Source organism: Miniopterus schreibersii (assembly GCF_964146895.1).
Source record: "Miniopterus schreibersii genome assembly, chromosome: 10".
Lineage (NCBI taxonomy): Eukaryota > Metazoa > Chordata > Mammalia > Chiroptera > Miniopteridae > Miniopterus > Miniopterus schreibersii.
This window is the reverse complement of record NC_138110.1, coordinates 51,124,506-51,244,025: the sequence shown is the minus strand read 5'-3', so window position 1 is coordinate 51,244,025 and position 119,520 is coordinate 51,124,506. Positions and strand designations below refer to the sequence as shown.

Genomic DNA, 119,520 nt, shown 5'->3' with positions numbered 1-119,520 from the left:
AGACATAAGAAAGAGTCTCTGTCTTTTTAGGCACAGTTGTGTTAGGTGTGTCTGAACCTTGTTTCAGTCGTGTGTGCATGGGGAGAAATAGAGTGGTGCTCTTACCTTTTTCACTTTTAAAAATTAAGAACAAAACAAAAAGTTTTGTGATTCTTTTCCTTAGTCCTGGCTCCAGGCTAACTGGAAGGCAGCACCCCTTTTTTATATTAAAAAAATGAAGTTTATTATAAGTTTTTATATTTTCTACTTGTTCATTTTATTGGTGCAAACTTAAGATTTTGATTTTCTTTTAATAGCTGCAGTCTTTGAGATAATTTGTTGTTTTTAACTTTTATTGCTCTTTTATCTTTTTTGGATAATCCTTTGTACTCCTGCTGCCTACCTCTCCTCGCCCTCCTCCCTCCTCTTTTTTAAACCTTGGTATCTGTTGGGTGAACAGTATAAGTAATCTTTTCATCTGCTTTTAGAATGTGAGATATTTCCAGTATACCTACTTTCTTGCTGAATCCAAAGATAAATATATATATTTTTAAAAGATCAAAATGATATGAAGGAGATACATGTTTCTTCCTTTAGAAAAGCAAATAGAAATTGTTAATGTTCATGTTATGATGCCACTTTTCTAAATTGTGCATCTTGATGGAAAGGTGTAAATATCAATCAACAGGACTGCTTAATCCTATTTACTCTCTGAGGTGAGTTGGGGGTATAGGGTGAGGTGCTGTAGAACACCATTGGCTTGCTGTCCTAGAAATTCTTTGGTCCAGAGATAGATACAGCTGGAAAGTAAGAGAATGCATTGCCAGTTACCCATATGCCTGTCCAGTTCCCTTTTTATTTGTAGAAGCCATGAGTTTGTTCACAAGTGGGAAATGCATAGGAGCAAAACCTCTAGGATAGATGAGATTTCCTCCTGCCACAGCAGAGTGGGAGCTGCTTTTCAGCCCCAAGGCAAACTGTTTAATATGAGTAGGGTGTTCTTTTTTCCCCTTCTTTCTCTCTCTTTCCAATGTGTGGAATTTTGAAGAAGATGGAAATGTCATTCTGAGAGCAATATTTAAATTCTCAGGAATTGACTTATAGTATTGAGAATGAATTCAGTTTCAATCAAGTTTACATTAAATGTTGCTTTTAAAAAAATCTAAATCATTCTTTACACTGCGAAGAATCCAGACCACATGGGATAACTTATGAGATGGTTGTGTGGTAAGCTATGACTGTTTTGCTGATCATTTTGGGTGTCACTGTAAATAAAGGTTTCTATTTAAAATTAAAGCCCAAGAGCTTGCTTTATTTAAAAAAAAATCCTTACTGGATTAAGGGTAAAAACAGAAGGTTAAGGACTCTTATTTCAAATAATTGTAGCGGTTTCTGTGAGGTTAAATCTTTTTCCCCCCCTAAATGCCTTTTATTGTTTGTAGCAATGGAACAACAAAATTGGAGATTATATTCTGCAAATACGTTCCAAAAAGAAATCTTGTTCTTAGAAAAGGTGAGTGCTTAGGGATCATCTATTAAATGAGAAATGGGTTGGACTAGTTGATGGCTGAGATTCTTCTATTTCTCCCATTCCAGCAGCTATCTTTACCAGATTAGACTACCTGAGACACAAAGAAGGGTTAGTGAATTGCTTTGTCTTTAATACATTTTAAAAGTGAGGTCCTAAAGCTGGTGTAATGTGAGACTTACCTGTGAGGTCCCTGAAATATGGTAAATTTTAGTCATTCATTTATAACCATCTACCCCCTTTTAAAAAACACCCATCTAAGTCCAAAGTGTCTCCTTTGAAAAAGGTGTTAACTGGTAGTGTTTTGAATGATTTTTTAAAAAAAACCAAACACACCAAAAGCTCCCAAGAATGGCCTTTTACAAAATGTCAAAGGTTACCTCATACCAACTGCTGGTGGTCATTGGCTGGGGTTTTGAACATTGTATGACAATACTTAGACTACAAAATCTCTTTACAAATACAATTTCATTAAAACGGGGGATGTACACTAACTTTATGTCTTTTCGGTACTTAGAAAACATTAGTTCTGGGACAGATAACACAGGAATACTGGCAGCAATGGTACCTGGTCAGGAACATAAATGTCCACACCTGCAAGGGCTTTTCTCTTACACTGGCCACAGCGTTTATTGACACCACCACTCTTCAAAACTGGGTTTCTTATTAGTCAGGTCCCTCTAAAAGTTCCCACGCTGGTTACATGTAAATAGTCACATATTTACAGTGAAGTCAGTTTCTTCAGAGGCAGCCAGGGTTCTAGTGCCAGGTGAGTGCTACTTCTCTGTGCTGTTGACTCGCTGTCCAACTGGGCACCACTTCCAGCACCTGCATGCTGCCTCCGTCCACCTCTTAGCTCATTCTTCATGACAGACCAAAAGGTAAGAGGATTTAAAACAGGGTTGGGGTGGTTCTTCCCCTATGATTTAAAAAATTCCAGTGACTTTCCACCCTTTGGGGAAATTAAAAAAATCTCTTCTTTTTCCCTTGTGAGCCTCTCGGAGAGGGTTAGTGGTGACTTTTTGATATGAAAATGCATTTTGTGCAGCTGGTGAGGTACAATCCAAAGCAAAAGCAGGGGCAAAAATGGGTTTTCTGAAGTATCACTATTCCTGGTAGTTCTCTTCCAGAATTTGCCGTGTTGACTGAAAGCAAGTTCTGTGTGTCTCAGGTCTCCTGGCTAACAGCATAGGTCTGCCTGAAATCATACAGGGTTTTGCATTGTCTGGATGGTCAGATGATGCCTCTGTTTTGGGAGGTCCATCTTGTGCTGCTTAACCTTCCCAGCCTTCCCACAGTTGTCCCCTGTAGAACAAAGCAGACTCACCTCAGTATTTGATTGAGCAATCCATAGCAGCACGACAGTCAGTCCTACAGCTGCATAAGCTTTGCTTCAAGGATGTGGCTGCTGAGAAGGAATATTTCTAGGTCCTTCAGACTGGGCTTGCTACCACCTCATCATCTCGATTTTCAGTTGTTGGCAAAGGTGGCATTTAAAGATAGGCGGAGAATAGTGGCCAAGGAGAATATGAGATGGAAAGATTACGTGCGTAACTTCTGGGAGCACCAAAGGACATGCTTAGTTGGCCCATTAATATGGTCTTATTAAAGCTGCATAGGTTTCTACGCACATAAAGAAATGATTAGGCCAGAGGTTGCAAATAGCAGCTCACCAAGGAGTTTTGTCTGCATGGTAACTTAATGTCAAAGTAGTTGCCAGTGTTAAAAAACTGTCACACATATTTGAGTTCTGGGGTTTCCCTGACGAATTAGAGGATTCAAACTGTACTGCATTCGTGCCATTCTCTTTAGACGAGAGGTGACCTTTCTAGGTTGCCACAGTCTCTTAGCCCTCCGCCAGCCTCTCCTGGCACTGGAGTGTGTAGCATGGACATTTTGGAAACCATTAAATGAAGCTGCCCCGCTGATGTTATGGACCAGGTAACACTTCTGCAGCCACAGCCTTCAAGGTGTCTGGCAGTTATAATACTTAAGTGCTTTTCATCCTCTAAGGAATGCCTTGAATTTACGAGGCATAGACTATTGTGTAGAGAGCAACAGTGTGTATATATCACACCCACAAGGTCTTAACCTAAAACATGTACTCAAGTATGTTACTTCATAGGAAAGACATCATTGCTTCCCCTCTCATGACAGGAACAAATGAGAGTCAAAGGTAAGACTTGGCATGCATACAGAACAGCCTAGGCAAAATGAAGCAAGCCAGAGAGGGCTTCTATTTGTAAACTGGTTCCTCAACTCACAGTGATTTGGAAGAAGGTCTCTTCATTTCTGGCCACTTTCGACGCTGAAACTGCCTAAGTTTTCAAGTGTCAAAAGGAGAATGAGTGTTAACCATCACCAAGAAAGAAAAAGTTACCCCCAAAGAACAATACACAGATGGTCTCTTAGGTGACACCTATCACTGGTGGGCAATCCAGGCCCCTGGCAGACCAGAGAAAGGGCAGTGTCTCAACCTAACACGTGCAACCTCACAGAGGTTAGACTAAAGGATGGGCCTAGATATGAGACCGTTCTCGGGCTTTAAAAACAAAATCAAATACCTGTATTGCTCATAGCTTCCTCCATCTTTAAGTCCTAAATGAGAGAAATGAACAAAATAGAAACAGCTAATTTAGGGTAAATATGGAACAAGCAGTGACAAACTTTAACTGCCTTTTTTTCTTTTTTAAAACACTGTAGGCATTTTGTCACAAAACCATGATGTTGACAGTGTTCTCTAGGCAGACATAGTGGACTGAATTAGGTGAGCTGTTCTTAAAGCAGCCTTCTTGATTTGCCTGCACTCTAGTGTCACCCTAGCAGTTTTAGGACCTGCTGCATTCATTCAACACTGACCTTGGTCATGGTGGGTGAGGCAGATACAGGCACAGGCATCTATGCTACAGAGGACAGAAAGCCAACGGCCCTGAGAAAGGCAGGTGCTGGGGAGGTCCTGTGTCTTGCTCGTATCAAGTTTCCCAGAGGATATGGCAGTGCGACCAAATGCGTAGGCTTTAGAGTCAGCCAACCCAATCTCTCTACTCATCCATAAAGTGAGGTCAAGCAGGTGTACCTCAGAGGACCATCATAGGATTATCAGCACAGTGGCCGGCACATAGTAATTAAGTGATGGCTCTTATGATCATAACAAGAGCGCTTGGTAGATGTTAGGAAAGTGATATTTTAGTCACTGGTGAGAATTCATCAACTCCTGGTGATTCTGGGCTCATTTTTCAGACCAGACATGACCCCGTAAATTCCTTCCTGCGGTAACCCTGCCGGGTTACAGGCCCACGCTGGGGCACCTACTCACCCAGGTCCATGTTGCGCGTCCGGGGGTTACACTGCTTGTAACCCTTACAACTCCTTAGCTCCATGAGCTGTACGTGTAGCTGGTTGAGGACATCCCTGTCCAGTGTATTCACCGCATTCATCAGCTGGTTGGAAGAAAGGTGGGTTAGGAACAAGGTGAATACAGGAACCACCCCATCCTCTGCTCCCAGCCAGGGGACTGACTGCAGGCAGATTGGGAATAGCAGGTGCTACGGGATGGTAACTTTTGCTTTTGCAGGAGCCAGAGTTTGGAACGGTTAGGATTGCTTTTTGCCTCTAGCCCCACCAGGCTCTCTCTCCGTGAGAATAAAAACTCACGAGGATAAAACCACCTCTGTGCTTAACGCTGAGCTCCTGGAGCCACTGGCCAGGAAACTATGTCTTCAAGCAGCCTTCCATCCCAGTCCCTCCGCCCCTCTTGATTGGAAAGCAGCCACTTGGTGAAAGGGGTGGGGAGTGACCATTGACTGAGTAAGCTATGTGCTCGGCCAAGTCCTTTTGTAAAATACAGGGATGACCTACCTAAGGAGAAAGACTGGCAGAGCATAGAGTGGCTGGCATTTAAAAGTCAGATTTCATGTAAGAAATTGACTTCAGCCTTCTTTTGAAACACTGGAGACCAGATGGTGCCAAGGCCACACTACTGAGAAGCTGTAGTGCTGAGCTCAGTGACCGTCTGTTGAGATGGGACATGCTGATTCCACTCAGCAGACTCTGTGGCTCCTTTTTGTCTTATGTGTTCTGGGCCACTTTAGACATCATGTGTGTGTTCAGATGACGTGATATATGGAAGCACTTAGGGAAGCACCTGGCGTGGAGGACAGTGCTGCATGAGTGTCAGCTATTGCCCCGTAGGCACCCGAGCACACAGGGTTTGGCCTGGTCCTAAGGACCTCTGCAGGCCAGGAGCCTTCACAAGTTCCCACACAGCCTGTGTTAACCTTGCCAGGGGAGAGGCTGTGTAAGGTCTGGATTGCAGATGCAGGAAGATGGAGGCACATGGAGTCCCAGAGCTCTCCGAGGTTTCACAACTTACTTTTGTCTTAGGCACTTGGTGGTACTTTAGAAAATGTATCGCTTCCTCATGGGGGCCTAGTGCCAGTACCCCTGTACTCTACACATCCCCATCTCTCCAGGGCGGGTTGTCTGTACCTGGTAGGGGTCTGTGTTGAGATCAAAGTACTCGAGGAAGCCGGTTGCAAATTCACAGAAGAGGAAATTGTGGGTCTCGTTGATTGTCCTCATGCACCAGTATGTGTTGTTGTTGGCGCTGGTGCAGGCACAGAAGGGCCCCACTGCCAAGACAAGAGAGAGCATGCCCTGAGTGCGCCTGTAGACGAAACCCAGCCGGCCAGCAGGAATTCCTGTCTGGGACAATCCCCCAAGCCAGTTCCTGTTGGGAGCACTTGTTGACCCCTGAAGTCATCAGGGAACCTGTTCCCCAAAGACCTGTAGGGTTTGGCAAGAAAGCACTCACAGGCTGGTGGCAAGGTGAGGCCCCGGAGAAGCCCCTCTTGCCCAAGCTGCCCCCTGCCTGCCCCGGGCTCGCTCACATGTCCAGAGAGGCGCGGTCTGCCAGTGCTGGTTGTCGTGAGTGAAGCACGTGAGGCCCGGCATGCTGCACGTGTCGTTGTTCTGTAGTCGCTTGAGCAGCTTCCGAAGTTTCTTCTTGCGCTTCTGCTCCCGCAAGAGCCACACCTTGTCCTTCTCCTGCAGCCCCTTCCTGTGGGCAAACAGGGCCACACCACTCACACCCCTCTTGGCCCCACCACCTTAAAGCCTCCTAGGGATCAATGATCCTGAACTCTGCTCTTCCTGCCAGAGAGCTGTGGGCACAGCACTAGGGAGACCACCAAGGGAAGAACCTTTGCCCAAGTCCCACTGCAGGTCCAATGCGGCACAGATGTGGAGAGAATTAGGAGGCTGCTGGGACTCCGGCTCTCACTAGGTTTGTTAGGCCTGTGTCCTGCCCTGCATGGTGGGGTTGCAGTAACCCCTTCAGTCATGGGGGCACCTGGAGACCTCAATGTTGAGCTGGGAGTCTCCCTCTGCAAGGACTGCCTTGAACTTCCCAGGGAAAGCCAAGACTACTTTTCCTTGTTTGCCTTAGCTTAAGGAAGGGCAGCCTCTGTGTGTCTCCCCTGGGCCTTAAGCCACCCTTACCTGAAAGGATGCAGACTGGAGCCTTTGTGCTTGAGGCGGCCTTTGTGCTGGGTGTGGTAACTGGAACAGACCCCAAACCCCAGGTTTCAGAAACTGTTTACAGAGCAGCTCTCCTGGGTGGGTACAAAGTGCGGTTCCCTGGGACCCCGTCCCTCTTTCTCATGCACTGCCAGGGAGGGTGCTATCTCCAGGGCAGCAGCTCCCTGCCTCCTTCCTGCAAGTGTGAGCTGGGAGCCCCTAGCTGAAGGCTCGGGCCACAATGAGAAGATTGGGGTAGGTGTAAGTCAACCAAGGCTGGAAGCTGGGTCTGGGTTTGGGTGGCTTCAGCCTCAGCATCACCCAATGGTTGTCCCCAGACCCCTGCCCACCTCATGCTTGGTCAGGGCCAGCCCTGGGGAAGGGGGGCATGTTTTGCAATCCCTTTCTGGGAAGGTAGCAGAGATGCTACAGTTGGGCTGTCTGGTACAGTAGCCACATGTAGCTATTTCAGTTTAAATAAAACTTTAAATTCAGTTCTTCAGTTACACTGCCACATTTTAAGTGCTTACACGTAGTTGGTGGTCACCATACTGGACAGCAAATGTAGCCCATTTCCATCATTACAGAAGTTTTCTTGGACAGTGCTACAGTGCTGCTCTCGAGTTCAGACCCTTGAGCCAGGGGTTCCCTGGGCTGGTAATGTGACCTCCAGCCACATGGGCTATTCCTGAAAGGGCAATCAGCAGAGGCCCTTTCCCTCCTGGGAGCCAGCTCCCCGTATCAACAGCCTACCTGCCAGCAGTGCATGAAGCTGGCAGCTGGCCGGCTACGTGCGGGTTGTGGTGTGGTATGCGCCCAGTGGCTGACAATGGGGATGTGAATGATGTGGCACTTTTTTTTTCACCCCGAGGGAGCAGACAGGATATAAAAGTAATGACAGGAGTCACAGAATGCTGTGTTCCCCGGAGTGGTCCTGCAGGACCACTAGTGGCCCTCCTGGGGTCCGTTTGCTACCTCCTCACCTGATTTTGTGACAATCACATTCTTCTGGCCGCTTTTTCTTCAGGTGACCTCGGACTTCCCTCAGGTTCTTAATTTTGTTCTGCAGGGTTTCAATCTGAGGGAGAGAGGAGGCTGTGAAACTCTGGGGGCTGGGGGAGAAGGGATGGCCTGATGGTGCCCTTGGCCATTTCCCACATTTGTGGGTACAGAGGGGGTTTCTTGGCTCCACCTGAAGTAACAGTCATTTTCCTGTTTCCCTCAGTCCTGGGGCTTATTGAAAGGACTAAATGGGGTGTGACTGTCTTGTAAATCAGGAAAGGGGTGTGATGTCCCCTTTCAGCAACTGGCGGTGGGGAAGCTTTCTAATGCTAGGTCTGATGCTCCTGTCCCTGAGTTGAGGGTTCTGTGGGGGGTCTTTCTCCCCTGAGCCTGGCTTCCCCCTCACTCCCCCATTGTGGCTGGTGGCCCTGCCAAGCTTGAGGTGGTGAGAAACTGCTCCTTGCCCAGACTCTCATCACCTCATGGTCGATGTGCAGCTTGTGGTCTTTCCAGGCCTGCAGGGACTTGTACAGATCCAGGTCACACTGGACCGTGTCGTTCTCTAGGATGTAGCACCTGCTCGAGAGAAGGGATCACATGTGGGCCTGAGAGGTTTGGGAGCCCCTGCCAAGGCCCAGCCTATACCTTTTACCCCCAACCTCTGCCTGAACTCTCACCGATGTGTGACTTTAATGGGGTTGGGGGCTGAAGAATCCGGAAGGCCTCCAGTGCCACTGAAGTCCCCACCGTCCTTGTCGTCTTGGTCCTCAGGGGCCCCTGGCCAGTGCCGCTTGGTAAGGTTGCGGGGCTGGGATGCCTCATCCAGACTTATGTGGTGCACCTGGCCGTCCACCTCGATGGCCACAGAGCGGATGGAGCGATTACGGGCATAGCTGGCCTTGTACTCTGTGGGCATCAGAGAGGTGGCTAGGTCAGGAGGGCATGGAAAACTGGCTGGGCTCCCTGGGCAGCAGACTCTTGACTTAGATAGGTCCACACTCCCAAATCAAAAGAGGCTCAGTGTTGCCTGAGACTTGTGAGCTCAAACCTACCACCCAAGGAAGCAGGACCTGGACCCCAGTGGAAAGGACTCAGGTTGATTTAACTGGGGAAACTGAAGTCCTAGAACTAAGAAGGAATTGGCTTAAGATAATCTCAAGAAAGAGCCATGATTGGAGAAACAAACTGGTACATCCATACAATATAATATCAGGCCATAAAGGAATGAAGCAATAATATAAGCTACAATGCAGATGGACTGTCCAAAACACTATGCTATGTGAAACAACCCAGACACAAAAGGTCACATACTTTATAAGTCTATATGAAATATGCAGAATAGGTAAAGACAGAAACAGAAAGCAAATTAGTGGCTGCCATGGGATGGCGGAGAGGCTAATGGGGTTTCCTGTTGGGGCAATGGAAATATTTTAAAACTAGAGGTGGTGGTTGCACTACATTGTGAATGTATTAAATGCTTTGTGAATTTCACCTCAATTAAAAAGAAAAAAGTGGATATAAAAACATTAAGGAGACTGAATCAGTAATCAGAAACCTCCCAATAACCAAAAGTCCAGGATGAGACAGCTTCACTGGTGAATTACACCAAACATTCAAAAGAAGTACGAACAATCAAACGTGTCCAAAAAGTAGAAGAGGAGAGGAGGGAATACTACAGACTCACTTTACAAAGGCCAGCGTTACTCTGATGCCCAAACCAAAGGTCACCACAAGAACAAGTTATAGGCCTATATCCCTTGATGAAAACAGAATGCAAGAATCCTCAGCAAAATATTAGCAGATGTTTTCAACAATACATTAAAAGAATCACATGCCATCATCAAGTGGGATTTATTCCAGGGATGCAAGGATGGTTTAATACCAGCAAATCAATGGGATACACTACATTAATAAAACGAAGCCTAAAAATCATATGATCTCAGTAGGTGCAGAAAAAGCATTTGACAAAATCCAACATCCATTTATGATAAAAGCTATCTGATAAGGGGTTAATATAAAAAAATGTATAAACTCAATAGCAAAAACAATCTGGCTAAAAAATGGGCAGAAGACCTAAATAGACATTTTTCCAAAGAAGACCTACAGATGGCTAAACAGAAACATGAAAATGTGCTCAGCATCACTGACCAGGGAAATGCAAATCTAAACCACAATGAGACATCACCTCATACCTGTTAGAATGGCTAGTATCAAATAGTCAAATAAGTATTGGCAAGGATGTGGAGGAAAGGGAGCCCTCGTGCATGATTGGTGGGAATGTAAATTGGTGCAGCCAGTGTGGAAAACAGTATGGAGGCTCCTTCTCAAAAAATTAAATAGAACTACCATATGGTCCAGCAATTCCACATCTTAATATTTATCCAAAGAAAATGAGAACATTAACTTGAGAAGGTATATGCACCCCCACGTTCACTGCAGCATCATAGCCAAGATATGTGAAAGCAACCTAGGTGTCTATCAATAGATAAATGGATAAGATGTGTATATATATATATATATATATATATATATGAATATTATTCAGCCATAAAAAGGAAATTTTGCCATTTACAACATGATGTACCTTGAGGGCATTATACTAAGTGAAGTCAGAAAGATATACCACATATGATCTCACTTATAGGTGGAATCTAAAAAAGAACAAAAACACCACAAAACCAAAAAAACCTGAGCTCATACAGAGATGGCTGCCAGAGGTTTTGGGGTGTGTGTGTGTGTGGGGGGATGGGTAAAATGGGTGAAGGGCATCAAAAGGTATAAACTTCCAGTTATAAAATCTTGGGGGTGTACTGTATGGTGGCCAAAGTTAATACTTACTGCCTATTTGTGTCTGGTAACATGTTAACTGGACTTATTGTGATCATTTTGCAATAAATACAAATAAGTCATTTTCTTGTACACTTGAATATTATCTGTCAGTTACAGTGCAGTGAAACACAAAAAAACCATTAATTGTTACAAAAAAAAAAAGCTGGGCAGCACATTCTTCTGGATAGAAAAGGGAGAGACTTGGGGAGGTCACTTAGCTTCTCTGCATCTCGGTTTCCACAGCTGTAGCTGGATGCTGCTCTACACCGGGTGGGCAGGGAGACGGGCTAAGTCAGCTACTGAAAACAGGGCATTCAGGCTAAAGTCAGAGCTCAGATTTGTGTCTCCTATATATTAAAAGACAAATTTTATCAAATTGCTAACATTAAGAAAAGCTGGGGTGATCTCATAGTGCAGATTTCCAGCTTCTGAAGAGAGAGATGTGCCTGCCTACCTGGGTCCACGGGCCCGCACAGTCAGCCCCAGCAGCAGCCGCGACACGGGGTCAGTTCTCCATTGGGCACCAGCCCCAACCACTCCTTTCTGTTTTAAAACTCTGTGCACATCATGAGTCTGTAACCCCTGCTGCCCTAGATGTCCATTGTTTTTTAGAGAAGGGCCTGGAGCCAGTCACAGCCCAGGTTTCTGTTTGGCTCCATGTGACCACCAGGTGGCGCCCAAAGCTCAAGGACTGGCTGGGAGCCGGAGGTGGTGGCACCCAGGAAGGGAGGAGGGGATTCCCGCTTCTCGTGTGGCCCCGGGCTCCAGGACCTGGTCTTGCTGCCCCCTCTCTTGGGACAGATATTGACACCTTTCATTTCTCAGATTCCTTGTATCAAAGGATCCAGGGCCCAGGTCCAGGAGAGGCATTGCCTCTTCAGTAAAGCCTTGGGCTTTTCTGGCCCTGGGCAGCTTTCTCCTTGGCTTTTTCCTCCCTGGGTTCAGTCTCCCTGAAGCCACAGGGCCGATCCCCTTGTGGGAACAGGTCATCTGCCCAAGAGGCCATGAACTAGACCCCCCAGGTTCTCTCTGCCTCTTTGTCTTTCTTGCTCCGGAGCCAGCTGCCTGTTTCTTTCCACCCCCAGCCACAAATCCAGGGGTCCCCAAACTATCTGGCCTTCTGCCTGATGCTGTAAATAAGCCTCTCTCATCTGAGCCAAAGGCTGTTTTCTTGCTGTTGCGAGAGAATTGAGTAGTTGAGACAGAGACCGATTAGCCTGCAAAGCCTCAAATATTTACTCTCTGGCCCTTTACAGAAGAGGTTGGCCAGCCCCTTTGTAAACCTTTCCCTGGACTGAAGCCATGCCACTCGCTCTCTGTGTCACCCTAGCCTGCTTTGTTTCCAGGGTCCCTGAGGTGCCCTCCCACAGAGCCTAGCCAGGAGCTCAGGCTCTGGAATCTGATGGTTTGGGTACAAATCCTGAGCCAAGGTATCACTACCAAGGGCCATAAGCTGTGTTCTCATGATGGTACCTGCCCTACAAGGCTCTCTGGAGGGTGACATGCAACAGAACTGGTACATTTTTCAGCACCCGGTGCAGGCACAGAGCAGTGGGGCATTTTGCAAGCATAGGCTCATTCCCATTTGAACGTCAGGCAGAGATCATTTTCCCCCTGGGAAGCTGATCTCGGAATGGGGCCGTGACCAGCCCAGAGTGACAGCTGAGTCTTCCAGCCTCGTCCAGAGGACATCCACCCTCTGCTCTCTGCTTGCTGGCTTTCTAACTGCCTGTCCTTCAGCCCCTGCTGGGGTGAGGTGTGGCGGCTTAGGCAGCTTCTTCAGCTGGGTTGGGGGCCTTTCCCCACTCCAAGATACAGTCCATTGTCATTTGCAGTAACTATGCCCTATAAAGCCACCGTGAGCACTGAACTAGCGAATAGTAAACCACCGCTTCCAGGGGAAACGCAGGGCTCGGTTCCTGCGAGCCTCCGGTCACAAACCTGGTTTGATGGCTGTTTCTGTTTAATGACACCTTATTTAATATAGGTTGTTGATTCATTAACAGTGAACTCATGGCCAACAGAGCTGCGACTCACGCCTGCACAAGCTTGTCTACCCCACATATTTCCTCCACAAGGCATGCCCCAGCCTCCCTGCGCTCAGGAACACCACACCGCACCTCAGCACTGTGCTGGGGGCTGTTTTAAACAGTGAAATCACTGGGAAAAGTACACAAACGTGAAAAGCACGACACCAAATAGACATCAAGAGGGCACCTGAGTATGAAGCTGAAACAGGGAGAGCACCTCCTTGTTCAACCCACTGGGAAGGTGCAGGCAGGAGACTCAGAATTTTCTGCCGTTCTGCACATGCCTGCGAGTGACCGTAAAAGCATCTTAAGTAGCGACTTGAGGGCACAAATTTTCGGGAGTTGGCGAACTTGCAAACATGGACTCCATGAACAATGAAGATCAACCACATCAGCCTGCCCTGACGGGTCTCCAAGTCACCTCCAGAGCCCAGCCCCTCACAGGGCTCTCGGCCAGTCTCATCCCGTCTCCTTGCTGCCGCCCCTGCCCCCTCCCAGCCCGCTGACGTGCAGCTGAGGGGTCCCTTGAAAACACAAATCTGCTCTTGGCTCCTCTGCTCAAACCCTCCGGTGGCTCTCATCTCAGAGAATGGGCCCTGCAATGTGATGTGATGGGCCCCTGGCTGGCATCTGCCGCCCCCTCCCTCCCTCTACACTCCATCTTCACAGCGCTCAGCTCTCAGGTTATCTCCCCTCTTTATTCCTGCCCTTCCCCACTGGGCCTGGAGGATCGTGGGGGGCTTGGCTGTGTCCCCAGCCCCCTGGCCCGTGTGTGTGTCTGGAATTACTTGAATGAACGAATGGGGCTACCCAGGCGCAATCCCTCCCCTCTGGCCTTGAAGAACTGCCAACACTCACTCTTGAAGAATTTTCTCCGACGTCCGGCTGGGCTGAGCTGGTCGTCCCCGCCACTGTCACAGGTGCAGGCCTCGCCGCCCTGCCCGTAGTACTTGGGCACCAGGTTGGACAGGGCTTTGCCGCTGGGCCGTGCTGGGCCCTTACACTTGTGCAGCTTCAGCGTCCCTGTGGCGTCCTCCACACACTGCCACTTCTGCAAGTCACAGCGAGGGCCTCCGGCTCCCAGCCAGCCATCCACTTTCCCCACCCGCCTGAGACTTCCCCCACTCCCTGCCCTCTTGGGGACACGGGCTCACAAGGGCTGCGTTCCTGGAACTATTTACTCAATGACGGACAGACACATGTCAACTGCGCGAGAAGCACAGAAATGGTACCGAGAGGGACACTGCATGACTCTATGGCTGAGCATGAGCCAACACGGAGCACTGGGACGGAGAGAATAGCTCACACCCGGGAAGGCCATTCTTAGGAGGTGAGGCAACAACACGTAGGGGGTGGCTGGACCAGCAGGACCAGGACTGCATCCCCCAGTGGGTGGACGTCTGGGACAGGGATCCTGGAGGCCCAGGGGCCGTGGACAGATGCTTCCCCAGCTGGTCTGGGCCCCAAACCCCACCCCTTGCACTCTTCTCCCTAGGGTTAAGCTGGGTGCCCTAAGAATCTGTTCTGAATATGCAGATACCTGCCCCAGGACTGCCTGACCTTTAATCTGGGGCACAGGATTTGACAATCCCAGGGGGACAAAGGCTCCCTGGCCTCACTGGCTATTCCTTGTAGCTCAGAACCGAAATCAGAACCACTTATGGGCTCTCGGCCTAAACCCAAGGCCAAATTCTCCCCAGAACTCCAGCTGCAGGAGGGCAGCACTTTCTGTGGATGGCATTCAAGGCTCTTGCCCCAGTGCCTGGAACAGTGCCTGAGGAGCAGGCCTGGGCTACGTTTGGAGGTGCAGCCATTGGGAGGGAAGAAAGGATGGAGGGACACCTGTCCCAAGCCCCAGGGCTGAGCCCCGCCGCCTCACCTGTCCCAGCTGCTCACATGCGGTCTGGTATTCAGCCCGCTGGCACAGGTCTTTCACGCGCTGGTACTTGGGCAGAAAGTTCTCCTGGGCATCTGCCTTGTCACTGTCCCTCTTGTGGAGCAGTTTGCTGTGGGGCAGAGAGCAGGACACAGGGCTGGCCTCTTGGCTCTGGAGGAGCGCGTGGCCTGCCTATGGGGTGTGGTGCCATCAAGGAGCATGCAGGTCCAGCCTGGCCATGTCTTCTGATTAAGAGACTTAAGAAATGGGGATTTTTATAAGAAACCTCCCAAACTGTATGAGTTGGCAATAAACTAAAACACATTTAAGACGTGCAAGCAGCAGAAAACGTGGCCTCCAGATGCAAATTCTGAATCGACCACAGGAACAGCAAACAGGCTTTTGTGTCTAGGAGCTGTGGACACGTGCCCAGTCACTGGGGGAAGGTATGATAGAAACATTCTCCCTCCTCCCCTGATAATTTTTTTTTTTTCTTTTTAAATCCTCACCAGAGGATATTTTTTCCATTGCTTTCCAGAGAGAGAGTGGAGGGTGGGGGGAGGGGGGGGAGAGAGAGAAACATCGATGTGAGAGAGACACATTGACTGGTCGCCTCCAGCTCGAGCACTGACCAGGGCCGGGGATTGAGCCTGCAACTGAGGTACATGCCCTTGGCTGGAATCAAACCTGGGACCTTCAGTCTGCGGGCTGACACTCTAACCACTGAGCCAAACCGGCCAGGGCTGATAGTGAGATCTTTAACACCATGGGTGCAGGGGGGACTGCCAAGAGCTTCCTGGGATGTGGCAGTTGTGGGGGTACCTGGGTGCTACTTGGCCCAAATGCCCTGGGTGGCTCCTCGGGACCCAGCACTCACCCTCTTTCTACTAGGAAGGAGTCCCGCCAGACCCTCATCTTCTTTTTCAAGTGAAACCTGGGGAAAAAGCACACCCCCATCTTCTCATCAATGTGGGGGCTTCATATGTCCCCCTGAGCCCCTTCTCCCAGAAGCAGGGACAATGCCCAGAGCTAGCCTTGGTTCACAACCTGCATAGACTCCGGGGTCCCAGGGGAAGATGGGGTGAACTGCGCACGAAAGGCTTTGATGACCACACCCTCCGCCCCTGCAGGGCTGCACCTCGCAGACCTAGGCCAAAGCCAGTCACCTGTGTGTCTGTCTCCGTGCCTCCCAGGGGGTCCAACAACTCCCCCAGTGTGAGACCGCTTCCTCTTAGGCCAGCACCAGATGGAGCGGCTGCCCTGGCTTCAGGTGACTTACACTGTGTTTTGGGGGATTTCCTTCTTTGGCCCTTTATAGTTGGGTTTGTGTAATTTAAGTGTGCTTTTCATGCTGTGTCACTGTCGTTTCCATTTCCCAGACAGAGACTCAGGCCGAGAGGCAGCTTCCACCCTGTACCTCACTCCTGGGTATCCTGGCTCCCAACCCAGTGCCCCTGCTCCTCAAACCTGCCCAGTTTACACCCTTACAGCTTAGAAAGCCTCAAGGGAAGCTCAACATAGGTGGCCCCCTACAGGGTGGTCGCAGGTGGGGGGACAGTGTTCACCAGGGCTGGACCTTCTGAGCTGTGGAAGGTGCAAGCCCAGGCTGCAATAGTCAGCTCCCCGGGGCCATAAATCCAGCGGACAGTTCCACTACTGGCCACCAGATGTCGCTACTGCCACACCGGTGGCTATGTCCCCCTGCTTTCCTGTCTCCACAGGCTCAACTCTCCTTCCCAACTGCCTGTTTCGCTCACCATCCCTGTTCCCTTTCCGGCCTCCAGGACACCTAGGAATATGCTCCCATCACGCCATCCGGCAGTAAGGGCACACAGCATGGTGACTGGGAGCGCAGCTTCTAGTCTGGAGTCTCAATGCTAGAGTTGGAGCCAGATTTACCCAGAGACCTCGGACAAGTCACTTGACCTCTCTGGGACTCAATTTCCAAATTGGTAAAAGGGAATCATCACCATGTCTGCCTTGCTGGGTCACTGTGAAGATCAAAATGATAAAATCCCCTGCAAAGTACATGCAGCAACAGGAAGTGCTGCATGAGTGTTAATTCCTGTTGTTGTTTCAAGTTTTACACAAACTTAGGGTCTGCAACTGGTAGCTCTGCCATATTCTAGATGGGAAGCTGGAATCTTAGGGGGGGGGCATTCTTCTCTCCCACGGTGGGGAAGTAGTTGGATGGGGAACTCTGGAACCCCAGCTCCTGACTCTTGGAGACACCCCTCCTCCACCAGACTCCCAGGGTTTGGCCACAAGTTCACGCAGGGGGTCGGGGGAGCCCAGTGCCCCTTCCCCCCCTCACCGATTCATCGGCCTCTCCGTGTCCAGCAGCTTCAGGATGGATTTCCCATCCATATCCGAGGGGATGTCCAGACCTGCGATGTCCAGGATGGTGGGGGCCAGGTCGATGTTGAGGACGATGTGGGGATTCCTTGGGAGGCAGGGAGACCAGACTTGGCCACCTGAGCGGGGCGGCCCAGCCTCCTCTCACTCAGGTGAGGGGAGGCTGGAGGGATGGAGGTTGCCAGGGACTGAGGCCCTGAAGGTAGAAAGCTGGGGTCGTGTCACTCCCTGTATCTCAGCCCTCAGTGCTCCCCTCTGTGGCCTAATTCACCTGAACCCTGCCCCTCCCCCTTGCCTCTGTGCCCCTGACACACCACAGGGGCTGCGATCCACTGGCCACACCTGGCCTCTAGGTGGCTGTTTTCTCAGCCAGGAATGTCCTCTCTGCTCCCCAATATCCAAAAAGACACCCACCTTTAAAAGCTACCCCAAACCTGGCCCCTTTCCCTGGACTCTTCTCTGAACCTCTAAGGTCGACACCAGCCCCATTGCTGTCCCTGACAGGCCAGGCTCAGTCTGGCCTCAGGGCCTTTGCTCTTGCCAGAATGTTCTTCCTCCAGATACCAGCATAGCACTTTCTCTCCCTTTAGTTCCAGAAGGACCTAAATGACAGCTCTATGTGGCCCTGTGAGCCCCACCCTCTGGTGTTCACACCTTTCTGTGACCCTTTCCTCTGGAGGGTGGGCCAAACCAACAGAATACAGCCAAGGTGGAGGGATGTCACTCCATGGTTATGTGACATATGACTCTGTCCTGCCAGCTGCTCTACATCTTTTATTGAAGGAGCAAGCTGCTATAATCCTGCCCCAGCAAGGACACTTGGCGAAGAGTCTGGGGGGCAGGCTGTGAGTTTTTGTCCTCTGCTTGCACTTGCACAGCCCACGAGTGGGGAAGTGGGACATATGATGAGCCAAGACAGGCCAGTGACAGTCATCCTCAGGCTTCTGTTCAAACCACTGTTCGGTTTTATAAGCCAGATGGCTGAAAGTCACGGTGACTCTGCCACCACAAGAGAAAAGCCTGTCTGAGAATGAAGCCAATTCAGAGAGAGCAGGGCTGACAGATGGAAAATGAGAGCTTCCTGATCTGTGTGACTGCTGGATCCAGCCATGCCTGAAGCCAGAGCTAGCCTTGGACTTTCTGGTTACTTCAGTGACTGCATTCATTTCATCTTAGTCTTACCCAGTTTGATGGTCATTTCTGCTTGCCACCAAAGGAGTCCTGGCTGACAGATATTCTGGGTGTCTTCAGCCCCAAATATGACATTAGTCCACTCTTTGCTTTGTCCACATGGGGTGTGGTTTTGGGTCCTGTGAGCCAGATCACAGACTCTGAGGCTGACCAAACCCATAATGCCAGTGCTTACAGAGCCATAGTGGGTCACTCCTATTCACAGGGGTGGCTCAAGGTGTCTGAGAGGCAGTATGGAGTGGCTGGCAGGAGCAGAGACTCCTGGCTTCAAATCCCAGCTCCTTCCCTTACAAGTGACCTCAGGCAACTTAACCTCTCTGGGCCTCAGTTTCCTTAGGTATGAAAGGGTAATAATAGCATCTACTCCTCAGGGTGGTTGTTATGCTTAAATGGATACATGGATGTGAAATGCTTAGACCTGGGCCCGAGGAATAAGCACTACATAAACACAGCTATTAGTACAGCTCTGAGACCAAAGATGGGGAGTGATTTGATGAGGTTGGCAGAGGAAGAGGGATGAGGCTGGGTCTGCCTCTGGAAACTGTCACTGGGTGTGCGAGACGGTGGGATCCTCAGTCCCTGTAGCCAGCCTCACCAGTGCCTGTGGGTGTCCTGTCTGGGCTCTGGGCTCAGAGGTAAGTCAGACCAAATAAGCGACTTAATAGTGACTCATCTGCATTTCAAAAAACCAAGTTGGTGTCCATAACATCCCAGTGGATCTGAGGAAGCTGCTATGATTACCAGCTTCCTACCTCTCCCTGCCCCAGACATGGCATTTTCTGCTGCCAGAACGTGTCATCTCAAAGGTTAACCCATGGAGAAGGCTGGCTGAGGGCCACATGGTCCTCGAGGAAGAATGGCAGCCAAGCCAGTTTACCTTTGAGCTGCAGCCTGAGCTGGCTCAGCCGATCATACAATGCCCCCATCCCTTCACCCAGATGGCGGGATTCCTCCCGACAACCACCGGACCCCCGGGGCCGCCCAGCCAGACAGAAATCAAGGTGTATTCCCACCTGCTGGTGGCACACACAGGCCAGCCCCCCGATTCCCTGGCACACTGCCCACCACAAACACTCTGTTTTCACAGGTGCTAATGGCTCCTGGCCTCTCCTTCCCCAACAGGGCATATAAAATGCGTCAAAATCCACCCTAAGTGACACAATCACTGTTTCACTTGGCACTGAGGTTCACCTGCCAGGACGTGAGCCAGCCCAGGGAGTGGCCTGGGGCTGCACGGCTGAACTGCCTACTTGTCCGTCTGGGTGCCAGCGGAGCCCAGAGGCCTCCCTGGGACTTTGGAGCAGTGGGAGTTGGGGGGGCACTCACAGCGAGCCAGCCTCCACGTTGGGGCCCCGCACATAGAATGGGACCCTGATGTCGAACTCGTACGGCATGGACTTCCCCTTCACCAGGCCGAACTGGCCGATGTGGTAGCCGTGGTCAGCAGTGTAGACGATGTAGGTGTTGTCCAGCTCGCCCGTCTCCACCAGCATGTTGTAAATCTGCGACACAGGTGAGCAGGTGAGGGGGCCCTGCCCGCTCTCCCCAAGGCTGATGGGATCTTAGGCCTCAGGCCCGCCCTCCCTCCCCTGCTCAGCTGTCAGTTCTCAGCAGGGGGCCCTGGGGCTGTCTCATTTATAATGCAGCTTCCCCACCCTTGTCACTTTCTGTCCCTACTTTTCCTCGCAGTGCTCCTCACTCTCTCTTCTCCCTGCATTAGAATGTAAGCTCCATCAGAGCAGGGACTTTCGTTAGTGAGTGAATGAATGAGGCCGGCCTGAGCAGGAGTCTGTGATCCACCACGGTGCTGTCCAACAGGACTTTCTGCAACACCGGCAATGCTAATTTCTGTCCTGTCCAACAGGGTGGCCACCAGCCACAGGTGGCTACTGGGCACCTGAAATGTGACTAAGTGTGACTGAGGAACTGAATTTTAAATTGTACTGTACTTATTAAATTAAAAGAGCTGTGGATAAAGTATTCAGCAGTAAATAGGAATGAAGTTCTGAGAGTGCCGCCACGTGGGTGAACCCTGAAAGATCACACTAAGTGGAAGAAGCCAGTGGCAGAAGAGCACACGTGCGACCCCATTCACAGGAAATGTCCAGAGGCGGCAAATCCACAGACACAGAGCAGGCTGCTGGCTGCCTCAGGGTGGCGGGTGAGGGAGCAGCGGCTAAGGGCCGCGGGTTTCTTTTTGGGGTAATGAAAGTGTCCTGAAGTTGACTGTGGTGCTGCTATTAAAACCACTGACTGTACACTTTAACTGGGTGGACTGTATGGTATGTGAATTATATCTCAATAAAGCTGTTAAGAAAACATAAATAGCCCCAGGTGGCTACCACATTGAACAGAACAGGGCTAGAGTGTGAAGTTTCGCGAAGGCAGAGGCGGTCGGGATTGCTCAAAGCCGTCCTCCCCAGGCTGGAGCAGTGCCTTTCCTTCTGCCTGATGACACTCGGAAGGGTAAGGGCAGGGAGGTGCCAGCAGGAAGGGGGTGCGTGGGGGGGCGGCCTACCGTCTCCATGGAGTCGTCCACGGACATGAGGGTCTGCAGGCGCTTCCGCTGGAGCATGTTGGTGAATTCCATGTGGATGGGCTTCATGGGCCCCGTGTAGCGCATGATCCAGTGCTTGTCGGGGTTGGGTGCGTAGTTGTAGCTCGGCGTGCTGGACGGCAAACACACGCGGGGGTCAGGCTGGGGGTGCTGGGCCGGCCCCAGCCCACCTGGGTCATGAATGAGCACCCGCCCTGCGCCCCGTGTGCAGCCCAGTGTGCAACACCCCCATCGGGGGGAAAGTAGACGCTGGTGTCAGGGCCTCTGCTAAGCATTAGGCCAACATTTCTCCCGCGTGCAGTGGCCACATGGGAAGACCTCAGGAAGGACAGCGTTAAATAACCTGGAGCCACAAACTCAGAAAGCAACCCCCCCCCCCCCCCAATTCCGGCTCTGTCAGCACACCCAGACATCAAGGCCAAAGTCTCGGCCTGGTGTCAATCTTCCTTTAACACGTGTCTGGAATTCGCTCATTTCCCTTTTGAAAGGAGAGAGGCTCAGTTCAAGCCTCTGGCAGGCACAGTGCCCAATTCTAATCTATCAGTACTGCATTTATTTTTCAGTTACCTGGGTCGATGGCAAGTGAATGCTATCATGGTCAAGGCGCAACTACCGAATTTCCTTTTGCAATAGATTTTGGTTCAAAAAAGGGAAACTGATGAAAAAATTAGGTAAATAATAGCTATGAATGTATAGCCAATGCTGTGAGGATGGTGCCTGAATGTATACATTCGGGACATGCCATGTTTTGTGACTTGATGTCACCATTTACAAAAGAGGAGACGGAGGGTCAGAGACGTCTGGGGTCCTGCCAGTGGACTGAGTGGGTGGCAAAGCCACCGAACCCTGAGACCCGCTGAAGGGCCAGCTGTGAGGACTCATAATAAACGAACAAATAAATGATAACCATTGACTCCAGCTGAGAGCTCACCAGGTGCTGGGAACAGCCTGAAGGGTTTGCCTAATATCATCTCATTTAATATGCATTACGGTCCTAGAAGTGAGGCTAATTTTATATTCCTTGTGTGAGAAACGAGGAGACTGAGGCCCAGCAAGGGGACTAACTGGCCAAGGGCAGAGCAGGGGTCTGAACTCCAGCAGCAGGGAAGGTGGGCCAATGCCCTATTGTCAGAAACCCTTCCCGACCCGCGGGCCTGACTATGGGCCTCTCACATCCCTAGTGTTTGAGCAAAACTTTGGCCAAGAAATTCCTGCTGAGGGATTAAGCAGCTCAGACGCCCGGGTTAATTCAGTCCGTGGCCTCGGAAGTTTGCAGATGAGTCCAGTAACATATTACTCTGCCTCAGACCAAGGGGCCCTCCTGTCACCCCAGGATCTGAGCTACTGAAAGCCCCACCAACACATGGGGTATTCTGGGTAGGGGACACCCCTGATAGAAGTGCTCTAAAACTTCACAAACAGTGCGCCTTGAACTGACTATACTCGAAGTTCTCCCAGATCATACTCCTTTCCCAGGCAAAGCTGCACATAAAGGCTGAGTTTCCAGTGTCCGAAGACAAAAGGCTTTTCAAAATGGCAATTTAGGGGCAAAGGGCTGCGGGGGTGGGGGGGTGAAGGATGGGGTCGGGGGAAGCAAAACAGGTCTTGTCAGAGAGCCGAACTCCCTTCTCTCTCTCTCTCTCTCTCCTCTCGCAGGCCACGTCAGGACCTTTACAGCCTCTTGAATATCAGAATGTTCTTGGGGTAGAGGTAATAACGCTGCGGCTTTGGGCAGCCTGACAGTTATGGAGACGGTTGCTATGCAGAGCGGGTGAGTCACAGCCTCCAGATTCCTTCTGGACTTTGCTTTCAGTCCCCGCTGGTCTCCTGCCGCTAAATCCAACCCGGCCCAAGGCCTCCTTTGATTATGAGCACCGCTGCGCACTCCTGCGGGCTCGCTCGGGGCCTGACCTGTGTGTAGAACATTCCCAGGAACAAGCTCCCCTCCGCCCCCCTCCAAGGAACTGGATGAGGGCGGCCGCTGCACAAAGACGCTCTCAGAGCTGCTGGGCGGTGGGAAAATCGTCCCGCAGGCCCTGGGGGCCGCATTCCAGGAGGCAATTTGGAGCAATCATCCCAGAACGATTAGGCTGGTGTCTGCCCTTGAGACCAGAGGGGTGAGTTTATCAGGAGTTCGAAGCCCCTTCTCTGAGGCAGAGGCTGCAGAGCCTGGGACCCTGGGGGCCAGTGCCACCGACTGGCTGGTGGCCTGCACGAGGCCAGACTTCCTTAGAGACGGTGTTGCATCTTCATGGGAACCCAGCAGCCTGCTCAACAGAGTTGCAACCCTCACCTCCTTGAGAATCCCAGGAATGTCTGGTGTGTTCACAGCAGGGCCTGAGGGAGGACCCCCCCCTTCTGGGGGTGGTGGGAGGATGACTCTGCCCTCACAGCCCCTCACCCCAAGGCTGTCAGCCCGGCCTGGCTCCCATTGGTTAGAAAAGGAGAGGCCCGTGAACCCACAGTCAAAGGCCACACTTGAAACACAGTTCTGGGGGCTGGTGTCTGTGTGCGTGCATCTGTGTGTATGTGTGGGTTTCTGTGTGCACATGCCTGTATGCTGGTGTATCTTTGTCTTTGCATGCGTCCATTTGGGTATCTGTCCTTGCGAGTCTGTCTATATGTATCCGTGTCTTTGTGTGTGTCTATGTGCATCTGTGTTTAAGTATGTGCTCTGTGTATATGTCTGCGTATATGTTTGTGTGCACAGGTTTGTGTGTGTACTTGTGTAACTGTGTGTCCGTATTTTTGTATGTGTGTTTGTGTCTGATCTGTGTGTATCTGTGTGCACGTGTACTTGTGTGTATCTTTGTGTGTATATCTGTTTGTATCTTTGAGTGTGCGCGTGTGAGGGAAGGAGGACAACATGGCACCGAGCAGCGTTTCTCAAGCCCACAGGCCTGGACCAGGCTTGATGGGGAGAGTCTCTGACAGCAGCCTCCTGGTAAAAAGATCTGGAACTCCGACCCAACCTGCAGGGCTCTATCCCCTCCTCACCCCCCTCTGACGGTCATAACCAACCGTCCAGCTGCAGAACTTTCTGGTTTTGTTTTAGAAATGATTACACCCCAGAGATAAGAGAGCCTTCCAAACACACCCCTAATAAGGCAAGGGGGTTCTCTGGGTAAGTCATAGCAGGCGCTGCTCATGTTCAATTTCTGTAATTTTCATTTCAAAGGGAAAATAAATGAGCAGGCAGTGTCAAACAATCTCGTGAAACACCAGGGCTGCTGGGGGGGCTGGGAAGGGGAGCTGCCAGCACCTCTTTTAAAGAAGCCACAGAAGCAGAGTGTACCCTCCCACCCCACAGATCTCCCTTAGGTGGGACAGTTGGCCACATGCCCCTCCTGCAGAGGTGAGCCTCAGTGGGGGGGCGGGGGGGAGGCTGGCATCCCGGTGGGGGGGGGGGCTGGGGGGCAGGCAAGTCAGGTGTGCAGAGAGGCAGTGCTGCCCTCTGGGGGGTGAGGGCGGCACTGCAGCCCCTGGAATGCAGTTCACCTGTCAAATCCTCCCCCCAGAGCCCAGGGGATCAGAGGTTAACACACCCCTTATCCTCTCTGAGCCACTTTGGGTCCTGTCAGAAAGTAAGTACAGAGCAATACATTCTGAGTGCAATAAAAATTAAACACCGGAATGTTCGGTAGGATTCTAAATTGCCCTGTCTTTGTCACCCCAATGTCACAGCAAGGGCTGCTGAGTGTCTCCACTAAGCGGGAAAATGTCTGGGGCAGAGAAAAGCAGAACTTCCCAGAAAGACTTACTAGCCAGCTAGAGGGAGGAGGGTTGGAGGGCTGAACGGAGGGATGGGGGGTGGGAGTGGGGGCCGGATCTGAGTCCTGGCTCTGCCGTTACCAGCTGGGCGACCTGAGGGAAGTTACATCACCTCTCTGTGCCTCTGTTTCCTGGCCTGCAAGATGGGAATACCCTGTGTGATGAGAGACAGCTTCCAAGAGAGCCTTCCATGGCCCCCACCTCCTGAGAGTCACACACTTGTGTAGCCCCTACCACACCACAGGAGCACTGTCCACGTGACCAATAGAATGTGGCAGAGTGACTGATGTGTGTCACCTGAGATCAGGTTATGAAAGGCTATAGCTTCCACTCTGGCCTGCCCTGCCAGCTCCGCACCCATCGTTCTCTCTCTCTCGGGTCATTTGCTCCGGAGGAAGGCAGCTACTGTGCCGTGAGGGGCTGGCCGAGGAGCTGCCACACGGGCGAGCCCAGGTGAGCCTCAGAGCTGCAGCCCCTTCATCAGAACCTCAGGCGACCCTGAGCCAGCGCCTCCCCAAAAGGCCACTCCCAGACACCTAACTCCCAGACGCTGTGCGGTAACACACACCGTCATTTGAGGCTGCTGGATCTTGGGGTAATTTGTTAACTAATATATCAAGGGTCATGGTGAATATTCAATGATTTGGTGCCATGCAAGGGCCTAGCACAGAGCCTGCCACATAAGGCGGGCGGATATATGAGTATCTGATGAAGCTATGGACCACTTCCCAAAAGAAATGTTTTAAAATAAAACACATAGGGTTACAAAGGAAACCTATTATACTGAACTGCAGTTCTAGCCACAGACCTCCCCGGGGGCGGATGTGGGTCCCAAGTTAAAAACTTGTCCCTCTGGATTTGTGTCCCGCTTTCCGCACAGACGAGCTGCGTGCTCCCGGTTCTCTGAGCCAGTCTGTCACTGCCGTTCATGACCCGCCACCTCCCCACCAGCCGTGGGCCCTGCGGGCAGGCGCCGAAGCTTACATGTGCTGGGACGCGTTGGGGAAGAGGCGTGAGTACTGGGGGGCCGAGTCCTCGGGGCCGTGGGGCGCCGCGTGGCTGATGACCATTAGCACGGGCCTGTGCGGGTACATCTTCTTGGACGTGCGGAAGAAGCTCACGCTGTCGTTGGTGATGAGGTCTGTCAGGTAATCCTGGGGGCCGGGGGGAGAGCTCGTGAGGAGCCGAGCGTGTGTGCTGAGCGCCTACCGTGTGCCAGGCGCCGTGCTGGGCACTGGGACGGCCCCAGCAGAGACCAAACTAGCCGGTCCCTGCCCTCGTGGAGCCGACCGTCTAGGGCGCAGACAGGTAATATGTCGGCAAGTAAAAAATAGGAATGTCAAATGGTGCTAAGCATAATGGAAGAAAAAAAGCAGAGAAAAGTTAGAAAGGATGGGTGAGAAATCGCAATTTGCCACTCGCTCATGCTAGACATCAAAATAATAACAGCTTATACCAGTGAGCGCGACCGTGTGCCGGGAGCCGTTCTGTTTCCTTGCATTCACTTGCTTAGTTCTTACACAGCCAAGGAAAGTATGTGTGATGAGCCCTGTTTTCCAGAGCATGAAATGAAAGCCCAGAGAAGTTATGTGACTCAGTGTCACACAGCTGGAAATGTTGCAACCAGGCCTCCGGAGCCTGACGTCTTTTCAAGACTCCAGGGGAGCTTATCCAGCATGGTACAGCCCTGCATTTCTGGAGGCCTGGGGGCAGCAGCAGATAACAAGGAAACAAAAAACCAAGATAGTGACATGGAGAGACAGATGACGAAAGTAAGACAAAATATGACAATGAGTAACTGGGAGCTGGGGTGGGAGGGTATACTTTAGCTGAGGCAGTCAGGGAGGGCCTCTCTGAGGAGGTGACATTTGAGCTGAGGCCTAAGTGATAAGAAGGAGCCGGGCATGGGAAGATCTATATCACTGGGGTTCATCTCAGCTGCTGGAATCCTCAGGGGAGCTTTACTGATGCCTGAGTCCACTCTCAGAATTTTTGGCTCAATTGTTCAGCCTGGACATCAGACTTTTTAAAAGCTCCCCAGGGGACTCCAATGCGCAGCCAGGACTGAGAACCACTGATCTAGGAAGGAGTTCCAGGCAGAGGGAACAGCCAATGCAAGGGCTCAGAGGCAGGAATGAGCTTGCTGCGCGTTTGAGGAAAAGAGGGCGACCAGGCAGGTGCAACACAGGGACGCGCTAAGGAGCAGCACCGGGGCCCGCGCAGTGACACCCACTCAGATACCGGGCAGCAGGAGAGGACAGCTGGGGGCAAAGTAACGGGCAGAGACTGAGGGCTTTTCAAGTTCGGCCAAGAAGGTGAGATGCGCCCAACCCCTTCATGAACTTGGCAAATCTTTAGCTTCTGATCTCCTTGGAAGGTAATGAGTTCTTGAAATTTACCCGCAGCTTCCTAAGAAGCAGCTCTGTCCAAAGAAGGATACTGTCCTTCAAAGAAGGATACTATTTTGGAGGGAAAAAACATGAACAAGCGGCCACGGCTTCTAACCTGAGTTATACTCTATGACATACACACACACCATGTGTCTGCGTGTGTCCACGACACCACCTTCAGAGACATGCATACACTGCCCCTGTGCACAAGGACGGCCACCGCAGTGGTGTCGATACAGCAGCGACCAGCAACGGGAAGATGACCTAATGGGCTCACACTCCGTCCTACTATGCAGGCTGTGCCGACGTTACAAGGGCAGCTGGCCTGTGGTCACAGAGGTGGGAAGTCGTCCAGGACACACTGTTAGGAGAAAGAGCAGGCCACAGAGTCAAACCCAGGGAGACCCTAGCTTTTCAGGAAGAAGGGAGGAAGGCAGAGTGGGGGGCGATGCCAAACCCCTCTCTTCGTATGCGTTTGAGCACCAAAGAAGAACCCTGAAGGACAGTCATCCAAGTGCTAACTGGGGACTGCGAGAAACGGAGCGAAGCAGGGACAGCCATTTGCTACTCGAGGTGCTTTTCCTTGAATCCTTTCTATGATTAATTTTAGGAGTACAACAGGGTTTATAAGGGGGCTTGTAGAACCAATTACTTAAAAATAATGTTACGTCAATCGGAGAAACGCTGGCATAGTTGTGGAATGTGATCTAAAGGTGTTAGAAAAGCTCTTAAATGACAAAGGTAACTAACAGTGGATCTGAACATGGTGCAAAGCTCTTGGGTGAGGAGGGGTTGGACCCCAACAGGAAATCAATAGTCAGTGCCTCTGGGGGATGAATCCAGAAATGGCAGTGAGGTCGTGGGGGGACCCACCAGCTGACACTTGCTGCCCCCGGCCTGTGGAGTGGGGTGGGAAGAGGGCTGTAGCTCTTCATAATAAACCCATCTTCACTATTCGGTTTTAGAATTATATGCCTGAGCCAGAGGCAGTGAGGTGCAATGAGGCTGGGCAGGAAGCTGAGAGGATGGAAGGACGGCTGTATTGCTACTAGCAGGGGAGAGAGAGTCTGTGAATGGGGTCGAAGAGAAGAAAACAGAGCTTAGAGGAGAGAGAAACCGCTGCCTGAAGATTGTGTTTGAGCCCCTGGCTCCAGCTACGCCTGATGCTATTACCGCTGGGTCATTTACATATGTTTCCTCTTCAACTGAGCCATTTTAAGTTTCTGGTCACAAACAACTGAAAGAAGACGGTCTGATTCAAGAAAGGATAAATCCTGCAGTTTAGGGCAACCCAGGAAGACTTCCTGGAAGAGAAGGTAGATAAGACTTAGATAAAGTCAGGGCAGGAAAGCACTAGTAAACTTTGAGATGGTTGTAATAACCAGCTAGGCATTATGGTTGAAATAGCTCATACTCGGGATGACAAAATAGGAGACAAAGTGTGTGTGTGTGTGTGTGTGTGTGTATACATGCACGCACACATACATGTGTTTCTATACTGTGCTGTGGCTCACCTTTGGATACCCAGCACCTGGCACAGAGAAGCCTCTCAATAAATAGTTGTCGAGGGAATGAATGAATGACATAATCAAATTCAACTAGTCCACTCACCTTATATGACTGTTGTGAAGATCAGAGATACACATAAAACACCCGGCACAGTTCCTGGACCATAGCAGGCACACATGATTAAGGATGCAAAGGCATACCCATTTCCCAGACTTGGGAACTGAGGCTCCTAAGAGCAGGTAGTATAACCAAGGGCACATAATATACGTCAAGACGGGGCTCTGAACCCAAGTCCACTGACTGTGTGACTCACTGCATCATCCCTGGAGGGCAGGGTGGGCAGGGGCAGAGGAACAACGCAGTGGGCTGCAAAGCCTGCAGAACTCACCTTGGAGTAGTCAAAGCCATGCTTCTCCTTCACCCCGTTCCGACAGAGCGTGTAGTTATAAAATCGGGAGTTTTTAAGGAGGCCGACCCACTCCTTCCAGCCCGGTGGCACGTAGGAGCCATTGTATTCATTCAGGTACTTCCCGAAGAAAGCTGGAGGGGAGGAGGGACCAGGAGGCCACGTGAGATAGCAGTGAGCAAAAGTCTGTCCCAGGCATCACCCAACCGTCCTGAGCTCAAGGCCTGAAAACAGCCCCGTCCTCTCAGCAAGGGGCCCTTTGGGAGCAAGTGATGCCTTTGACTCCCTTCTGAATGTTTTTACATGCATAAAACAAAAAATATAGGATTACAGAGAAGATCAATTATTCTGAAATATAGTTACCAACATATTAAAATATTTTGGCATATGATCATAGGTGTCTCTAAAAATAATTTTTAATTAAGGCAGTAAAAGCAAGAGTGATAATTTCAGAGTAGTGATACATGGACATATTTTATTTTGCAATATCTGCAGTAAATGCAATGGAATATTACAGTTGAAATCATGGTTGATTTCCACGGATGACAGAGTTATAGGTTCTGCTCACCTACTGTGGTTTACGGCCTACCTTCATAATGGAAGCAAATGCTAAGTTGCAGTTGTAGACTAATGAAAGTAAGAGTGAATTTTTTTGCATTCAAGTTTATGCGTCCCTTGAATTCTACCTACTACACAGTGACCAGAATGGCTAATGTTAAGAAATGGACAATACCAAGTGTTGGCAGGGATGTGGAGCAACTGGAACTCACATATACTGCTGGTGGGCATGTAAACTGGTTCTACTGCTGTGGAAGACTGTTTAGCAGTGTTGGTTACCCTTGAACATATTTATAGCTTCTGCGATTCAAATCTTGGGTTTTTACTCAACAGAACTGCATTCATTCACACGATCACCAAGTCACGAACAGGACAAGCTCACAGCAGCAGTAGTCATGAGAGCCCCCAGAAAGGAGCCTGTGCCTCCAGCCTAGGCTTTGTCAGATTCATCAAAGTGCTATTTTGGCTTCTGTTTGCTGTCCCTTAGTTTTATTTCTCAGTTGGTTCAGAACCTCAACAAGGGAAAGGTAAAATTTAATAAGACCCCTAACAGAGCCCTGTCACTTTCTATTCATGGCAAGTAATACTGGTGGTGATGTAAAAGTTTCCCTTTGAAATAAATAAAGTAAAAAGAATAAAATAATAGAGAGGAAAATATTGAGTAAAGAACAGAATCCGTGTGCCTGGACATGGTAAAAATCAATATGTCTGTTCAACAACTATTTATTAAACACCCATGGTGTGCCAGGAGCTGTCCAGGGCACTGGAAACACAGCAGCAAGTGAGACTGACAGGGTCCCTGCCCTCTGGGGGCTGACATCTGAGTAGGGGGCTGTGACAAATAAAGATGGTGTCGGTGATACCAGTGACGAAGGAAATAAAAGACGACAATGTGACAAAGTGGCAGAGGCGGGTCACTGGAGGCACCACTGGGCTAGGTGGCCAGGGGAGGCCTCTGTGAGGAATGATGAGAGTGAGTCAGAGCGAATACAGGAATACAAGGAAAACTGTTCAGGCCGAGGGAACAGCAAGTGCAAAGGTCCGGAGGCAGGAACAAGCTTGGGCATCTGAGGAACCCCAAGAGGCGAGTGAGGGAGGAGGGGCCAGACCGTGCAGGGTCCTGAGGGCACATTGAAGAGAAGCAACAGGAAGCATGACAGGGATACTTAAAAAGGAGCACATGTCCCCTGAAGTATTACACGCCAGACTTTGCATTTTGTGTGCATTTTCCAGGGAACAGGGTCATAGCTTTAGACATATTCTGAAAGAAACCCAGGGCCACAGTAATTTAAGAAGCACAGAACTTCAACGTTCTGAACGAAACCCCGGAGAGAGAGATTTACTGAAGTTCCCACTGGGGGAACTGAACTCTCCTCCAGGTCTCCCAAGTCCCTGGCTTGGGATCTACTGGTTTGTCCCTGAAGATCTGGGCCATGGTCTTTCCGAGAAATGTGCAGTATGGAATGCTAATAAGCTTAAATTCTTGGCCTGGCTGGTGAGATAACGATTTCTTGGGGGTGGGAAGTGGGGAACCTTTGGAAGCCCACCCCTGCCTATTATTGTCCAATGCCATGGGTGTCAAACTGCCCAGAGCTGTTTCCTCTGCTAGAATCTCCTCTTTCACATCTCCCTTCTCTCTAACCCTCAACCCTGAAAAAACCCAGAAAGAGTTTATTATTCAGGCTCCACAAGGCCCTAGAAAACAGGGCTTCAGTCAAAAGCTTTTAGAGCCAAATTAGATTTTGTTCTCATTTGATTAGATTTCCCCAAGGCAGTTTTTAAAATGGTTATTCCGGCACCAGATGAGGTGGGACAAGCAAATCAGCGTGGGCCCCAGGGCTCTGGGCTGGGACACAGAGCCAGGAGAGTGAGCTGGAATTAAAATCAAGAAGAAAAATACAGCCAGTGTCACCGCTGATGTCACTGAGCTTTCCTGGTTAGGACGGTGCCAAAGGAAGAGCAAACTTGGGGCTGGTGCGAGGGGTGAAACAACTTGGCAGGCAGATTAAGAGGAATTAAATGCCCGGCCAGGAAAGGCCATGACAATGTGCTGGCTGCCGGCTGTCCCTAGGAAGCAGGGCTGGCATCAACTGAAAAGACGGAGGGAGCATGTACTGGCTCCCATGTGCCAGGCCCTGCGTGGAAATTTACACCTGGCAGTGGGAACTTGCCTGGTCCCGACTGTGATTCTCTGGGTACCATCACTTCTTTACTCAAGTACACAAAGGCTGATCTGAGTTCAGCCTGACAATCAGAGCACCGCATTCCCCGGCTGCTGCCACTGGTTCACAGACAGGCGTGTGGCCCAAGCTGGGCCAATGAGACGCAGCCCTGGGATTTTTAAAGAGCTGCCGGCAAAGAGAAATTCTTCTATAGGGCTTGAGTCTGCTTGTGGTCATCTCGCCACTATGACGGGAGAGTCTATTTGAACTTGGAGCAACATGGAAGAAAACAGCAGAGGTGAGAGACGGAGAGAGAGAGGAAGCAGACGCTGAACTGGGCCAAGGCGGTGAGGGGGCTCCACAGTGCGAAGGAATGACACCCAATGACGCAACCAAGTGGACGGCAACGACGAGGGGGGCAGCCCATTCTAGGCAGTCCTCACTTCGCACGTCCTGATACGCACGAATGTCAGTTCCCACCGTTCGGTTAAATACCGGTTTTCCATTTAGCCACCACACTATATTCACTGTAATTATGCAAAGTACAAACTTTGCAACTGGCTCTCCAGTCCACAAACTGAGATGTAAATGACATCTGTGCATGGTGACCAGCGGCCAACCACGGCACTTTTGCAAAGTCAACCGGTGACCGGCTATGGCGCACGGCATTCGTGCAGCCTCCTCGCCTCCCGGTGATGCGTCTACAGGACAGTGTCGGGACGTGATCGCCAGGAGGGAACCAGCAAGAGACGCACGTGCAGCGAGGAGCCCGTCAGGGTGCCGAGGCTGAAACCTGAGCCAAGCCGAACGCAGTTTAGGAGAAACGGGCCGCCCCTGGGAGCGAGGGCACTCGCTCCGAGGGAAACGAGAGGAGCAGCCAGAAGAACCTGGCCAAAGGCGAACTTAATCACCGGCTTAAGTGAGGAAAAGTGGCCGTGATGAAAAGGGTGGGGAGATCCCAGAGGAAGCGACGTTGGCAAAAACACTTCCCCTTAAAGGGGACCTTGGAGGTATTTCACAGCACTGTACGCTGTGCGTTCGCGGGCAAGTCGTTTAATCTCTTGACACCTCAGTTTATCCCTCTATACAACGGGGGATGATAACTATTTATCTCGTGGGGCTGTTATGAGAGCAATGTTTGTATATTGCTCAGATCAGTCCATAGCACATGCCCACTAAGTGCTACAGTTTCACTGTCACCAATGGGTGCCCTTTCTAGACACCTTCTTGCTCCGTTGTATCTTGTTTAATGGAGTCACTGTAGAGACAGATGTCAGGATCCTCCCTCTCTGCCTCCCCTCCCCCAGGGGATTGCTGACCCCCAAACCCTTGCGTAAGGCTCTCTCCTGGTCCTCAGGCCCATGCAGGCGGCTCTTGGTTGGAAAGCTCTGAGCTCGCTTCCCTTCCTGGCTGCTGCTCTCCCATCTGTCTGAGTTAAGTGCTGCTGGGGAACCATTCGGGGTCTGATGGGAGAGCCAGGCCCTTCTGTTATCTCTCCCAGCCCTGAATCTAACTGAAATTGCCTCGTAATAATCGCATTTGTGGTCTGTGAAAGCTGCGTCTTGCTGCGACTGGGGACTGAGGGGAGGTAATCCTGGCACAGGAGGGCAGACAGTCAGAGGCATCGTTTTGGATACAGGGGAGATGGAAGGTTTTGGCAAATGGACACTAATAGGAATGCCAGGGCCAATTCTCTGTGCTGGTGAGCTGGTTGGGCGAGTGTGGGGAACACTGTGTTTGGCACCTGCCAGCAGCCCCTTCCCCTTTCTCTGGGTAAGACCAAGTAATATGGGAGAGCAGCTGACAGCACTGGCTGTGAACCCTGGTCTGCCACCTCCTAACAGTGGGACCCCAGGCAAGGGACCTCACCCCTCTGTGCCTCAGTGGGCAACAGGACAGAAAGCCACTGCCTACTGTATGTAAAGCAGGGGGAACCAACGTGAAACAGTACCTGGCACATCCTAAGTGCCTAGCAAGTGGCAGCTAATGGGGCTGACAGCACCCAGCGCCTATGGGAACTCTCCCCCCCTCTCCCTCATGGGCCATCTGGGTGGAACTGTGAATAAGTTAGTTTCAAGAACATTGGGGTCTCTCAGCACACACTCATCCCACGCCATCTCCACCCACATCCTGCATTAGGGATAATCGATAAATAACAAAGAGGTGAAATATTCCAGAGTTGACTGGTTGAGTCATGCTACATTTCATTATTTAAATATAAATATTTCATTAAATACTTATTCATTTTGACTTGGCAGTTTCCCCCATATTTTGGAGCCATTATACCAATATATACACATATGCACGAACACACACACACACACACACACACACACACACACACACACACTCTCTCTCTCTCTCTCTCTCTCTCTCTCTCGTACATTCTTTCAGGTAACCCCTAAAAAGCCACAGCCACTGCACCGCACCCCGGGTTCCTCCCAAATACAAAGGTCCTGGCTGTCAATTAAGGTGCTCTTCCCCACCCACAGGGTGGGTGTATGACTGAGCTCAGCCAATCAGAGTCTACCCTGGGACTATGAATCTTGAGCTAGGAAACTCAAAGGTGGAAAAAGGGGTTGGAGTTCTGTAAGAGCCCTTGATGGGACAGTTGCTCAAAACTGCAACTGAAATCCTCAGACCCAGTATTTCAAAATCTAAATGAAAGAGGCAAGGCCATCAATGCAATGAAGCCTCCCCGTTGCCTTCTCATAACCCAGTTACCCCCAAACAGCCAGAAGGACCCTTCTGGACCCAAGACCCTCCTGCCATTCCTGTTCAGTGATCTGCCTGCATCTCCCACCCCTCGGCTCTCTGCTCACTCTGTTCTAGCCACTCCAGGCCTCCTGTTTCGTGACTGTGCCATGCTTACTGCCATCTCAGGGCATTTACACCTGTTCTTCCCTCTGCCTTGGACACGTGCCTCCTCCCTTGTCACGCTGACATCTTAGATCAGATATTACCTACTCTGAGAAGTTGTCCCTGATCCCCCCGTCTAAAGTCACCTACCACCCTCCACTCACTAGGCTACCAATCTTCTCCACAGCACTCAGCACTCTGCAATTATCCTGTAGACAGTTTGTTTTCTTGTTTATCATTACCCCCCCACCCAGGATGTTGGGCCCAGAAGGCAGGGCCTCTTTTGGGTGCTGCAGCCCCAGCCCAGTACTTGGCGAACAGTGGGCACTCAGGCAATCACTGCTGACGGGGGACTGTGGGTCACTGGATGTGGGTGAGACCCACAGGCTGTGCAGTGCAGAGCTGCCCCTCTCGCGTGTCTTAAGCCTCTGGGAGAACAGGAGGGCTGGAGGAGCAGCAACTAAGTATTTTATTAAAAAGGATTTCTATGACAGTATCTGCAGGAGACCATGCTACCTGTTGGGAAAGGTGGTGCATGTCAACCCACAGCCTGTCTGTATGCAGAGTACACTGAATAGGTCTCAGGCCAGTCGGGGCCCATCTGCCCCCCAGGGGCCATTGGCAATGTCTAGAGACATTTTTGGTTGTCACAAGTGGGGGAGGAGAGTGCTACTGGCACCTAGTGGGCAGGGGCCAGGGATGCCGCTAATCGCCCTACAGTGCACAGGGCAGCCCCCACTACAAAGAATTATCTGACTCCAAGGTGTCAGCGGTGCCAGGGTTGAGAAACCCGGTACTGGGGGCACAGTTTCAAAAGTTGTGCAGGTGTCCAGTGATGGCGAGGGTGCAGTGTGGGCTGGGAGAGCTGGGTTTCCATAGTCGGGAGCCAGAGTGCTCCTTGCTAAGCCTCAGTGACTTCATCTGTGAAATGGGAGCAGTAATGAATGAGATCATGTCTGGCACAGAGTAAGAATGGTAAAAAAAAACAAAACAAAAGGGAACTGTGAGTTCCCAAATACAACCTGCTCTCTTTTTCAGGGAGGGGGGTGAAAACTCGGGTCTCTGGAGAAAGAAAATGGTTGTTAGAAACCAGATGTGACGCCGTCTCGGAAAATGACACGGCCCCTCTGAGACTCCAGTAATGAGCTCGGAAGGGATGTTTATGCTGCTTGAAGAAATCGGCTGAGCGTGACACACGGCTATTAGCAGAGAGGGGCCGGAGCGCAGAGCCGAGCCAACGACAATAAACAATGTTTGCCTAAGCAATTCGGAAAGGTCAGCGCAACTCGAAGTCGAGCATGCTGGAAATCCATCTTTCCCGAATTAAGGGCTCCATTTCACAGGCAAGGAGTTTGGAAAAACAAAAAGAGGTCTCTGCCCTTCATGACATCTTCTAAATCCCAGCTGTCTGGGTGCCTCTTTCTTTCTTTTTTTTTAAAAAAAACCTTTATTGATTTCAGGGAGAGGGAGAGAGAGAGAGATAGAAACATCAATGATGAGAGAGTCATTGATCAAGCCCACAACCCGGGTATGTGCCCTGACCAGGAATCGAACCCGGATCGCCTGGATCCTAGGTCGATGCTCAACTGCTGAGCCACGCCTGGCCGGGCCTGGGTGCCTCTTTCACATGTTTTGCCATTTTCATGTGTCATTTGGACTGTTACAAACGGAATATTTTTCTTCAGATCAATTCATTTGGAGCCAAATAAGCATTTCAAACTGGACTCTTGATTGGTCCCAGTAAACCTGCTTCTCTCCCAGCCTTCCTGTAGATGCCAGTTGCTCTGGCCACACCCCCCTGGAGGGGTCTTTAGCCCCCCTCTCTCCCCTGAAGTCCACTGATGACATGTGACAGCAGCTCTACCTTCAGAACAGACAGAGGACTGAGCACTTAGCACATCCCACTGTGCCCAGCTTGGTCCAGGCCACCACCTTCTCTTGCATGGACCTTGCAGGAGCTTCCTCCTTGGTCCTCCTGCCTCTAACCTTCCAGAAGGACTCTGTTAAATCACAAGCCACAGTTTTGCTCAAAACCTTTCAATAGCTCCACATCACACCTGAGCTAAAACCCAGAGTCCTTGTCATGGCTTGCAAAGTCCCATGTGACCCATCTTCTGCCCCCACCCTGACCTTGGCTCCCCTGCTTTGTCCTGGTCCATTCTGCTCTATCCGCAGTGGCCTCCTTCCCAGCCCCCAAAGCTCATTTCTGCCCCAGGGCCTTTGCCCTTGCTGTTCCCTCTGAAGGAACCATCTTCCTCAGATACCTTCATGGACTGTTTCCTCACCTTTCCCAGGTATTTGCTCAAATGTTACCTTACTGGGTTACATGCCTACTTATCCCATTAAAATGGCCTCTCCCCACCTGACTCTCCTCTTCTCCCGACTTTCCTCCAGTATTTAGCCCCACCTGCCAAATTTATCTGTCTTCTGGTTTTTATCACCTGCCTGCCCAGCTAGAACATCAGCTCCTTGAGGGCAGGGGCTTCTGCATGCCTTGTTCCCGCCTGTGTCCCTGTATCTAGAACAGGGCTCAGCAAGCAGGACGTCCTCAACAGACACTTGTGGGATTAATGAGTAAACGGCTGACCCAATGAACAGCCAGGCACGGGAGGCCTACGGGAGCCTCCCAGTTCTCATTGCTCAACACCCAGGGCACACTGTCTCTGGGTGAAAGAACAGCTACAACTGTCCAACTGTTGTCTTCCTATTTGACTTAGTGACACCTGGTGGGTTGAATCTGGATCTATTTAATTATATGCAACATGACTTCGCTGTGGGGGAAGGGCCTGAGGCCAGTGTTAGTCAACGGCAGTGGTTCTCAAATGTCTGGGGTCAGAGTCCCTTTAGACTTTGAACAAGTATTCAGACCCCAAAGAGCTTCGTTTATGTCGGTTGTACCTGCTGACAGTGAGCGTATCAGAAATGAAAACTGAGAAATTGAAAACATATAAACTCACTTAAAAACAGTAATAACCTACTTGTTTAGTATATATTTTAAAAAATGATAAATATACCGAGAGCCATGCCTGGCCCATTAGCAGAGTGCTTCTAATGTTTACTGAAGAAATGAATTAGGGAATGAACAAATCAATGAATACATAACATCGTGGCCCTGGGGTGGGGCAAAAGGTTTACAGTTGTTTGTATGGCAAATAATATAATAATAATAATACAAGAAGAAACTGTTTCAAGTACTCACAACTGTAAACCTACTTTTGCCCCACCCTGTAGGTTCCCAAAATGAAATACAGTCAGCGAGAGGGGCTGTACTGGTTCACACTTTTACAAATCTCTTTCATGTCCGGGATAACAGAGGACAGCGGGATTCTCCTATCGGCTTCTGCACTCGATGTGTTGCAATGTGTTGCTTTGGTCACGTTTCAGGAAAAATCCAGCCTCACATAGACATGCACGCGGAAAGGGGAGGAGTGTTTAAAAACCCTTCCAAGACAATTCTGGATGTGTTACGTACCCTCTAGAAAACACTGTGCATCTGGGAAAAAAAGGGTGGCAAAGCAAACAATGTCTTGGCGTTTCCATGAAAACTGTGTGGCGTCCAGGGGTCCTGGGGCCCCACTTTGCAAACCACTGGGCTAGAGGAGGAGACTGTCCCACAACAACCCAATGACGTAGGTGCTATTTTTGTCCCCATTTTATAGTTGGAAAAACTGAGGCACAGAGAGGGGAAGTCCCTTTCTGCCGATGTCCCACAGCTGCTGAGTGGCAGAGCTGAGCCTCGATCCTGGGTGGCCCGTGTGGGTTCCACATGGCGGTCGCCTCCCTGCGCCCAGCCTTCCAGGTTCACCCGCCCTGGGCCGCGGAGGGCGGCTGCTCCCAAAGCCTCCCCGGGACAGGGACAGGGAGGAGCCACGGCACGGCCTGGACCAGTCTTTCTGGAAGCGCAGGGCTCAAGGGGTGATTTTTATCCTGGAAGGCAGCGGGTGTGAGCGCGAGGGCTCTAGAGCTGACAGCCTGGGTGTAAATCAAGCTGTCCCTGCAAAAGTCAAAGCGATGTAAATACAGCGCACGGAACTCAGTCAGTAATGTAACAACTATGTATGGTGGCGGAGGGGTGCTAGATTTATCGGGGTGGTCACTTAGTTATATAAAGTTCAATCACTGGGTTGTGCACCTGAAACTAACATAATATTGCATGTCAACTGTCATTGAAAAATAAAAAAATATTTAAAGTAAAAAAATAAATAAATTGAGTTCTCTCTATCTCCCCACTCAGTTCTCCCAGCTGTAAAATGGGCATAATAATATGCCTTCCTGACAAAGTTGTTGGGGAGGATTCAATGAGAAAACATAGGAAACGGCCCCAAAATGTTGATTACTATTTCTATTATATTATTTATTGAGACGTTACATGTTCATTCATTCATTCATTCACTCATTCAATGAGCATCAGAAGCACACTGCTATGTACCAGGCATGGTTCGAGGACTGAGGATACCATCAAACAAAACAATAAATTAATAAACAGACAAAACCTGCACTCCACAGGGTTGAGGACAGTAGGAAGCAGGGCAGCCAAGTCTCGGAGGCTCCCCAGTAACGCGGGAGAGGCCGGGGGTTCTAAGCAGGTGGGGGCAGAGGGCCTGGTTGGCTTCAGGCTGTTTCTGAAGGTGGGACCAACAGGATTTGCTAGCGCATTAGATGTGTGGGAAAGAAGTGAAGGATAACTTGGAGGTTTCCAGCCTGGGCATCTCGGGAGGGGGTACCATGGCGGGGGAGGCTCGTGGGGGGGGGAGATGAAGAGCTGGAGGAAAGATGTTAGCCTTGAGGTGCCAGTTAGACATCAAGGTGAAGACAGGGTGGAGATATGCGTCCATGTTCAGGGGAAAGGTCTGGCTAAGGGCAGAAATTTGGGACTCGTCAGTGTTTAGCTGGCCTTTAATGCCACGAACTGAATGATACCACTTAAGGACGCGGTTCTTAATCCGCGGTCTGTGAACTTGAGTGGGAAAACATCTCTCTTTCTGTTATCCTCTAACTGGCACCTTCTTTAATAATGAATGAAGGCAACAAATCATAGGAACAGTAGCATCTATGCCACTGTCACCAACAGAAGTCACAGATATTTTCCTATCACATTACAGTTAACAAATATCATTGAAACCAACATCCCTTTGAAACTGTGGAAGTTATCAGGCTTATCAGTGATCAGCTAAATAACCACGTTATTTAATGTGTAAAGCAGCATACGTATCACCGTTTATAATGTATTTTGATGAATGTATCTGGATATAACTGGCTTCCTTTGTAGTTCTGTGTATTTTCTTCCACGCATTTAATTTGAAAATAATTCTGAAAAGGATCCATAGCCTTCACCAGATGCCAAGGGGGTCCCGTGGCACTAATGGGGCCAAACCCCCCAGTTAGGGAATGAGTAGAGCTGGAGAAGAGGGCCCAGGCTCTGGGCTCCAGAGTAAGGGGTCAGGATGGAGGGACACCTGCATGTGGTGAGTGGAGATGCAGGCCTTGGGTGTGAAGTGTCACCCCAGCACCCATTTGCTCCTTTCCCCCTGGAAACAGAATTGCTAGCTGGGCACAAGGCTGCCAGAATGGAGGTTACCTTCTCAGTGTCCCTGGCAGCTGGATGTGGCCGTGGCCAACTTTTGGCAGAGCCATGGGTGGGAGTGGTGTGTTCTGCTAACGCCCCTACAGGCAGTGGATGGGCCTCCCTTATCTTCTACTTCCTGCTGGCTGGATGTGAACATGGTCAGTCATTCTGGACAAGGGCAGGCCACCAGGATCTCAGAAGGAGCCTGGACATCAACCCTGTGTGTGCCATACCATCCTGGGCTGTTAATGCCCAAGCTGTCAAATGAGACAGAAATAAGCATCTGTCATCTCTAAACCACTATTAGGTGGGGACTGAAGAGCCCTCAGCTATAGCTATATTCTAACGAATACTGGGGGTAGCTGTGCTATGAAGCCAGCTGGCCACTACCATCTAGCAGGGATCAGCAAACCTTTTCTGCAAAGGGTCAGACTGTAAATATTTTTAGCTTTGCAGCCATATGGTCTCTGTTGCAATTATTCAACTCTGCCACTGTAGCGCAAAAGCAGCCCCAGACAATACATAAAGGAATGGGCATGGCCGTGTTCCAATAAAACTTTATTTATAAAAACAGGAGATGGATCCCTGTGGGCTACAGTCTGCTGACCCCTACCATCCAGGAATGTGGCCTATATTGGCAAGATCATCATCTTTTTTTTTTAAGAAAAGCTTGGAATCTGGATTTTTTTGATGACATTTCCAGATTTTAAAAAACACCTTGTATCCCAAAAAGAACATAATTGGGGCTGAGGGGTGGACTGAGGCTGTTGGTTGCCATTTTGCAAGACCCAAATTCGATCCTGGGTGGTACAGAGTAGAAGCTGAGCTGGTCCAGGCCCAGTTTCAATCCCATCCCCGCTGCCAGTAGAAGTGCCTGAGCTGTGAGACCTTCACCATCTGTCATTCGGCTTTTGGGGCCCCCGGCTTGGGCAGAAGAGAACAATCCACTAACTTTCTGGAGGTGGAGCTGGGGTCTCTAGAGGAACAAGTGATAAATGAGAAGGAAGTGCCTTTGCAAACTCTAGAACACTATAAATATTAGATGTGAAATGCCACAGGGCTGAAGTCTTTGTTTTTTGGCAGACAAATTGGCTGAGGAAGCAAGGCCGGGAAGAAATGCATTAAATAAACCCAGAGCCCCAAAGCTCTGAGGGTGGGGGCACTTCTGATATTCTGTAACTGTATCCTTTTAACTTTGGGCTGCTTGCAAGGTTACAACATGAATCTCTTCTGAAAAGACAGCAAATGCAAATTGCTGCACAAAGTGATAAATCAATGCTATGGAAAGTTCTGGATAACAGAGAAGGGATCTTGCTGAACGGAGGCTTGTGGGAAAGCACATGAAGAAGGTGGGGGCTGGGAGAAATGACCTCCTTGCACTTGCCCTTTGAGGGGGAAGGTGGATTTATTAGACATCTGTTTTATTTTTTGGCTCAGCATCCATTCTCTATCTTTTGGAAATTGTGCCGTCTGAGGGAACCAACTTTTCCTCCCTCTCAGTCTTCCCTATTCAGGTGAGGTGGTTTCTATCTCCCAGATACTAGGCAAGGCGTATGATCTGGGCCCGACCGATCAGGGTGTCCCATCTCCCCTGGCTGTGTGACTGGGTAAGAGAGGGACATGTGACCCTAGCTGAACCAGTGAAAGCCTCCCCGGAGACTTTTCCTGGAGCAGCGGAGAGAGGCCCTCTCTTTCAGCCGGGGTCAAGATGCTGGTGAGATGGGACCCATGGGGACCACCTTAACATCGCAAAGGAGAACCTTCCTCAGAATGAAGCCAACCCAAATGAAAGCACGTTCAATAAGCAGCAGAAAGACAGGTTTCTGATGAAAATGTCTGAGCACTGGGACTCGGCTAAATTTGCCTGAACTAATTTCAATTATATTTTTGAATGCCGGAAAAGTAAAACAGTAATCCAAATTCCATGTTGTTCTCATTTTCTGCTTACTTCAAGACTAAGGCCTAAGAGTCACCCATTCATTCAAATCTTTACCGAGTACCCAATACCTGCCAGGCACTGTTCTTGGATCTGGTGATATAGTGAAAAGACCAGGCAAGAAGTAAGTTCAGAACACCTGAGATAATGTCAAGGGGGTAGTAAGTCCTTCCAGGAACATAAAACACAGAATCATGGTAGAGGGGGATGGGGATGGGGAGGGCTAATTGATGCAGAAGGGGATGCTTGAAATGGCAGGTGAATGGTGACAAGAAACAAGCTGTGTGAGCAGTATTTTAGGCAGAGGCAATCGAAAGTGCAAAGACCCTGGGGCAAGTATGGCCTTGGAATGTTTAAGGAACAGCAAAGAGGTCAGGTGTTGTTAAAAAGGAATGGAAAGGTAGATGTGGACAGAGAGGTGCCAGGCTGAGGCTGTGCAAGGCCTTGGCAGCCCTGGCAAGAATCTATGAGTTTATTCTAAGAGCAGTGGGCGGCAGTGGAGGGTTGTATGCAGGGAGTGGCATGATTAGATTTCCATTTATCAAAGCTTCCTCTGACTACGGGGCGGAGCAGAGGAATAGCTAATTGCCTGGGGGGAGATGCAAGGGCAAGCAAATAACCAGAGGGAAGGCTGAGGGCTGCTGCTTGCCATGTCTCTTCACAAGCTCCTGGGTTCGGCCGCCTGTTTTTGGCAAGGTCATTGCTATGGAGGAAGGCTGGGCTGCAGATGATCCTGAGGCCCAGGGCCTTATAAACTGTGTCAGAGGCATGGAGGGCGGGCAGCTTGGGCCTCTAATTAAATGTTGGCCTTAGCCACCCACTCCATGCAGCTCCAGCAAATGAGGACCAGGGCCCATCTATTTCCTAGAAACTCAATTAGTGTGTGGGGGGAGCATGGAGGACTCCCCCAGCACCTGGGACAGGTTTTATCGCCCGCAGAGTCAACATCAAGACGAGCTGTGTCGGAAAACCTTTTTGCCCCTTTAAAGTGCGGTTCTGTCCAGAAGGATGGGACAGAGGAGGGGGACAGAACCCACAGCAGACCCTTAGAACAGGACCCGGGGAGACCGTCAATCAATGGATATTTAATTATCACCTTGGAGGAATCAGACACTAAGCCGATCCTTCAAAGAGCTGTTCTCAACGCCATTAGACTGATGTCCCATTTCTATGACAAATATTTTGTAACGCTCCCTTATTTTCCTGAAAGGAAATTTATAGGTGACAAACGCTACTTCTGCACATCATTTCCAAAAAAATCAATACAATGCCCTCACTGCAATCTGTAAGAAGAACAAAAGGAAGGCAATTTATAATAAAGAAAAATTTCAATGTGAACTCCTGAGCACATCCATCAAGGAGACAGGATGGAGCAGTCAGATGCCATCACCTAGACGCCGATTCACGGGGAGTGTGACAGCTACAGGCACAGGCTGGATGGGCCTGCGGCATTTGCAATTCAAATGCTTCAGGTGGCACTGCCATCAGCAACCCGTTCTCAGCAATAGTAAGTAACTCTTGGAAAAGTTTCGTATTCAAACATAATAATTTCCTTGGTGCAGCCACTGTGGAAAGCAGTACGGAGTTTCCTTAAAAAATTAAAAATGGAACTGCCTTTTGACCCAGCAACCCCACTTCTGGGAATATATTCTGAAAATCCCAAAACACCAATCAGAAAGAACATGTGCACCCCTACGTTCATAGAAGCGCGATTTACAATAGCTAAGATCTGGAAATAGCCCAAGTGCCCATCAGTAGATAAGTGGATAGAAAAGACGTGGGACATTTATACCATGGAGTACTACATGAATGTAAAAAAGAAGGAATTCTTACCTTTTGTGACAGCACAGGTAGACCTGGGGAGTATTATGCTAAGTGAAATAAGCCAGTCAGAGAAAGACAAACACCATATGATCTCACTTATATGTGGAATCTAATGAACAAAATAAACTGATGAACAAAATAGAACCAGATGCATGGACCCATGGGACAGACTGACAGAGGTCAAAGGAGAGGAGGGTAGAGGGGGATGGATAAAAGTAGGTGAAGAGAGTAAGGAAATAACGCATAACCCACGGACACAGACCATGAGTGGTGGAGGCCACGGAGGCGTGGTGGGGGCTGGGTGGAGGTGGGCAAAAGCGGGGAGACGAGGGACATCTGTGATAGTGTCAACAATAAAAAAAAGTGGTATTTTCTCCATTTACTTATCACTTACATTCCTGGAAAATTCAGGCTGTATTAAAACTGCAAAACCCTTCAGTGTTTATACATAAAATAGACTTAGGGTCAAGGGTCAGACAACATTAATTAATCCATTCAAATAATGATCTGGTAGAAAACTCCAAAGCCATGTGGAATACAAGGCAATATGGGGGCCGGGTGGGGCTCTTAGTGCAGAGCAGGGCATCAAAGGTCCCTGGTTCTTGCCCCCAGGAAGCCAGCAGCATCCCCCTACCTTTATAACCACCAGAAATGCCTTAATATATTTTAACCCCTAGGGGGCGGTGTGCTCCCTTGAGAACCACCAGGTTAGAAAAAACGTTTGCAAACCGGGGGCCTGTGGGTGGAATCCATCCCACAGATGTGTTTGCTTTGGGCCTGCCTCGTGTTTTATTTATTTTTAAAAAGTAGAGCAAATACTCCCCATTTGGAAACCGGGCAATTTTGCATGAAAAGCTGCATATCACACTTTTGACAAATCAGATGATCTAGCAACTCTGGGTGCGTTCATCATCCAATGGGCACATCTGGCTTCGCCCTCTGCACCGCCTGGACCCTCTGCACACTGGCTTCCCGGGACAGGCAGGCTTCCCACAGGCACGGCAGACAGCGAACCCCTCCTCAGCTTGGGGAAGACTGATGCCCGGGGTGCCCGGGTTCCCTTCCTTTGCTGAAAGCTCTCTCGCCCTCTACTCTGACCTCTCCCTGGACGGCACAGATGGATCCTGAAAGGGCTCACAGCGTGTGCTGAAAATGCCCCGCTGGCCAAGGAGGGGCTGTGCCATATGCTCGGGGAACAGGACCTGTCTGTGGACAGGTGGGACCCACAGGCCCCAGGATGAAGCGCTGCTGTGTAGCAGCCCTGATTCTGAAACCCTGACCCACGACACAGCCACAGGATGGACTGGGACGGCTTGGAGAGGTGGGGTCAAAAAACCAGATCCACGTGCGCAGGGCCTGAGGGGGCCAGCACAGGAATAAGGGGAGGCGCACCCACCTCCTGGGCTTCTGTGAGCACCCGGCACAAGGTCGGCACCGTAAACGCTCGACAATAACTTGCATTTTTATTATTGTTTATATTATTATATTCTCAAAGGTTTGTGTGCCTGCCTCCAAAAAAGATTTTGCTTGAATTACATTCTGTTCCAAGGCCGTCCAATAGAACTTCTCGTGATGATGGAAACGATCTCTATCTGTACCATTCAATCTGGCACCCACATGAGCCTTGAAACATGGCTAGTGTGACTGAGAAACAGAATTTTAAATTTTACGTGTATGTGTGTGTGTATATATATATATATTTATGTATTTATTTTTTGTTTTTTTATTTATTAATCCTCGCCTGAGGAAATGCTGAGAGAGGAAGGTAGACAGACAGAAACATTGATCAGGTACCTTCCATATGTGCCCCACCCTGGGATTGAGCCTGCAACCCAGGCATGTGCCCTGACCAGGAATCGAACCAGCGACCCTTTCGGTGCACAGGACGAAGCTCAACCAACTGAGCTACTCTGGCTGAGTAAATTTGATATATTTTTAATTAAAGTTAAAAAGCTCCCTGTGGCTACCATGTTGGGCCCAGTGGCTCTGGTCCACCCCCTTCCAGAATGTCCAGAAGGAAGAGGACCATGTGACGGGAGGGACACACAGGGAGAGAGCCATGCGACAACGGAGGCAGAAATGGGAGTGACGCAGCTGTAAGCCGAGGCGTGCCAAGGACTGCCAATACCCACCAGGAGCTAGAAGATGCAAGGCAGGATTCTCCCCCAGAGCCTTCAGAAGGGCTGTGACACTGATGTCACTTGATTTTGGGTTTCTAGCCTCCAGAACTGTGAGAGAACATGTATCTGTTGTTTTGAGCCACCCAGGTTGTGGCACTTTGTCATCCCAGCCACGGGAAATGCGTAGCCCAGCTAATGGGCTGGGACAGACACAGTGCTCCAAAGTGTTCCCTGGGTACAGACAGAAATCCTGCCCTATCAGCCTCATACCCAGTGTCTGAAAAGCTGAGACTCGTGACCACCTTCCCTTTCCAGGGGGCCCTTGCTCTCACAGCCCCAGGGAACCTCTCCTCCCAAGTTTGTGGCACTGGTCGCATGAGCCTCAGGGTAAAGTCATATCAAAGGCATTGGGTAACTTGCACACATATGTTGCAAGTCTCCTGCAAAGATGGGGAAATGGAGGCTCAGGCGGGGCCGGATCTCAGCTAAGGTCACAGATTTAGAAGCAGAGCCTAATTCCTGCATTCCCGGGCCAATGTTTTACTTGTTTTGAAATGTGAAGGTCCTGGAGAAAGGGAGTGACTGTTACACTGGAGTTTAAAGAAATTCAGCTTGAAGATGTGTGTGGAAGTGACAAATGTATGTCTCCCAAGGATGCCGGGGCCAGCCTGGGCTTGGGGGGGGGGGGGGTGCTGCTGACCCTCGTGGATGCCCAGACTTTCATGGTGGGGTCCGAGGTGCCAGAGAAGGTCCCCTGCTGCTGGAGGTGGGCCCCCTTCATGGGGTGAATGAAGGCACTGCTGTGACACCCACGGGCTGGAGAGGGGGCAGGCAGAGGGGCAGCTGGACAGAGGAAAGAGGGCAGCTGTGTGGCTGTGTGTGTGTGTGTGTGTGTGTGTCTGCGCACTCGAGGGGAGAGGAAGGGAGTGGGGAGCAAAAACAGGAGAAAGGCCAAGCAAAGAGAAGGCTGCCATTGTGAAGGCAGGACAGCTGCACCGGGCCCAGAGGAGGAGTCCCAGGAGGAAGCTAAGCCCTTTCTTCTGTGTGTGTGCAGAGGGCCAAGAAGAAAGAGGAGAGGCCGAGGTGGGGGGCGTGGGGGTGGGGAGAAGAGAAACAGAAGAGGGGAAAGGAGTCTAGAAAACATGGGGGAGGGCAGGGGCGCTGCTGGCCCTGGACAGAATACGCAGACTCGTCCATGCATCCGGCAAAGATTCACTGAGCACCTACTACAGGCAGGCTGTCTTCTGGACATGGGGATACTGGGGGGGACTAGACAGCCCTGCTTCGATGGAGCTGACCCTTTACAAGCGAGACAGCCAAGATGACTGGCGTGGAAAGGGCCAGGGAGACAAAGCAGGGACCAGAGCAGGGAGTACAGGAAGGAGACCAGGGACATAATTTAACCTGGGAGGTTGGACAACAAATATACAAATATATGTTAAGTGGTGACAAGGGCTCTAAAGGAAAATAAAGCAGGGGAGGGGATAAAAAGGGAAGGGAATCTTCTTTTGGGTGGGATAGTCAAAGAAGGCTTCTTTGAGGAGGTGTTATTAGAGAGAAGTGAGTGAGCAGGCCATCCAGACGTGTGAGGGAAGAAGTTTCCAGAAAAGGAAAGGATAAGTGCAATGTCCCCTAGGTGAGAGGCACCTGGGGAGGGAGGGACAAGATCAGGAATCATTTTGGACGTGACAGGTTTCCAGGTTTGAAATGCTGGGGAGACATCCCAGGGGAGATGTTAAGGAGGCAGCCGGATGCTGGCGTGTGGAGTCCAGGGCAAGGGGCCCAGGGCAGACCAAAACAGAGTGGTCAAGGAGGGAGGCGTCCTGAGCACCAGCCCTCAGGTCTTCGCAGTTCTGAAACCACTTTCGGGAAAAACAAGTCACCCCGACCCACCCACCCACACCTGCCTTCACATGCCAGCAGCGGATCTTTTGCCAGAAATGCCCAGCAGAAGCCTTGCCGTGCTCGGTGTGAGGGGGCGGGAGGATGCCCCAGCCTCACCAATATTCCCGCAGGTGTCAGGGCACAGAGCCCCCCCTTCCCCGGCCCCTAAGCGAGGGTGGCTGCCCAAGGTTGCCAGCCAAGCAGTGCAGGTCCTCAGCTGACCTCCCTCCCCAGCTTTGTGTGAGGAAAAAAGTGAAAATCACTGGAGTCCTTGGGCCCAAATCTGAAAACTCCAACTGGGAGCCCTGGCATAGTCAGAGACTCAACTGCTTTCCCTCTCTCTTTATTTCCCATTAATGAGAAGTAAGTCACATGAGCACGCATCCATACAAAGGGGCCTGGGGAATGTAGTCTTTATTCTGCATGGTCACTTGCCCAGCTAAACATTCTTTTACTGTGGGGGAAGAAAACAGATACCGAAGGAGGGTTAAAGGCACAACCACAGCGACGATTCTCAACTCTGTGCGTGGGTGACACCCTTTGGAATACAGGTCGACTGAGCTGTGAAAGAGTGGAACTGGAAAAATATTCCTTAAGTAGACCAAATGCTGACTAATATTTCATGTAAATAGATCTTTGATGTATTTAGTTAGGTATTTTATCTTGAAAAAGTGAAATTACAAAATTTTGAAAATAACCTTATTTTATGGGACATCTAACAGTATTTAACAAAGGTTAGGTTATAATTGTGACTAATGGGTTGATTATTTAAACAAAAAACCTGATGAAGTGCCTACTGGGGGTGTAATGTAATGTGTCCAACAAATTTAAATGACAGCACAATATGATATTTACTTCACCTTCAGTTTTCACAGCAAAATCATAAGGGGTCATTTTGCAAAAAATGAAATCATGTCAAGAGTCTTTTCTCATTACAGTGGTAGGATCTGATCAGTTTCCCCAAGGGCCTCTCTTAATCCTTTGACATCTGAGTCTTCCCCTGTGAAGTGCTTATTACCTTACCATCGTTTCGGTGGTCTCTTCTCCAATTATCTCACAGCCCAGATTATTGTTTATCAATGGATTTGCTGGCGCTTTGAGCTGTCCTTCAGCATCACTTTAATTCCCCAAACCTTGCATCTTTCACAAGATTTGCAATTTCATCTTGCAGTGATCTTGCTTTGTGCTAAAGCTACCCCATGTTTGTGGTAGAGACTGACAAAGAATGAAGTGAGAGATGCCAAGTTTAAGCAGGATAAATATCAATTTGTTAACAGACATTTCTGTGTATTGGTTTCCTCAAACTTTGGGGACTTGGGTCTCAAATATAAATACCCTTGAAAGGACAAGTTGCATCCTCAGTTTTTACAAAATATACGTAGCCATCTCTCAGCACACTTAAGCTACCCTGGCTGTGCTCACTCATATGCCCACGAGTCAAACTTACATAGTGTTCTTGAAACGAGACGCCTCCCAGCTCTCTGCAAAGTGGCTGCAAGCAAGGGTCCTGCCTGGGTTTTGAATATGGGCTCGACCACTTACTAGTCGAATGAACTTGGACAAATTATCTAACCTCTTTGTCTTGGTTACCTCAATTTAGGATAATAATATTACTTAGTTCATAGGTTTTTTACGAGGATTAAAGAGTGATACATAGTAAATGTGTAAGAAATGTTACCAGTGACGACGACGATGATGATGATGATGATGTGCAAGAATAGCACAGCATCACGCGATCCAGCCCAGACCAGTGCTCTGATGACTATCACAATATGTTACCCGGATGGTGGAAATAAGTTGTACCCACGCATCAGAATGTGGCAGCCTGTGCCCACCTCTCTGGTAACCAGTGAATGCAAATGAAGCCAGCAGTGAGCTATCACATTTCACCCATTACCGCAGGGAGTATGCAGAGGTCCTGCCACCAAATGTTGGCTGTGGGAAAACAGGAAGTCAGTCCACTGTGGGGGATGCTATTGGCACCTCCGTGTGGAAGAGCAATTCGGCAGTTGAAGCAGAGCCGAAACACGCATATCCTTCCATGCAGCGTCTCTCCCCTGGCTCTTCCCCCTCAGTGCCGAGGAGATGCCTGGTGAGTTCTGCCTGAGCGGGGAGAGGGCACTTCCCGGTGATTACATGGCCAACAGGTGGCCTTCAGATCCAAGACACTGAAACCCCAACTCCAAGCGGTTTCAACAAGATCCTGAGTTTTTTGCTCCCTAAACTGAAAAGGTATAGGCGACCTTTTAGGCAGAGGCAGATCCAGTGATTTAACAGTACCACGATTTTATCATAAGGCTTGAAGTACATGAAAAGGTGCTCAATGTCACTAATCATTGGGGAAATGCAAAACCACAGCGAGACAGATATCTCCTCATACCTGTTAGGATGGCCATCAAAAAGACAGTAAATAACAAGCGAGAATGTGGAGTAAAAGGAGCCCTTTTGCACTGTTTATGGGAATGTAAATTGGTGCAGCCACTATGGAAAAACAGAACCCTATGGAGGTTTCTCAAAAAATTAAAAATAGAACTACCATATGATCCAGCAATTCCACTTTTGGGTACTTATCCAAAGAAAATAAAAACACGACCTCAAAAAGATATACGCACCCCTGTGTTGATTGCAGCCTTATGTACCCAAGATATGGAAACAACCTGTGCCCACCAACGGATGACTGAATAAAGGCACACACACACACACACACACACACACACACACACACACACAATGGAATATTATTCAGCCATAAAAAGAAGAAACTTTTGCCATTTGCGACAGCATGGATGGAGCTTGAGGGCATTATGCTGAGTGAAATAATTCAGAGAGAGAAAGACAATTACCATATGATACCACTTATATGTGGAATTAAAAAAAAATTGAGCTCAAAGATACAGAGAATAGACTGGTGGTTGCCAAAGGCAGGGGCTTACGGGGTGGGCAAAATGGGTGAAAGAGATCAAAAGGTACAAACCGTGGGGATGTAATGTGTAGACGGTGACTGCAGTTACTAACACTGTGCTGCATATTTGAAAACTAAGAGAGTAGATATTAAGAGTTCTCATCACACACAAAAAATCTTGTAACCACATATGGTGACAGATGCTAACTAGACATATTGTGGTTATTATTTTGCAATATATACAAATATTCAACCATTATGTTATACAGATGAAACTAATGTAATGTTATAAGTTAATAATATCAATTATATGTCAATTTATATCTCAGAAAAAGAAAGGGGTTGAGTATCAATTCCTGACTTTGAGTGGGGCAGTCCCACCAAAGCAGCATGGACTTTTAACTGAAAGTAATAAACAGTTGTTACCTTGGGTCTCACACACAAACTTAAGTCCAACTCAACCAACTGCCCTAGACACCCACAGAATGCAGGATTCATTGTGTCTAAAGACCCAGCAAGAACAGTAAACCATTGGTTTTGGGTCGGGGGGACTAAAAAGTTATATTTTCTAATGTGAGTCATATAAATCAAATTAACTTAAGAGGGATTTTGAATTTATTATAATTTTTTGGTCATTTTTCTCAAGTAAATAACCAATATATTAGGTAGCAGTAGCTTTAAATGTTTTTGCATTAAGCAGCAACTTAACTTAAAACTCAAATCTGAGCTTCCTAGCTGCCAGGGGAAAAGGGAAAGTATACAGGATACGCAGCCCTTGTTATTTAATAACTAGGAGCACACCAGTTCAAAGTAAAAATGTTTTCAGGATCCTTAGTTCTGAAAGTCAGGTTGGAATGGGGTTCCTTGCATATAGGGGCATTCTAAATATAATAAAATTTTTGGTGACAGTTTTACAAAAAACATAAATGTTCTGTGTATAGAAATTTACATTTGACATTATGCTCCCAGTCTTCATTGAGGATATAGTAATTAAGCATAGTGTCTGATGAAAGCCGTTCTTTAGGGAAACAGCTTTTCGGTGATTTGTGTAAATTTAAGGATAAATTTGGGAAATCAGTTTTGAAGAATACTGTCAAGAGATGGTTCCTTTCTTTGTGCCAGCTGTATGATTCTGAAACACTCAGCTTTGGCTCCCACCACGAGCCCCCAAGATACTGAAGGATATGTGTTTCCTTTCAATTTGACAAATGCAAGTTCCATACTCCCTTTGAATTCCCACAGTCTTGTATCCATTTTGATTAAGCCACAAGCACCTCATTTTATGAGTCTGGGCAAATCTCTTTTCTAGGTTGCCACTGTCCTGGCTGTCAAATGAGGGGGTTGATGAGAACACTTTTAGGGGTCTGTTCTTTTGGCACCTAAAGCTAAAAGTTTCTACACAGGCCTTTCAGCCAGGGGTTGTAAAAAGGGGTCTGTTAGCCACACTCAACCCTCAGACATATTTTGTTTGGCCCACAGTTTACACTGAGTTTTGCCAACATTTTTTAAATCAGCAAATTTCAGCAAAAAATTCAGAGTAGAAATATTTGAAGGTTGGCAACCCTTAACACAAATGGCTATGATTACAGTAAATCCTCACTTAATGAATGTCATTGATAGGCTCTGCAACTTTAAGAGAAGTAACATATAGTGGAACCAATTTTACCACAGGCTAATTAGTGTAAACAAATGTTAAGTTCCTATGGCATCCCATCAAGGTTATAATGAAATGACACAGAATGAAACTATGCTATTCAGAGGACCCGCCGTATCTGGATTTGAGGGGCAGATGCCCCTTTCAGTCAGTGCCCCCCAGTGCCCCCATCCTGCTTCCTCTACCTACATCCCGGTCCCTGAAACCACCTGCGTGGTCGTCCTTGGTGAACTCACACATGTGGCTTTCTGCAGACTCAGGACCAACACAGTTATGTGTTCGGATCAGGGCTTCCTAGTGCTCTCAGCAGCACCCACACTTCCTGGGTGATTCCGGCAGTGGAATGAGTCTGCAAGACACACCTCACCAGCTTGCTCCCCACCCCAACGGGTCCTCGAAGCTACACCCTGTAACTGAAGGAAACTGTGAACTGAGCAGAGGGAGGCCATCGGTCTTCCCTCGTGTCACTCCCACCCAAACGCACGCCTGGTCGCTGGGACACAGCTTCCTGAAGCTGCAACATCTGCACCGCAGTGTCTGATTTCACAACCGCCTCGGCTCCTTAGTCAAGGTGGGGAGTATTTATTTATTTTTAATTAAAGCAAGCCAAATTAACTGAGTTTGGAGGATTCTGCAGTGGTGTTGGAGGTGAGTGACTGTAATTGTGCCTTTGCCTCGGGCAACCAGCCAGGGGTGGGGGGGTGGGGGGGGTGAGCCTTCAGAACCCACCAAAGTACCTCCTCCAAGGCAAACAGGCAGGAAGCCTCGCTCGCTCTCACCCAGGATGCACCGCTGGGCAGTGCAGACGGTCAAGTGTGGACAAACCATCTGCTGCCATGCCGCACAATCCCCACACCCGCTCTCCACTCTCCACACCAGTTTAACGCCCACGCCCCAGCCCAATGTTCTTCTGGAACCTTCTTCCATGCTAACGATCTAAAGTCAATAAATCAGTCCCGACGGCTTTAACGTCAGCATTCCCCCAGGCGGCAACGCGCGCAGGGTACTTCTGGCCTCTCTCTGTACTACGTATTTCATATTTTACGTGGGCTCTTGTTTTTTTAACTCAATTCCCTTGTAAAGGTCACTCTCGATCACTACGGCCGAACCAGCCTGCCGATTTGTAACGCGAACAGAAACACACGCACAGCTTGCCCAGGGAAGCAAGCTGCCCCGCCCGGCGCTCACCTGTGCGGTAGCCCGTGCTGTTGAGGTAGGCGGCGAAGGTGCGGCTCTCGTGCTGCGCCTGCCAGGACGGCGACGAGCAGTTCTCGTTGTTGGTGTAGGTGTTGTGGTTGTGGACGTACTTGCCGGTGAGCAGCGAGGACCGCGACGGGCAGCACATGGGAGTGGTCACGAAGGCGTTGACGAAGTGCGCGCCGCCCTGCTCCATGATGCGCCGCGTCTTGTTCATCACCTGCATGGAGCCTGCGAGGGCGCGGCGGGAGGTGAGGCGCGCGCCCCACTCGGGTGCCCCCCATTCGGACGCTACCCCCCCCCCCCCCGGGTGCTGACTGATAGTCTGGGAACGGGCTGAGTGGCTCTCAACAGGACATGGCACCCCATCCCCAGGGGGGGGGGGGGTGCATTTTGGAAATCTCTCGGGGCACCTGGGGGCAGTGGCCAGCAAGGCGCCGTGGGATGGACCTGCGCCAGGAGGAAGCATCCTGGGTCCCCAGTCCCGCTGGGCGTTGATGGGGTTTATAAGTCACCTGAGCCTAGAATGGAACCCTGTTTGATATATAAACAGAAGATCTTTTTTGCAGGGTATTAATATACACTGATTTTTTTTTTTGGAAGCACCCGCTATGTAAACCAAGGGAAGATTACACTTTTGTCTTCTTTGGAATCTTCCCAAGTATTGTTTGCTCTCACTGAAATCTGGTGACGCCAACCCCCTGGCTCACCTCTCTCTGAATACTTCTCAGCCAAAATGCTCTACATCAGCCACGAACCACGCTCTCCTCCTCTGTCCCCGAGGTCCTTCTGGCTCGGAACCCACTTCTCACCTCCCTCAGATCTAACCAATCGGTCGAGCCTCTTCTAGTTGCCCTCTGGGATCACTCCGGTTCTAATTCCCTGCAGCTCTTATTACACGTGCAGCGCGTGTTATTAGGGCTTAATTATACACCACCAGGCACAGTGCTTTCATTCATGCCTATTCTTGTTTCATGAAGCTGTCAGCAGAGTAAGGCGTGCAGGAAGGAAACCGACGTGTGTGGAAACCCCACCGAGGGCAGGTGCTTTCACACTCGCTGTGCCCCACAAGGAAAAAGACCCCGCCTTGCTCGGTGCTCAATCCTCAACGCCCCCGTGGTGTGTGACACACAGTAGGCGCTCAGTAAAGGTGTGAAGAGTGGATGTGTAATTGTACCCAACACTTACTAGTTGTAATGGAAACAGTGGAATTTCTCTTCCTTCTATGGCCACCTGCAGCTCTTTTCCTTTTCCCTGCAGTTCTCAGGGTCTGTAGGGTTGAATGCCGGCCCACCCTCTAAAGATATGTCCAGGTCCTAAGCCCTGAAATCAGTGAATGTGACCTAATTTGGACAAAGGGACTTTGTGGATACACTTAAGGATCTTGAGGAGAGATGGTTCTGGATTACCCGGGTGGGCCCTAACTCCAGGGATAAGTGTCCTTATTAAGAGACAGAAGGAAGAAGACAGACACAGAGGGAACGGCCAGGTAAAGATGGAGGCAGAGATCAGAGGGATGCATCTACAAGCCAAGGAATGTCTGGAGCCCCCAGAAGCCAAAAGAGCAGGGAAAGATTCTCCCCTAGAGCCTTTGGAGGAACCACAGCCCTGCTGGCACCCTCATTTTGAACTTCTGTCTCCAGAACTGTGAAAGAGCATATTTCTGTTGTTTTAAGCCACCCAGTTTGTGAAAATTTGTTAGGAAAGCAATACAGCATCTACCAGGCATCTGAGGTTCTTGATGGTGAGCTGCTCATTTCAATCACCAATAATCCCCTAGAGACCTGAAAACGACCAATCAGAATCCCTCAGCACTCTGTCCCTAAAGGCTAAGAATGAAAAGGAGATTTATATAACTTTATCCCATCTTTCTGCCAAATACAGAAGGAAACAGAGCTAGAGCTTTCCTGAGGCAAATATAGATCATATCTCTTCACCTCTTCACACTTAAAACCATCCAATAGCTTCCCACTGCGCTCACAAAAAACCCTACATTTCTTCCTGTGGCCTAAAAGACTCTTCAAGACCTGCCCTCCCCCATCAACCCACTTCCTGTGTTTCTCTGACCTCATCTCTTCCCTCCCCCTTGCTCAGTTGGCTACACTGGCCTCCTCACTATTTCTCCAATGCTCCAAGCTTATCCCTGTCTCAGGACCTTTGCACTTGCTATTGCCTCTGCTGGGGCTCTTTCTGAGATTTTGGCTGGCTTGTCCCATTATTTGGCTAACTTAGAGGCTATCTCCTCAGCAAGGTCACCTCTTCCCCACCTGAAAGAGCCCCCACCCTGCTTACTTCCTATCTCACCAGTGTATGTTTCTTCTTAGCATTTATCTCCTTCTTAAATGGTGGTTTTTACTGGTCTGCTTGTTTATGATCTGCCTCTCCTCCTAGACTGAGAGTTCTAAGTGATCCAGGTGCTGCCTACCTCCCCACCCTAGGAACATGTCATTGGTGTTCTGTAAAAACTGAAGAAAACGAAGCAAAGCCTGCCCTTTCAAGCCCAGCACAGTGGTGGTTTTAAAAGGGGCACATTCCTGGAGCCAGGTGTGTTTCCTGAGCCTCTTGGCCAAGGTTGCCCCTGTTGGGTGGAGGAAAGGACAGGCTTTGTGTTTGAACAGGAATTGTCAGGCCCTGGGGACTGTGTGAATATCTGTATCAAGGTCACAGGCCCTCATGAGAAGTCCCTGAGGGGCCCAGCTGTAACTGGTAGGCAAGGAAAGGCTTTCCACCAGGTGTGAAGTCTCCCTCTGGAGGGGAAGGAGGAGGTGGGCTTTTCGAGGCCTTCCTCAACCAGCTGGTGATAACTTGCTGGAACCTGATGGGGAGGTCTGGCCAAGCCCTGGGGCCTCACCAGCCTCAGGCCACTCCTGGGGACCTGGCCCCTTGGGATCCCAGGCAGCCTTCTGCTGGCCAATCAGTTCCTTCCATCTTGAATTTTAACCACAAACTGACATATCAAGCCTATGTCCTTGAGGCCCCAAGCTTGAATATGGGCCACATTCCCACCTCATGGCCTTTGCCTGAGCTGTGACCTCCGCCTGGGGTGCTCCCTCTAACTTCCTTCAGGTTATTGACCAAACTTCAGACATCTCAGAGAAACCTTCCCTGGCCCCATACTGAAACTGCTCCCCCCCAACTCCCTTCCCTGCCTCACTTCTCCCCACAGCAGTTACTGCCCTTGAGCCCCAAAGTCACTTCTAGTTCACTTGTTTGCATGCTGCCTGTCACTTCCACTAGAACAGCTCCACAGGGATTTAGGCCTACTTTGTTCACTGTCATATTTCCAAGCCTAGAACAGGCGCAGCACATAGTGGGTGCTAAACAGATACCTGCTAAAATAATAAAAAATTATCTTACTCTTTGGGTTTCCATATAACTCAGGAGCTCAAGCTGGTTTGTGTCCATGGACGTGTGTGTGTGTGTGTGTGTGTGTTGTGCAGTGGAAACTGATCCTGTATTCTCTAGTTGGCCACACTCGCCAGCACTCCCTATAGTCTCACACCAACTTCACTCATCCACATTATCTGCTCCGTCCCTGAAGGCCTTGGTTTTGCAACTCCTAATGTAACTCAGCTGCTGAGACAGCTCCACTCTGTCCGTGGGGCAGAGGGCACTGTTATATGTCAACAGTCATCATCATTATTAATGTGGTGACTGTCACTGGCTGAATGTCGGTTGTGTACATTGTTTACACATGTACTGGTTTACTTAATCCTCTCAACAGCCCATTTACCAGAAGAGGGAACTGGGTTCGGGGAGTTAAATGATGGTGAAGGTGGCAGAGCTGGGGAAGCAGGAAGTGAGGACTCAGATCCAGGCTTGTTTGCTGGGAGAGGTGGGTGCTGGGTGTCATGTTAGGAAATGTTCAGTTTATATCATGTGGGAGGTGGTGACACTGTACCAAGGAAGCGCACAGAGGTTCCTCTGCACTCAGTCAACTCTTGGCTACAGCAAGGCTCAGAACAGTCTCTGGACTGTAGGTATATCCAGTCCCCCAGTCATCCCCGAGGGGACTTGAGCTGGCACACCAGCAGTGAGAGCGGCACAGGGTCCCATCACCAACCACCAGGGACAGCAGTGGTGCGAGTGATTCCTGCTCGTTCCTGGTAAACTCCAGGAGAAAGTGTCCTTCACACCTGCACACCTTCTGTCTGACAGGGCGGGAACTGGCCGCCGCTGGGAGCTCGGGCGGGCGGCGGTGTTAGCTTATATTTGCTCAAATGATTTACTTTCCTCCCATTTGGGGCAAGGGACGCACGCTTCTCTCTCTCAGGGTAGTGGGATCCTGTTTTCGTTTTGTTTTAAACCACAGCTGTTTAAAATAAGTAAATAACAGTACAGGTGGCACACAGACATGGTGAAACAGTGGAAGGGTGAGGGCCGGCTGGCGTTTGGTAGCACTGGCTTGGTACAACCCAGTGCTGTCACTTCAAAGAAGTGTGAACAGACACTTCGGGTGCCACACCCAGAGCTGAGCTCCTGGTGTCACCCACCCCCTCGTGGCTCCTCCTACATTGCCTTCCCTTTCCTCCAGTTACTTAAGCAATAATCTGGGCTACTCCTTCGTCCCCTCTTTCCGTTCTCACATCCACTCCATCAGCAAAGCCTGTTGTTCTTCAAAGTAGATCCGCAACCAGAGCCTGTGGCCTCCCCTCTTGGATGGCGCTCACCTTCTCTCCTCTGAATCAGGTCAACTGCCTCCTGACTGGACTCTGACCAGAGTGCCCCCTCTCCTCAGCACCCTCCATGGCTCCCACTCACTCGAGAATAAAGTCCCCGTGGTCGCCCACAGGCTCTGCGGGACCCTGCAGCCCACTCCCCACCCATTCCGCAGCCAGGCTCACTCCCACCTCAGAGCCTTTGCCCATGTTTTTCCTCCTCCTTGAAACTCCTTGCCCTCAGCCCCCCCCCGGCCTGTGCCCTCTCACCCCCTTCTTGTCTCCACTCAAAAGCCGTCTTCTCAGTGAGGCCTTCCCTGCCCCACGGCCACAGTTTTACTCCCCCGCCCCGGAAACTTCACATCCACTTCCTTGTTTCACAATCTCAGCTCTGATGCACCATCTAACACACAATGTACTTTTACGTTTTTACGTATTTGTCTTGCTTGGCATCCCCCTGCAGCCCCAGATGTCAGCACCACGAGGGCCGCAGTTACTGACTGTGCCTCACAGCCCCAGCCTAGAACAGTGCCTGGCATACAGTAGATGCTCAATACGTATTTCTTGAAGAATGAATCCAGGGCAGTCCAGGCACAATCAGCCCTTTGCCTGCTCTTCACAAACAACGAAGACAAAGCAGGAAGAGCAGATGGGATGCCAGCCTCTCTAGGTCTCCAGAGGACGAAGCTGGCCGCCCACCCGACCTGTCAGACCCTCTGGAAAGCAGGGAGGCCGCCACCTGGTGAGTAATTCACCTGCCGTCAGCAGCCCCAAACGCTGCGCTGGCAAAAAGCAAACAGCCTGCAGGACTGTTTATTTTTAATGGGCTCAAAACCAGGGCCTCAAAGTGCTTATATCTCCACCCCACTCACTTCCGAGGAAGTAAGCCACTGGCGCTCTGGGCCAGTAGCTCCCTGTGCGTGCTCGCTGTGCGCCCTCGCCCGGCCCAAATAAGGCGGCTGAAGGAGAGCTCGTCAATCCGCTCCGAGAGCACAATGTAACAGCGCCGTGAAGTGACAGTGGCATCTGTGCATAAGCAGCACTACATGTTAAGCCTCCCCTTGGGGACAGTAACCTGCTTTATTAAAACTGCCATAGCGACGAGGCTCTGCCAAGCCACATCTGGAACACGAGAACATCCGATGGAATCTCCTTGCCGAGCACAGCCCCATGCAGACGGGCGGCCCTGGCGGGAGGGAGGGAAAACCTGGAACACGGGGCCACACAGAAATCAAAAGGCCAGTTTTCAATATTTTAAACAAAGCTGAGCCAGCCAACCCAAACTGATTTTGTCCAACATAAACCTGGGGACACGCAGACAAAAACAGACTCGGTTTCTTTCCGTGATCAAACCTTCCTACCTCGCTGGGCCAGGGGTGAAGTCACCCTGACACCTCTCTGTGAATCTAATGGGCCTGGGAAGCCCCACCCCTACCATGATGATGGCACTTAAATTTCAGTGCCCAAACCACTCGCCTGCCAGGAACATGGCATTTCCCCCATGACGCCCATTTGCCCACCCACGTTGTGATGGCTTTTTTTTTGGGTCTCTCCATGCACCGCCTGCGCTATTATTTATTTGATATTTTGCTTTAAAGCGACTTTAAAAAATAAACTTGAATCTCAACCCAAGTGACTGTGAAATCCTGGATTTGAAGTGTTAACGATATATTTTTTGATGTGTATCAGAATAAGTTCATAAGCAGTAAAATCAGTGTTATTTTGACCTGTTACCTGAGATGATCTCATGAATTACCTGGACATTTTAGGAGCTGCTGAGTTAATTTTCCCTTATAAAGGTCTGGGTCAGAGTAATCGCTACCTATGGGGATTTAGCAGGTGCTGGGGGCATTCAAGATTCGAAACATGACCCAGTTTTTGCCATTCCTGGGGCTTAGGTGGCTCAAATCCACTTCCTGCCCTGGAGGCCTGTGTCAGGTGGGAGCAGATGCACCCTGCAGCCCTCCCACATAAACTCCTATGGCACCCAACCTTGATGGCACAGGGGCACTGGTTTTGATGGGTAACTAAGGAGACGATGCCTTTTGATGTTTGTTTTCTTAAAATTATATGTAAGTAATTAGAGTCTGGGATGTAAGGCCCTCCTTGGGGAAGTAGTGAGGGTGGGACACGGGGAAAAATAAAGCCTGTGTCTAAACACAACTGTCTCTCACCTGGACTGTTGCAGAATCCCAATTGAGAAAAAAATAGGTAAAGCCTTTAGTTCAATGCTTGGCATACAGGAAGCACCTAATGCACGTTAGCTTTGAAAAATTTTCATTATTGTGGCTCCCAATTAAAGTCTAACACACAGCTCACAGACTGAGGGCCTCTGGACAGAATCTTGTCTGCACGTGTGTTTGGTTTTTAGGTCTGCTCGAAAAAGTGTTTAAAAAAAGTTTGAATGAATTGCTAACTTTGTATTTTTAATCGGGAGATTTCACATTGATCTAGGTTTCAGGCTTTGCTTAAAAAATACAAAGATCTGGCCTTGAAGGGCCAACACGTGGGTTTAAGCAAAGCTGGCTTTAGAAGGGCCCCATCCGGTTCTCCTTGGCACCCACCATGCCCACTTCCCTCATTTGCAACACTTGCCTGGCCCCGTAGGCACTTAGTTTGCAACCTTTAGCTGATTCTGTTCCAGCTGAAGGGACTAGCTAAGTAAACCTGCAAAGTAACACTTCCTGTGGCCCAGAGACCCAGAAAGAACAGGCTTGAAGAGGGAGGAGAGAGGCTGTGGGTCTGAGTCAAGGTTGGAACAGAACCTTGACCTGGACAGGTGGGGTAGGGTGGAAGTCCCTGAGCTCAGGCCACAGGTGAGAAAGCACCTGTGTCCCACACTGTCCTCCAGCCACTGTGTCCACCCACCAAGCTGGAATTCATGTGGCAGCCCTCATCTGGTCCTCAAGTGCCCCTGGAATGCCCACAATGTGACTGGATCAGGTTGTGAGCTGCCTGCCCATGGGATTCCTCTTTAACAGCCATCAGACCCCAACAGAACAGCTCTGTCCCTAGCAGGAGGGTGAGAGAAAGGCCCAGGGGACAAACAGCAGCAAGCCAAGGCCACATCTGAGCAAAAGGACTCCATAGTTTCCCTAGCTCTGGACTGGAGCCTGCTCACTGTTGTCTGTTGGCAACAATTCAGAATAATGACACTGGATTCCTGGGACCTACTTCTCAAATGCGATTTCCTCACAATGGTGGCAAAAGGGATACCATTCCTGATTCTTGGACGTTACAAAATAAAGTCAAATGTAATTTCTGTATTTAGCTATGAAAAGCTAAGGCTCAAAATTGGTTCTTAAACCCAAATGAATTAAGCAGATGTCGAAGAGGCAGTATTGGAATTTCATTAATGAACATTGGGCTGTCAGAGAGCTCATGAAGTTAATTTTTTTCTCCTCTGCCTTCTGCTGGCTCTGGTTGCAGAAGCTTCAGGGAGAAAATTCTAATAAAGTCATTCTCCATGGAGGGGAGGTGGCAGAGGGACCCTAGGAGAGGGCAGGTCACCCTCATAATCAATGGCATTCAGCAATCATTGGTCATTTCCTCCCTGAGAAGCTCCACCCAGAAATGTTCTTTTCACTTGTAATTATATGCACTTCCATTTGCAGAGGCTATTTATTCAACCATGAGGGCTCTCCAGTGTGCTTTCCCATTTTTCAGGGTGGGCTACACAGAGCCAGTCACCTAGCCCCTTCTCCTGGTGGGTGATGTTGGCAAAGCAGCTTGAGTGTGTCGTAAGCTTGAAAACCCGTCCGTCCTCCCCCAGTCTCCCATCTCTGTAAATGGCACCACCATCTGCCCAGCAGCTCAGCCAAAACCCTGGGAGTCATCCTCGATTCTCCGCCCTCCTCCCACTTGCAATCCATCAGCAAGTTCTGCCCGCCAGACCTTCAAAAGAGAACCTGCTTCCTCCACCCCTCTCCCTCTGGGAGCCCACAGCATCTCCCACCGGGACAACTGGTCTCCCCCATTCTACTCTTGTCTCTGGGCCACCCCCTTTCCACCCGCAGCCAGATGGGCCCCTGAAAACATGAATCGTGTGCACCTGACCTGCTCAGAAAAGTTCAGCGACTTTCTACTGGCCTCGTGCCATCTCCCTTTGCCCTCGCCCCCAGCATGCTGCTGCTCGCTCCCTAGGTCCTGCTGGCTGTCCTTCCTGCCACGCATCTCCCGCCCTTTTCCTTCTGCCTGAGATGCTCCTCCCCAGTTTCCATGTGAACGATGACTCCTCACAGTGCAGGCAGAGCCCGTTGTGTGACATGGCCCCTGCTAGGGGCACTGCCCCTCACAGGGCCCCTTGCTCTTGATCTCTGCTGTGGCCAAGACCCTGGGCTGCCCACCAATATCTGTTTCCCCTTCTCAACAGGTCCTGATTTTAATCTTCAATCACTTAGCTAGGAAACTAGGTTTCTCAGTCTCTCTTGTAGCTACATGTGGAAGTGGTCCTCCCTGGCCTTCCAGATCCTCCCTCTGCCCAGCTGTCCAGCCCAGGGAGCTGGCCTGGATGAACTGCACCCACAAGTGACTTTACTCTCTGGGTTTGGGCTAGGTATGGCCAATGGGGGGCTTGGTAGATCAGCGAGAGGTGAACTGAGGTCGCGTACAGATCCCTCCATCTCCCTGTGGTGTCAACAGAGGGTGACAGCTCCTGTTGGGTGGCTCTTTGTGTCTCCAGTTTCCAGTAACCATTCACTCATCTCATCCCCTTAGTCTTGGGTGGGGATGAACCCACTGCTACCTAACCAACCTTGGGTGCTGCACTCTCAGTGGTGGTTTCCACACACTTGCTTGCACCTTAGCGAAAACTAGTGAAACCCTCCTTGAATAGCCCAAGTTTCTTGTGTGCCCCACATTTCTGGCTGAGACTGTGTGGCTAAGTAAATCAGCTCTGTCCATGTTGTATGTGATGTCTGGGATGAGGTCCTTAAAAGGAGCTGACTCAACTTGAAGGTCCATGCTTTTGCCCTTCTGGTTTTTCCTTCTTCCTGCCTGGAATGTGGCTGTGATAGATGGAGCTCAAGCAGCCATTCTGAATCACAAGGAGACCTCGAAGTTGGAAGCCATGCAATAAACACGGTAGAACAGAAAGGGGGAGGAGGAGCTGGGGTCTCTGATAACCTTGAAGCCACTGTGCCAGCCCTGAACTGCCAACTTCCAGATATTTTTATGTGAGTGAGAAGCAAAATTCTATCTTGTTTAAGCCACTGCTATTTTATATTTTCTTTTACATGCAGCTGAACTTAATCCCGATATACTTAGCTTCTAGAATTTGAGTGATTTCCCAAGTGTTGCTGAATTGAAAAAAGTGTCTTGTAGGAATGTGCTTGGCAAGTTGAACACCAGGGTGGGACCAAATGAGCCTCTTCTTCCCGAGATAACCTGCATCGACATGTTTTTCTGACTCTAATGAGCAGCGGCAGGAATGTCAGGAGCTGATATCTCAGAGAGGCTGAGTTGGAAGTTACCACCGATCTGGTGTCCGGAATCTGGGCACACTGTCCTGGGCATCCAGCCACTTGGCCCCTGCAAAGTACCCAACCTTGCAATTTAGAATTGATTTCTGGCTATCAGTCTGCAGCTCAGGGTGTGGTTTCCTTGTGTTCACAGATGGAAATGAAAAACAAGTGCCTGGCCAGAAACCCTCCCAGGCCTTTCTCTCGAAAGCCAGTCTCTCCTACAAGCAGCCCTTCTGGCTGGGGGCCTGCAAATTTTTAGGATCACAGACCTCTCTGAGAATCTACTGAGCATCTCCGACCCCGTAAAGCCCAAACAGGCAAACAATCTGCATGCAATCCCCACTCTCCCCTGCTCCAGGCCTATCCAGGCCTGGGACTCTCTCCTGAACTTCTGACTCCGAAGGCTGGCTGCCTTGGATGGCTCCTCTTGGCAGTTCACAGGCATCTGCAATTTATCAGGTCCCCACCACAGCTTTTCCCATTTCCATAAACAGAAAATCCCTCCTTGCAGGTGTCTGGGTCAAAATCTTGGGAGTTATTCTTGACTCTTCTCCCACTCCACATCTGCCTCATCAGCCTGTCTTATCAGCTCCACCCTCTATGTGCAGCACCTGACTCCTTTCCCCACTCTGGTCTGAGCCTCCATCATCTCTCCTGCCTGGACCATTGCAGTGGACTCCTCACTTCCTCCTGTCTTCATGCTCACACTGCTCTGCCACTCAGGTCTCTTGGCTGCTCTGTGAACCTGCTTCTGCCTCAGGGCCTTCACGTCCACTGTTCCCTCTGCTGGAATGCTCTTCCCCAGGGGACTTCCCCTGACTGGCTCCCTTACTTTCTTTGCCTTCTCCGTGAGGCTGCCCTACATAAAATCACAACTCTCCCTTTCCCCTCCCCTCTCTCCTTGCTGGCTTCCCTTCCTCTCTTTATTCTTCGCACCATTTTTCACTATCTTATGCACCACATACTTTAAATATATTTTCTGTTAACTCTTGCCCTAGAACATAAGCTCCATAAGACCAGAGATTTTGCCTATTTTGTTTGTTGGGATTGTAGGTGCACAATAAACACCTGTGAAGGAACGAACCCAGTCCACCCTCTGAGCACCTCGCTTCAGAGACAGCCTGTTAAGGGTGCTGTGGGCATCTCCCGGACTTGACTGCTCACCAGTCGTTCTGCCTCCTGTGGTACCAGCTCCTGACTTCTCCCTTAGGGAGTCACCCCTACTCCCCTGCTAGTCCTCATGCCAGCCTTGTGGGAGGCAGCATCTTGCTGAAATGTCAAAACACTGCTGTGCTCATTGTACTGGGTTTGGCAGTGACCTTTTCCTGAAGGCAATGGATACTGGGTTTTCATTTACAATCATAATTTAGAGCTTCCTTTTAAAAGAATATTTAAGTCTCAAGAAGTAAGTCCAGTTAAAGAAAATTTCAAATAATAGAACAGATGGCCCTGGGATGCGGCAAATACGCCCTCGCCCCAGGCGGGGCCGACGTCTAGCTCACCTCGGCGTCTCAGAGCCTGCCCGCGCCCCCGAGCTCACCAAAGGACTGTCTGGATCGAGTTAAAGCGGTTCAGCTTGGCACAGTCTCCCGGCGCACGGGCTCTCTCACCGAAGGCCGCATGCGCACAAGACCCTGGCTTCCATGTGCTGCTTCCTCTCCCGCCTACTGGTGAAGCAGCCCAGCGAGGACCCTGCTGGTCTCTGAAGGTCACCCAACCCAGGGACTTGCCCAATGGCTTTGAAAATGTATTGATAATTGAGGCCACTTATTGACTGATAGGCCCTGGGACCAGTTCCCTTGGGCATTTGACGCTTCTGAGCGACAACGCAGGGAGGTGTGTCAAAAGCATGCAGGGAAAGGAAAAATGGATAGCCCCCCCCCCCCGCCTTGCAATTAGGGAACAGGACGTGGAGCCCCTGTTCTGTGCTGTGCCCGCACCAGTTCCCTCAACCAGACCCTAATTAGGACAGATGGCTATTTTCCACCCTGGGACTGGAAGAAAGCCTGGAATTATCTTAGTTTTGAAGTCTCCAGCCCCAAGAACCATCGGAACTGCCGCACGGATGAGCAGAAAATAGCAGATGATAAATTTTTTAGGACCACCCTCTGCGTGCCAGTTGTCGCAGACTGTGAGATAATGGGCTGGCCTTTTTGGGAACATGCATTATTGATCTGGGTCTGTCTAGTGGTTTATAAAAAGCCCCTACCCCCCAACCACCTTCCTATCCCTCACCTCCTGGAAGAAGACAGCCTCCTTCAAAAGCCAGTTCTGCCACTGGAGGGGCTGGCTCGTTAGTGGAAGGGAAGACAAGCAGGCACCGATCTACGCACATTAGTGCCAGGGGTGGGAGCTGACAGATGCCACAGAACACCAGGGCCCTAAACCTACTACGCACCATATCCGCTTTCTGAAATTTACCTTTCAGAAACACTTATCTTTGGGTATGCAAAGATGTGTGTATAAGACACTGTTGGCAATGGCATTTGTACCTGTGAAAACTAACAAACACACTAACAATCTAGAAATAATAGCCACCCCAGGAGACTGGTTAAGCAGCACAGTGGTTAAGGCCATGGGCTCTGGGTTCAAATCCTGTTTAGCCATGTTCTAGCTGTGTGACCCGGGTAAGTAACTTCATTTCTCTGTGCCTCAGTCTCTCTATCTATAAAATAAAGAGAATGAATGTATTTTAAGTAAGCCATGGTTCCCTTTGCTCTCCTCTCTCCATGTCCTCAGTACACCCACAGCTCCTTTCCCAATATCTGCGTATTCTATTGGTTTTGAGAGTCACAGGGGCAAACTTACAATCAGATTCTGACACGAGGCTTAGTTAGATCACGTTGCTGCAGCCAAAATGGGTTGTTCCTACAAATGGGTATTCAGTCACTCACCCTGGTTCAGGCCAAAAATTCAGGAGCCATCTCGAGGTCCTCTTCCTTACCCCCCACCTCTTACCCACTCATCATCGTCTCACCCCTTCTACTGCTCGGTTCCGGTCCCAGCTTCCATCACCACCTGCCCAGTTACTGCACTGGCCTCCGAATGGCTGTCCCTGTCTCTGCTCGTGTTCTCTGCAATCTAATTTCAACATAACAGAGGGATTCCGCTGGAACCTAAGGTAGGTCACGTCCCCCCCTGCCCCCCGCCCCCTTGCTTAAGGTCCCAATCCATGTCTCTTTCAGTAAGAGTAAAACCCAAAATCCTCACCATGACCACAGGCCCCCCACGACCTGGTCCCAGTCAACTCCTGGCCTTGTGTCTGTCCATTTATCCCCCGGCTAACTCCACTGCCGCTCACAGCCATTTTTCCTGCCTCTACCCACCAAGCTCGTTTCTAACTCGGTATCTTTGCCTTTTCTGTTCTACCTGGAACAGCCCTTTCCCAGTCCTGACGCTCCCAGGACAGTGCACCGCACAGAGTAGATGCTTAATAGATACCTGGTGAGTGCACGAATGAACGTCCGGGGTGCCTTGAATTCCCAGGCATAACTAGATCAAAATAGCTCGAGGGGCCCCATGAGGCAAGACCAAGGTGCTCTGAAGTCCACGTGCTCTCTGCAAAATTCTGCCAGAAACAACACCCACTTCCCTATGGCCACAGTCTGTAGATGCCCCACGGTTATCAAATGCAACTCATGATAAATGGTGCCGGGGAGATAGGGATCATGTGTGTCAATCTGTCAATAACAGCTCTGGGCTCTGATTACTTCCTGGCTGCATATTCTCTTTGCACTGATAAGCTCCTTGAGAAAAATCTATACTTGTGATCATTAATATAAATCATTACAAGGAGTGACTTGGGTTTATATAAATCACCCTTTCTTGGCAGTTAGAAGACTGATTCATGTTTTTAATAATGGATCCGAAAAGGGTGTAGATTTGCAGTTGGATCTTCAACACAATCTTACATTTGGTTGCAAAGGCTTACCCATTAACCCTCTAAATTTGATTGCCACTGGTGATATTCGGTTGTCCTTTGAGAGTGGGCAGAGGCTAAAAGGCAACCCCTCACCTGGCGACTACAATTGCTTCTTACCACAACCCAAGAGAGCCTCCAAGATCTGGCTGCATCCTCTCCCCAGTCTCATTTCCTACACCCCTCTCCCAGGTTTCAGCCACTTCCTTCTCCTAAGTCTTGCCTCAGGGCCTTTGCACATGCTATTCCCTCTGCTTAGAAGGCTTCCCCCAGATATTTACAATAAAGAGTAGTATTGATGATAAGGGAAATCTAATTTATAGGCGAAGGAAAGTGTGCAAGGCTCGTGTGCTGTCCAGAACGTCCCCACAAGCCACAAATGGCTACTGGGCACCTGAAAGGTGACTAGTCCTAATTGAGATGTGTCCTAAGCATAAAATACATGCCAGATTTTGAAAACAATATAAAAAACGTAAAATGTCTCATTAATGATTTTTTATATTGATTACATGTTGAGATGATAATAACTTGGATAGAGTAGGCTAAACAGAATGTTATTAAAATTAATTTCACCAGTTGTTGTTTTTTACTTTCTAAAAAATGTAGCAATTAGAAAATTTTACATTACTTATGTCATTTGCATTTGTGGAGGGCATATAATTCTATAGGGCAGCGCTGGTTTAGGGTTTAATGTGGAGAAATGGAACCCACAAAATCAGTAAATTCAATAGTGAGAAGACACAAGGTAAGGAGAAAGAAGGCTTCTATTTGGGAGAGCCTCTGAGATGAGCTGGAAATATAAATGGAGTTTGAGCCAGGGGAACAGAAGGTCCAAGTGAGACTTTCTGGAGGCCTCACTCTTGGTGGCCTCATTTATAGGGTATCCTTCTCATGCAAATGAAGCCACCCAGAGCTTGGGTGGAGGAGTCTATGGTCTTGCTTAGGAGGGCAGGGAGGAGTCCGGATGGTTTAGACAGTGAACAAAGGATGTGGCCCAGGGTGGCTTGAGTGGGGAATAAAGGGAAGGTGCAGAGGCCTTGAGCTGCAGAAGCCCTTGGACACAGCAGCTGGGAGTTCTTGCCGTGCCTGCCACCAGTGTAAATGATCTAAACCTAGGCAAGGGCCCCTGTCCTCACCTGCGCTACCTGGAGCCCACAGTGCTGCGTGGGGAGGAAGCTCAAGATCAGAGCCGGCCAAGCTCATCCTCCTGAGGCATCATCTTTCTGAACTGGGTCAGGTCACTGCCAATAGGGACGGCTTCCTGCCCCTGGATGCCACCCAGGAAAGCTGAGCCCACCCACAGCTGTGGAGATGGGTGGAGCAGGGGTCCACACATATATGTGTGTGTTCGTATGCAAGGGAGGGCCGGTTCCTTCTTTTGTTCAGTGTCAGCTCAAACATTCCCTCCTCGGAGAGCCCCTCCCTGATTACCAATCCAAAGCAGCTCCAACCACCAGCCCATCCAGCACAGAGCCCTCATCAGTTTCACAGGAGCATTTCTCCTTCTTGAAATTATTTTATGTGTAAACTTGTAGTTGTCCTGAGGATCTGTGTCCCTCACTCTATGAGAGCAGGCACTGTGCCTTTCTTACTCATTACTGAAGTTCCAGGTCCTAGAATAATGCCTGGCACATGGCAGATACTCAACAGAAATCAGATGAAAATACGAATTGGTCTTAACATGCCTTCTTCATAAGACTTTGGAGAAATCCAAGAAGGGTTTTGCAGAAGGATAAGGCTGGAGACCCCTAACCTTGAGGACCTAGCTGCGAATCCACAGATGTAGGGCAACCCCTGTGACTTGGCTAAATCCACTAGAAGTGAATTCTACAGGTTGACATGAGCATCTTGCATCAGGAGCCTTGGCCCCAGCAGATGGCCCTGGTGACCCCGGGGAGATGCCACCTGCTGACCAGGGTGCTTACCGAGCTCGACGTCCTGGTCGTCCGTGAGCACCAGGATGATGTTGGGGCGGATGTTTCTGCGGTCCCTCTGAAACCTGCCTTTCAGGCGGTGGTGCGACAGGAAGGCGGAGCTCTCGCTCAGCAGAGGGAGAACAGATGCGGAGAGCAAGCACAGCAGGAGGCCGGGGCGGGCCATTTTCTGTTTCTGCTGATCCGTGGCTTCTTGCAGGAGGCAGGAGTCTGCAGTTGCGTCTGGTGGGCTCGTTTCTTTGCCCTGTTCCCTCTCTGCTCACGGATCTAAAGTAGCAGAGAAAGAATCGTGTCAATCTTTACGTACCAGCTGCTCAGACTTGCATAGTGACACGAACGGTGGCCTCTGACGTGGATGACGGCAGTTTATCTGATCGGGGCCGGCTCTAGCAGAACATCTAACTCGGAGCAAGTGACCAAAAAAGTATTTGCAATTCGCTCAGGTGATAGGCTGGTAGGGAAGACTTCAGTGACCACTTCTGCAGCCAGAATTGTCCCCTGGACCAGCACGTGTCTGGATGTGTTGGTGGCAGCTCAAGTCCCAAATCAGATGATCAGCCTGCCACTGAACCATGCAACCACTTCCATGGACAAATCAGCCCCCCAAGAAAGGAAAAGAAGAAGCCTGCTTTGGGGGGATAGATATTTCTGGCCATTTCTTCTCAGCGGGCACTGCAGAAGATGCAGGGGGGAGGGGCTGCAGCCCGGCACCCAGGCAGCATGTGGCTCAGGGAGGGGTCTGGACAGCAGGGCGGCAATGGCGTCCATCACCTTTGGGCTGGACGACTCCCCATGTTTCAGTCTCAACTCCATCACTCACCAGCTCGGTTTCCCCATCAGTAAGCCAGTGGGGAACATGGGGAGACATGGCTGTTACAAGAACCCAACCCCGTCGGGATGTGTGTAAAGGCTCCCAGAGCTGGGCAAGTTATTCATACTAGTTTTAAGTTGTAGAATAAACAAAATGACAGAACTGCACATTCCACTGTGACCTCAGCCACCCCCCATCCCACCACACCCCAGATCAGATCACATGCAAAGGTCAGGGAGAGGAGGTGGGAGGGCGCAGACTGGCTCAGGCAGTCTCTGCTCTCCCCCTGCTCTTTGGTCTCTGCGGTCAGTTTTCTACTTCTTGAGGAAATGAGCCTTCAAGTCTTGTTCAGATATAGACTTTTGGACTCATTTATTTAAGGAGGGAGAGGGAGAGGGAGAGAGAGCAAAAAGACTTGCTGAGAGGAAACCAAACTCAGAGTCAGGCTGAGTCACCATCCTTGTGACCTGGAAGGACCACGGGGAACCGCACCCCAAAGTCAAGGCACAGGGAACTCGGCGAGGGCCCCAGTTTTTGCAGAGTGGAGTGTGTTGCCTTCATCATCTCTCCTAGGGATTGCAAAAGCCTCTTAAGGGGTCTCCCCTGCCTCCACCCCGCCTCCTTTCCATTAACCCCAGGGCAGGGTGTGAATTTCTGAAAATTCAAATCAGATCATATCACTCACTGAGGGAGGCGCTCACAGCACAAAATTGAAGGGACACTCACTCCAGGTTGTACAAGTTCAAGGCGCTTATCTCACCTTAGTCCCAGTCCTGTCACTTACCTGCTCAGACTCTCCCCTGGCTTCTCATGGCTCAGGCACTATGACGCAAACTCCCTACCAGGGTCACCAGGGCTCATGTGATCCAGCCCCTGCCCCCCTCTCCCCCTTCTCAACTGCTCACCAGTCCCACTGGCTCCTTTCTGTTGCTTGGACAAGTCAGGCTTGTTCCTGCCCCAGGGCCTTTGCACTTGCTCTTCCTTAAACCTGGAAGAGTCTTTCTCCAGATTTTGTATGATGTGCTCATTCACCTCTGATGAGCCTTGGCACAAATGTCACCTTCTCGGAGAGGCTGCCCTGACTGCCTACTGAAGGTGGTGTCTCCACCAGAGGCACTCTCTGTATTGCATAACCTTTTTTTATTTCCCTCATAATCCCTACTACAACCTACAATTGTCTTATTTATTGCCCAGTTCTCCCCACTGAAGGGTCAGCTCCACAAGGGCAGGAAGTGGGCCTGTGTTAATCACAGCTTGGTCCCCGGCACCTAGGACCATGCTTGTCACATAGCACGCCAAATACATATTCAGATAAATAAAGAAGCAGAGGTTTGGTTAAGGTCCTCTGAGCTCTGCAGAGTCAGGGATGCTGGGCTCGGCAGGGCTGCATGATAACCTGGGTCCAGAGGCTCAGAGATCTCTGTCAGCGACGCCCTCCCCATCACCCTTCCTGAGTCACCAGGAGGAACTGGCTACTCTGAGTTCTCTGGGCATGATGTGGTTGAAAAGACCCCAGGAAGGGTCCAGGGGTGGGCTGATCGTTGTGTCCCCTGATCCATTCTCCATCCTGCTGGGTGCCCCAGGAAGCAGAGCTCTGCAGGCTGCATCTCTGGCTACCTGCTGGCTCCACCAGTGGAAACCCTGCTGGGAGGCTGAAGGGGGGAGGAGGTGGGCAATCAGCCTACTCACTCTCCCTGCTCCCTCTCCAGCACGCGGTGGCTCCCAGTCCCTTTGTCTCTCTAGTCTGGCCACAGCTGCAGTCAGGGCCTCTCCCAGCTCCAGCTTTCCCCCAGCTCTAGGTGTCTGTCCCTCCTCTTGGCCCTCTGAGCCTGGGGTAGTCATGGCTCCCCTCCCTTGCTAGTGCCTGGGAGCTGCACCATTCCTTGTCTGCTCCCTTATCCCCAACCCACCTCTGAAAACAGTGCCTTCAACTCCCTCTCTCTAGGGGAGCTGGGTAGGCTCCACACAGGGCCCCCCTCCCCAGGAGCCTCTGACAGGACATCACTTTATCAGGGCAGCTGACTGAGAACCGTGAGTTCCATGGGTCTGGAGGGCAAGCACTGACTTCCATCTTCAACCCCAGAGTGTGCTGAAACACATCTCTCAGCCAGAGCCCCCGTATCCACTGTGTACTGAGCACCTGCTTTGTGCCATGTTGGGTGCCAGTTAAGACACGGAGTTACTTGCTGGGTGACCCTGGGCAAGCAACTTAAAAACACCTCTGTGCCTCAGTTTCCTCATCTATAAAATGGGTGTAAGGGGTTAAGGAGTTAACACGGAGTGTTGAGACTAGTTGTGCCTGGCACATGGTATTAACGGGAACACATCACTGACAGTGTGAGCTCTTATTGGATTATTATTATTAATGCAGCTGGGTTGTGCGTCAGGCACTCTGTTCGCAGCATCTCAGTCAATCCCCACACCCACTGTCTCACACAGGTACATACTATCCCCATTTTACAGCTGAGAACAACTGAGCTTAATCACTGTCCCATGATCACCCAGAGAGAAAATGGCAGAGACAGGGTTTGGCTCTGCTCTCCCTGCTCAGCCTGGGCCTCTCACCACTAATCTCACATATCCCAGCTTCTCCCACTCAAGTGCCACAGCCCCGATTTCTGCCCTTTCTGCACAACCCTTCCATTATTTCCTTCACATGCTTCTTTAAATGACCTCTTTTGAAAATAAAAATACAAATATATGTTTCTGGAAAAGGAAACTTTGTATTCAAGGAAAAAACAGAAAATCAGCAAACTTTCCTTGTAAAACTAACCACAAAAAGTCAAAGAAAACAGATACAGTGTTATTGGGTCGAACAGCATCTAGTTCATGTTGAAGGCTCCAAGGCCAGCCCTGTGCTCCCCTATTCTTGAACTTGCCGTCTCTCTCTTTAAGGGAGATTAGAAGATGTTAAAGGAGTCAAAGCATATTAGCACCATCTCTCCTGGAGGTAATGGGAGGCTTCAAAGGGGTGAAAAGCAGACAAGCTCTAGCCATCTAACGGGTCCCTGAATTACCCCAGATAATGGGGTCCTCAAATCATGTTATGGGCCCATGTCCCCCCTGGGGAAACACACCAGGATGCTTTGTGCTTTGCACACCCATTAAAATCCACATTCATACTCCTTCATGTAGACCCTGAGGGATAAAATATAGAGAGAATTGCCAAAGGATGCCCTACAAACAGCAACTCTCTTATACAAGAAACAATAATAGCAAATGTTTATTGGGAGCTTGCAATACTCCAGCTCCTGCTGTAAGCATTTTACACTCACCAACTCATTTCATCCGCACCTCCACCCATTGATATTATACCCATTTTATGAATGAGGAAGCTGAGGCCCAGAGAGTGAAAAACACTTTCCCATGATCACATGGCTCAATAAGTGTCAGAGAATGAGTCTGGCTTGAGTCAGCCTGCTCAATCAGAACCTCCTTGAAGGAGACCTCTGGGCAAGTTCCTAAGTCTCCCAGCTTAAGTTTCCTTATTTGCTAAACCAAGAGGTAGGTGGCCACCAGGTGCCCCCCGATGGTCTTTCCGGCTCTGAGCCTGTGATGTGAGGTCCATGGGAGCTGGGAGCTGCAGCCTTTATTGGGAGCCCTGGGCCAGATGGTGGGTGGAGCTGGGAATGTGTTCTGCGTTGGTCTTCTTAGCAACACCCCCTCCCCCCTTCCTGGGCAGCTATAACCCACCAGCCAGGACGCTCCTGCTCTGGATGGAAGTCAAAGCTCTGTGGCCAGAGACAGGAGAACAGGAGCTAATTATTTCATCAGATCAAGTCATCAATGGGTCGATTTTTGATGAATTCCCGGGCTCAGACTTCCCCTGGCCTTGTGCCAGCCTCTCTCCAGATGCCGAAGGAATCAATTAAAAACGACACAGGGGATTCTGCCTCCATTTTTCTCCTTCTTGGTAAAAGATTCAAAGTAGCTGAACCGAGAGAGGATCTGGTGAACCAGTACAGCTGACCGACGCTCTGTCCGTCTCACGGACACCTCCTCTCATTCCACCAGCTCGTGGCAGGGCCCATCCAGCTCCTTCCCTTCACCCGGTGTTTTCTCAGAGACCTTCTTCCTGGACCAGGATGATGTCTCTGGGAATGCCTAATGTCCCAAGCATTCAGAAACACCACCCCGGCTTCTGGATATATCTGCCCATCTGCAGAAAGGAGCAGGTCTTAGGGTGACCGGCAACCCCCAGGCCTGTCTGGAAAGACCCAGATAGCTATTTTCCTCTGAGGATCCCCAAATCCAACCAGAATAGCCGAGAGGAGTTTGGGAATGATCAGGCAGTTGAGGGGGGTGGGAGAGGAAGTGGCCAGAGGCAGAACAAGGCATTGACCAGACAGGAGAACTCACATGGGAAGTGAGAAGAAAGGAAACTGTGGGGTGTGCAGAGATGACATGTGCTGAGGCCAAAGCCTCTGCCATAGACTGGGAGACCCTCCTAGGTGGTCCAGAGAGCCTGGCCACTTCTGTCTTCATTTACTTTTACAAATACTTGTTTAGGGGCAAGTATGTGTGAGGCAGTGTCAGGTGGTAGGATAACCCTGTCCGGGTTGTAACAGCCTCCTAATTGGTTTCCCTGCTTCCACCCTCACCTCCTTCTATCAAGCAGCCAGAAGGATCCTGTTAAAAGAGGCTGTCTTCCTCCCCTGCAAAGCTTTCAAGGGCTCCCATCTCATGCAGAATAAAGCCCCCAAACCCTCCAAAAGGCGTACAAGATCCTACACAGTTGGCTCCATCCCCTCTGCCTTCACCACCTTTTACTTTCCCCCTTGCCCACGCAAGCCTCCATGCTATTCCTCAAACATGCCACCCTAGGGCCTTTGCACGTGTTGTTCCCACTGTCTGAAGCCTTCATCTAGGTGTCTTCATGGCCCTTTCCTCACCTCCTTGAGGTTAAAATTGAAATCTCGCCCCTCCCGAGTGGCACTTACCACTTCTGACTAGATATCTTATTTCTTTGTGGGTTTCCTGGACTAAAACATTAGCTCCCCAAGGGTAGAGATTTTCGTCAGCTTTGTTCATATCTGCATCCCCAACACCTAAAACAGCACTTAAGATGTAGCAGACACCCAAGATATTTACTGACTCAGCAAAGAATTTCCTCCCTCCTGGTCACAGTGCTGTAGTTGTGGTTGGGGGCAATGACACTCCCTTATTCTGATTATGTGCAGCTTGAACAGAGGGTGCAACATGTGACTCAGGTAGAGACAATCAGCACCTTCCATCTCTCTAGCTCCAGCGACTGACCCAGAGGTAGACATGTGACTCAGGCCTGGCCAACCAGAGGGAGGCGAGAAATTATAGAGCGGAGTGCTGGGTGCTAGGAAAGGGTGAGCGCAGCCTGGGCACCAACTGGAGCCTGAGAGGGGACGCTGGTGACACCAGGCTGAACCAAGATGCACCCTGTAGCCAGCCACAGGCTCAAACAAGTGCCCCTTGTTGCTTAAGCTTGTCTAAATCGGGGCTGTCATTTGCAAAAGGAAGCACCCAGATTTACACAATAAACTCCTGAAAACAATACGGGTGAAGAAAAACTAAAATTTATGGTGTGTTTATCTTGGGCCCTGCCCTATTTTCAGCACTTTTCCCGTGTTAACTCATGTCACCGTTACAACAACATCATGAGTTGCAGATGAGCAAGCTGAGGCGTGGAGAGGTCTGACCCCACCACTCTAACAGCTGAATACCGTCCCCTGACCCCACCCTCACCATCCTCTCTCCATGCTTCCTTGCACCCTGAGAAGTTAACTTGGATGGACCACATTAAGGGGCTCTGTACTCTCTGGCTCCTGGTAGGGTTTGGCCAAGGGGAATACCAGGGGAGGGGGGAATGGGAAGAGAGAGGGGCCCGAGAACTTCCCAGATGCTCTCCTTGCCCCATTACTAGGAAATGACCACATCCCTCCATTGCTTTCCTGAAGGCTGCAACTCCTGTGGGCGGCCCTCTACAGGTTCCAGCAAATGCTGCCTGCTGTCCCCAGCCCCAGGGATCTGTGTTACTCATTTTCTTACACTCTGCTCACACCTTTGTTGGAGGGCACCATCTGTTTCCTGCACCACTGATACAGCACAGCTGAGATTTGCACCCAGACGTTCTGACCCCAGAGACCTCTCGACTCCTATGCTCACTTGGAAAGTGATGAGTGATACAAGAGGTTGAAGTTAAGTGTGTTGCACAAACAGGAAGAAGAAGGGGGAACTGCTGGCCTGGGGGCAATCAGGGAGGGCTGCCTGGAGGAGTCTTTACAGAGCAGAGTTTGAGAAGTCTGAGAGGAACAAAGGTCTGAAGAACCCACAGGATTGGGGTAGACCCTGAAGAAGCAGGTGGAGTACAGGGTGCTTCAGGGAGGGGAAATTGCCTGAGAAATTAGGCAGAGTGGGAGGGGTGGAAATGTGTGGTCCTGAACCTCACAAGCCCAGAAGTTGTCTAGACAGAGGATGACACACGCACATCTGTTAAACCTTACACTCCCCTGGAGTCTCCCCTTTTTCCTGGCCACAGGGTTTTTTCAGCCTTCTCTCCTCTCCAGGGCTGTCAAAGAGAGGACGGGAGCTCCTGTAACCTACAGGTGACGAACTCATCTCCTGTGCCCAGGTCCAGGGTGTCTGGTGCTTGAACAGACTCTCCATGTCTGTTCTTGAAATTTTAGCTGGAGGCAGAGAGCCAAGTCAGCTTTCAAGAGCAAGACGGGACCAGAAAAGGGTCCTTCGGAGGAAGGAAGATGATACCAGGTTTCAAGACAAGGGCTCAGGACCTGGAAAGGAAATTAGGACATAAAGAGAAGGGCATAAGAACCTAGTAGCCCACATAACCATGCAACAAGAAATTCTCAAAGGCCTACTGTGTGCCAGGTACAGTTCTTGGCGCTGTAGGTCAAATAGCGAAAAAAAAAGTCCCTGCCCTCATGGAGACAACAGAGCTATGGAATGGAATGTACTTGGGTCTTGACAACATTGGAGACCTGGATCCAGCTAAGCCTGAAATGGGATTTATCTCTGGCTTCTTTGTTCATTTCTTTGCAGCAATATTCTTCTATGTCCTTCAACAAATTTTGTTTTTAGGTCAACTTTCTCAACACTTTGACCCTTTAGGGACATGAGTCAAATTCTCTTTTTTAAATAGGTCACTCCGAGTAGCTTTCCCTGTCACTTGCAACTGAATGAGCCCAAATGGTAGAGCAAGCTGGAGGCAGTGTGTTGACTCAGGTTGCATCCCAGCCACCTTCTGCCTCTGTATAGAGACATCTGACAACACAGCTTTTGAGTCCTAGGACTGTGCCCAACTCTAGGCCTTATCAAAGGCAAACTTCCCTCATTCTTATTTGTTAACTGATAAAAGGAAGGAAGTGCAGAGAAGTAGAAGGAATGTGGGCGTGGGAGTCATGACTTCTGGTCCTGATTCAGCCTCAGTTTCCTCCTTTGCCAAGAAAAACAGGCTATTCCCTGGGCATGGCCTTCAAGTTTGGGATGGGTGAAGTCTGACAGGTGGAGAGAGCCTTCCCTGGCCTCCCTCCCTGAGGCAGGCCTCCCTCTGTTACTCCTGGCCTGGATCCCAGGTTTATTCTCTTCAGAGCACTCATCACAGCTTGCAATTCCTTGATGCGTACTTCTGTTCGGGTTTCTACTTTGTGGGGGGTTGTTGTTCCCACTGGAAGCCCCACATGGGTAGGGACTGTTTCTTTCTAACCCCTCAGCCCCAGCCCCTGGTGCAGCCTGGGTCCTAATTCTCCCAGTCAACAAATATTTACGGAGCACCTACTATGCACAGGCCCTAGGCTCATGCCGAGGATCCAGAAATCACAATTTTTCATGGATCAGGCACCCAAATAAATTACAGGCACATAAGATGATGAGTCTTAAGGAGATGATGCAAGAGAAGGGGGCTGAAGTTCTAGTGGGAGGAAGGTTGCAATTATAAAGGGGGATCAGAAAAGGCCTCTCTCGAAGATGACATTGGGCAGAGTCCTGAAGGAGGTGAAGGAATGTGCCTTGCAGATATTTAGGGAAACAGTGTTCCAGGCATAGGGAAAAGCAAGTGCAAATGTCCTGAGGTAGGAACGTGCCTGGGTGTTTGAGGAACATAAAGTGGGCAAGCATGGCAGAGTGGAGCTGAGTCAGGAGAAGGCTAACATTCTATTGGTTTCAAGCAACTCACAAACTGGACCAGGTTCAAGGAGGGGCACAGACCCCCACCTCTCAACAGGGGAGTGTCCAGGTCACACTGGAGGTGAGGATGTGGGGTAGCCTGTGGTCGTCTTGGAAAACACAGTGGGCCTGGCCAAGTCACAGAAGCCTGGGCACGGCAGGGGGTGAGAGCCTGAAGGCTGTCCCCTTGCACACCACCCCTGCTGGGAAGTGAAACTCCATGTGTCAGATTTGGTCTGTCTGCCTCCAACAAGCTTCCGAGTTTGTGCCCATACCCATTTCGCAGATCCCCACCTGGGGGACCTGAGGGCTGCACCAACCCTACTCCTCCTTTTATGACAAAAGAGGTTACATCAATGGGTCATTTGCAGAAGGTTCTGAAGGGAGCAGAGAGGTGAACAGAAAGGCTTACCCTGGATGTGGAAGCTACAGCAACAACCTTCCCCCCTTTATTTCAGAGAACGCCGTTTCATCATATCTGCATTGAGAACATTTCTTTATTCTCACTTAAGAAAACCCCACAAAATCAAAACCCTGAAACTTCCCTTTTCCTTGTTCTTAAGTAGAAAGGAAGTCACTGAATCAGCCAAACTTCCCCCAGGCCTTCCCTGCTGATGTGTGAAATGATGCTCTTAGGCTCTGCCCTTTGGCCCTGTGAGCTCAGGGCCACTGTGGACAGAGAAGCCACCCGGGAGGGGAAGCTGCTGTCCAGTTTCATCAGGTGGCTGCTAGCTTGTCTATGGTGGTTGACTTAAACTGGGGGGAAGGGGTGCCAGGCCAGGGCTCCAGGGCCAGGTTTGGGAGGGACGGTCACAAGGCCTGGCTGGGCAGGAAAGGTGCAAACAGCTCCCAACCTGCTAGAGCTCGGCCTGAGACAATGCGGCTTCTCCTGCGGCTTCTTGTCTGGCCCAGAACCAACTGCTGGGACTTTACAGGCAGCTCCCAGGAAGTTCCCAGTGGCAGGGGCTTCTGTTGTGAAGCCAAGGGTCTGCTCTGAGAGGGGTGACATGACCTACTTTTGCCCACGCATGCCATCCCTATGTCGTGGGCTCGGAAGTTCTGCTTGTCACCTGCATTCCCACTGGTGCCAGGTTTAGCTTTCATTCACTCCCTTTCTTATTTCAGTCAATTTATTGACAAAGGAAAGTTTCTTCTTCAAGCACCACTTGCCCTAAACCAGGGTCTCTCAACTTGGCACTAGTGACATTTGGGGCCAGGTCATTCTCTGCTGGGTGGGTCATCCTGTGCATTGTAGGGTGTTCAGCAGTATTCCTGGTCTCTACCTGTTATACGCAAATTAGCACCCACACCCAACTGTGACAATTCAAAATGTCTCCAGACATTGCCAATAGTCCCTAGGGGGCAAAACAGCCCCCTGTGAGAACCACTGCTATACATGGATAGTGACACTAAGAAACAAATCTGCAATGACCTTGTGGTTCAATTCTTGCTTGCCAAGGGCACTGAGCTTTTTCTTACAAGGAGAGCAGGCCTCCTTGAAGACCAGGAAGGAGGGGTTAATGGGACTCCCTCCTTGATGTTAGAGGGTTTGAAAGAGAGCAGAAAAGGGAGTGACCTGCTCATTGAGATTCAAAGTCATTTACAACCCATAAATAATTTACAATCCCAGTGATTCTGGGAGCTGGCTTTGCCCCCTAGAAAGAGGACCACCCCTTAATCCAGACAATGGACTGGGTCCCTGAAGGCCAGAGAGCTGGCCCAAGGCCTGGGTTCATAAGAAGTCTGATGTTGTTTGGTCACCTTTGGAGAGAGACACCTGTCTGTAGTGGCATCTGTCTAAAGTGGGGACACAAACTTAAACGCCTGCAGGGCCGGGCAGAAGAATTAAATGAGTGATGTGGCCTGGATTTAGGGGAATGGGGGTGGGGGAGTGGGGACTGGACCACCCTGGAGACACAGTTTCCAAAATGAAACATTCAAGACATTTTAAATACTGAGCAGGCCAAACAAAACTCCTCTGGAGTTAGGCTGGGGGACTATTTGCAGCCTTTCAAAGCCATCTGATCTTTTCTGAGCAACTACTCTGTGTCAGGTGCTATGACGGATGCTGGTTAACGGCAGTGAATGTAAGGCAGACCTGGCCTCTGTCCTCAAGGAGCTGACATTCTGGTGGGGAAGACAGATAATTAACAAATGAAGATGAATTTCAGATTTTCTTAAGAGCTTTGAGGGAAATTATCAAATTATAGGATAGGGAGTAAAATGGGAGAGGCCTCTAGGAGGAGGTGATATTTGAGCTGAGAATGGAAGTGGGCTGAGAAGTCAGTCGTGGGTGAAATGCTTTCTAAGCAAAGGAAAAAGCAGTGCAAAGGCCCTGTGGTGGAAATGAGCTTGGTCTCTTTGAAGAACATAATAAAGATCAGTATGGCAGGAGGAGGGCGCAGGAGGGGCAGCCTGGCACAGGTGAGGCTGGACACCGCCTTCCCCCAGCCCATGCCTGCCAGGTAGGCCACACCTGCTGTCATTTCTGGGTGTTTAGGGGAAATGGGAATCAGATAAAGAAATTCCCACTTCTGTTCTTTGTTCTTTTGTCTTAGCTGTGGACAAAAGCTTCCCTGGCAGCAAGTTACAAAGTTATTTCTGCAAAAGGCCTTTGGCCAAAAGCAATAAAGTTGGACCTGAACAGAGTCACTATTCACGCCTAACTGTGGGCTGGTTCCCAGCACAGAATGCCTGTGCCAGGACTGACAATTCCAGTCACACCCCCTCCCCATTCTTAACCTCACACTCTCGCAGTGCTGTTTCTCCCCACAGAACACATATTTATGTTTCCAGAGATTGTAGTTTCCTCCGAGAAGAACGTAAAAGGGATAAAAGGCTATTTTGACTGGCCGGTATGAATAATCCAATTATTTCTTCCTTTCCACCCAATCCACAGCGCCATCCTCCCCGTCATGTCCCTGCTATTAGCAGATAGCTTCTCATTAGCTCACCTTGGAAACGGTCTGCCGCTTACAATTATTTGAGAAGCTTGTACTCATAGGCGGGGAGGGAGTCTGAAGCTACTTTGACCAAATAACCCACTAAATTTAGAGATGTGAGTCGAGAGAATTTGGAATGACAGGTCCATTTCCAACCCTGGCATGCTGTGCAATCTAATTAGCAGCTGGAAACAGACCATCAAGTGGGGGCACAGCCGTGGGTCAGAGGTGCTCTTCAAGCTCGGGTCAGTGTCTGCAACTGGTGGTGTCACCGCTGCTGGGGGCCTCGCTGGGTGTCTCCAGGTGTACTGTGTGCACAGGTGCACAGTGGCTGGAGGGGGGGAGTGAGAGCTGGGCTGCCGGTGTCTGTGGTGGGATGAGGTCTGGGCAGGCAGGGGCACACCCATTGTGCCAGCTTCTCCCTCATTGCCATGTCTGCTCTTCCTTCCAGGTGTCAGCTCAGATCATCCCCATCCCTCAGGTGAGGATGCTGAGGTGTGGCAGAGATTCTGGGAGCTGGCTTTGCCCCATAAAGTGAAGAGGGCTCCCAGACCCCCAGCAGTACCTGAGCTATGGGGCCACTGTCCTTGAAGAGCTGCCATACAGGTTTGGGCATCTGACTGACACTAGACTTTTAAAAATTCATTCATTCACTCATTCATTCATTCTGCCATCCACCCACCCATCCTCCATTCATTCATTCATTTAAAAATGTTCACTGCTCATCCTGAGGCAGAGTCGTTTATTCAGGGGCGATGTAGAGCTTTCTAACTCTTTTTGTCTGTCCCTTATCCGATCCCCTTCTTTTGACAACAACATCCCAATTTCCTTTGGAGGACTATCTCCCCTGCCAAGATGCCTTACCTTCTCTTGCCACGTGACTATGTGACCAAAGTTGGCCAATCAGACTCTCACTGGGGCCCTGACTCTCAAATGGAGTGTCAAGGGCAGAAGGAAAAAGCAGGGGTGCACCTGTCCCATTGGAACCCTGGAGACTGCCAGCAACTCCTGCTCTGAGCTCCCTAGAACTTCCTAAGCCAAAGTCTTAGGACGGTCTGGAAGCTTTCATTTTTTGCAGGCTTCATAGTCAGGCTACCCAGAGATCCCCATACTGTGAGGAAGCACAAGCAGATGTGAGAAAAGGCCATGTGGAGGAGAATAGAGCCAGTTAGCTGATGGCCCCAACTGAGCTCCAGTATTGTGACCAGCATTAGTGGCCAGCCGTATGAGCAGAGCCATTTAGGACCTTTCAGCTGATATCACATGAAGCAGGAGAACCCCCTGGCAATCCACAGAATCATTAGAAATAAACTGTTGATGCTTTAAACCATGGAGTTGGGGGTGACCTATTGCACAGCAGAAACAAAACCAAAGAACCCCTAATGACACTGATTAGAGCCCATTCCTCCAACTGGAATGCCACCTATGACCTAAGACGAGCCAACATTTTTGGTCCCCTGGGGCCAATGGCTTTAATCAGGTGAACACTTAGAAGTGCACATCATTCATTCATTCTTTCAGTCACTGACTCAACTCACCACCACACCAAGCATTGATGGCACAAACTTAAGGCCCTGTTCTAGCAGGGCCATTACACACAGTCCCTCAGTCTCCTCAATCATGAAAATAATAGGCCCTGCTTAAAGAGGCTGTTGTGATGATTAAATAAAGTCAATGATATTAGACTCTATTGTTATCATAAACAGAATTGCAATGCATTGTCCTTAGAAATGTGGCCATTTGTTGTGAACAGCATGTTAGAGATGGTGTGTTTGAGAGGTGATTAGGTCATGAGGGTGGAGCCCTCACGAATGGGATTAGTGCCCTTATAAAAAAGACCCCAAATCTCCCTCACCCCTCTGTCATGTGAGGACACATCTAGCAAGAAGGTGGCATCTATGAACCAGGAAGCGGGCTCTCGCTGGACACTGAATCTGCTGCCACCTTCACCTCCCTAGCCTCCAGGAGTGTGAGAAATAAGTCTGTTGTTCATAAGCCCCCCAGTGTCTGGTATTCCGTTACAGCAGCCTGAAGGGACTAGGACACCCTGCACCACGGGATATTATTACACGTTCACCTGAGCCGGCACTCAGGACGCTGCCTGGCAGGTGGACAGTGCTCAGTAAATGTGAGTGTCAGGAGTGTGGGTTGGGGAGGCGAGATGAGAGAGGCTGGCCCCCTGCACCATGACAGCTCCTTTCGGGAGGGGACAACTGAAGGGGGGAGTTGTCTTTCTGAGGGCACAAGCAGAAATCTTTCCCCCAAGAGCCCTCATTAGAATGTCACCATACTGATCTCACAGATTAACTCTCACATCCCAAGTGGCCTGAGACTGGTCAGAGCTGGAGCGTCTGCCAGCCCTCTGCAGGGCACGATGTTCCTGCTGTGGCGGCGGAGGGTGTTAGCACAGAACCCGGTGCCAGCACTGGGCTTGGGGCGGGAGGGGGCGGGAACCGGCGAATGTGAGAAAGCAACCCTCTCCACCCCCACTTTTACTTCCTAGGGATGACTACAGGTTTTGACTCCTTTGCCTTGAGCAGTCACCTTCGAGCAAGGATCCTCGAGTACTAGATTCAGATCCACCAGTAATCTCCTAGCCTCCTTCCTTGATCCCCTCATCCAAAAAATATTCCCTGAGCATTCAGAGTGCCAGGCCTTGTGCTAGGTGCTGGGGTACAGAGGTAAATGAGACAGAAAAGGTCCCTGCAGTCACAGGGTTTACTTTTTAGTGAGAGGAGAGAGGACAAAGGAGAAATAAGTAAATCGAGATAATTCCAGAGAATGATAAATGCTATAAACATAAAACAGGCATTCTAAGGATGTGACATTTGAGAGGAGATCTGAAGGATCAGAAGAGGCTAGGCTTGTGACACTACAAAGGAAGGGCAGTCCAGCAGGGGACACAGCAAGTGCAAAGGCTCTGAGGTTGGAACAAGCTTTGATGCAGCCAACAGAGAGGAGTGTGACTGGGTGCAATAAGCTTAGAGGATTGTGGAGTGAGACACAGGCGTACTCCAGGTGCTGCAGGGTAAGAAAACATATAGCAGAGAGTCTGGACTTCATTATAGGTACAAAGAGCCCCTGGAGGGGGCGGGGGTTCATTCAAGGGGATGCCACCACCTAGGAGCCCTTTTAGGACTTTGTACAAACGCCTGGCAGAAGGCACGCCATCTAGCACCTCTCTCCTTGCTTCAGTAGTTCTCAATTTCAGCTGCACATTAGAATCACCTGGGAGCTAAAAAAATACCCTGATGCCCAGGCCCCTACCCTGGGGTTGCCAATTTAACTGGGTGAGGCCTGGGGCTGGGATTTTTCAGAGCTCCCCTGGAGATTTTGTTAGGAACCTCTGCCCTACTCACAAGCATTTCCCTGTGCACACAGCAACTAGCCTCACCTTAGGCTCCCATTCTGCAGGTCAGTCCCTGAGGTAGCTCTTTTCCTGAGTTAGCTTCACTGAGGCCTAAGAGAGGTGGATGGCGTAGGGTGGGGAGTGCGAGGCAGTGTAGCTCATTGGCTCAGGAAGCCACAGAATTGAGCTCTAAGCCCAGTTCCGCCTTCGATTTTTTGCTGCCACCTCTCTGAGCTGGACTTTCCTCATCTGTAGGAGGAAGACCAATGGCCTTTCTTATGGGCAGAGTGGCTGAAAATACCAAAAAAAGCCAGCTGCAAAAGCACTTCAAAAAGCTAAAAAGAAATGGTGCAGCCATTATGGAAAAAAGTATGGAAGTTTCCCCGCAAATTAAACATAGAACTACCATATGATCCAGCAATCCCACTTCTGGGTATTTATCCCCCCCTCCAGAAAACATGAAAACACTAACTCGAAGAGATATCTGCACCCCCATGTTCACTGCAGCATCATTCACAATAGTCAAGACATGGAAACTAAGGGTCCATAAACTGATGAATGGATAAAGATGACATAATATACATACATAATGCTGCTAAGAACACTAGTAGGCTTTCCTCTTTTCTCAAGTGTCGGGAAGAGGAGCCTGCATTCAGAAGTCCGTGGCAAGTGTCTGTCTCTAGAGCAGGCCAGAAGCAGCTTCGGGTGATCTGCCTTTCACCAGAGCATGAACATCTCCTGAACTTCTGTGGGCTAATAGTTTTTTCAATCGCTTATCAAAAAGTTCTCCTTTTCCAGCCACTGAAGAGGGTCAAGTCACTCGCTGATCGGGAGCCAATAAGAAAGGGTGCTGGCAATATTCTTCCCCTAACACATCTGGCATCCACCTGGTCAAACGCATCTTGGGTACTGCTCGTGGTCCCCAGGGATGGCCCTGCCCAGCAACTCACACATACAGAACTTGCGCATATTGACTCTGAGTCTGGGACGGAATTAATTTAAGTTTCAAGCAGGGCCAGGTGGGCCGGGCCTTTTATAAGATGAAGCTACATGTCAGAGGCTGGGGCCACTGGACGACGTGTGTTTTGGAATCATATTAAGAGGCTGTGGAGAATTCAAAACAGTGGTGGTCTCTGGTTAGAAAGAATCCCACAAAGTCTGGGTCTGGACTGGCGGAGAAGCTCTGAAGACTATAGCAATAGGAGGCACCATGCGGCCTGTGAGGCCCAAGATCCTGCAAGATCCTTAAGCAATTTCTCAAGGGCATCTGGTGGAGAGTTGTGCATGTTTAGTTTCCGTCTGCTAATCACTGAGCACCGAGGAGATGGACAAGGGGAGGCTCGGCCTGAGCCTTTGGGAATTTCTGAGATGTGTCATAAAGAGGTGAGCATGTGGGAGGTGCTAAAAATATTCATCAAATAGATGTATGACAGTCCTGGGGGTGGGAGGGAGGAGAAAGAAAACCACACCAGGGGACAAAATACATTCTCCCTGGATGATTGTGTCCAGTCTCATGGCTTAGAATAACATGGATGCGCTGATGACTTCCAAATTTAGGTGGCCAGCCCCAACCAGCTCCAGACTTGTGTACTTAGCACCCACTGAGCTATCAGATACCCGGGTTGAGTGTCATCTCAAACACAACATTTTCACAACTAAATTCTGGATTCTCCTCCCCCAAATCTTTTCTCCCAGCCTTCCCTATTTAGGAATCACTACACACCAGGCTGCCCAGTCATCTTTGACTCCTTGGGGCTAAGAATATTTGCTAGAGGGGGGCTGTCCCGCACTGTTAGGTGTTTAGCAGCATCCGTGGCCTCTACTTACTAGATACCAATAGCACCTCCTTCCCCAGTGTGACAACCAAAAATGCCTCCAGACGTTGCTAAATGTCCCCTGGAGGGCAAAGTCACCTTGGTTGAGAACCACAGCTCTTTCCCTCGGTCTGAATATTCGATCCACCAGAAAGTTCCACTGGCTCTGCCTTCAACTAACCCGTTTCACTTCAATCTCCATTGGTATACTACCATCCAGGCAATATAGCTCCCCCATTCTCATCTCCCAGCTTCCACCTGCAAAGCACACCTCTCAGGGTAGGCACTGAGATCTTTTAAAAACACACATCATGTCGTCCTTGACTTAAAACTCTCCAGTGGTTTTCCATTTCACTTAAAATAAAAATCTAAGTTTCTCACCATGGCCGGTATTTCTCATCAGCAACTTCCCCTCCACTCCTTCCAGCTTATTTACTACCCTCCATCCCACTGGACTTCAACTTATGTTTTGAATAAGACTAGCCACTCCTCTCCACCTCCAGGCCTTTGCACTGGCTATTCCCTCTACCTGGAAGCTCTTCCTCAGATCTTCCCAAGGCTGGCCCATTCTCAAAATTTAGGTCACAGCTTAAAGGTCACCTCCTCAAAGAGGCCTCTCCTGGCCACCTGCCAAAATTTGTCTCCCACTCCTACCCTAGCATGCAATCATTTTCCATATCAATATTTTGTTTCCACTGTAGAGCTTATCACTTTTCGAAAGAGCCTCTCTTGTGGCCTTGTTTGCTTGTGTGTTAACTGCTTCTCCACTTTGGAATGTAAGTTCCATGAAAGCAGGGTCCTCTCTTGTTCATCCCAATGCTTAACACAGGGCCTGGCACATAGTAGCTGCTCAATAAACACACGTGCACCGACAAATAAGAGGAATGCCATCTTATTCTGTACAGCAGTTTTTCCAACATCTTTAGATCTCTGATCTCATTTGGAACCTTTCCCCTGTCTCCTGGCATCCCCTGAATCAGGTAGGAAAACAAAATATGCACACTCCAGGGCCTTCTTTCCCAGACCTCCCTGCTGGTGTGGAACACATCATGGCACTCTGGCTCATTCCCCAGCATCCAGGGCCCTCCCTGGGAGTCTGACTCAGCAGGGTCAGGACTTTGCATTTTTTTAAACAAATACCTCCAGATGATTCTCACAGTGGAAGGTTGGGCAAACACTGCCCCTGGCCACCAGAAAGCACAGAATCAAGGCCAGGCTGCATATTTCAGACACTAAGGCAGAAAAGTTAGGCCTCCGATGCCTTTTGAGCCCAGCGGAGAAGGAAGGGAAGCTGCCCACCCAGCAGCTGTTTCCATGGTCCCCACTTCAACCAAAATGGAGACAAGTCCATCTGACTATCATCTCTCACACTAGTGTCCTCCCTCATCATAGGCATTAGCTATTTGCCTCCCTAGCATCCAGGATCCCCCACATGCTTCTTCAGGGCTTTGGGGTCCAGTCCCTCTGCCCCAGCTGCAGAACAGGGCTTTGGGAGCCTGGCCCAAGCCCTTTGTTGGGGCCTCATTTTCTTGGCCAGTGATTGGTTTGGAGTGAGCACATGACATAAGTCAGCCCAATCAGATAGCTGCTCCGGGCCTGGTGGGCAGTGCCTGAAAAGAGGCTTGTTCTTTCCTGTTGGGCTTAAACCAGAGAGGTTAGCTCTTCAACAGCCAGCTTGACACACCTCAATTATCAGTGTCAGATGTAGTACTAAGCACCTGACATTGATGATCTCATTTCATTCTTTACCACGAACCAGGAGACAGGTGCTACGATCATCATCATTTGCGGATGAGAACACTGGGGCACAGAAAGGTTAAGTAACACTCTCCAGATCACACTGCTGGGCAGGTAGCCAGGGAGTCAGTTCTCTTAAGCATGTTGCTGGAGCCTGCCCACCTCTCAGAGCTGGAGAGAGAAACCAGCCCCCTGGAAGGAATAGCAGAGATGGAGGGACAGAGTATTATGACAATACCTGAGACCTGACTCCAGCTGTGCCTGAAGCTGTGCCTTAGCATTTTTAAGTCATGAAAGCCAACAAGTCCCCTTCTTTTCTCCTTATACTCGTTCAGACTTTTCCCCCCCTCTCTCTGTTGCTTACAAGAGAAAGGATCCCAATTCCTTTATAGTGCTTCTAGGAAAATGCCCCTGATAGCCATTTGCAACTTGCACACAGCATCTGCTCAGGAAACGCCAGCAGATGTGGGTGAAGACTGCTCTCCCTTCCCATGATCTGCTGGGTCTAAGCCCTATGGGCCAACTGTGGCCAGCCCAAAGCCTCTTTCACTTTTGGCTCCAAGTGAGGCCTAGTTCCCTAGCAACCACCCCAATTAGGCCATCATGCCATTTATCAGGGTGCCAATTAATTATAATGATCTTAATAATCTTCCAATTAGATAGTGCCCTGAATCCGGATCAGGGGTGTGGCAGATTTCCCACCAGGCCCCATCATAAGGGGCCCAAGGAAGGCAGGCCCGGGTGAGCCTCCCTCACCTGCAGGTCAGTATGGAGAGGCTCCACCTTCCACGTCCACTGGGCACACAGGGCCCAGGCCTGACACAAAGCACCCTGGACCGCCCCCAGCCCAACCCCCACCCCTCTGGGGACAGGCCCATGTGACTCCATCACCCACCACAAGAGGGCTGCACCTCTAAGAGAATTTTAACCTTCCTGCCATTGTGTTTTCAGGAGGCACGAACCTTAGTCTCAGACCTTACGGCTTTTTTTCTGGCGGCCACATTTGCTATTTTCCTTTGCATCTTGACTAGGGGGAGTGTGTGTACGCGCCAGACCATCCTATATTTTCCTGAGGCCCCCCCCCCAAAAATACAAACCCGAGATGGCCCCAAACAGTGGAGGTTTTGGAGAGAAGAGGGATTACTAAAGGGCTTCTGCCTTTCAAAGTTTTATTGTCTTAATATGTGTTTCTTCTACATTTGGAATAAAGGTCAAGGTCATGAAGGGAGAGGAGTGTGGCGGGTCAGAGTGAACTCCAGGGCCCCAGGGCCTCTTGAATTCCGGCTCTACCAGTGAGCAGCTGTCTGCGCGTCACAATCCTCTCTGTGCCTCAGTTTCCTCATTTTTGACAACAATCAAAGGACCTACCTCTTAGGGTTTTATGTGGATTACATGAGTTATTATGTATAAGCGCTTAGAACACACTACATCATAACATGCTACATCAGTGCTATCTACCACCTTAATTCTAGACTAAGCCCCTCTTAACTACAAGCTGATCAGACATGCTGATATTCTTCTGCAGGATAAAGCTCCTGGTCTCTTTCTAAGGGGGTGAAATCTAAGAATGGACTTGATAGAGTTGGGTGACATTCCCAGTCTGGCTAACTCAGACCAGAAGCTGCCCCCTTGAGGCAGGTCCAAACAGATAAACTGAACATATCCAGAGAAGGGAGGACGGAAATGTTATCCCCAAATCAAAAGGTGCACTTCAAGCATCAGGGTGTGCTGAGTGGGGGACACGCATGCATGTGTGTATGTGACTGTGCACGTGCGCAGAGTCTCCCACACAGCCACACTGTCTTCCTCCAAGCCCAGCTTTTTTTTATAATCAACTCATCATTCAACCCTTAAGTTTGAAAACCTAACATGTTATTAGGGTTTTAGAAAAAGCCATAAATTCAAATAAAAAAACACCAAAAAACATACACCAAGCCCAAAGCCCAAACCCACACTGACCCTCAGCCATGCAGTCAGGCCAACATCATGCATTTATGTATGTAAACTTTGCCTAAGAAAGGACGATTCTTCATGTGCAAATGTCCAGCATGCCATCAGCCAAGCTTGCCACCATTGCCCTTCGAGCTGCTTACTTGAACACTAAATTACACAGCCAGACAGGCATTTTTGATGAGTTTTTCTTCTCCATGATGTGCGACAAGCAAAGCTGGAGAAGCTCTCTTCCAAGGTGAGTGGTCTTCAGCCTGACCTCCCCACCCTTTCTATATGTAAGGAATGGCTTTAATTTAATTAAAACCCTCCAGTGGTTCTGTAATGAGGAGCGGAGATGCAGTAAGAAATCTCTTCACTATCAACTGAGAGTAACTCTTCCTGCTCCAGGGAGAGATGTGGGAGTCCTCCGGGGAAAGCCCATCTTATCGGCTTCTCTGCCCCCCCCCCCAGAACCCCCTTAAGAGCAGCCTCCCCTCTCTGCCCCAAAGGAGGGGGACTGCACTGGGGGAGCGAGGCAGGGACAGATGGAGGGGCAAGAGAACGGGTGTCCTGACATGCACAGATGTGCAAATACCCAGATTCGAATGTAAGCTGAATGTAATTACTTGGTTAATTAAATATTGACTTTTAACTCAAAAAGTGATTAAAACAAGCTGCAGGAAAGACTGGCCAGAGAGGAGAAGGGGCAGGGAATGAGTCAACTTTCACCAAGGGGGAAGAGGACGACGAGGGCTGCCAAAATGAAGGTCTCTGCTGTCCTACTGTGTGCAGGGCACATACTGCGTGCACGGGGGAGTCACCTTCAGTGTCAGGGCAGGCGGAGAATTTCAGATGGATGTCACTGTGACAAACTAAGACTTGTCGGTATCTCCTTCCTTTCTTCCCACCTAAGACTCATCTTTTTTTCCAGGCTGCTCTCAAAGCGGACAGAGAGCTTCTGGTGCTCAGGAACCAGGCACTGTTAACCGCCTTTGCCAGGAGCATAACTCGGTGCCTGGCACGGCCGAGGAGCACCATCAATGCTTGCAGAACGAATGAATGAACTGCTACGAATAATGTTTGTTTGTTTGTTAAAGTACACGCCTAGAAATCGCAGCCAAACTTCTGAAACCCTCATGGGCCCCAGGAGGGGAGCAACCCCCTATAAGGCTTTGGGAGCTGGCTCTGACCCAGCCCGGGGGGAAGTTCGCCCTTTCAATCCTATTTGCCCTTTCGGTATCTGTGAGTTCCCGGGCACTCCCCAACTCTGGTCCACGGCTCCCCCGGGTTCTGACCGGCCACACCCCACGTGGTTTAGCTCCTCGCCGGTCTGTTAGGTCTAAACTCAAAGGGGTCAGGGAGGCCATCCCCCGGCGGCCAGCGGGCTCAGACTCGCCCTCTCCAGGGCCTCCCGGGCTCCGCGTGGCGCGCCCGCCGGTCGGGGCGCGGTGGGAGGTGCCCAGCCCGCCGGCGGGGTCAAAGGGGTCATCCCCCCGCGGCCCGCTGGCGCCGGGGCCTCCCGCCCGCCCGCCGAGTCCCACCTCCGAGCGCTCGGCAGGCGCGGGAACCGGGCGGTCCGGACCGGCCCCGGCTCACCTGGGCGGCGCTCGCGGCCGCGCTCACCCCGGGGCAGACTCCGGCCGCGGGGAGCCCCGTCCCGCCCCCCCGGCGCGGCACCCCACTCACCGGCGCACGGCCTCGGCGGCCTCACTGAGCGCGGGGCGCCGCCGCCTCTGCCGCAGCCCGGCCGGGCCGCGGGGCGCAGGGGACTCCGCGCCTCAGCTGCTGCTGCTGCTGCTGCCGCCGCCGCCGCCGCCGCTGCTGCATCCTCGGCGAGTGCGGCTGCTGCTCCTCCCTCCCCTCCCTCCGCCTCTTCCCGTCCCCGGCTCCGCGGCTCCGCCGCCGCCCCCGCCCCCGGCCCCCGCCCCCGAGCGCCGCCCTCGCCAAAGTCCAGGTCGGCGCCCCGCCCGGGCCAGTCTTACGTCGCCCCAGCCGGCCGGCCGCGCTGCCCGAGCCAGCCCCCGGGCACAGCGCGGCCCCCGCCTGCCTCCGCTCGGGGGGCGGCGAGCGCGCGCCGGGCGGGGAGCGCCGGACCCGGCGGCGCGGGCGGCGGGAGCTGGGGAGCCGGGACCCCGCCGCGGCGCCCTCCCCGCGCCCCCCGCGCGGGAGCCATTCACCTCTGGCAGGAGGGACGCGCGTCCCGCTCGGTCCGCCCCTTCTGCTCCCGGCGCACGGCCCTGGCCCCGAAGTCCGGCCCCGGCCCCGCAGCGGCGGGGAGCGAAGGTCCCGGCAGCTCTCGGCCTCCCGGCGCCGCGGGACCCGCTGCCCGCGCTCCCGGCGCCGAGCGCGCACCCTCGCTGGGGCACGGACACACTCGCCGGCACACTCGCGCTCTCGCTCTCGGCGGAGAGTTGAAACAGCTGTGAGATTCGCCCAGGAGCTGGAAATAGGGAGGGACGCGAGCCAGAGCCGTGCGTGCGAGTGTGTGCGCGTGCAACACACAGACGAGCGGGGGCATCGCTAATAAAGCAATTATCGCAATAAAGTCCGGAGGGCCATCGATCGGGTCCACTTTGGCTGCAAAGGAAGAGAACCCTTGTCTGTTTTCCGCTTTCTTTCCCTTCTCCCTCTGAGCTGGGGGGAGCCAAATGTTCCGCGGGGCTTCAAACAGCCCCGCCGGGGGCTCCCCTCGTAATGGCATGTTAATAAATGTTTTCTTTTATCTGCTTTCACAAGGGCTCGCCTGGGTTTGAAAACACCGACCGCCTCTGCCGAAAGCCTTGCGCTCACCTCTAGCTACACACTTTTGCTTTTGGAGACGCGGGCTCGAGCCGGCGCCGGCAGCTAGATCGCAGGGTGAACTGTCCACGCACCCGGGACCTTCCCACGCGCCGGGGAAACTCCCCGAGACGTTAATTTGAGCTCAAGTGAAAATAGCGGCGTTGCCCAGAAATGGTCCCGGAATAGGAAAGAATAGAGAAAACGGGCTTCCTCCGAAAGGGGAGGAATTCGACTCAAGGTGGTGCTGTCTACCGCGGTTTCCACAGTCCCCAGGACACAGGAGGCCAGAGAGGGACGGGGCTGAGAGCGGTGGTCAAAGAGCCGGTGGAAAACCAAGTAGCAGCTGCAGAAAACACAGCGGAGTAGCTGAGGAGAAACAGACCTTGTGGTAGCTAAGCGTACTGGTAGGCAGTAATAACTTATTTAAATCTACTAATAATCCTCCATGGTAAATTGTAGAATTATACCCATTTACAGATGTGGAGACCAAATCACAAAGAGGTTAAGTAACAGACTCAACATTACACAATTGTAAATGGCAGACCTAGGATTTGAACCCAAGAAACTTGTCACCAGAGTTATGTTCTTAACTCCCAGGTCATTGCTATTTTTTTCAGCCCAGCATCTCCTTTCTCTGGTGTAGTCTTTTTTCATGCTGGTTAGGGTTGTCACGCTTAATAACTAAAAATGGACAGTGGTCTATGCGGATATACTTTTATAAAAAATACTGTGTTGTTTATCTGGAATTCAAATTGGGTGTCCGGACCTGGTGGGGGTCTTCACATTCCCCCAGCCACAATCTCCCTCAGCCACCACAGATCAACTTACAGTTTAAACAAAAGCAACAACAACTGGAACTTGCTTTTCCAAATTAGATTCAGGTGTTCACTTTTGGCAACACTGAAGTTGCTGATCTACCTTTCTTTAGCTTTGAAACAAATGTCAGGCTTATTTCTTCACCATCACGGACCAAAAAACAATGGGGACCCCCTTCCCTTTTGCCTCACCTCTGTAGAAGGAAGGACACATTTGCTGCACCCCTCTGGTGCAGTGCTGTTCGGTAGAAGCATAAGGCAGACCATGTGTACAATAGAAAATGTTCTAGTAGCTGCTTTCAAAAGTAAAAAGAAACAGGTGAAATTAATTTTAATTATGTAGTTTTATTTAACCTAGTATATCCAAAGTATCTTGTCAATATGCAATCATTATAAAAGTTACTCATGAGATATTCTTTTTTCTATGTCTTTGGAACCTGGTGTGTATTTTAAACTTATAACACCTCTCAATTTGGGCCAGCGACACGGTACTACATGTTCCCATCAGGGTAGCTCTAGCAGGTTCTGTGGTTCACTACTGAGTGTTTCCACCTGGTTATCTCATCAAATCCTATGAGCAGTCTTTTGAGAAAACCGAGAAAGCAAAGGGATTGATCAAGGTCACAAAGTTGGCCAGAGGGATTTGAAGTCGTGTGAGGCTCTGCCTGGCTTTGGGACGCGTATCCCCTGTGGCCTCAATTTTCCAGCTGGGTCCTCAGAGCCCCATGCGAGTGCCTCAGGGGCCGGGGTAGAGGAGGGAAATGAGATCTGCCTTTTGCTTGCTTGTTACGTTGGGTTCTGGAGAATATTTCAGAGGAGGCGGGATTTGCACCACAAAAAAAGTTAAAAAATACACTGCCTTCCATCAGGCCTCAAGTTCATGAACATGGCTCTCCCTTCCGTAAATGGGCCGTGCTTACGATTTTCTCCTCCATGCTTCTCTCCTCACCAGGGAACCCCGGTAATGGAGGGGCTGTGCACAGTCCCCTTCATGGGGCTGGAGGTGGGGCTGAGATGAAGTCATCTGATTATCTTTTTGGATATTTAGTCTTTCCACTGTTGCTGTTCAAAGACCTACCATGGTGATGACTGTGTTTTCCCCCTTATCCTTGGTTAGTGAGGAGGTGATAGATCTTGGTGTGAGTGTCTCTTTGTGTGTGTACCCGTGTTCATGTGCGAGCAGGGGCTGTGGATCGGGTTTCAAGGCAGGACTTAACTCACTAGCTCAGACACTCATTGGATTGGAGGGTCTAAAAAGCACTCTCTGGCCACATATCTTTCTCATAATTCACAGCAGACTCCAGTCCTCTGGGTCCGAGCCTCCGCCTAAGTTTTCTAGGTTCCTCCCAGGCAGGTGGGGCCTTCTGGCCCCATTTGGGAGCTCAGTGACTGCTTGGGAGATGAAATGGGCCTCAGGGGCTCAGATGTCCCCCTGCCTGGGAAGTCTCTCAGCCCTGACTGAGCTAGGCCTGGGTGGGGCCTCAGCAGAATTCTTGGGACCCTCCTGGCCTCCTAATTCTCCAGCCCCTGTCCATTTCCAACCACACCGACTGGGACAGCCTTCCCCCTCTTATGTCACCCTGATGGCCTCTCTAACTGGGATCATCCAGCCTGGATAACTGGGAGTTTCAGGCCACTCCTGCCTCTCCCCACCCCTTGTTGGTTTAACCTTGAGGGGACCTTTCTCCTGACACCTACGCACTTTGTTTCTTCCTTCTGTAAGTTCCTTGGTGGCCCTCTGTGCAGACTGCCTGTCTGGTTATGCCTACTGTGCAAAGCCAGAATGCTGTTCTATTTCCTGAACTCCTGTGCAACAATCAAACAAACAAATAAATAAAAAATCATTCCTGCTATGTGTTTCCTTCTCTCCAAGAGGCTGAAACTCTACCTGATTGTCCCAGCGCTTCTGGCTGCATTTGGGTGGGAGTAGGTGGGAGTTTATGAGGGTTGTAAGAGTCAACCTTTAACATCTTAAACAAATTGGTGTGTGAAGGAGAAACGTTAAAGCAGAAACATGGCTACAGACAGGAGGCTGGGGAATGTGAGCCATGGAACTGGGGCACAGGTGGCTTTAATAACCCACACGAGTTTGGCTGTAACTTGCTTCTTTCTACAAACCCAGAAGAGGTTGCAGAGTCACCCCCAGGGGTTTGGGATCAAACTTCTCCGTTTGTGAGTGGGGACAGTTTTGCACGGGTTTTAAAATACAAATCCCAGAATCATCCATAACATTATACATTTGGGATTAATTCTGCTGAGGTTTCACTTAGGCCCAGCTGTCTTGGTAGAAATGCAATTGCATTAGGGGAAAAACTGTTTATACTTCTTGAGATATTGTGATGATGAAAAATAGCACCATAAAACCCCATTAAGTCAAAAGAACATTAATTGTGTTTCATGCTGCCTCCCCTGGCCGGCACATTGACACTGACATGCTTTACTTTAGCAAAACAGGGTGTCTCATCTTTGCAGCACAGTACCTGCTTCCCCCCTTAATTACATGTAATTGTAGAGTCTAATTTATTTTAACACCCGACGCCTAAAAGTGCACATTCATGAATCAAGGGTTAGATTGGGAGGTAGGAGAATTATAACTGGGTGTAATTGCAGTCTCCTAGGGGCTGCTTAGGAGTGATCTCAAAGAGCCATGATGTTTATTCTGAATTCTTACAAATGAAAGACAGTTGGGCTGCCTCCAGTTAAGAAAACAGATAACAGTGATAATTTGTCTAGTTGCTTAACCATTCATCAATAGTTCTCTTTTGGATAAGTGGGCAAGAAAGATTAAACACCTGGATCTCACTGTGTGATGAAACACACAAGCAGAATTGGTGCATATGTCGATGACTATTAAAATGAGCAAGGCGGCCCCAGCAGCACGCTGTTGCTCTCTGTGGACAAAGCAGAGCTCCTGACTCTTTGGTGGGCAATAGTTTTCTAAATGGGAAAAGCAGGGACCATTGGACCATACGTACAATTCAACTTCATCTCTCTCTGTGACAACACACCTATTTTACAATTGCCTTCCAGAGAAATCACTTTTGAGCTTTGATTATAATTGATTAATTATGATTAATGTTGGTGGTGATTAAGTAAAAGTGGAATGATGACTTAGTGCTGCCCCAGGGCCAAAGTTCTAACTAACATGGACTTTGTTCCTGCTGGCTGATGACTCCTTAGCTGATCTGCTCCGGTCTCAGTTTCCTCATCTCAGGAATGGGGATAGTATTGAGGACATTGCAGATTGTCATATGTATTGAGTGAGATTAATGAAGGTAAGACACAGGCATGGTGCCTGGCTAGAAGGTGCACAATGAGTGTTTATTGAATCAGAAATAGAAACGTGCTTTCATGGGCCTCTAGAGAGTCTCCTCCATCGTCTGCAAAACCTGACTGTGAAAATCCAGGACAACTGCTGTGATGGTCGCAAAGCAAACCAGATCATGCCACTTCCAGGCTTAAAACCCCCCGTCTTGGATGGAAATCTACATTACTGAGCAGGGCCACAATATATCTACGTGGTCCTGACTCTGCTCGCCTCTCCAACATCTTTCTCTGCCCTCTTCTATTTTTATTATAAAAATTTCAAAAGAAAAATTTAATAAGTAGTACAGTGGATATGCTACACACTCTACCTGGAATCAACAGCTGTTAATATTTTGTCACTTGCGCTTTACATGTGGCTGAAACATTTGAAAGGAAGTTGTGAACAACATGGCACATCTGCCTCAAGGACTTGAGTGAGCATCTCCTAAGAATAAGTTGTTCTTTCAGGTGGCCTCCGCATCGTTATCACACCTAAGGAAATGATCATTAATTCTATAATAACTCCCCAGCTTGCTCACATTAGTAGAGCCACAAGAGTGCCTTTCTCTTTGCTCCTTAATTAAACCTTTTCCTGCCTCAGGGCCTTTGCACTTGCTGTGCTCTCTTCCTGGAATAGTCTTTCCCTAGATTTTGCTCTACCAGCTCCTTGTAGAGATCAGCTTAAATGTTAATAGAGTTCTCCCCTGTCTATTTCACCTAAAGATGTTCCCTGATTTCCGTTACTCTCTAACCTCTCCATTTTATTGTCTTCCTATAACATGCGTATGGCACTCCATTTTTATTCGGTGTCTATGACCATGGTCTATTTCCGCCACCCAACACTGGCTGCAGGAGGGCAGGGGCTGTGTCTGGTTTGTCCACTGTTTAGCCCCAGTGCCTACAGTAGTGTCTAGCACACAGATGGTATTCAATGGGCATTTGTTAAATGAGTAACTGAATATCTCTGTGTGCAATGTTTTCAAACAGAAGACTTGGTAAAATGAAATGATTAGGATCTCAGTGATTAGAGACAAATCACAGGGGTTAATCACAGCCCTGCCACTCACCAGATGTCACTATGGACTCCTGTGCCTTAAACTTCTCTGCCACATGGGAACAATGACAATCGTCTAATTTCTAGGGTTGTTGTGAGTTATTAATGAGATTATATACAAAGTACTTAGGACGGAGCCTGGCACATAACCATCAGCCTTCCTTGTGCACTTATAATTAATATAGGTCAGCTGGCCAGAGGCCCATAATTTTAAGCACCATTGGCCACTCACAGGCTCACACAGAAATGGTCTCCAAGCATAACACCTCATGAAAAACTTCTTGGAAGCCCTGATGTGACCACACCATTGGCCACATGCTGCTCTGTGAGAGTCCAGCCAGGTCAGCATTGGCCTAGAAAAGGCTCTGGTTGTTTACAGCGGGCATCTGGGCTGATGTGTCAGGGTCCGAGACTAAATATTTGGACTCTCATCCCTGAGACCAGCCCTTGGAGGCTCACATAGAAGCTGAGGCATGGGGACCTGGAGAGGAGGGGACAAAGGTAGACCCTCAATCCCCTGGAGGAAAGCGAACCCAGTGGCGTGGGCTCTGACTCAGCGGGCCGCCTCCCACGCCCTGTCTGGTTGGTTGACTGTTGTGAATTTTTACCTTATTACTGGCCTGTAGGGGCATGTAGGGAAATACATGTTTTTTTCAGCTAAAGTTGCAATAAAAAAATGAGGTAGGAAATTAAGAAAATTGTTGGAAATTTGGATAAAATTGCCTCTAACTGGAGATAAAATAAGGCAGTCTGTCCAGGAGAGTGTGTATGGAATATAAATATTTGCAATTGACCTAGGAAGCAGCACTCATTTCGTGGGATGTTAGCAAAATGTAGAGAAGGAATTGGGTGGCCACAAAAGACAGACACTTGCTCCACCTACAGTGCCAGGGGGTGGGCTGAACACTCAATGCCTCCTGTTTAATCCCATCCTTATAGTTAGGGAACCAAGGATCAGAGAGGGGAAGTAATTTGTTCAAGGTTGCATGGAGCTCAGATTCCAGAACCTTCACCAACCCCCCAAAGACAGGACTGAATAGAAAATGGCACAGAGCTCCCCAAACCCCAGCCATCTGGATGCCCTAATGCGGGCCTGGGGCTCCAACTACAAATTAACCCATTTTGTGTGGCCAGTGCAGTCACAGGATGGGCTCTCTGCCCTTGCTCATTGACTCCTCTGATGGAAGCAGAAAACTACTTACATTTTGTCCATTTATAAACAGCCAGGTCATGTAAAATTCATCGATGTGCCCACAATCAGAGGACTTGAGTTCTGGGTCCAGCTTCCTATTGCATAACCTTGGGTCTCGTTCATTCTCTGAGCCTTTGTTTTCTCATCTGTAAAATGGGGCACCAAAGTCTCTTCCCACTTTGCCCCCTCCGGGGCTGTCATTCGGATCAAATGTGCCTGTGAGTGCAGAACAAAAGGATGAGCTCTCCTCTTCATTGACCTTATTTCCCTCCAGCAACCTGTGGATAAAGGAATCTGTGGGCCTGTTTGCAGCTGCATTCACTCAGTTCAGGAGGAACAAGAAGCTGGGCGAGGCTAGAGGAGCTCCCAGAGTTGTCCGTTTAGACGATAAGTGAACAGAGGGCTTGTTTCTTTGCCGGAACAGGGACCACACGCCCATGGGCCATGAACAGACACTACCTGGGACTGCTCACCTGGCCACAGGCTGCAGCAGCAAAGACACCCAGACGAGCGTTGTTCTTGGCTTACCCACGGGGGGTTCTGATCCTGCAGTGCCCTTCAGAGCGGGAAGCCAGGCCCCCCATGCGGGGAGATGCTGAGAAGGGAGCCGTGTGAGCTGCTCTGGGGGGGCTGTATTCCCGAGTCAGGTGGGGAGGCGCTGGCCCTGTGCCTGGGAACTGCTGAGGAAGGTGTTTGGTCAGGGTTACCAGAACACGCAGCAGCCTTGCACATCTTTGGTGAGATGCTCGTTTATTCACTCATTTGACAAACCTGTTTAAAGTTGCCACTAAGTCTTAGGAACTAAGTCTCAGATGGCAGTGCTCACAAGATGACTTTTATGACTCCTGCTCCTAGGGGTTGAGTCTAGTAAGTAAAAAAGATACAACAACCGAGCTCACCAGAGACTTTGTGGCAGAATGTCATGGTTCTTACTGAATTCTTTTTCCCTCCTTGCCAATAGAAACTTGATTTTGTTTTGGGTGACAGTGTACCCCACTCAAGGGGTGGCTCAGGATTGTTTTAAGCCAGAGGTTCTGAAAGTTCGATCCCTGGACCACCAGCATCAGCATCACCTGGGAACTTGTTAGAAATGCAAATTCTTGGGCTCCTCCCCAGACCTGACGGACCTGCTGAATCAGAAGCTCTGGGGATGGGGCCAGCAATCTCTGCTTTAACACCCCCCCTTCCCTAGGGTACCAATCATATGCATGGGCACGTGGCCAGTTCTTGCCCATGAGATGTAAGGAGGTATCTGCTGGGGGCTTTGGAGAAATAGTTTTCTTCCTGTTAAAAAAAAAAAAAATTGGGTCCTAGACGGTTTGCTCAGTGGTTAGGGCGTCAACCTGCAGACTGAAGGGTCCCGGGTTCGATTCCCACCAGAGGCACGTGCCTCGGTTGCAGGCTTGATCCCCGGTGGGTGAGGGAGGCAGCCAATCGCTGTGCCTCTCTCGGGTGGATGTTTCTCTCTCTTCTCCCTTCCACTCTCTCTCTCTGAAAAAGCGGTGGAAAAGATCCTCAGGTAAGGATAAAAAAAAAAAAAATCGGCCAGGAGGGGGTGATGTCACTGCCCGGCTGAGGATGGCAGAGCAGAAAAGAGCCCGAACTGCCCAACCACTAGGGGACCTTGTGAAGAGATTAACCAAAGAACTTAAATACTTACATGCATAACCCACGGACACAGACAATAGTGCAGGGAAGGCCTGGGCAGGCGGGGGGGTGGGGGGGTGTAGGGCCAATGGGGGGGAAAGGAGGACTTCCAACAATAAAGATACATTTTAAAAAGATAAATAAATGAAAAGGGGGGGGGGAGAAAACAGTAACCGCCCTCGAGGCATTGCTGCTTGTAGCCAAGAGACCCAGGTTGACGAGGCTGCTGATGGTGTTAGTGCCGCCATCCAGCATCCCCGCCTTATCATGGTGGCGCCAGGTCCTTTCTTCCTCTGCGCCTTTCCACACCTGTACCTGAAAACCTCTTGACCACCTCCCGGGCATTAGAATGGCTACTGCAAAAACCCGCAGAAACTCACGTGTTGGTGAGGATGCGGAGAGATCGGCACCCTGTGCCCTGCTGGTGGGAACGTAAGCTGGTGCAGCTGCCGTGGAAAACAGTGTGGCGGTGCCTCCAGCAATTAAGGCGAGAATTCCCATGGGACCCGGCAGTTCTGCTTCTGGGTACAAGGCCGAAAGGATTGAAAACAGGGTCTCAAAGAGAGATGGGCACCCCCATGTTCATAGCTGACTTATTCACGTAGCCAAGAGGTGGAAGCAGTGCAAGAGTCTATTGATGGTGAATTTTATGTTATGTATATTTGAGCACAATGAACCACCAACAAGAAACACACACACACCCCTTCCCTCACTATATCGCTTTGCTTTATCTCTATTGCTCTTGCCTTTCCTCTGAGTTCTGGTCCCACATATCCAGGCTTCTCCATATCTAGATGTTTCAAAGGCACCTCAGATTCAACGTGCTTGAGTCTGAACTCACGACCTTCCTCCCCAAACCTGTTCTTCCTGCCATGTTTTTCTTTGGGGTGACTAACACTTCCATCCATTGTAAGTCAGAAATCACCCTCTTTCTCAGCCTCCTCTCCCCAGCCTAATCCATTGCAAATTCCTGGTGATTGCCCTTCTTAAATACTGCCAAGGGCAGCTACCCCCTCCAATCTCCTCCAGTACTGCCTCTGATGACAGCAGTGGGGCCCGACTGGGCTCCCCGTGCATGCCCTGGCACCACCCAAATCCATGCTTCAGGGCAGAGCCCGAGTGAGTTTCCAACTGCACATCTGATTGATGGACTCCATTCTAATTTCACTCTCGGTAATCAATGCCATATGAAAATATTTCACGGAAAGCTCCAGCTCCTCCCGGAGTAAATTGCCGTGAGGGCTTCTCCTGCGTTGATTTTACATCTAGTTATAAGAGCCAAGCTGTCTTCTGGGTCTCTTTGGACTGAGCCTCTCAGATATGGAGTCTGACATCGGGGGAGGGGGACAGGGAGGGACAAATGTCACTGATGATCAGTATCTTAGTTTGGGTTGTGCCGGGTGTAGAGCCTGAGACAGTTCCAGAGCAAGTAGTTTATTTGGGAGGTGATTCAGGAAACACTGGCTGGAAGCAGGAGATGAGAGAAGGAAGGGAGATATTAATTTGGGGCATGTTATCAAGCCTGTTGGTACAGAGGACACCTAGAGTTCAACGTTGTGGGGAAGGTCTGGGAGATGGAGCCAATTACACGTGGATGGGTTATCCCAGGGGCGAGGGAGCACCAACTCCTACAACTCACCCTTTGGGGCATTGCTGGAGGGGCTCTTAGTTCTCTCACACTTTCTGGACTGAGTGGTCTGCTGAGGTTGTGGACAGAAGCCTTAAGGCAAAGGGAAGCAGACGTTGGTGGCTGGAAGTGGGCCTGGGCCCCCTGGAGGGTTCCAGCGCTATGTGCAGGGCAGACAGTGCCCACTGCCCCTGGAGGTGATGACCAATGATGCTCACTAAGTGACTCAGACCCTCATGGCATAACATGGAGACAAATGGTTAGAAAATTGGTCCTTCCGAATTCTCCTGACCCTCAAGGAGAAAAGTCCCAGCTTGTGCTAATCTGTCTTAACTCTTTTCTGACACTTGATTATGTCCCTTTTGAACCAAGGGCCAGCCTTGGGTTTCGAGACTTCCTGGGCAATCTTACCTAGCTGCAATTTATCACATTGTTTCGGTTTCTAATTTATTTTTCCAATTAAGTCAAATATATAGGTTCACTTTTAAGATACATTTACATAATTAAGATGTCTGATTTGAAAGAATGTTAAATGTATCACAGGTTGTGCTGTATCAGAACAGGTGACAGGTGGTGGCTGGAGCACGGGGAAGCTGGCCGGAGGGATAAAGTCCCGGCTCCGCAGTGGGCATCTGAGGCGTCTACCTGCTGGTTTCCAGCCACCTCTCTGGATCTGACTCTCATTTCTCATTGACCCCTATGCCCACCAGAAATCCCTTCTTGCTCCCACCAAGTACATTCCTGTGTCTGTTGTCATCCCAGCTGTTCCCACCACCTACAACACCTCCCTCCTTTCTTCTTTCAATATCCTGGTCATGATCGAAGCCCAGCTCCATGCTCCCTAGACTCCCTCCCCCCAACCCCCCAACTTCCCCCCAGTTGGAGCTGAGTGTTTCCTGCTGGGGCACCTCCTTCCTCCAGGATTATTTCATCCTTCTGCACATACGGCTGTTGAAAGGTGGGTCCCCCACTAGCCCAGGAGCTTTGTGACAACAAGGTCCTGCCCCTCACTGCAGCCATGGTGAGTCGGCTGATGAACAAGTGAAAGAGCGAAGGAGTGACCACAGCTCCCTCCTCTGTGTCCCTTTGACTCCTCAGGTGACTCTGGACAAGCAAGGTGCTCAGCCTGGGGAAGGATCATTATGAAGTGTGACCACGGCCCGGCCAGCTCAGCATTGACCTCCCGTCTTAGCTGTTCCTGTCCCTGGCTAAGTGGAGCATGAGTAGTTCCTGTCCCCCAGCTCTGAGTGAGACCTGAGACTAGCCTGCACTGGTAGACATGGGTGCTGGGCACCTGTCCTGGGGCTGACAGTGCTGCCTGGGGTTTCCGGATTGGGTTTGAGGAACCACTAGAGCCTGAGGCCTGAGCAGGAGGCCCCTGGCAGGTTATGTCACTGTGAAGAGAACAGAGCTAGGAATCGGTAGGAGGGAGGCATGTGGACCTCATCCAGCCCCTTTTGTCCTGTTAGCAGAGGAGCGAGTCCCAGCAGGTTCCCCTCGCAGGGGCCCAGCCTAGTCCTGGCAGGCGCAGGCTGCTCCCGAGCTGAGCCTGCGGGCAGGTGGGAGGCCGGAGGGGGCCCGGGGCAGGGTTTGCAGGGTCATCTGGGATTCAGACCCTCACTGTGAGAACTGAGGGTCCTGCCTGGAAACGTGGGCCTCAGGGATGTGAACCAGCGGGAGCACATGGGTTAGGATGACTCCCTGGTCTTCGTCAAGAAAAGTTAGAGCAGCCAAAATTCACCACAGGCAGCAAACACTGGTCTGAGCCCTTTTCATGCATTTTAGGTATTTTTATTTAACAAATATGCTGTGCTTGCTCTGTGGAGGCACTGCTCCAGTTGTTTTACAAAACAAAAACAACCAACAAATTTTAAACCATTTAATCATGAAACCACTTACTCCTCACAAAAGCCTTGTGGCGTTGGTGCTATTGTCTCCACTTGCAGGGGCAGCTGGTGACTGGCTCAGGGTCTTCGAGGAGCGAGGGGAGGGGCCCACGGAGTGATGGCTCTCTGGCTCCAGAGTAGGGCTTCTCCCCGTGGTAATGCCTGGGTTTCCTCACGCTCATAAAAAGTCATGGCCAATTATGCTTATTACCTATGTCACAGGAGGAAAAATTGAGGCACACAGGAATTAGCAATTTCTCAGCTTGAAAGCAACCGAGCCAGGACCCAGCCCAGGCCAATGGCTGAGGCCCACACTGTAACCACCTGGCTATGGCATCACAGTAATGAGCTCTTTGAAGAAAGGTGAGTCACTTATTTTGGCTGTGCCTCAGTTTCCTCATTTGCTAAGTTGGGCTCTACTAATCCTGCCCTCCTGACTCATAAGGAGTGCTGAGAGAAGGAATCCGGGCCAAGACTCCCAGAAACTTCCATTGGGAAGGTGCCCTGGTCTGGAAGGAAGCTGGTCTGAGCGCCTGTGGGAGACACGTCCCCTTGTCAGGCGGCAATTTCCTCACCCGGAGTGTAGGTGGTCTGAGATGAGATTCCCGGTTCATCGAGCTCTGCACATGGCCCTGGTTGTCCAGCTCTGTCCCAATGGACAGCTGCCTGTGTGACTAACCGGGAATTGGATCACTGCAGGCGGCAGACCCGCCAGTTTGAGCTTGTTCTAGGAAAGTGCATTCAGGGGGCCAAGCAGCTCTGGCTTCTGTAATGATCCTCGTGGCTGGATAATTGTAGAGGGATCCTCTGCACTGAGAAGAGACCTTGGACAAGAAGTCCAGCTCCTGGGTTCAGGCAGCCTCTGTTGGTCTCCCCCACGTTCTCCTTTGAGGCAGAACTCTCACAAGAGTACATCATTCATTCATTCAGTTCATTTATTCACTAATTCTCTATAGAGCCAGGCCCTGTTCTAGGCACCAGGGCTAGAGCTGTGAATGAAACAGACCAAGGCCCAGTTCTCATGGAGCTGACATTCCAGTGGAGGGGAGAAGATGGCAGTGAACGGTAAGGCACATCCTCCCAACAAGTACAATCATATAGACATACATATGTGTATGTGTGCACATACATGTAAATGTGTGTACGCACACACATACATACATACGTATGTAAGTGTGTGCTATTCTAGGTAGTAATAGATGATATAAAAATCAAACAATCAAGCAGAGTATTGGGATAGAGATTTCTGGGGGTTAATTTGATGCGGGGCATGGAAGTCCTCTCTGAGAGGAGCCATTTGAGCAGAGACCTGAGTGAATTTAAGGAATCTTGCATGTGCATGTCTGGGAAATGAATGTTCCAAGGCAGAGGAATAGCAAGGGCAAAGGCCCTGTGGTAAGAGTGTGCCTGGTGTGTTCTAGGAAGAAGAAGAACCTGTGTTACCACCATAGTGGAGTGAGACGGGTGTGTGTGATAGAGTTGAGATTATGGAGGGTTTTCTAGGCCATGGCAAAGAAAGTTGTATCCCATTGTGAGAGAGATGAGATGTGATTTGAGAGTTTTGCACAGAGGACTTGATGGATTTTGACTTGATATTTAAAAGGATTCCTCTGGCTGCCTGTGGAAGATGAACTGTGCAGGGTCAATACAGGGAGAGCAGATGCAGGGAGTTCAGTGAGAGATGATGGATGCTTGTGCCACTTGTGCTGGAGGGGGCAGATGATTCAGTTCTGGCCATAGTTTAAACATAAAGCCAACAGGATAGGTTGATGGATTGGATGTGATGAAACAGGAGAAAGAGAAGTGTCAAAGCTGACTCCAAGTTTTGGCTTCATCACCTGGAAGGAGGGGGCTGACCTTGACTGTGGGGAATGGCCGGCTTGGGCGGAAGACAGGAGCATCTGGAACCTGCAGGGGTGCACATGCAACCCTGATGTAAGGGTGTCCTCACCCTTGGCCCCTGGGGCCTCTGCCCATTTGTAGGAGGCCCCGAAACACGGGCCTCTGGTTTAACCCACAGCCTACATTTCCTTCCTGAAATCTCATCTCTAAAGTTTCCAGGGCGCTTTTGACTTTCTCTTTTAAAGACACAGCCTGCATTTTATTCTAATGGCTGGGATTCATCCCCTTAAGGATGGGCAGCCCCGGCAGTTAAAGCAGGAATGGATGACATTCCAGCCACGCCCTGAGTGCCCCAGGCCCACGGAGGAGATTTAGCTCGGCTGCCACCTGTCCAGATGGGTTTGTGGGAAAATGCGACATCTGTTAAAGGGAGTTTGAATGTCAAAGAGGGATATCAATTGCGGGAAGGAAGTTACTATTGAGTCTTCAAATACCGTCAACTGGGAGAAAGATGGATGAGGCTTTTATGGACGTGTCGTTTGTCCCAATAAAATAAAACATCTTAAAACCTGTCTTTACTGGCATCGAAGTGTTTCAGTGTTGTCTAACAGCAGTGTACATGGCAATGATGAGTTTCTTAAAAACAAAACACAAAACAGTGCTTTCACCACTCTGTCCAGGTTTCTAAAGCAACTGCAATACAAATACACATTTATTCGTCCAGTGAAATTTACAAAGCACCTATTAAGCACTGGGCCCTGGGCTAAGGAGGAGAGACATGAATCTGATCTTCTCAGCGGGCCCATGGCTGCTGGGGACGAAAGTGGGGAGAGAAATTAGCACCCAGGTTGCAGTGGGTGGATGCGGTGAGAAAGGTCTTGAGGATCAGAGAAGAAAGGGATTGCTGGGTGCTGGAGGGTCAGACAAGTTTTTTTGGAAGGGCTGGTATGTCAATCAGCTTGCTTTCGCCAGCATGTAACTAAAACCCCCACTAAATCTTACACCGTAAGGGAATTTGTCTCCCATAACAGAGTCCACCACCACAGGCCTCTTTGTCCAGGTTTGCTGGCATTGAGAAGGTGGCTGTCTACAAGCCAGGAAGCGGGTCTCAGCAGGAGCGGAATTGGCAACATCTTGATCTTGGACTTCCCAGCCTCCAGAACTGTCAGAAATAAATGTTTATTGCCTAAGCAACCTGGTCTATGGTAATTTGTTATAACAGCCTCGAGCTGACCAGACACCATGATCCCTCTCTCCTCCCCAGGTTAACATCTTGTCGAAGCTTCTCAGACTCTCTCAGCTCAAGAACAGGTGCATCTTTTAGGAGCTAAAGAGTCCAGTTCAGGACACCTCAATGTTCAATCTCACAACCAATCTGAACGTTTCCTGCTGTGAATTCCCTCCTGGGACTCTCCTTCCAAGTGTTCCTCTTCTCTCATGTGGAGGTGGTGGTCCCTGGCTCACCTGGATGTGTGCAGCACTCTCTTTAGAAAGAGTGGGCTCCAACACCTCTAGCTTTGAGACTTCTGCCAAAATTCCAAGTCCCCCAGAAAAGTCTCATTCAATGTCCCATTGCCCTGGAGTCTCTGTTTCAGAAAGTAGAACTTTTTGCTGGAAAGAGGCGTCTGGAGCAATGCCTGGGGTTGTCACCGAGTTCCCTCTTCCACCAGGGAGGGCACAGTCAGTGCACGGTCAGTAGTCAGTGGTCAGAGGTGTGGGCCTGGACTCTGGCTCTGTGGCCCTGCAGCCCTGGGCCCCAGGGAGAGTGGATCCTGCCCAGCCTGACTCTGCTCATCTGTGACATGTGGCTCCTGATAGGGCCGTGTGACGGCATCCAGGTGAGGATTAAGTGAGGTAATGGGGGAGCACTCAGAACCCCAGCCCTGCACGGGTAAGGGCCCTGTGAGTGTCATCCCGCTGTGGTCAGCGAGTTCCCAGTGAGGGTCACAGATGAATCAGGTGGAGAGGCCGCCCTGGAATCGGGGCTTTGGGCTTAGGAAGAGAGGTTTCTGTAGGAACACTTTGAGATGCAATGCCTGTAATTGGCAGCTTTGCTTCCAATAGCTCTTGAGAAACAGCCCGAAAAGGCTGATTACTCCTAAAAGGGGAGCAGAAAGGGCTGTGGGGAGAAATGGGGGCCTCGCTCCAGGAGCTGCGCCCACCCTGCCAGCTGCTGTCAGGTGGCCAGTGGCTTCCAAAGCTCTGGGCTCAGGGTCCACTGCCTTTTCTCCTTCTGCTTCTTAATTTAAAGAAATTATATCCCAAAGCATCCATTCCTACAGCCCTTGATACTTGACTGTGGGCTAGTCTTTAGGATAAAGCATAGGCCTTTTTGAGTGTTTTTTTCCTCTGGATATCCTCTTTGATCTTGAGACCAGGAAGAAACCTGTGTCTTGCTGATTGCCCAGAAATGCGTCCCTTGGTCATTCCTAATGCTCTCCTCCCTCCCTGTATTGCTGGCTAAGTGTTTATATCTTTCCCTTTCAGGGGTGATGGATGCCTAATTCCCCGAAGGCTGTAAAGCAGGTTGTAAATATGATGGTGAGCGTCTAGGATGACCAACCCCAGTCACTCTGAACAATTACAGAAGACAGCACAGAATCAACTTGGTTGGATGAAGGACCGTAGTGGACAAGCACGGGAAGAAAGCTCTAGAGACAAAGAAGCCTCACCAAGGCCCTGGGAGCCTGTATCCTCTGGTGCCTCAAATCCTCCTTTGATCAAGTCATTCAATAAACATTTGTCAAGGAATTTCTGTGCGCCAACTCCCTCCTAGGTGCTGGGTATGCAAGAAGGGCAAGGTCCCTAAACACACGGAGCTCACATCCAGGAGGCAGGGACAGGAAATGACCAATTAAACCAGTCAACGACATAATTTCAGATCCTAAGTGGTGTAAAATCATTATGTTGATGGTGAGGGACTAGGGGCTGGCTTTCAAAAGAGGTATTTGAGTTGAGATGTGAATGAAGAGAAGAGATAATACCAAGCACAGACTAGTGGAAGATGAATGAATGAATTAAAAAACAAATAAACGTTTGTTTGGTCGATCCATACAATGGAACGTTACTCAGTCTGAAAAAGGGAGGGAATTCTGACGTATGCTACAACGTGAATGAACCTGGAGGACTTTATGCTCAGTGAAATAAGTCAGTCACAAAAGAACAAATACTGTATTATTCCACTTATGTGAGGTACCCAGACTGGTCAAGTTCCTAGAGACAGAAAGTAAAATGGTGGATGCTAGGGGCTGGGGTAAGGAGGGATGGGAAGTTATTTAGGGGTACAGGGTTTTGGTTTTGCAAGGTGGAGGGAGTTCTATTGATGAATGGTGGCAAAGGTAGCATGGTGCTGTGGATATACTAATGCCACTGAACTGTACACTTAGAAATGGTTAAAGTGGTAAATTAAAGTTATGTTTATTTTACTGCAATTAAAAAATTATTGGGAGAGGGTCCCAGGCTTAGGGAACAATAAAAGCAAAGGCCCCGTGGTAGGGATGAGTCAGCACATTCAAGAAATAGAAAGGGGTTCAGTGCTTCAGGAGCAAAGTGAGTCAGTTGGGGAAGTGGGAAGAGATGCAACTGGAAAGACAGACAGAGGCCAGGAAGGTTTTAGGCAGAGAGGTGCCTGATTCAGGAGTTGAAAGGGGCCCCTGTGTGGGAGGGGTGGCCCCTGGCCCTGAGCAGGAGGGGAGGCAGGAAGGCCAGGATGAGGCTGGGGCAGCCTCCAGGGTCAGCTGATGCTGGGAAGGTGAATGAGAAGGCTCGTGCTCTGCAAACTGGAGGGTGCTTCCCATCTCAGGGATGATGGACCGCACCTGCCATGGGCTCAGTGACACCTGAGGCTGTTGATGGTGCTGGCGATGAGGGGGATGGCTCAGAGCATCCTTCTCGGCCCATGTTTCTGCAGGAAAGATCTGACCCAGGAGATAGAATTGATCCCAGCAGAAAACTGCATGGAGCTGATAGGCCAGGAATGAAGGTCACCAGGGTCATCAAATGCAATCCTGCTGCTGCTGCTGCTGTGTAACCTTTTAAGCCCTTGCCCCCTGTGTACAGACATGGCTGAGAACTTTACTGATACTTTCTGCTTTAATCCGGCCAATGATCCTATGCAGCAGACAATGCCATCATCCTTGCTTTATAGACGAGAAAACTGAGGCACAGAGAGGGTAAATCACTTGCCTGAGGTCACACAGCTCGTAAGCAGTGGGCTGGGATTTGAACTTAGAGACTCTGCCTCCAGAGGCTGTGCTCTCAGAAAGCTAACTGTTGATCATGAACGGTTCCACCCTGTGACCTTCTTAGGAGACATTTCTCAGCATTCTAACATCCCTCTGGCTTCCATAAAGGCGAAATGGAAATACGTTGCCCAGGTGCTTCCTCGTTCCTGGCCTCCACCCTTCCCTCCCTGCGCTCTCGCTCTGCCCGGCTCTGACCCACCGGCCCTGCTAAGAGCAGGCAGCAGCCGAGTTCCCAGGAGCCCTCGGGGCAGGGCTGGGACCCGCAGGTGGGGGCTGGGCCTCCACCCCCAGGCGCGAGTGAGCAGGATCTGTATCTTCACAGCGGACTGAGGTGCACTGTGCTCGAGTGCATGTTACACGTTGGGATCCACCTGCAGAGGGAAAGTGGGGGGCCTTGAGCCATAATCCCAGGATTGAGAGGTCCTCTTCTCTCATAAACCAGAGATGACAGCAACGATGGCCCTTCCCAGGGGGCCCGAGAGTAAGTAGCGGACCATGAGCCAGAAGTTCTGTGCCGTGGAGTCGGATCTGCCTCTGGCTGGGCTGGAAGAGCCTCCTGAGGCTTGTCCCTGACCCCTCACCAGAAATGCGTGCCAGTGACCTGAGGAGCTCGGCAGCGATTCAACCCTCAGGTAATAAAGATGGAAACACACTTTCTGGGAGCAGGTGATTAAACATTCACGCCGGGTGAACTCTGCACCTTGGTGCCCTTTGCTGAGCAGAATCCTGCCCTTTGGACAGTAAGGCTGCTGGTGCGGGGCCTACACACACGTCTCCACAGCATGACAGACCCTGCTGACCACACGGAGCCCAGGAGAGGCTCCCAAGACTGAGCTTGCAGGAGAGCTGGGTCCTGCTTGATGGTCTGAGGAATTTCTAACTGTGGGGCCCCTCCTGCTCCTGCAAGTTCCTGTGCACACAGACCAGGTTCCTGAGCGTCTAGGAGTCAGTCATCTCCTACTAGCACCAGTGCTAAAAACAGCATTATTTCCCCAAACTCAGCTGCACCTGTGGAGAGGAGAGCACAACACAGCCTATTTTTAGCTGGTGACAGACGGGCATGGGGGCCGTTATAATTAGCATCTTGTTCAAAGGGTGGAGGTTCCCACCCACTGAGAGAGTGACTGCCCTGGGGTCCCCTCCCCTCTGCACCTGTCTGGTGTCTGGTGTGGGAAGGAGCCAGTTGCAGGAAGGAAGACCCTGGGGTTCCCTGGGAGTCCCAGGAGGGGGCAAAGGCCTTAGAGGTGTTGTTCCCAGCATCCCTCACTGCCTGTCCCCTCCTGGCCTGGGGACCTGGCATATCTTACTTGTGCCTGCTATTTTCGCAGCAAATTTATTAAGAACACAAACAATTCTGGCTCGAAAGGATCACAGGATCTCATTGTAACCCAGATGTTGGCTGGTGGACATGCTTGAATCCCACTGTGGGAAGTGCAAAGTCGTCCCCAAGATTTCTGCGATTCACCAGGCGCTCCTCCCGCCCCCCCCCCCCCCCCCCCCCCCCCCCCCCGCTCTCGTTTCCCGCCTCTGCTGAGCTCTTACTCCCCACCCGGTGTCGGGCAGATGCTCTTTTCACTTCTGCAGGAGCCCATCATCCCCACACGGCTGGGCCCCTTCTCCTTGTCCTCACTCCCCTAAATTCCAGGTCCCGGTGGCAGCTGTGATGGGCACATTGTACTGGTGACTCTGGAGCAGCTCAGGTGATTTTATCTTTGTCCTGCTCCCTTTGCAGCTCTGCCAACAGCAGCATCGGGATGTGTTGCTTAGCAACCCCGAAGTCTCCTTGGAGGCTTCCTTTGGACCCTTACCTCTAGCCCCCACCCCATGCTAGTCACGTCCCTGTGTAGCTTACCTCATTCTGCACAAGGGACCCGTGAGGTGGGGCCTGTTTTCCCATTTCATAGATGAGGAAGCCAAAGGGGCGTCGGAAGAAGGGAATTGATGGGAGGTGGAGGGGTTGGGCGCTGTCTCATCCTGGGGTCCAAGCTCCTAACCATTGCTCACTGTTTCTCTACTTTATTTTTATTGGGATATAACTCACATATAACATTGTGTTAGCTTCAGGTGTGTAGCATAATGAATTGATATTTGTATATATTGTGAAATAATCACCACAATAAGTTTTGTTAACATCCATCACCACACATAATTAACAAATTTTTTTCTTGTGATGAGAACTTTTAAGATCTACTCTCTTAGCCACTTTCAAATATGCAATATCGTCTTGTTATATATGGTCGCCATGCTGTACATCACATCCCCAGGACTTAATTATCTGATATCTGGAACTTTGTACCTTTAGATCCCCGTCACCCCGTTTACCTACCCCCCAAACTGTTTACCCAATTTTATTCATTTGCAGGCCACTGTCTCCAATTTCTCCACATACATACACCACCAGAACGATCCTTTATTTATTAGTTTTCTTTAAATAAGCCCATTTTTTTTTCACTAAGAAACTTCTATGGAAAGAAAACTGTGTCGGCAGAGTAAATGGAAAAGCAGCGTGTTTTGCTACAAAAGGAAGGTAACCATAGCAATAGAAACAATGAACCTGCCCAGAGGTGCTGCTTTCCGCGCGGAGCCCGGGCCTGTTCCCGCTCCGCTCCAGCGGACGAGCAGCGAGGCTTAGGCAGGAGCCGAAGCCTATTAGCACCGAATCTAGATGTTGCCTTTGAGGTAACTGGAAGGAGCGCAGAAGATTCAGCACAGGAGCCAGCGTTCCCGAGTGCCACTTCCTTTCACTAGGTCAGATCATCTCACATTTACCATTTGGGAGGTCCTGGGCCGGGGGGAGGGGCCTGGCAGGGGTGGGAAGGGGAAGGGCATCGCTCAGGCCTGAGAAGAGAGGAGAGGGGGCCCCTGGCCCAAAAGAGGAGCTGAGAGGGGGCAGTGCAGAGAAAGGGTGGAGGAGCCTGCAGAGGTGGGGGGGGGCCTGGAGACCACAGTCAAGAGTTCCTTGGGTGGTAATGGGAAGCCGTGTGAGCTGCAGAGCCAGGGCATGGGGGGTCATAGGAGTGCTCTTAAAGCCCAGGTGGCCCTGGGAGAGGAGACGGGACAGCATCTGCCCATGTACCACCCCTGACCCCCTGTTTGTCACCTGTCCCTTCCTCCCAGCTCTCAGACCCCCCCCCCCCCCAGCAGGTGCCCACTGCATTCCTCAGAGGCTGAGCTTGAGGGATAAGTGGAGACTTTGAGTCTCCATCTGCTGAACCGCTCCCCTGAGTCTCGGCAGGGACCGCTTGGCCAGCTCAGGGAAAGCAGCTCCTCTGTCCCCTGTGAAGTGCCCTGGATTGGATTTCTTGGATTTCGAAGGCTTTGACAACCCTGAGGATCACACTGATGCCCCGGGCCAGGGACTTCTCTTCACCTGCCTGATGAATCGAATCCATGGACTCCCCATCTATCAACACCTTCCCTGAAACATGAAAAGCTCCGATAGTTTCAATAATTTACTTATTTCAAGCCACTGGGTCATGGCAGAGAAGTCAATAGGCTCCCTGTTAGAATGATTTCCCTCAATTATTCAGGCTCTCTAAAGAACAATGGAAATATCTAAACGTGAATTGAGCTGCTGTAGAGATGATGCCTGAGGCAGACAATTGGCGGCTCTGAACCACCTGCCCACCCACGTGGGCTCCCCAGGGCACAGGCAAGGTGTTCTTAATTCAACTCCAGGCGGTGAGTATTGACTGATTGTCTTTACAACAGAGTCCAATTGTCACCCCAGGGATGCAGCAGCCCTGAAAACGGTGGTGGCCCAGACTTTCAAGGAGCTGGAGGTCTAATGATGGGGGGCTGGGTCGTGTTCAGAAAGCCTAAGGACACTGCAGCATGGATGCCTAGATCCTGTTGGGAGCAGAGTGAAGGCCAGCTGGGGAATGGATGCCAGGGAGAATATTTGGTGTTTAAATATTTTTCTACAAATCACTACTTTGTTGTTGTTTCTTTGGGTAAACAATACAGGCTTTTAAAGGCTGTGCTCTGATTATAATCAAGTGGCAGTAAAGCAAATAATAAAAAATATGTCCATGCTGGAAATGTTCCATGTATGATTATGTCTCTGTTTATCCTGGGGACACATTTGTCAAAACATCTAACTGGACACTTAAAATGGGTGCATTTTATTGGGAGGAATTCTCTCCCAAATAACTCCGGGACCAAAGCAGAAGTCAAAAGAAAAACAACATTTCTAGAAAACAGTGAAAAGGAGAACGGTTCACACCCAAACCTGGAGACGCGGCTAAGCCGGGCTCAGAGGAAAACTCAGTTTGAATTGCTTGCACTATCCTAGAGGAAAGAGCAGTGGTAAATGTGCTTAGTTCTTAAAAACAGGGTTTAAAAAGGAACAAAAACCCCCCAAGATAAACCAAGGAGAGGGAATGAATAAAAACAAGGGCCCAAACCCAAATATGCACGTGGTCAGCGTCCAGAAGATGAGGGCTTTAGGGGAGAGGGTAATGTGAGAAGGCATCTCAGGAAATGCACTTTTCATTTCAGGAGCTGGAAGGTTTTTAAGCCTCGAGTGCTGTAGGGGAGCTGGGTTGAGAAGGGCGGCGGCTCCGACTGCAGGTGGAAAGCAGCCCCAGGCAGGGCGAGCTAGAAGCAGGAACAGTCCAGATCTGAGCGCCCTCCCTCATCCTTTTCCTGGGCACTAAGTGTTTATTTTCCTTTTCTCAACCTTTTTTTTTTTTTTTTTTTAAATATATCTTTATTGATTTCAGAGAGAGGAAAGGAGAGAGAGAGAGAAACACCAATGATGAGAGTCATTGATCGGCTGCCTCCTGCACGCCCCCAACTGGGGATTGAGCCCGCAACCTGGGCATATACCCTGACCGGGAATCGAACCCTGATCACCTGGATCCTAGGTCGATGCTCAACCACTGAGCCAGGCCCGGCTGGGCTCAACCTTTTTTTACACAGGGTTTGGACTCTAGCTCTCAGCCCTCCCTCCGGGTTACACAGACCAGAAATGAGATTTTGAGAGAGTGGGTGCATTTGCCCAAAGTCCCACCATAATCAAAGACACTTGAGATCTGGTGGAGTCTTCGATGAACTTGAATGATGTCGAGGGGGTGAGGCGGGGGGGGGGTGGACAGGAAGGGTCTGCCTGGATTCTCCATGATGGAAAAGGGGTTTCCCTGAGCGAGGATGGGGGGACCCCTGGTAACTCTGGATAGGAGGGTCCAGCCCAGCCAGGTCCTTAGAGGACCTCAATGATCTAGCTGCCCTCAATGGGACATGACAAAGCAGAAAGGCAGGAGGTGAGCCAAGACTGGGAGTTTGGAGTGGCAGGATCGGAGCAAATCCCCTTGGGAAATTGCCGAGAGTCATCTCTGAGGGACTGACTCAAGCACCCTTGGGGGTTGGTGGCTCACCTTAAAGACATGTCTTTGGTTTCGTCCATCAAAATGCTACTGGGAGTAAAATATATTGATGTGTAACCTACATAAGAAAAGTGGCCAGATCACAGATGTGATGTTGATGAATCATCGCTGGGCGAGGTGTGCAAAGTTGTACACAGCCCCTGGATCAGGAAACAGCATCAGAGGCCACTGAACAAACGCTGGAGGGGCCCATCGTCACCTTCAGTGTAAGGGAGATTGGACCCTCAAGGCCTTCCTTCTCTCCCAGCTGTTTCATGTGCGTACTCTACATGCCGATTTGTATGTGGACTTTGAAAATGAGTCCTACCTGTGTTTTTAGATTTTAATTACATCTTGATTCCACCCCGCAGGGCAATGGATACTCCAAATCGCAGAATGTGATGCCGAAAATCTGGAGAAGATTGACATTTTTTTAACCACCAGAAGAAAAGCTACCCAGAGAGGTGGCCAACAGAGTCAGGAGCTCAGCTCTCACGTGTTAGAGGGACAGTTGGCCAAGAGCAAGGATGAAGGACTCACAGGTCCCAGGACGGCTACTGTGGCCTGGAAGCTGCTCCCTGGAAGCCCTGCAGGGGCTGGGACATGTGGAGGGGGCCAGCAAGGGCTCAAGGGACAGGTCTGAGCTGGCTTTAAAGTTTACCTGTGTCAGAGAAACTCACACCATGACATCAAAGAACAAATAAGCTCCATGTGCCTCCATGGCTTCTTTTCCCCTCCCTTTCTCTTTCTCTCTGTATATTTTTCCTCAGTAAGAAAATATATTACAGCCCGGCGGGCGTGGCTCAGCAGTTGAGCGTTGACCTACTAGGATCCAGGCGATCGGGGTTCGATTCCTGGTCAGGGCACATGCCCGGGTTGCGGGCTCGATCAATGACTCTCTCATCATTGATGTTTCTATCTCTCTCTCTCCCTCTCCTTTCCTCTCTCTGAAATCAATAAAGATACATTTAGAAAAAAGAAAATATATTACAGTGTCTGAAGGCAACCGCTTTCTTGTCCTCCCTGTGAACAGCTGAGCAATGAATTAATTTAGGATTTTTGATTATTGGGGCCTCCCTCATGAAAGTACTCCCACGTTCTCTTGGAAGCCCTGGTAACTCAGTTTAATGATCTCTCACTCCTTATCTCCTTAAAAAAATACTTCTCGTGTCTCCCAGCAAGGGCAATCTTAAATTTAGGTTTTAGGTTTCCTGTCATTGGCCCACACACCAGGACCTCATCTCCACCCAGGCCCCACCCTCGGCTCTGCTCTGACCTTCCCGTGGTCCTGCCCTCCTTGCCTCATCTCCCCATTCTGCCTGCACTTCTTCGATCACGAACATTCCCATGTTTTCTTCTCCTATTAAAAGCTCAATTGTACCCAGCCATGCTCTTTCTTTAAAAAAAAACCACACAACTGAAATATGATGATGATGACCATCATGCCCTTACTGAAAGTCATTGCTGGGTGGTTTACATTTGTTGGGATGGGACAGACAGGCAGCAAGGATTGGTGGGCACTCCCCATACATAACAGCTTCATTCACCGAAACAAACATGCAAGAAAGGGGCCTTTCACTTCTCATATGGGCCCCTGATCACCTTTGGTGAAGGTGAGAATTACACAATGTCCCCTTAGGCATCTGGAAAATTCTTATGAAGGAGTTTAAGTCTGTTCACATCAAACTTAAAAAAAAAATTCTATATAAAAAATCCACATGATGATTGCCTTAGCTGATTTGGCTCAGTGGTTAGAGCGTCGGCCCGTGGACTTAAGGGTCCCAGGTTCGACTCGGGCTAAGGGCACTACCTCAATTGCAGATTCAATCCCAGGCCCTGGTCGGGGCAGGGCAGGAGGCAGCCAATCGATGTTTCTATCTCTCTGTCTCTCTCCCTCTTACTCTCTCTGAAAAGCAATGGAAAAAATATCCTCAGGTGAGGATTAAAAAAAAAAATTCCCATGATCGATCATATGACATATCAAAAGCCCTACACACTGTCGTGTAAATGTCTGTTTCATTTCTCTGAGTCTTTGGCTCCCATGTATCTGAGTCTGCAGGAAAGTTAACCAGCAATAGTGTTGAAACGAGGGAAGGTGACCTTGGGATCAAGCTCTGAAAAGCCCCCACCTCAGGCAAGCCTGGTGCAGAGGCTGGGAGAGAAGACAGAGTCCATGCTGAAAGGCTTGGCAGGGAAGAGAAACTGACATTTCTAGATCGTGGCAGAAAGTGCTCGGCCACAGACTCAGCGTGTTTAATGCAACGGCTACATTCTGAGACATAGGAGTATTCACTAATTTAGGGCCGTGTATCAGGTACCTATTGCTGTGTAACAAATATCCCCTCTTCAATTTAGTGGCTTAAAACAACACACATTTATTATCTTACAGTTTTTGAGGGTTAGACTTCTAGGAGCAGCTTAGCTCATGTTTCTGGCTCAAGATCTCTCCTGAGGTTTCAGGGAAGCTATCCACAGGGCTGCAGTCTTTGAAGTCTTGCAAGAGCTGAAGAAGCTCCTTCCAAGGTCACTTACATGGCTGTTGGCAGAGAGAGATATGGAAATTCCAGCCTTTTATAGCCTCGTATTGGAAGTGCCATGCAGTCACTTCTGCCGTCATACACACCAAATATGGTGTTACGTGGAAGGGGACAGTGCCGGGCCAGGAGGGGGGTCACTGGAGGCCAGCTACCACAGGCTGGGTGTCTCTTTTATTCAGAAAGTGTTAACGAGCCCCTGCCAGGAGCCAAGCAGTGCTGTGGTTTCTGGGAATTCAACAGGTAACAAAACAGACAAGGTCCCTGCCGTAGGGACTTCGCATTTTAGCTGAGGGACAGACAAGATACAAACAAATACGTAATATATTTCACTGCTCCTAAGGTGAGTGCCTTTCACACATTTGACATCTCTAAAATGGGCATGTGTCTTATAAATTGATTCTATGTCATAGTGTACTTGACAACGTTTTTATTTTCCTCTCTTCAGGGAAGGGCACAAAGGTCTTGTTAAAAAGATGAATGGGAGAGAGTTTAATGAAGAGACCGTTCAATGACCATTAATAGTGGGGTTGGGTGATGGGAGCCAAGGGAGGGGGATACCACCCACAGGGACTAGCTCCAGCTGCCCAATGCTTGACAGGGCAAGAGGAGGGCAGTGTATTGGAACCTGGTTGAACTTTCGCCAGGGGACAGGGGCTGTGGGTGTTGAGATTTGTAGCCGCTTCCAGCACCGCCGCCCAGCATGGAGGAGGCAGGAGAAATTCATCTCCCACCCTCCCTAATCCTGCCCTCAATCTTCTGCTCCCATGGAGGCCGAGGGCAGGGGGCCTGGGTGAGGCAGTCACCGAAGGTTGGCCTCCTGGAGCACAGAGCAGGTGCAGAAGGGTGGAGAACAGGTAGGGAGAAGCAGGTAGCCAACAGCCAGCACGTGGGGTGAGGGGATAGTAACTG

General features: G+C 50.1%; 1 protein-coding gene and 1 long non-coding RNA gene across 4 annotated transcripts; one reads left to right on the top strand and one right to left on the bottom strand.

Annotated features, from left to right (window-relative positions):
• Positions 1 to 1,270: 1,270 nt before the first annotated feature.
• Positions 1,271 to 92,631, bottom strand: SULF2 (sulfatase 2). 3 transcript variants are annotated; one of them, XM_081149489.1, is made up of 21 exons: positions 92,492 to 92,631; positions 69,567 to 69,842; positions 53,594 to 53,833; positions 28,923 to 29,074; positions 25,620 to 25,789; positions 20,826 to 20,976; positions 19,634 to 19,809; positions 17,076 to 17,204; positions 15,639 to 15,695; positions 14,765 to 14,891; positions 13,744 to 13,936; positions 8,704 to 8,932; positions 8,506 to 8,602; positions 8,008 to 8,102; positions 7,007 to 7,066; positions 6,397 to 6,566; positions 5,996 to 6,138; positions 4,824 to 4,947; positions 4,072 to 4,105; positions 3,772 to 3,825; positions 1,271 to 2,812 (listed from the first exon to the last, which is right to left on the bottom strand). In XM_081149489.1, the coding sequence occupies exons 2-21, from the start codon at positions 69,739 to 69,741 to the stop codon at positions 2,782 to 2,784; spliced, it is 2,607 nt and encodes an 868-aa protein (XP_081005615.1). In that variant the 5' UTR covers positions 69,742 to 69,842; positions 92,492 to 92,631; the 3' UTR covers positions 1,271 to 2,781. The 3 variants fall into 3 exon arrangements, with proteins under 3 accessions (XP_081005615.1, XP_081005614.1, XP_081005616.1); XM_081149488.1 differs by lacking the exon at positions 92,492 to 92,631 and adding an exon at positions 92,001 to 92,192; XM_081149490.1 differs by lacking the exons at positions 3,772 to 3,825; positions 92,492 to 92,631 and adding an exon at positions 92,001 to 92,168.
• A 20,709-nt stretch (positions 92,632 to 113,340) lies between these two features.
• On the top strand, positions 113,341 to 116,526 carry LOC308562587. Its single transcript, XR_013999631.1, has 3 exons — positions 113,341 to 113,456; positions 114,024 to 114,389; positions 116,446 to 116,526. It is a non-coding gene; the product is annotated as an uncharacterized lncRNA (long non-coding RNA).
• Positions 116,527 to 119,520: the final 2,994 nt, after the last annotated feature.

Coding starts and splice junctions, on each gene's coding strand:
- SULF2 (XM_081149489.1), bottom strand. CDS start 69,741: ATGGCCCGCCCCGGCCTCCTGCTGTGCTTGCTCTCCGCATCTGTTCTC. Junction 3,826..4,071: donor GGAAGCTATGAGCAATACAG/GTATTTGATTTT, acceptor TTGAAAACTTAG/GCAGTTTCAGCGTCGAAAGT. Junction 2,813..3,771: donor AGACCTTCTTCCAAATCACT/GTGAGTTGAGGA, acceptor TTTGTTCTACAG/GGGACAACTGTGGGAAGGCT.